Below are 141,068 nucleotides of genomic sequence, written 5' to 3' on the forward strand. Positions count from 1 at the left end.
TCTGCTGCAACCTGTTCCTTCTACACAACACTTGTGGGTAGGGGAGGTTTAAACAGTGAATAGAGAGGAAAGAGTACAGGGGTGTGGTCTCATCTCTCTCCTTTGTGCTGTAACGTACGAAGGGATGTACTGGAAGATGTTCAATTTTCTTACCTATGATTGGTTAAAATCAGGCAACAAGATTGTTCAGGTAGGCTCAGGACCTGGCATAGCTAAAATGATGACAAAACTGCTCCCACACACACAAGAAGGTATTTATTCCTTTAATTGAAGATTTAAACAACTAATTGCCCAATGAGCAGGATCTCAGATAGGGACCAACAAAAACAGACCAAAATACAAAAAACCAAGTACACAAATATACCCTTTATCTGCAAATGTTACCTGATAACCAAGTTTTAGGACATTAAAAAGGTTACAAAATTTAGAACACTTTTACAAATTACTTTGAACCAACAGCAGAGGTGGCAGTTGAGCACCCACATTGGTCCCTGCCCCTGCAGTTCCAGTCTGTGCCTGGATAATATGGTGGTTGGAACCAAGGGCGGGGTACCTGGAACTTCAAGTTTCCAAAGACAGCTTTGTGCCTCAGCTCAGTTCATGTAGCAATTCCAGCTTCCTGGCAGAGCACGGCTGTCAACAGCGTTGTGGGTGCACTCACCACTCTATATGCCGCATTGAGAGAACTATGACTCAGAATAAATGCAAAAATAAAAAAGGTATAAAATTGACCCTCAAGAAGAATACAGCGATTTTAAAAACAGCCCAGCTTTAACTAAACAACACTAAGCAGAAAAAACAGAGTTACAGCAATATCACCTTGAGCACGAGGTCACAGAAGACCTGTTATGGATCTCATCATGTGTTTTATTCTAATTACAAAATGTAGTGTCTTCGTCTTTACAAATATACCTGCAGCATTTCCACTTACGGACTAATACCAGATGCCCCTTTGAATTTTCTACCTTGTTAAAACTAGGACGACTAACTTCTCAGCGTCACATCTGTATGCTGCAGCATCACTTTATTCCCCTGCTTTTAAAATAAAATTATGAAAAGTTCACCTAGTAAAACAATAAATGCAACTGGAAATAACTGCAACAAGAAAAACTGCACATCTATATTTTTTCCCTCATGTAGTTACAAATACCTAGGAAACCAATGCCTGTGATTTATAGACAAGACTTGGGACACAGAATCAAGTACTTAAACAACTGCAAATAGCCATTTCTGAAAGGGAAAGACACTTAGGTTTTTACAAAACATTCAGTTATCAAATATACAGAAATATCAAAACCCTGATTGCGGCTACAGACAGAGGGGAATACATCTACACTGAGGTACTCTAAAACCTTAAAGTGCACAACTGAACTGACTGCTCATGTCTCCCAGCTTCAGCAAAGCGCTTTGCCTACAAGCAGCATTTGTCAAGCACTAAGAAGTCAAACTAATACCACATCTAGGGGTGTATTTGGGGGCTATGGCCTTACATCCATTTCTATATCTATAGATATAGAAATAGATATTTCTGAACATGACTAAGAGCTGTTAATCTCCAGCCTATGAGAGAAACAAGATGCAAATTCATCTTTGGTGTTTGAAGTCCAATGCAGTTAAGTGGAAGATGGACAAAAACAGATTAATGGTAAAACACTGTAGAGGTGTGTCTGAACCTTTGAAAAAATAGCACTAGCTTGTCTTAGACTACTGAAAGCCTTGGCACCAGAATCCATTACCATGCACCAGCTGCTGCCCAACATTACATGGGGGCAGAAGAGTTACCATCTTTAGTTCATGCTTCTCAGCCTGAGCATAAACAAACTGTGTGATCAGTAAACAATTTAATTGTAGCTACTACCGGCTCCTCCTGTAGAGTAGAGAGGAGACAAGGGCAACTCTATTGGTCAGAGCACCATGTTGCTAAATAGTCGGAGCTAGCTTTTAAAGACACAATTTTACCCTCAACATATACAAAGTTCTCCTCTGAGGGGGAGACACCTCCAAAACAAGGGTGCACTTGATAAACAGAATTAGATTTACTTTGGGATAGATTCCATTGGCACAAAAAGACTAGCCAGTCACATCTGTCTAGATAATACTAGCCCTACCTCAGTGCGACGGACTGGATTAAATGACCTATGGAGGTCCCTTCCAGGCCTACACTTCTATGAGTCTCTCTCTCCTTTCTAGGCTTTTTATTTTTCCCCTTCCTCTTCTTTTTTTTTAAATAAACTATCACAATATTCAGGCTCCCACCTGACTAGTCATCTGCTTAAACACAGAAAAACAATAATATTAAAGACCACAAATTGTTTTCCTGTCACTGGAGGTCTGAATACTATGGAGAATAACCTTCTCAGGGTGGAATGTTAGCTTTCAGCACCATGAGTGATTTTCCCCTGGTAGTGAGGATGACTTGTTACACATGAACCAGTGGAAGACAAAGTGATCTGTCTCAGGCAGCTCAGATGGCCAGAGGCAAGCTATCCCTTTCACACTGACTGGTCACTCACCTTGTGCTTCCTCTCCCTTTCACACTTCCTGGCCACCTGGCTTCACCTCTTCATTTCCAGTATAAAAAGAAGCCAACCAAGGATCATCATCTCTACTATAAGTGCTTGTAAAACCCACACATTCAAATAGCAGAAAAATAAATCTTCCACCATAGTCGTGATGTAACCCTCCCGTGGGATATTTTAATAAGTTGCCCAGCTTCTGAGTAGCCCACTATCATCCAAACCAACATCCTATGAACTGAACAATCCCCACCTTTCTGCTGCCCCTTACAGACTGTGTCTATTGTAAGAGATCAGCTGAGGAATGAGAGTCAGATTTTAGGAACAGACCTACTGCTTTAGGGGCTTCCCTGACTGACTAAATTGTCTCAAAATTGCCATGCCTGCTCCTACATTTTTAAACCAGCCATAAGAGTTAGAAATTCAGCACTTCAAGTAAATACCCTGCCATGGAGGTGGCACCCCTGGAGCTACACATTTGAAATTCCCCATTAGCCTCATTATTTGATCATAAGAGGCTAGTGGTGGCCTAAAGGAGCTGTGGCTCTACTTATTAGAATGCCCTGAAGCACACAGCTGGAGGCTGGAAGTGCTGTATTTTCAAAAATACTAAGTGGCTTTAAACCTGGGAGGCTGCTGCTGTTCTGAATGTAGCTGTCAAAATCTGTCAGGAGCCACAACATTTTAAAAAAAGGGTTAGAAAAAGGCAAGAATCAAAAAACTTAAATCCAAGCAATAGTGCCGTGTTGAAAGGATGGGCCAACTGCATCCCTGTGGTAACACCAATGGTCTCTTTCTAAATACTTCACTGTAGTTACAGCAGGGTTGTCTGGCCCAGGGCATTTTGATAAGGGACTGCTAGCTAAATAAACAAAACTAAATAAACTTCAGACAAGCTCAGGTGATGAGAGGAAGTGCTGTATGATTTAGCTCATCTGTTCCTATGAGATAAAGTATATTCAAGTAGGGGACACTGCTCATAACTAGCAGTATGAACATTAGGGCCTGACCCTGCAATATGCTGAGTACCCTGGATGAAATCCTGGCCCCATTAAAATCAATGGCCAAAAAACTTCACTGGTTTCACTGGGGCCAGGACATCACCTCCTGCAGTCCCACTGACTTCAATGGGAGTTGAGTGCTCTGCCTTTGAAGGATCATGCCTTTGCTAACTGGTGCTTTCCCTCCACTCCTGCAAATGCTTCCGCAAGATGTGCTTATTTTACATACAGGAGGAGTGAGGCTGTTCTGATGAATGAAGTTAAACCTGCTTAAGTGCTTGCAGGATCAGGGCCTGAGAGCCACACTGTAAACAGATATTCATTGCGAATATCAGGGGCTTAGCTCTCAAAGGCCAACTCCTGCTGGAGACTGAAGATAGGGAACAGAAACATGCATTTTGTTAGTCTGGGTAACAGGAATTTAAATTGATCACAACTGTTCAATGAGTTAATCTGCTTTTTTATCTAATTATGGCAGCATAGGTTATTCATCGTATTTAATATATGCCACCAGGCACTGAGTGTGTCCAGAAAAGGGTTTACAAATTAGAATACAGATTGACAGGATACTCCTGAATGCAGTTGTAAATATATTTAATTAAATGGAGTGAAACTATTTAGAGAAGTCATTTGTGTTCCCTTTCCCCTATCAAAATCTGCCTTTGTAAAAGTTAAAAAAAAAATGCAAGTTTGTAACTTTAATAATTTTTCTAGGCAATGAGCTCTCTCCTTGAGGTATAAATGGCTGTACCTTAACTTCAGAACATGATCGCAGGGCGACTCAGCTGAAGAGAGAGGTATGGTGGCTCTGTATACCGTTACAGCTATGGCAATGCAACACAAGCAAGCTAAAAATCACTTTTTGCAGCAAATTCTTGAGATGCAGCTCTGAAATACAACCAACATGAACTCAGATTTCAAAAATTAAAAGGAACACTGTCAAGATTTCCCCCCTTTCCACTTGCCTGTAAGTATAACATCTTAATACTGAACATTGTTAAAAGTGAAGTAAATGGATACATTGAATTTGCTTTTCCCCAGTTATACTTGTTCTTTCTGCATCTCTGCATGCAGTTTTTGCAATAAGGTTAGTTAAATCAGTGCATTGTCCTATGTGGAGGCAGGTATACCAGTATAAAGGTGTTTCTAGCAGTACAGCTTGCTATAGTAGCAAATGAAACAAGCTCTGCTGGTATATACACACCTTTTACTCTGATAGAACTGCTACCAGACTAGAGTTGCACTGATTTAGTTTAAATCACTGCATACGGTGTGTAGACGCTTAGCGAGAGAAACCAGAATAGCAGTTTCTCTTCGTCTGTTCAATACAGAACACAGGGCAAAAAAAATTTTAAAGCATGAATTAAAAAACTCTTCACATGGGGTTTTGTAATTTGTTTTCTCAGTCTAAACCAGGTTGACAGTGTCCCTTTAATTCTTATTTCTTTCTGTTCTGGGGCAACTTGAAGGACTAGATGAAATGCCACCCATCACAATTTACACCCTGATTGATTTTTTAAAACAATTATTTCAACCTGATGGTTTTCCATGCATTCAAGTCAGAGCATCCTCAAAAGGTGTTACTATGCTGGGCTCAAACCAAAGAGGTGAAGATCCATAGCAGCTGAGAAAGAAATAATCCAATTTAAAAAATAAATGTTAAAAATATATTTTGAATGATTCTTTAGTTCCCCATTATCTTCAACCAGCTTAAAGTAGTGCAATAGAATCTCACTAATTCACACAAATAACTGGGAGACCCACAGCATATTGCTTCACTTACTCACCAACTAGCAAAATTCAAATAATGAAAGTTAATCCAGGATGATGCATTACGAATTGGGCTTGGTTCACTTTCAGTTAGAGTAGTAATTCAGCTTTTTCTTATACTTTATAATGTAATCAGTAAATGTACTGAAGGATACACAGCAAAAAGTCTTGAGAAGGGGACTGTACTGCCACTCTCTTTGCTGGGATGCAGACAGCGCCTGCCATTTTCTGGAGTAATTATATAGTGTGGGTTAGGAAGGTTCCATTGTAATCTGCATAAAATATGTAAGAAACGCCAACTTCTTGCAGAATAAGGCCACTAATTTTGCCATTGACTACGGGCAGTGAAAAACAGCAGTTGAAAGAAGAAAATCCTCACTCTATTGTAGAGATCTTTTGAGGCAAGAAATAGTGAGGGGGGAGGGAGGGGAAGCAGACATGACACACTAACACACTGTCCTTTCATTCTCCTCTTTCTTCTCCAATATGAATGCAGGTACCTCGTCTTCCTGTAAGTGCTACTTCTCAGGGAGAAATTTCAGTCTATTTTCTTAGATGGGAGTCTAAGCAAATCCACACCATATTTGAAGACGGGGACAGCACTGTAGAACAATATTACAAGTTTTCCATGAGCCATGGTCATGATAGTCTGATGCCCAGATGCCCAGATTCGATACCAGGGCCCATAGAAAGGATCCGAGATGGCTGGGCACAACATGTTGTTCAAATTCACTTCCGTGACCTGTGGAAAGGGACAATAACAAGTTTATAAATCAATCTGATATTGTGCTGTATTGACTCAGAAACCTAAAATGGGGATTTCCTAACTCCCCTAAAAATCAAAGTAATCAAGTTAGTATATTTGCAGTTCTCACTTACCTATTTATTCAGCACACAGTCAGATTTTCAGAAGTAAGGCAAGCAGTTGTGCACTCAGTACGTATGCAACTGCATGTCTAATTTGTGCATGGTAAAATGTGTTTGTGTGAATGGCGTGACTTACATGCAAATGACCACAAGTAGCCATTAGCACGTGCAATTGCCCAATTTGAGCACATAATTGCCCCAGCAAATTAGGCACCAATTTGCAGCTAAACACTTTGGCCCAAATGTTTACTTTATGAGTAGTCACTTACCAGTCCCAGAATCTGTAAGATGCTAAAATGATAGACAAACATCAGGCCCGTGGATAACAGAGCCCACCAGAAATTGCAAAGTGGCTCTGCGGTGTAGATACCTATAAGAAAAAAAAAAAGTATTAATATTTAACTGAATTACTGTGATTCCACCTAGTAACTAACTTTCATGATAGTGAATACTTGAGAGACCCTTGTTTTTCACCTGAAATATACTCATCTTTTCCCTCTTTCTGATCCAGCGTTGAGGGCTAGATGTCTTAATTTGATCACTAAACACTATACAAGACATTAACTCTCACTAATCCTGCTTGTTTTCCACTGAAACAGGATTTCTCTTGGCCACAGAAGCAAACAGGGAGTGTTAATTTTACTCCATAAATATACAATCTGATTTTCAGAGGTGCTTCAGTCAAGGTATTCAAGTATTACACCCATCGGAAGAAGGTGTTATCACTTTGTCCAGCTCATTCTACAGAGAGAACAGAACTAAACAAATAACAGTTACCACAATCGTGTTAAATCACTGCAATGCAATTACACTGCAATGTGTGTGGATGTTACTGCATTATCTGCTGATAACTATGCAGTTAACTTGCACCATCAATGCACAGGACAAAGGACTGTATAATCATATCTCACTGTCCAGGGCTGCCAAGCGTCTGGTTTTTGACTGGAATGCCCAGTCAAAAAAGTGACCCTGGTGCCTTGCTGACCAGGCTGCTAAAAGTTCAGTTGGTAGTGCAGCAAGGCTAAGGAAGGTTCCCAGAAGCGGCCGGTATTTCCCTGCGGCCCCTAGGCACAGGGGCGGGAACGGGTTCTGCATGCTGTCCCCACCCTGAGCATCGGCTCTGCAGCTCCCATTGGCCAGGAACCACAGCCAATGGGAGCTGCAGGGGTAGTGCCTGCGGGCATGGGCAGCGCACAGAGCCCCCCTGGCCCCTCTGCCTATGAGCTAGATGTGCCAGCCACTTCCGGGAGCTGCCTGAGATAAGCATCGCCCAGCTGGAGCCTGCACCTCTCCCCCTGCCCCAACCCTGAGCCCCCTCCACACCCAAACTCCTTCACAGAGCCAGCACCCCACACCCCCAACTCCCTGCTCCCTCCTGCACTCCAAACCCCTCATCCCTGGCCCCACCCCATACCCCCTCCCCCAGCCCTGAGCCCCCTCCCACACGTCAAACCCCTCAGCCCTATCCCGGAGCCCCATCCTGCACACCAATCCCCGGCCCCACCCAGTGAAGGTGAGTGAGGGTGGGGGAGAGCAAGCAACAGAGGGAGGGGACAGTGCCTCAGAGAAGTGGCAGGGCAAGAGTGTTCAGTTTTGTGCAATTAGAAAGTTGGCAACCCTATGACACCGTCAAGTATGTCAGCTAATGAGAGGCTGCGCTCCACAAATGGAGAAGGCTATAGAGGTGTGTCTGCCCAGAGTTTATCTCCACTGGAGAAACAAGTAACTGCACATTCAGCAGGATCACTTGTTATTGAAAAGGAAACACTTCCCCAGTAGTGCCTAGCTCTTACACACCTGAACCAGGGTCTTATGGCAGCTAAACACACTGTGACACAATTTAGGATCTACAGGACAGGAAAGCCTTTGGGAGTTCCCATGAAAGCATTCTCGGGCACAGTGCATCTGATTTTTTAATTAATACTCCCTGGCTGTGCTATGTTGGGAACAGAAACAGAATTAATGTGGTTTCCAAACCCCACTAACATACAAAATTTTCAATTAAAATAAAAAAAATAATGAGGAGTCAAAGAAAATACAAACTGAATTTCTCATCTATGTTTCCATTGAGCAAAAATGTACATTAGCTGATATCACAGAGGCAGCGCAGCATCCACACACAATTACAAGAAGGTTATTGACCAGCTTCTAGCTTAATTAGCAAGTACCAGACTAAATACGCAGCAGAAAAAATAATCTACCCTGCTTCCCCCCCAACAACTCAGAAAAAAGCAACCCTAAATCAGCTGTTTAGCTGCCACGTACATATGGCGCATGGTGTCTTCTCCTATAATCATTTACACACTGCTTTCATGTATTTAAATCCTCACCACCATTTTACAATCCTTTTGTACATTGATTTCTAAAGTCCAAGACAGACTCAAATCCTGTGCTGTCTCCAAGGCATACGTGGTGCAGCTCAAGAGGCTTTATACCACATTTTATGCCCCTCCTCCCAATCCTGCAGCTGGACAGACTGACTGATACCCGGAGTAAATTACAGCTGCCTCAGGAATGCTACTTTCTGTTCAGCTGCATAACACTGTTACTGGCAGTCAGGAATCAACAGGGTATAGAACTGCCCCAGACACAACCCCAAAGCCTGGGGCTGGGATAGGGCTGGTAAGGAAGCTGCTATCGGCAGCTCTAGTCCATCCCCCAAGCTGCTGGCCAGTTAAACCAGCATTACATCTTCTTTGTACCATCAGAGTCACAACACAGGGGGTCAAGGATTTGGCCCTTGGTGCATGACCTCTCTCTCAAGCCTCTGTTCTAAGGACAATGTTCAATCACTTGGGGAGGGAAGGGAACGTAACGTCGTGTGTCCAGAACTGGTATATGTATTTGAGGAGAAAATTAAACAAACAGGAAGGGGGGAAAGGAAATCTATTATGTGCCAGAATGTCCAAAGCGGATGGGGGTGGGGAGCAGAAGGGCAGGAGGAAGGGGGAGGAAAACATCTCATTTCCCTAGAAGGCCGAAGTTAATCAGCACAGATCCCAGTCAGGACAAGGCAGCTCATCCTGCTTACTGTGCAACACTGGAGTGTGAGCAGTCAGCATCACACTAGCCTTTCAACCAAACCTGAGCAAGGTACGGCTCCCGCACCATTCAGGACAGACACAAAGCAGAAGCTGCAAGGTTGGCAGTTTTATCTGACCTTGCCTTGCCTGCCACAGTGAACGGGATCACAATGAGAGTGAACAAAATATGAAGACACACACAAAAATTTCTACATAACTAGAATGGTGTATTTTTAAAAATATCCTGGTGCTGGTAAAGTGGAACTGGAATTCTACATTTACAGTCTCTCACACACACTGCAGCTGCTTGGGCTGAACCTGTGTAACCTTTCTCTATGCCATACCATTAATTTTCCTGTTCTGAAAGACCACTTTGACACACAGTTGTCTCTCCAAGCCATGGCCCTGGGATGAGGCTGCCAGCATCAGTCAATGCCACAATACTTCAGACTAAAAGAACAGGAGTACTTGTGGCATCTCAGAACTATTATTTCGCTGCACAGGTAACCTATTTCCCCAGGTCATAATCCACATAATCATAATCTGATACAAACTTCTGCCCAAGGCATACAGATAGATTATAGGCCGATTACTGCATGTTGCTGAAGGTCAATGATCACAGGTCAAGCCACACGGGATATCGTTACAGCAGAAGGCAATCTGTGATTGAGTCAAAAAGTGTTTCAACAAGGTCTGCTAGTGAGATGGGCAGAGGAAATAATTTTCTAGCATTGGTTCTACAGACATTAGATCATTTTTGTAGCTGTTCTACCTGTACTGGACCTCACCAAGTTTGTCAAGAATTCACGTTTTCCCGAGAATAGACATAATATGGATTTGGCAAGAACCAGTCTCTGGGGTCACAAATACTGTACAATAGTTCAATGTCCTGTGTTAACGAGATATTAATCGATCAGGTAAGAAGGGTGTTACCACAGGGTCCAACTGTAAAACAAGCTGGAACCAACTGGTTTCATAGCCTGAGGCCATGTCTACATCTAAAATTTTGCAGCGCTGGTTGTTACAGCTGTATTAGTACAGCTGTATAGGGCCAGCGCTGCAGAGTGGCCACACTTACAGCAACCAGCGCTGCAAGTGGTGTTAGATGTGGCCACACTGCAGCGCTGTTGGGCGGCTTCAAGGGGGGTTCCGGGAACGCGAGAGCAAACCGGGAAAGGAGACCAGCTTCGCCGCGGTTTGCTCTCGCGTTCCCCGAACCACCCTGCAAACCGCAGGGAAGGAGACCTGCTTGCTCGGGGTTCCGGGAACGAGAGAGCAAACCGGGAAAGGAGACCAGCTTCGCCGCGGTTTGCTCTCGCGTTCCCGGAGCCACCCAGCAAACCGCAGGGAAGGAGACCTGCTTGCTCGGGGTTCCGGGAACGAGAGAGCAAACCGGGAAAGGAGACCAGCTTCGCCGCGGTTTGCTCTCGCGTTCCCGGAGCCACCCAGCAAACCGCAGGGAAGGAGACCTGCTTGCTCGGGGTTCCGGGAACGAGAGAGCAAACCGGGAAAGGAGACCAGCTTCGCCGCGGTTTGCTCTCGCGTTCCCGGAGCCACCCAGCAAACCGCAGGGAAGGAGACCTGCTTGCTTGGGGTTCCGGGAACGAGAGAGAAAACCGGGAAAGGAGACCAGCTTCGCCGCGGTTTGCTCTCGCGTTCCCCGAACCACCCTGCAAACCGCAGGGAAGGAGACCTGCTTGCTCGGGGTTCCGGGAACGAGAGAGCAAACCGGGAAAGGAGACCCGCTTGATTACCAGAGGCTTCCTCCTTCCACGGAGGTCAAGAAAAGCGCTGGTAAGTGTCTACATTGGATTACCAGCGCTGGATCACCAGCGCTGGATCCTCTACACCCGAGACAAAACGGGAGTACGGCCAGCGCTGCAAACAGGGAGTTGCAGCGCTGGTGGTGCCCTGCAGATGTGTACACCTTCAAAGTTGCAGCGCTGTAACTCCCTCACCAGCGCTGCAACTTTCTGATGTAGACAAGCCCTGAGCCAAGGGTGATTGCAAAAGATGTCTGTTAGCCAGCCGAACGTGTCAGCCTGGAAGTTCACTGCTCTCACATTAACATTAGATGGCAGCAGATAGCTGTAAACTGATAAAGAACGGGCGCCAGAACAATGCCACAGGGACGGAAGAGGTGGAGAAGACTTATTACACTGAGCCATTCCTGTTGCAGGACACAGTCCCAGATGGGAGGACAAATCCATACAAAATACTCCAGAAATCAAGCACTAAAAGAGAGCCTCCAAGAGACACTCTTAGACAATGCCTCAAAGCAAAACAAATATGGAACTACATGGGCTAAAGTATATATAAGGCTACAAGATCTCCAGTGAGATCAAACCAGAAGAGGGAAACATCAGGAACTTGGAAATATCTCGAGTCAAGTCCCAGGATGGGAGTACAGCATAGTTTGGTATAGCTCCCTATGTACAATGTAGAATATATGCTAAGAAAACATGGTGTTTTCCATTCCCTAGTGCACTAATTAGAAGTCTGTAACATTCCCAACTTTACTACTTGTTGAGACATTAACATAAATGAATGGTTAATCCTGTGCAGTGAGTGGAGTTCAAGATGTACGTCCCTGTGGGTGCTCCACTTCAGATGTGCATGCATCACATGCACCTTCAATCAGCAATTTTTGTTAGCAGTGCCCATTCGGCCCACATATGTGCCCTACACTTCCTTCTCCACCACAAAGTCCCAGAGAGGAAACCCCGAAGCAGAGAGGAAGGAGGATTGGTAGTGGAGCACCCATGAAGGGGACACATCTTGAAGAACTCCAGTTATTGCACAGGGTTAGTAACCTCTCCTTCTTGAACAGCATCACAGAGGTAGAAAGAGATCTTATGGAATGGAGGTTTCGAGGTTGTATATCGGGAGATTGATAACAGGAAATGATACATTCAGAAATCCAACTAGAGAGTCTCCATGTGGAGATCGTATACCTTTTAGATCTGTCAGCAATTGACGCGAATGATGTGGGAGACTTCCTAATCCAGGTAGAAGGCTAATGCCCTCCTGACACTGTGTGTGTGTGTAAACTCGCATTCCTCCTGCTCTGCTGTGGTTTAGGGAGAAAAAAAACTGCCAGCTAACAAACTAGACAGTGCAAGCTTGGCCAACTGAAGCGGACACATTGAATTCTCAGTCTCGAGTCCAGGCAGTTGACAAGGAACTGAGGAGATCTGCCCGCGTAGCCCTATGTAGCCTTGATACAGGGCACGTAGGGTGCATATGTGTGCAGAATGAGTACTGATATCGAAAATCTCTGATCGAAGGCATATGAGCACCAGAAGGAGAGCAACCATAGGGATGCTACTCGAAGAACTAAATTATTTTGTTAGGAAGGGGCAATGAAGGCGCTATCCCTGATTCACCAATACCTCGCACTTAGATTTCCTCAAAGCTTCACAGTTAAAGTGCTTTACACTGACTGATTCATAATGACCTGGGGAGCTAATGCTGCAAGAGAGACCCTCCCTGTTCATGAAGAACAGGGTTCTCCCCAGGTACTCCATGCTTGGAGGCATCCACGACGACTATATTAATGGGCTGAAGTTTACATAAAATTTGAAAACTTGAATACAAAACTAACAAAAATTAAAAACTCCTGCAATCAAGTGTATTCTTACCACAAACCTTGGTCAAAAAGACAAGAAAACATAATCAAGTGTCTCTGAAGTCACAAGGTGACAGGAAGAGAACGTGTTTGGCAGATGCATACTTGTAAGCTCTTTGAGGCATGAAATGTCTTTTGGTTCTGTGGTGGTACAGCACCTAGCACAGTGGGGTGCTGGGCCATACCAACGGCTTCTAGGCACTACCTCAAAACAAATAAACAGCAATAACAATCCCGGTGTGCTTATGGCAGGTAAAGCAAAGTGTTGCCTTAGAAGAACTGGAGACATAATGAAACAAGTTGTGCTTAGTTAGTTAACTCCAACCTATCAGATATCAGTAAGGTAATATGGCTCAAACTGATTGCAGACCTACCTCCTTTCCGCAGCAGATAGATGGGCACAACATAGAGCATCACATGCTGGATGTAATAAATTTCCACCTCGAAGGGAAGCTGAGGAAACAAGGAAAACATGAATAAGCATTTTTTATGATTAACAAAACATCTCTTGTGAGCACAAAGTATGTTGCATAACTATCCATACACAGCATAGGGATCATTTCTCTTCTGGCTCCACCAAAATGCAGACACTTGCAGGCTAGAAGGTAAAAGCAATGATAACAAGAGTAACATCACTACTTAGCAGGTTAGGTTAGGAAGGGAAGAACACCTTTTCCTAGTGAAACCGTGGGGAAAATTAGGCAGACAATGCAATTATCTGTGTTGGAAGTCCCTGTAATAAATAAACCACCACCATTATTTACTTTGTATCTCATCAACCTGAGACAGTGGTTCAACACTAACTCAGTAACTGTCCCAGACTGATGTTAAAAATCAACCATCCCTACCTGAGCTAAATAATTATGCGGTATTTCTGGCCAAATTCCAACTGAATTGTCAGCCGTCACATCCTCAAAAGCCACACTGCAATTACACTGTTTTGCCACCTACATGTGTTAATGAAGGGGTGGCAACTCTGTATTAACTCTTGGCACTGGCCATCTAGATTTTCCAATAGCAAATACAAAAACAAAACAGTGTAATACTTGCAGCCAGGCAACCCTGACAAGGGACAGCCCGGGAGAAAGACAAAAGAGGAACTCGCTGAGCCAGTTCTCTGCTCTTCCTCAGTAAACTGCTTCTGTCCAATTACCAGCAGCGTAAGGCACAAAACCTCTATGCTATTCAAAGAGAGAAGTATAACTCACTGCAAGGGATGACAAAGCACGTACAAAGAAAGCCCACAACCAAATTCCAAGTCTGTGCAAAAAAAAGTGAAGAAAAGGCCCACTTTGTAGACAAGATTCTTTAGAATACATAGAAAAAATAAAACTGTACCCGCCTAGAGAACCATCTTACTTGTAAACGTGAAACCATCCGATCTGGTAAAATACAGCAACTATACATTAGTGCATAACTGTGCCAGCCTGCTTTTAAATCAACAAAATTCACAGGGAGAAGCACAAGTCTGGATTTTAACGTTGCTTGAGAGACATGGAAAGGAAATTCCCAGAACTTCAAGTTTGAAATTTGGGGGAGGAAGACAGAGAGGAGTTGGATTCGAATACCAGAATCCATAACAGCCTCCAGAGTTACAGTTCTGGTTCACTTCCAAGGTCAGATATACCTGTTTTTCTGATCTAGTTCAGTTGTGAAAATTGGACAATATTTACCATCATTTTAGGCTCAAATCTCACAAGAACAGCTCAACAAAATTTATACTATCCAACCCAAACCCAATCATTGGCCTTGGTTCAATCTCAGATCCAAATCGTAACCTGATGCTAATCCAGATCCAAATACTGCTGCTGTGGGCCCATCTGTATTAGTAATCAGAGTTATGATTCTTTGATTATTGGTAGAAAGGGGAAGCCTTCCCTGAAGCACAGCTCGCTCTGACATGGCATTGTGCTTGTAACGACGTAATGATGTTAACTGGCAGCAGCATAACAACTTCTAAGTCATCAGGTGCCAATGCACTAAACAGAGTTATGGATTCACTGAAGAGGGATAAGTGAAGAGAGAGGATGGACTGAGAATGAAACTGTTTCAAATAAGATTTAATAGCACCAGAGAAACAGGATAGGAATTTATTGGCAAAAATCTTATTTGCACAAAATATTTTCTTTTGACTACACTCCAGTGTAAGAATCTCCTTAAACAGGCAACTCTGCTAGCCCTGATTCACAATGGCTGACTATGCTCAGCACTGCCAGAGTCCTGATTGTGAACTCCAAGATGTTCATGCAACTGTTAAGGAAGTGAACTATAAACATTCCATACAAATTCTCTCTTTTTAAACAGATTGTTCAAATAGTCTAAAAAATATTAAACAATATTCCGCAAAGGCAACGCATTGCAAGAACCCTTGGAAGTTTTCTGCATCCTAACCCTTTCTTCTCTCTTCTGGCTTATTTCCTGACAGACACTTGGGCATAAGGGAGTGAATCAGAGATCAATCAACTTGAAAGGAGCTTAAAATGGCTTTAGCAAATGGAAAAGGATTTGTAGCTCTGCCACTTGGACAGCCTGAGAATTAGAAAGAATAGCTCCAGATATAAACATGCAACATTTGCTCCTGCTGAGAAGCCTTCTCCATCCATTGTCTATGGTTTCATAAGGGCTTTTGCACTAGTTGAGTCAACATGAGGGTCAGTTATACAAACTCCACACTCAGGACACACTTGAGAACAGAGGACAGTTTGTTTTGTTGCAACAGTGTTTTACAGTTTTTACTAAATTAAACAAAACGACATTTTCATGCCATGAAAGATTGTTTGTTCTGAGGTCTGACTAATTATGCAAAAGCATTTCCTGGTGTGGCATAGACAACACAGACTTCCTTTCTACACAGTAAGGCATCTAAATGCCAAAAAACAGACTTACACTGTATAGCCAGGCTACAACAAAGAGAAAGAACAAAACAAACATGAGAGGAACTGTAAAGCTGTACAGAACAACTGATTCACCTCACTGCTAGGATTTAGCAAGTGTTCGCTTTGGGTGTGTTGCTTGCTCCATAAAACTTGCTTGCACCAAGAACTAAGATAGTGACACACTTATAGTGCATAGCAAGTGAAGAGAGCAATCCAATCCTGCCAATCCAGAATTTAAGGAATTCTGCAGGTAACCTCTATTCACAACAGTTTTACCATGCCCATTTTATAAGTCAAAGGGAAGGCAGCACTGCGGAGGTGTCCTGCCCACAGCAAACAAGATGAGACTGGTGATGAACACTCTTTGCTTGAGTTGATTTGGCTCTGAAATGTGAACATGAACATAAAGCATGGTAAGCAACTGCAAGCCAAAAGGTTCAAGGTCCCTAAACCCAGACCTAACAAGCTGAAAGGGGACCACCAGGGCTGCCCAGAGGATTCAGGGGGTCTGGGACAAAACAATTTCAGGGGCCCCTTCCATAAAAAAAAGTTGCAATACTATAGAATACTATTATTCTCATGGCAGCCCCTGCAGGGCCTGGGGCAAATTTCCCCAGTTGCCCCTCCCCAGGTAGCCCTGGGGACCACTTCTAAGGGTGCCAAGCCCCCGTGGGTTTCTCCTCTCACTGAGGGAACCAAAGCCAGACCTCCTGAGGATGGTGTTAATTTCAAGGCGCAAAGACGTCCCCGGCAATGGGCAAAGGAGAGGCCCAGGCCACTGTCCCTGGCCTCATATCCACCTCCCAGCCCCTGGGAGCTTCACACTCTAGGGTGACTGAGGTGGGCTGGACATTATGTTCTGGTTGCCAGTCCCAAACTCCCCTCTCCTTGCAGGCTACCACCAACATCGCTCGCCCTGCCTCCCAGGGGCAATATTAAGAAAGGGATAGCTAGCCTCCATGTCAAGAAATCTTTCCCAACAGTAAAGTCTTCAGAGCAGGCTCCTGAGAAAGCAGCAGAAACCCAACTGCCTGGGAAAGTTCAAACTAAACTGGGCAAGACATTAGACAGAATACTATAGGGAGCAATCCTGAATTGACAGGGAGATGGACTGGATGACCGAGTAGGTCCTCACCATCTAACTTCTATTCTCTGGTGTGCTCCTGCACTGTGACTTGGCATTTACCTCTTTTGACACCCTTTTAGCACTGATGCATCACAGTTAATGCCATTTCTGAAAATAGGACAGAACATCAGACATTTTTAGCTTCTGAATATAAAAGTGGCTCTCTTAGGATTACCATGTGAGAGGTACACACGATGTCAGAGGAGGTGAACAGAGCTCCCAAATGCTGGTTGTTGTACAACGTACTATAGCAGCTCAGAGAGACCGAACAACTTGATGTAAAAAGCGCTGAGTCACCAGGAGACAGGATCCACTAGCCATGGAAAAACTAACCTACTTTAAATGGCATTAGGAAGAGACTCTTCAAACTTCATTCCTTTTCTTAGAACACTCAAACAAGCAAAGGTCCAAGACAGGTATATATGGATGAACTGTTGCCTTCTTCTACTAGCAGATATTTCATCCCTCTCTAACCATCTAGTCTAGGTCCCCATAATTGTTAAAATGAAAGCAAACCACAGCCCACATTACTCAAATAACCAGTAAAATGTCTCTCCTTTTGAAGATTACTAGCTTTATTGCTTGTGGTTTCAATATTAAAACATATGGATATTGTGGAGTTCAGAAATTTCTTGGGAAATTTACTGTCTACCCAAAGAATTTTTAACATGGATAGCAAATTATGCATTGTTTGTTCTATAACAAATTGCCACACACACAGACACACACACAAACCCTCTGCATCAGACTAGCCCATGATCAAAATATGCTGATGTGAAGCTTTGAAAAATTTACTCTCAAACTATTCAAGTGTTACATTTTCTATCAAAATTTGTTTTAGAACGTATTTGGCATATTGTTTTTTCAGTAAAGAGCATAACTCATAATGCCACATCTGCAGCTTGTCCCTAATACTAGCCCAGCATGATGCAGATTCAATGTAGCCCTCCCCAGGACACACGCTAAAGGCTTTATTGGATAGCTTCCAAGAACAGAGAACACATTACAGAAGTCTTGCCGCTCTCATCCCAAAAAAGGGCAGGCTATGGACGACTAGTGAATTTTCTACTTCATCTGAACGCATGGCAGCCTTGTTACTGCTTGGAAAGGAGAAGCAGCGTGTGATGCATGGAATTTTGAAGGACGGCCTCTCATCTAAGATTCCCATCAGATTTACACAGTGGTATAGCAAAAAGAGGAGTCACTGGCATGGAGAGCAGTCTTCTGTGCACACAAGTTCTTGTGGCCCTTAGGCAGGCTGGCTATAGCCCTAATGAATAATTTGATGAAGTCTTTCTATTAACTACATTAGGCTTTGGAACCAGCCCTTACTGCAGGAACCTTGGACAGCTGAGCATCTATCTATCTATCTATCTATAGGTCTAGTAATGGCTATGAATGGCTTTTTCTACAGTGAAGAAACAAGTTGTCAATATTCAGGATAACCGCCTTATAAGGTACATTTACACTGCAAAAAACAAAAAAAAACAAAACCACATGCAGCAAGTCTCAGAGCGCATGTCTACAGACTCGGGCTTGTGCTAAGGGGCTAAAAATAGCAATGTAGATGTTCCCAGGTGAGCTGGAGATTGGGCTCCGAGATTCAGCCCCCTTGCTGGGCTATAGAGCCCAAGCTCTAACTTGGGTAAGAACATCTATGCTGCTATTTTTAGCCCTGTGGCACAAACCTGAGTCTGCAGACCTGGGCTCTGAGACTTGCTGCCACAAGGTTTTGGAGGGGGTGGGGGGGTGTTTGTTTTTTTGCAGTGTAGCCCGGACACCTGCAAACTAAAAGTTATTTGATGAGTGCATTTGGATAGTAGCAAGTATACTATAAATACAGCTTAACTGAGTCCTGCAAGGAGTTGGAATTCTCCAAGAAGCCAAAGCAGATGGATTTGCCAAGAAACTGACATATGATACCAATTATTTCCACAGGATCTGCACAACTCTCTGGCCTGGGCACCAGGCAGGCAACTAGCATGAATCAGCAAGGGTATTAAAATATTGCTAGCATTAAAGTCTGTAGACAGCAGGACCCTTTAAAATAAAGATCATCAAGGGTATAGAATTGTGCCAGCTGCACAAGGACATTTGTACTGGATTCTGAAGCAGCACATTCATTTAACGTTTCTTTACACCAATTCTTTTTCTGATATTTTACGGGCAAACTCTTTTATTCAAATTTCCTGCCACACTCCTAGATATTCTGAACTAACTTACGTAAATGCTGATGAACCCTGACGACAATCTCAGTTTCATCCAGGCATCTCCACCAACAGTTGTCCTCAGGGCTATTCTGCTGCACAAACCATCTTATTTTGATAGAGAGAAGTACAGTATCAACGTTTTAAATTAGGATTTATTCAGCAGTTTCATCCAACTCACACTTTCAGTTAGCAAGGGCCAGAGTGGTGGAGACCAACAGGCTGCACCTGCTACCAAAGGGAAGTCCTAGTATGCATGAGCACAGACTAGGGCGCAAAAAAAATGAACATGTATTTGTGAACGTACTGTAGAAAAGAAAAATCTGGGGGAATTCAGGTAACAGAAGAATGGGAGCAGCCCCTGTCACACTGGATAGCCAAAAAAGTATTTTTGCTAGTGAACAAAACCCAGAAAAGTCAAGATAGGTCATAGCCCCAGAATTCAGATTCTGCCCAAATTTTGGAAACATCCAAGGGGATTTGGTCTTAGTCCATCACTACCAGAAATTGACCAAAAAGCTCAAGCTAGCTTTGCTGTCTAACTAGCAATGCTAGGCAAGGTTAATCCCAACAGTGTCACCTGTAGGGGTTTCTTTTTTTAATCTCTATTATTATTTTAAATACTTGACCTGCACCAGTGATTGGTGTTACCCGAGACACAACAAAAGACTGTTCTCAGTGGTACCAGATGACAGAACAAGGAGTAATGGTCTCAAGTTGCAGTGGGGGAGGTTTAGGTTGGATATTAGGAAAAACTTTTTCACTAGGAGGGTGGTGAAGCACTGGAATGGGTTACCTAGGGAGGTGGTGGAATCTCCTTCCTTAGAGTTTTTTAAGGTCAGACTTGACAAAGCTCTGGCTGGGATGATTTAGTTGGGGACTGGTCCTGCTATAAGCAGGGGGTTGGACTGGATGACCTCCTGAGGTCCCTTCCAACCCTGATATTCTATGACAAATGCAACAACACTTAACCACATACTTAACTTTGCCTATGTGAGTCATTTCACATGAGAAAAAGTTCAGCATGTGCTTAAGTGTTTATGGGACAGAGCCTGAGATGGTAAATGCGGTAAATTGTCCTTCAATCTGCAGAATAAGTGTTTTTTTCCCCTTTAGGCATCACTAAACAAAAACAAAACAAAACAAAACAAAACAAAAACCTCTACAATACAATGATGTTTAGGACAAATCCTTTAGAATACAAAAGTAGTTCATACCTCACTAAATAAAGGTCAACTAAATAGAAAATCTAGGACACTCATACTGTGGCAAATATAATCGTGGTCCCATGGACAGCTTCACAGTAAATACTGATCCAAGTTTGACTCTGTTACATACTTAAAATGCACACACCTCTGGATCTAAACAGTACAATAGCTTCTGGGAGTGCCATAACTGCACCATCCATCCCAGCAGGCTCAGCAAAGACAGCGAATCCACCACCTCCAGACTTGTCCTATTTTTAATTTCATCCACAACAACATTTTCAGGACACCAGCTGACAAAACATAAAGCTTTAAACCCAGCAGAGAGATTTTCTCTAGTCTTGTTAATGCAATACGAAGGGTCACGCAAAACCAATTACTGCCCAAGTACTTTCAGTCTTTGTGATAGCTACACTGGAGTCTACTAACTGTGGCTGCAATACTGCAAACTGATCTGCGTAGGTGAACCTCTGCACCCATCTGGCACCCTACTAACAGACTTCCATACATCTGTAACCGTGGAGTGGCTTACACGATCAAGGACTAACCTGTGCCCTTTTTTTCATATCATAGAACAGTGGTTCTCAACCAGGGGTACACATACCCCTGGGGGAGACAGATCTTCTGAGGGGTACATCAGTTCATCTAGTAATTTGCTAGTTTTACAACAGGCTAATAAAAAGCACTAGTGAAGTCAGTACAAACTGATATGTCATACAGACAATGACTTGTTGATACTGCTCTATAGACTATACTATACACTATTTATACAATATTTATATGCCAATTGATGTATTTTATAATTCTATGGTAAATATCAGAAAGTAAGCAATTGTTCAGTAATACTGTGCGGTGAGACTACTGTATTTTTGTGTCTGATTTTGTAAGCAAGTAGTTTTTAAGTGAGGTAAAACTTGGGGGTACACAAGACAAATCAGACTCCTGAAAGGGGTACAGTAGCCTGGAAAGGTTCAGAGCCACCGTCATAGAACACAAAGTATCTTGGGCTCTCATATTTCTTCTCTCACCCTGCTGAGACCATACATTGGTACATGAAAGTCTGAATTTCCTTCATTTCCTTCCTTCTCTCCCCATAACACAGATCTTTTAATTCACCTTACTTTCTTACAGATTGTTTAAAATAAGCAAGGAATGTTAATATCTTAGAGCAGTGGTCTCCAAAGTGGGGCGCGCAAGAGAATCCTTCGGGGTGCATGGCAGGAGGAGCGGCACTTCAGCAGTTCAGGCAGGAGTCCCAGCGCCTTTTTTTTTGCTTCAGCAGTTCGGGCAGGAGTCTGAGCGCCCCCCTCCCTTTTTTTTTTTTTTTTTTTTTTGCGTGTTTGGGGCGGCAGGAGGTGCGTGCTCAAAAATTTTACACTGATAGGGGTGCGCGATCAAAAAAGTTTGGAGACCACTGTCTTAGAGAATGGATCATATCTTAAATAAGAACAAAAGTATCCCCTACTTCCTGGAAAGAAAACAAGTGTTCTGATGAACATTCACTTTGAAGAAAAACTCAACTGTTTTGTCTCTCGTCCAACAAATATTTTGATGCATTATGAGACTGACTTCCAGCTGCACATGCTCAGTAAATAGCGTTACAAATGCTCACAGGAATATATAGCTAGTAAAGAAACAACATAAATTGATATGTCTTTTACCAAGGCTAGTCAGTGTTGGCAATTATATACCATGTGGAGAGGTTATTTGCCAAGGTAGATAAACATATGTTTGTTTGTTTTAATTCACCTGCAGAAACAGACCTGATAGTTAAAGTTGTACTTTTTCACATCATCATCCTGACATCCCATTGCAGTCAGAAATTTTTAATGACTAGAGTCACTGAAAGGTTAGCATTTACCAACTGAGAAAGCTTTCAACTGGAACGTCAATGAACATCTCAACTCTTTACTATTTCCATGAGCAGTAGCCAGACAAATCAGCATAGCTATGAAAATATTGGGATTCTATTTTAAGGAAGAGTTCTGACCGAAATATCACAAAGGTCTGATACTGATCCAGAGATTCATAAAAATTTCCTTTTCAGAAGAATGTTTGTTCATTTGCTGGTTTATGATTAAACTACAATATAGCTCTCATAGGAATACTTACAATGCCTTTGAATACTTTTGGTGTAGCTTAAATGTCATTCATTAAATTAGGATCCAAATAGACTACTGTGGGCATAAAGGGAAGCTCAGAACTTTAAACAGGTTACATTTGGAACAAGAGTGCCACTGGTTCATTCAGTAACTTTTCCTTTATGCAAAATAAATAAATAAATAAATAAATAAATAAATAAATAATTGTGCAATATCAGAGGTGCTGTGTCTTTCTCACCCTTTGTAGGATGTATTTAGCAGATTTTTTTTTTGAGAGAGAGAGAGAGAGAAAACATTTACAGACTGATATATTCCTCAACCAAAAAAAAAAAAAAAAAAACACACTCTCGCATATATTAGTAAAAAAGTTTTTTCTAGGATGGTCTTTTTCCTCTGGAAAAAAAGTGTTAAATTTAAGAAGGAAGGGAGAGATTACCTTAAATTTGAGGGCCCAGTTATCTAATACCCAGCCCTCACAGGAATAGCCATCCTTAGTTTAGTCACCCAACAGCCAGTTCTCTGCAATACAAACTAAGCTGGCTAATTCTCACGCAACAGATCAGTGGCAAAAACTACAACAGAACATGTCTCTAGATTCCCAGTCTCTAGCTCTTATGTATCATGCTGCATACATTATGTCCATAGCTATAACACAAGAATTAGGGGTCAACAAATGAAATTAATAGACAGCAGGTTTAAAACAAACAAAAGGAAGTATTTTTTCACACAACGCACAGTCAACCTGTGGAACTCCTTGCCAGAGGATGTTGTGAAGGTCAAGAGTATAACAGGGTTCAAAGAAGAACTAGATAAGTTCATGGAGAATAGGTCCATCAATGGCTATTAGCCAGGATGGGCAGGGATGGTGTCCCTAGCCTCTGTTTGCCAGAAGCTGGGAATGGGTGACAGGGAACGGATCACATGATGATTACATGTTGTCCATTCCCTCTGGGGCACCTGGCATTGGCCACTGTCCAAGTCAGGATACTGGGCTAGATGGACCTTTGGTCTGACCCAGCATGGCCATTCTTATGTTCTTATATGTTCCCAAATTATTTACATTTCCTTTCCCACCTCCAGTGCAATACTGCTAATTCTTAAAACAGAAAATTCACCAACTGAGCCATTCAAGCAGTAGCCTGAATACATAAAATATTAAGGGATATTGTCATCTTGAATCCTGCCATCCGCTGCTAACTCCTTGGCACACACTCACTAGTCTGTAGAATAATATTTATCTTTCACCCCACATGTTTTACCACTTGCTGTTGTCAGTACCCTGGAGTGCACACAGCACTGTAGTACACCTGTCATTTTCTGCTGCATCCCATTTGCTTCATCTCTGTATTCAGCAATGGTTTGTTGATGCATGTCTGGCTGGGCAGGTTGCTGAAATTGCTGATAAATTAGCAGGCTGCTCAAAAGAGGACTTTAGCGCAGCATTAAACATCTGTTGCCTATGAGATGTCTGATACATTTCACAGCTGTATATCATTAATTATTTATACTGTCATAGTGCCTAGGAACCACTCGTGGACCAGAACCCCAATGTACTGGGTGCTATACACTTAGACTGTATGCTCTGTTTGTAAGACTAGATACAGACAGACAGACAGATAGGGAGTACAGGGAAACAATATTAGTCATCATGATAAACAATGTTCTCAGCACATCCATGGCCTAACAAGTTTTTCCTACGGGCATCATGGCAAAGGAGAGTTTTGAGGAGAACAAGGAAGTGGCTATGCAGATATTTAGGTGGCGTTCCTCACAGGTGCGAAGGGCAGCATGGGAGAAAGCACTGCCTGTTTGAAAATTTAACCAATGGCCAATGGAAGGTGGCACGAGGGACTGATTAGAGGCGAAAGTCAACATTTCAACAGTGAATGAGAGATATAGGTAGGGTGGGAATAGGCTGTTAGGGCCTTTAAAAGTGAGGACAAGTAGTTTATGTTTGATGCGATAGAGGAGGAGGAGCAGAGGGAGTCAAAGAGGGGGGGTGCCATCGTCAAAGCTACTGGCTAGCAAAATGGTATTTTCAGCTACCTTCTATGAAAGGACACGAGTGAGGTAAGACTGCATTTGTCAAGGCCAGAGAGAAGGACATTACGGAAATTCAAACATGATGAGAGCCTGGATGAGAGATTTAATTATACGGATGGATAGGAAAGGCCTTGACTTAGATTCTTTCTGCATAACATCTCTAAGATTTAAACATATCCTGGATGTGAGGGAAATAAGGGGTCCATGTCAAAGATGATGCCCATGTTATGGCCCTGAGAAACAGGCAGGATAGTGTGTTGTTCAGAGTGATCAAGAAAGGTGGTGGGGGATTAAGGGTTCCGTTTTAGCCATGTTAAACTTGAGCTGACAGCTAGACATCCACGAAGAGGAGATGTCAGAGAACAGGCAAATATTTTAGCTTGGACAGACAAAGACAAGTCTGGAGTAGAGAGTTAAAGCTGTGAGTAATCAGCACAGAGCAGAATAGTAGTTGAATCTGTGTTTGTGATGAGACTACCTAGCAATAACCTGTAGAGGATGTGGACCGAGGAGAAAGCCCCATGGAACCCACACAAAGCTGGACAGGTGATAAGGAGGATCCTCTAGAGCAGGGGTGGGCAAACTTTTGGCCCGAGGACCACATCTGAGTATGGAAATTGTCTGGCGAGCCATGAATGCTCATAAAATTCGGGGTTGGAATGCAGGAGGGAGTGAGGGCTCCAGCTGGGTGAGCAAGCTCTGGAATGAGGCTGGGGATGAGGGGTTAGGAGTGCAGAAGGGGGCTCTGGGCTGAGACCGAGGGGTTCGAGGGCAGGAGGGAGATCAGGGCTGGGGCAGGGGAGGAGGTCAGGCACGCTCCAGGCAGCGCTTACCTCAAGCAGCTCCCAGAAGCAGCAGCAGCAGCATGTCTCCCATCCAGCTCCTACGCAGAGGCGCTACCCCGTCCACAGGTGCCGCCCCTGCAGCTTCATTGGCCACAGTTCCCGGACAATGGGAGCTGTAGGGGCAGCGCTTGGGGCAGGGACAGCATGTGGAGCCCCCTGGCTGCCCCTACATGTAGGAGCCAGAGGGGGGACATGCCACTGCTTCCAGGAGCTGCGCAGAGTGGGGCAAGCTCCCAACCCCACCCCCCAGCTGGAGCAGGACAAGCCCCGGACCCCGCTCCCCAGCAGGAGCTCCAGGGCCAGATTAAAACATCTGGAAGGCCAAATGCAGCTCCCAGGCCATAGTTTGCCCACCCCTGCTCTAATGTGATTAGAGCAGTAGGAGGAGAACCAACAGAGAAGAGTCACAGAAACCAAGGGAGGACAAGATTTCAAGTAGAAGAACATGCTTGATGGTGTCAAAGGTGGCTGAAAAGTCAAGGAGGATGAGACTGGAGTTCTGGTTCTGATCTTTGGCTAAGTCGCTAGGAGGAATTCATTTGAGACTTTGGCAAAGGAGACTGCACTGGAATGAAAGGGGCATGCCAGATTCTAAGAATGGAGCTGGTGGAGAGAAAATCCAGACAACTGTAGACATTCAATGAGCTTAGAGAGGAAAGATAGAAGGGAGATGCTGTGGTAGTTGGAGAGGCAAGTGAGGTCAGGGGGAGGGTTGGGTTTTTTCTGTTAAGATGGGCGCTACTAAAGCATGATTGTATTGTGAGGGGAAAGTGCCAGATGAAATTGAGGTTAAGAAGAGTAAAGTAAAGGATGAGGGTGGGCACGAGGGAGATCAGGAGACAAGATGGGGTCGCTCAGGCAAGCGTAGAGCAGCTGGGATTGCGGGCAAGAGATTCAGTTAAGCTGGGGAGTTGTTTTGCTAACCAGATGGCAAAAATGAAAAACAGGAGAACAAATCTGTAGTGGAGGGAGAAGTCCACCTGGTCACAGGATGACCACAGACACACCACGTAGCACATATGTCTAAGCAACACCGGAATCAAACTCCATTCCCGACAGTCAAATTCTTTCAAGAAAGGGTCACATAGGAGACAAAAAGGAACAAAGTCTTTGTGTGAATTCTAATTTATTGCACTTCTATTAAACTTGAAGGGAACTACTTGAGTACCTTTAGGTCAATGATCCAAATTCTCTGCTAGTATAAATGTGTGAAACGCCATTTAAATTTACAGTGCTGCCTTCATTTAGACCAGCAGAGAATTTGGGCCACTGTAGCAGACCCGCAAAACAGCACCCATATAGTCCTACACCAGAGAAGGATAGAAAATAGAGACCTGCGCTACATCATGCAAGATGCTAAACCATAAATGTGTTTTAGGCTTACTTCAAAGGTATATGATACAGGACAAAAGGTCTTGGGATCCTCCAAACATAATTAGTTGCAGAATTTCACGTGAAGTTGAAAGCATCTGAATATTCCCTGAAGAATCTCCAGTGCCCCCAAACAAGTAATATGTATCCCCACTATCCACCAATACACTGAAAGTGAGGTGAACCTTAGATTAGAAGAGTCTGGTACCAAGTATCTAATCTTGCACGTTTTCCAATTAGCAGGTGTCTGTGTCTAAATTTGTAGCAGTTGTTCAACACTGAGGCACTTTAAAAAAAAACAAAAACTTCTTGTAGGAACACATTTTATATTAACTTACTCTTGGTGTTAAATTGAATTCCTGCAATGATTTTCTCTCCTGATTCCATGTTACAATGCAACTGCACAGAACTAAGAATAAATGGAAGAACAGACAAGCAATCATGCAGATTTAACTCCATTTGGACAGCTCAGCTACAACATACATTGTATCAAACTGAATTCTACCCTGAGTATGTCAGTATGACTTAGTAACGCCTGCTAACACCCCTCCAACTTGGAACTATTGTCTTTTTAGGTGGAGAATTGTGAGCAGGCAGATTTTTTTTTACTTCAGAATGGGACAGTCGCATTTTAAAGCCTCTCTGCCCACATTACTGACAAACCACCAAAACCAGAGAATTTCATTTTTACTTTTCACTATGTTGATACTTTACTCATGTAGGATGAGCCTGGTCAATTTCACTCCCTGGCTGTCACCCACTAAGAGGTTCCTGACACTGCACTGGTAACTTACAAACAAGGGATGCAATCTTGGCCCCAGTAAACTCAGTAGCACCAAATAAACTGAATGTAAATTCTACTTGAAATCATAGGTTGTATTTAGGTCTAAATTATGGATAGCAGTCTAGTCTAGCCTTCACACATTTTAAGCACATATTTATAGATTTAAACGTACATTTGATTATTTTCTCTTTAGCAGCAGACATATTTCTTACTTATGAAACATTATAATTGCCAGAACTGCTCCACTGTAGGAATTGGTATAGGTAGTTATCCTGATTAGAAAGGAAGAGACAAATCCTGAAGAAATTCAGTGTATTCAGCCTGTAATGAGCACAAACATCCAGAGCTCTAAAAGCCATGCTTATACTGAAAGTGGAGTCCATAAGCAGCAATTAATGCCTCACAAACTATCATGAACAGTAATTAAATTTTCATAATCTATGGTGTTTTGTGTTAGCATCTATTATAATTATCACCATAACACCTATTATTTACACCAGGAGTCATAAGCAAGAGCATTTTTAAAAACAGCTGTTTAACAGAAGCGAAACATTTCACAACTCTAACAGGCTGCTCAGAATACATTTGAGACATCATGGATGGAGGGGAGTAGACAGAGATGGAAGAACATGGACACGTTTACAGAGAATCTTTATTACAGAACTAAAGACTCTAACATAAAAGATTTTAACGATGAGGACTCCGATGAAACCACCACCACTAACTGGTGTGAAATGATTCTGCTGCTGCTCCACGCTCCCCTCCCCACACATATGGGAGCCCCTGAGCAAAAGCCCAGGTCTTAGTGCAGGAGGGAGAGCTATCTTCTGTTACTAGAAGCTAGATCCCTGGTACCTTTGAAATAAAAGAATCAAGTAGAGAAGAGATAGGGGATAAATAGGAGAGGGAACGTATAACTAACAACTCAAGCAAATACCCACACTGTGCATTCTACTTAATCAGTTTTCTGAGGACTTCTTAAATAACTGTCACAGCCAGCTGCAAAATTTCAAAAATCACACAAAATTTTGATGTAACATAGAAATGAAAAATTTTGTCACTATTTCCCTCCCCAGTTCTCCCAATTAGCTCCCATTTAAATTATCATCTTCACTCAACCTTTTGCTGCTCTACACCTTGAAAATAATTCACCGTTATGAACTTCTTGTTCTATTTCAAAAAGTAGACACAAAACAATTTAGAAGGAGCCAGGACCCCTTCTGCAGAGCACCACAAAAACATTTATCAGATGGCAATAACAGTTTTGCTCAGTAGCACAGAAAAAAATACGTAGAATATAGTTAAAAGTTACTACCACAGTAGTTTACAGGCTAATGCCCAGAAGCTATGACTATTTGTCAAATTTTCAATTGCTCATGCATTGCTTGGCCTGTGCGCCATGGTCTATATTCTGGAATTACTAGGTCTCAAAGGGGATCTGCTGTACGCTGACTATACCAGGATTTAAATGTGCAGATCTTCTTACTCAGGTAAAACTCTTATTTTTAATGCTTAAGTAGTGTTTAGGCCATTTTCCAGCACTCTACATAGAGATGAATTTCAAACCGAGTGCGCCAAACCCAGCATTTAAATTTAAAATTATTCTTTTAGCAGCAGCATCATATGCAGCATCTTTAAACAATCCTGCTCTAAAAAAATATATTTAACATTATTCATTTCAAGACAGAAACCTTAACTTCAGAAACACTTTACACTGTCCTAGATGCTCATGTTAACTATGATCTCTGAATCGGTAAGATAAGCACACTTCTAAATTTAAGCACATGAGTAATCCCATTACATTTATTTGGCAAACGCCGAATGCCAGCTTCAAGCAGAACAGCTCCACTGTAGAAATTAATGCGCATAGTTGTATGCAAAGCAATTCAGCATTAGTGTTCCTCAGCTGCTTACTTCTCTTATGCTCATGCCTCATTTTTTCTTACACTTAACAGTGACTCAATCTGATTTTGCCTCACCTAATCCTGTGAGTCTCAGCCTCTTCAGGTTGGTGACCACTTAGTCAAAGTCAAAAAGTTTCATAACCCCTTATATTTACTATAAAAATAAGCATAATAAATGGATTGGTGATAATGATAAACCTAGCCTGAAGGAAAAGTGTGCAAGGAGAAGGAACAAGATTTATTTGTTCCAAGAGTTATTTGGGGAGAGGGATAGCTCAGTGGTTTGAGCATTGGCCTGCTAAACCCACCGCTGAGAGTTCAATCTTTGAGGGGGCCATTTAGGGATGGGAGGGGGGAATAAAAAAAAGGGGATTGGTCCTGCTCTGAGCAGGGGGTTGGACTAGATGACCTCCTGAGGTCCCTTTCAACCCTGATATTCTGTGATTTCTTTGCTTTAGGTTGTAACAACATTTTCAAAGGCTCACAATCCATCAGTTGAGAAACACGAATATAATTTATTTATTCCATTCAGAAAGTAAGTTCAGTGGCTCATCATTCCAACGAACTCTCAAAGTTCCTCTCGCTCAAAATCATTCTATTTGCCCTCCATTGTACCTTCTTCACATCCGGGGGTACTTGGTCTTTTGGGTTTTATATCAATTATAGCAGAGCCTCATACTAAATTACAGAGAGGGACTCATAGCATTAAAAGGGGAAGAAAAAAAAACACTTATTTTTCATCTTTAACCTTACATTTTTCTACCTTAAGTACCACAAGAAACTATTTTTCATTTTTATTTATAAAGTGTAATCCTGCAGGTGAATGCTGTTAATACACTTGTTCTGGAAATTGTATGATCTCTTAATAAAATGTTTTGGATTTTTAGAAAAAATGCTTATATGTCCAGGTTGATGGACCTTCACATGTTCTAGATACCAAAGTGATCGACCAAAACCATGTAGGAGGATTAATAAAATTCAATACAAATGAGACTGATTTTATGCAGATCAATGCTAGTAAGACTGTCAGGATTTGCAAATGGATAACCAGTATCTGGCTTTATGATGACACTTACCACCTCAACTTCATTCAGCTGAAGCACACAGTAATCTTGCTAATGAATATCATTACTCCCTTCATAGATTAGCCAGCTGGTGAGTTACAGGAATATTTCATTAAGCAAATAAATTTCAGAGCTCACACACACACACACACACCTGATAAATGATACCTACTATAAGTGCAACTGTAACAAAATTTCTGTAACCAAGTACCATATTTTCCATCAACATGGAACATCAGTCATTAAACAGAATGACATTTACCTACACTCCATATTCTCAGAGCCCTTGAAGGGTGTTTCAGTGAACAAGCACTGTATATACATACTATATGCACAAGAAAATAGATGTCTCTTAAATCTACTGGCATTTTTAATGAGGGTCAGAGTCAGCGAGTCAGTCTGTCTTACCATTGACCCTCAATACCATTTACAAACAGTTCAGAGTTGGAAAAATTAATTAATTAATTATTCTTATTCCAGACCCCAATAAATTAAGCTATCACTTCCTTCTGAGCATCTAAGTTTGTGCCAGATTTGAAAACTCTGGATCAAGACACAGAGTGCATACAACTGCTATGCCTAATTTATGCATATAAATACTCTGTTACATGCCCATTCTATGCATTTACAAGCGTAACAGGCCCAGCTGGCCACATGTTCATGCACATCATAGATTAGGCATGCCCAAATGTGTGTCCATGCCTCAAGCTGAAAATATAGCCATTTATGTCTAGCCCTCACAGCATCTTGAAAGCCCTTTCTGGGCCTTCTGCACTGTGAAGTATCTTTTGAAAGCTATGAACCCTTCCCCTTGGTTGAAAGGCCAGGATAGAACTGATTGCCTGAATAAACAGTTTGCTTCCATCTGGCTGACACTGCGAATGCCATCACATTAACTCCCTGTGATGTTAGTGCAGCAAAGAGTCCTGTGGCACCTTACAGACTAACAGACGTATTAGAGCATGGGCTTTCATGGGCGAATACCCACTTCGTTGGATTCACCCACGAAAGCTTATGCTCCAATACGTCTGTTAGTCTATACGGTGCCACAGGACTCTTTGCTGCTTTTACAGACCCAGACTAATAGGGCTCGCCTCTGATATGTGATGTTAGTGTTTGATATGAACCCACACAAGCAAGTAATTTCAGAGAGAAGAGATTCCAGGTGGGCACTCTGTACCTGATTCTGCATGGCCTTGCACCTTGAATGATCACTGACACCTGTGTAGAGTGAGCACAGAACATTCCTGAATCAGAATAGGTGCCATGGAGATGACACTAGGGCTCTACTCTCACTAGAAAAAAATGTGAGTTAACTCAATTTTGCTAAGCTGAGTTAATAAACATGAGGTAAAAGCCTAGCAAAGACAAGACAGTTTGCATTCTCACATCTGTTAGTAAGTTGAGATAAAGAATAAAGGAGAGCCAAAGCCTTAACTTTACCTTCTAATTTGTGTGCAAAGTACAGACTATCCTGCCTTCACTAGGATTTTGTATCAAGTTAAGAATACACATTTTTTCTAGTAAAAACAAGATGACCTAAGTGTAAGGGAGTGTAGTATCAGGCCTCAAATCTAACTCGTCATGTTGTATCCTACCCCTCCATGTCACAGTTCAGGGAGCTATTACCTGTCTCAATTTGCTGCAAAACAGCACATAAAAGGGTAGATTTTGTTTCAGTTCATATTTGTTTTCCCCTTCAATGTGAATTCCTCTCTTTGGGTGTATGTCTGTAGAACAATGCTAGTGCAACAAGTTTTTGTAGTTTGAGGCATACTCTATAACTACATATAGAGCCTACTATCCGTGTTAGAACAATACAATGCAGCTCTCTTGCGCAAATTCAATTAAAAACAAACATTTTAGAACAAAAATGTGTAGTGATTTAGAGGGCCACCTGTTTGTGGCAGCAATCAGGAAAGAATCCCTACTTACAACAGGCAGTTTTGCCACAAGGTTCCAAGTGCAGTAAGACATTAGCCACTGCTGAAGACAGGACATCCAACTTGATAGACCCATCATCTGAGTGAATATGGCAAGTTGTGTGTTCCAATTCTTTGAAAAACAAACCACTTAAACATGCTATTTTTGTGTTTCAGCAAGAGCTCTCAGGAACAGGACCAATTTCCATCCATTCTGTGTGAGACTCTCTCAGGCTGGCACTTTCAATATCTCAGATAACATGGCAAAATACAAAGCTATGAATACAACTATAGTATACACAAATTCATTATGCAAATAGTGTGCACACAACTGGCTTTGCAGGGAGGAAATCCCTGTACAAACAAAGCTATGGGATTAAAGGAGCTTTCTGTGATCATCAATTTACAAGCAGTGAGGAACTACAAAAGGTCAAACTTTCCATTGCATTTGGGAGGTTGGGTGCTGTGCCATATCTGCAGAGTTTGGTAACGGCTTAAGAGATGCTCAAGAAATCTCCGTATTGCTTTGAGCTTGTTGCAAAGGTCAAACCTCTTTCCAGGGAAACAGCATTTTAGAAAATGGACATAAAAGTAAACTCCAGGACTACAGAATAAAAAGTCAGAGGAGAAAACAAGGCATGGTTTACTCACCAGGCGTGTATTAACCACAGGAAACAGCAATGCCAAGAGGGCCCCATTTAACATATGCATCTGTAACCTTAGAAGAAAGAGGGGCAATGTTATTTTCACGGCCTGAAAATTAAGTATCAAAGGTGTACTTTCAAAATATTGTATGTACTGTAGAATGATTTTCCATAAAGTAGCAAAAGCTCTGTTGGCTTGAATTTGCATAAAGCCATTAGGAGTCCTTGTGGCACCTTAGAGACTAACAATTTATTTGGGCATAAGCTTTCGTGGGCTAAAACCCACTGTTAACTGTCATAAACCAGATAAAACCTCCCTAATAAATAAACGTTTAAATAATTTCCTATAGTAAGAATGCTTTCTATAATGAGCTTTGGATTCCTAAATGGTTTGGACTGCTGGTCTGTAATATGGTCATGCCAGGGGCTGCTGGAGGGTTTTTATTTGGGGGCTTAAAATAGGTATTTCACTTAATGCCTTTATTCCTACTCAACAATAAAAAATGCATGATGTCAGATTAAGGCTTCAGAAATTTAAACAGCAGCACTGTTTTTATGAGTGGTGTTTAAGTTTAAAATATAAGAAAGATTCATGCATTCTGCATTCAAGCCAACAAGGCAAATCTTGAGAAGGGGACATATAGGAAAACACTATTAACATGCTATATTTCCTATAACTGATCTCACCTTAAACTACCATCTCATCTCACATAATAAGTAGAATCAGTCCTGTGTAAGTCTGCATTACAGAAGAGATACAGTGCATATAACGCTCCATATGGTGAGTAGAACTGGCCAAAGAATCTGTACAGAGTAACACTAGTTATAAATGATTGCATTTCCCCCTCCCCAAAATAATTATTCACAGGAGTAATCTCTGCTGTTCCACTCTACAAAGGGTGGAATGGTATTTGTGATGTACATTTTCCCCATCATTTGGGGAACATTTTATTTGCAAGTTATTTTTCCCTGTTCTCCAATCCCAAGACAAAAACCAAGGAGCTACACCAGCAGTTCAATTGTTTGTGCATCCTGAACCCTGCAGGATGTGAGCTGCAAGGGGAGCCACGCCTAACAACTCATCCCTACCTGGTAATCATGATATTAACATGCTGAAATGGGCAAGCTAGTGGCAAAAAGGCTAACACAGCCAGCACATTCCTCTGAATCCAAGCATGCATTGCTGTAAGATTGTATTTTGATAGAGAAATGAGCAGATCCTTGAGCTTAGTATGCATTTCACTCACAAAAGGAGTACATGGTTCTGTTCTCTCAAAAATCTCAGTTCATCAAGGCTTAGTCCTCAATAGTCCTCTTGTATATCCAACTAAAACTCAAGAGAATACAAATGCTGACTGAAAGCACAGTGTGCTCTCCTCAGTCATGCAGGATCCCAGCTCAATCCAAAATTTAGGAAGAGGCAATCTGACATTCCTATGCATGGAAACAAAAAAGATAAGTATCAAGGGATGACTGTCATGCAGAAATATAAAGTTAAAACCAGGCCCCAATAAACCTTTGGAAAGTCACTTATGTTTGCTTACAAATTCACTACATCTTTAGACCGTTTTAATTACAAGTGAATTCAAGCCCTCCTGGACAAACAGAGTCTGTGTTTATTTTCACAGGAGTAATCTCTGCTGTTCCAGAATGAATGCAGAGTCTGTGTTTATTTTCTCCTCTCCCAAAATTTCTTCAAAGAAAACAATAGGAACCACAGGTCTGAAGTGGAGCAGAGCACTGTAGCTGCCTAGGCTGGATACCAGGATTCTTGGGCAATGGTGCACTTCGTGAGAAGGAACAGGAAGCAGGAGAAATGGGACTTGCAAGCAAGCCTGCAACTTGGCTAACAAAGAGAAATGGGAAGGATAGAAGGTCCACCAGTGCCTGTTGCGGGAAACTGCAGAAGTGATCACCAAGTAAGAGAAGCCCACCTAATCCAGGCAAAGGGTCCTTGTTCAGCTACAAGAGAGATCCTGTCAATGAACTATGGGGGGAAATTCCTCCCTGATTCCACATTTAGAGATTAGTTCACCCCTGTGCATGAGCCCACTCCCATCCCTGGTCTTCAGAGCCAGAGCTGCAATGTTTACACTGCTGGTTTTTGTGCAATAGCATGAGTCCTGCAAGCCTGAGTCTGTAGACCCAGACTCAGACTCGCTGCCAGGGTTTTAAAATGCAGTGTAGACATACATGCTATATCTAAACTTTAATTTTTAGTTGTGTTTTAACACTTGTTAATTAACATGACTAAATTCTAGAGTAGACACTACACAAACTTTGTGCCAAACTATGTGTCTGTTCCTTGTCATGTTTAACCACTGGCTTCAAGCATCTACACTAAAATTTACAGTTATCTTATTTAGCATGTATTAAAACACAACAAAAATGAGAATTAACAATCCCTGTCTGGCAAATACAGAAGAAAGTTTAAGCACTTTAAAACACAGTGTTCGTTATGAGCTATGCAGGGAAAGACTAACTAGTAGTTAGGGTGTTAGCCTGGGATTCGTGAATCCTGGATTCAATTCCCTGCTCCATCCACAGATTTTCTGGGCAAGTCACTTAGTGTCTCTGTGCCTCAGGTCCCCTCTGTAAATTGGAAATAAAAGTTCCTCATAGGATTGTTGTGAGGATAAATGCATTAGAGACTGTCCAATATTATGGTAATAAGGAGTCACTGAAATACCTATGATAAAAAGCCAGCCACTAATAGGATAGAAAGAGCCTAAATTTCAGTCCTTTTAACCTACAAGGAGCAATTGGTACAATATCTGGAACACCTGTTTGTATCATTCTAGATACTTGTGGAGGGGATTTCAGGCTCTAACACTTGTATATTAAAACACACTGCCTTAGAAAAGACACTGACTGCTTCAAAAAAAATGAAAAAACATACTTTAGAGGAGGGGTTCTCAAACTGGGGGTCGGGACCCCTGAGGGGGTTGCGAGGTTATTACATGGGGGGGGGTCGCATGCTGCCAGCCTCCACCCCAAACTCCGCTTTGCCTCCAGCATTTATAACGGTGTTAAATATATTTTTAAAAGTGTTTTTCATTTATAAGGGGGGATTGCACTCAGAGGCTTGGTATGTGAAAGGGGTCACCAGTACAAAAGTTTGAGAACCACTGCTTTAGAGTACAACAGACAAGACACAAGATGGAGTAAGTCTGATGCTATAACCAGCACATGAAAGAGAATCCAATTTCTGTGGTTTGCTCCTCGGTTGATGTTTTAGTCATAAACTTTATCTGTTAGCGTTCTTTCCTAAGCCATTACTTGCCTGGCCCATTTCTTGCCATTCTCCCTCTGAACAAACAGTTAAGTTACTAAACAGAAAGATATATTGACCTCAAATTTATGAGAAAGTTCTTTGAATGCACAGGACATTGGAATGGGACTCAGGAGACCTGGTTATACTCTTGAGGCACCATTGGCAGAGCCAGGTCACTTCACTGCAATCATCCCTCATGCTCTGGCTATTTAGATAGTAAGCTTTTGGGGATAGTGGCTGTCCTTTACTGTGTTTACACTATAAGTCTACCACAGTGTGGACCCAGTTATGTTGAGCAACTCTAAGTGCTACTGTAACATACATAATTAAATTTCAGGAACAGGACAAACTTTCACACCAACAAGCTTATCTCGATCTGTGAGCAAAAAGAGGCAGAGGAGATAAGCCCGCAAGACCCATTGCTGAAAATGCTAATGCTAAAATCTCATTACAAGAAGAATCCCGGATTCTCAAATAAGGACATTCATACAAGCCAGAGATAACATGGTGGTGAATGACCAAAAGGTAGAATCATTTTTGAGCTCACATCTTTGGCTTAAATAGTAGGAACGTATGTATCACTGGAAACCAAAACAAAATTTCAGCCATCTGGAAGCCAGTACTATATTTTTACTCTAAGGTGGGCTGCCACACACAGGCTGGAATTTCTGCTCATTATCACATTGACTAAAAGCATCTAAGAGTTCTCAGCAATTGTTTTATATAGGTACTACAGAGATTGAGGCTGTAGTCAATTAATGCACTAATAAGCCACATGGAAATGCAATAACTTCTTGTTCTTACATTTCAAAATACTTAAACTGGACTAAGAAAACTTAGACTTCATTTCACACAGGCCACCACACCCATCAGAAAGTGAGGTTTTACAGTCCTTACCCAAACTGAGCTGGAGCAGAAACAATGACTATGGGGTACAAGGATTTGTATCCCCTTACAAATCTCAAGTCACACAGTCCCCTGGACAAACTCATTTAAAATCCTATCTGGGCTATTTGGTCTGTCCACTTTTAACATATCCAGTCGCTTCATTATAAACACGTTACCTTTTATCTCTGCAGGCAATATCCTGCCATCCTTACTCAGGCAGAACTCCTGTGAAGTCAAGGAGTAAGAACTGCAGGATTTAGGCTTATATAGCAAGGGTTCAAAGACATGCTATTTTATCAATCAAACGAATATGGAAATTTCACAAGAATTCATGCTAACAGTTCTAATAACCTTGACTAAAGAACATAGAAACTGCATTTATCACTATAGGTTCTCTTGAGTGACATATTGTAAGGGATAATCTAATTGCACATATTCTTTCCCTTTGGACTCTGTAGGGACAATGTTCAATTAAAATAAAAATGTCTTTGCAAAGCGCTCCATAAATCAGTTACTGTGATTTTAAAAACCACACCATACCAGGCACATCAGTGTGCAGGAACAGCTATTACCAGACCCAGGAAAAAGGGTGGTTTTCATTTTTAAAAAGAAAAAACAGTTTTGATTGAAACGGGGGGAAATCAAAGGTTTTTTTTAAAATTAGACTTTGCACTGTATTCAGCAATACAAGAGCCAAAGCCAGTGTCCCCTTAAGAAAGTCTACATGTTCATATGCCAAAAGGAAAAGAGACAGACCGTGCACAAGTGTAAGCAGATTCTATTATAATATTAAAAGATAATCATAAATTCAATAAAGCAGCCTGACATCTGGACATTAGAGCACAGACAGCCCTCCAAAGAGTAGACCACCCACATTCCTCTTTTAAAAATTCCTTCTGCTTGTACCACTTAATTTTCAGAGTCCCCACTTCTTCCAAACTGACACACAAGCTATGAAATTAAAATTCTAATTTTTCCTCTCTCTCAGGAGGCAGGGTTTTACTGGGGTCAGGACACATCAAGATGGAGATTGCAAGAGGAAACAGAATCTCAGGCATCAGTTATAGAGCTGATTGTTGGCAGAGGACATGTATTTCGCATATCTGAAACAAGAGGCTGTAGCTTCTGCCTAATATGGTACGCCCAAGACCACACAATAGAATCCATACAGTGTTCATTCACCTTCTTCTCCTGATTGCATTTTGTTTTTGAATTTGCTGCAAGTTATCCACATACAAGATTCCCTTAGAGTCAATATAGCATTTAGAAACCCTATTCCCATTTATTAAAAGTGCAGTGTCCAATGACTCTCACGGTGAGCATTTTTTGTGCAGGCACTTGCACAATAATTAGCAGTACTCAAGTACTGGGTGCTGAGAAACAGAAAAGCTTATAGTTTGGGCAGCAAAATCACTTTATTAACTCTTTCCACTATCCCACTATTGTGCTGGAACGTCCCAAGTAAGGAGGACGACTAAGAACTACCACTTCATTTTGAAAGCTCTGGCTCCACCACCAACTCTCCATGCCACCGTCAGTAAGTCACTTAGCCTCTCTTGTGCCACAGTCTCACCGTCTGTGAAATGAAGAGAAAGTGAAGTACCCAACTCTGTAAAGAGCTTTGAGAATATTTGCCAAGCCTGGCTCAGATTAATGCAGGTAGTCCTTTGAGATCCTCCAATGGAAGGCACTGTACACCACTAATGCTAAGTATTATTGTTATCCAACAGGAATACTTGCAAGCTCCTTATGTATATCAAAGTCGTGCCCCATGAGTTTATAGCGTAACCTCACACCAGATTAGACTCAAAATAGGCTTGTAACAGTTACGGACACTGGTAAGAGAAAGTTTTATTTTTCTCTTCATGTAGCAATAGAAAATCAGCACAAATCAGAAAGCCTCTGAAGAGACATTATCTATGGCAGTGGCGCTGATTTCCTTTAAAGAGTTAAATTATTCCACTGAGTGAAGAAAATAGGCAAAAATAATTCCTCCCATTACTCTCCTCCCCTCCTCCGCCGTCCCCCAATAAAAACAGTTAGTTGAGAGTATGGGCATTACATCACTCTCCATCTGTACTTTGAAAAATACAATGCTAGAGAAAACATGAAGCCAAATTAATCCCACAGTCCTAGCTGAGCTTGGCCCTAATGACAGAGAAGGAGAGGAGCAAAAGTGACTTTTCACTTTTCCTAAGCTGGAGCTGCCAGAGGTTGATGTGGACCCTAGCACAGGATAGAGTAGCCTGTTGGTTTCTCTAATTTGCACCCAGCTGCCCACAGGAGAAGATGGGCCGCTGCCTTAGCAAGATACAGCTATGAACATGCTCCCTCCCTCAGAAGGAGGTGTGAAATGCCACAGCAACTCTATGCCTGCTGTAGACTCCCCTGTGAAATTCCCAGGAATCCCTTATTGTATCTTCGTGGCTTCATTAGGCTGGCTGCATGGAGCAACAACGAATCAGGTTCATTGCCTTTCAACTGCTATAAGTTATGTCTACACTGCAATTAGATACCTGTGGCTGGCCTGTACCAGCTGACTCAGGTTCATGAGGCTCAGGATGCAGGGCTGTTTAATTGCAGTGTAGATGTTCAGGCTCAGGCAGCAGTCCAAGCTCTGGGATCCTCCCATCTCGCAGGGTCTTAGAGGCCAGGCTGCAGCCCAAACATGGATGTCTACGCTGTGTAATTAAATAGCCCACACAAGCCTGAGTCAGCTGGCATAGGCCAGTCACGGGGTTTTTAATTGCAGTGTAGACACACCCACAGAATCCCAGCCCATTCAAATTCCTCTTGCCCTGCAGAGTGAGTTCCAATCAACGGTGAACTCCTCTAATACATAAAAAATTACAAAGGACCTGCCTCTGAAAAAAAAGAAGGAATTTTACAGGGGCAGGACTCTGCACACCTGGATTTTGAGATCAATACTTATTGGGATTTAAATTTGGTGATGTTAATCATTGCAAGAATGTCATTGTCTTGCATTTCGGTAACTTACTGCTTCCATCTTAAGTAACAGCAACAATTCATAGCTCAAATACAGTGCTTTTGATCCATAGATCTCAAAGCACTTCACAAATGGAGGTAATTTACATTATTTTACAGATAGGGAAACGTAGGCACAGTGAACTGAACTGAAGTGACATTCCCACGTTACTCATCAAACCAGAGGCAAAGCTGGGACTAGCACATAGGTCTCACAAAGCCCAGTCTAGAGCTCTGCATCCACTGGGTCACACTGAGTTCCTTATTGGAAACTGAGAGCTACTGCAAAAACTGCCTCAGGTACTGTTATCACCTTTCAAGTTAGCACCAGTAAGTCATGTTGTTGTTTTTTTAAATAAAGCTTTAAATATTTTTTTTAAAGAAATAAAGCTTTAAATATTTGTTAACCTGTTTGAGCAACTGGTAAGAATTTTGGTGCAGCTATTTGATGTTGAACTCTCTCTTTATGGCATTTAGAATGTGTTAATCCTATAGAGCCAGCAGAATGACAGAGGAATTAATACATTTTAAAAAATGGTAGGGGGAGATAATCAAAGGGCATAAGAGATGTGATGTAGATTACACAAGCCCAGAATCTAATCAGTGCAAGAATACCTGCATCCACCACTGAGTTTGGTGAGCCATTGCCTATTGTTAGAGAGACCAAAAACCCTCAAAATACCGAAACAAGTTTAAGCATGGCAACAAGCCCTGATTTAAGTCATGTACACTTTCAGACAGTCTTCTACTTTTCATTCCAGCCAGCTCCAGGCTACAGTACATGACACACACAACCTAGATGTATAAATTTTAAAACATGGCTGAGGTCATAAAGCATTACAACCTATATACATTATGCAAATAGATAGGAAAGCAGTGAGAGAGAGAACAGATGTTACCTGAACAGAACCATTGCACCACGACATGGGGGACAGGTGAGGAGAAAAATCTGAAACAAAAAACAAAAAAGCTGGTTATTGGTATGATTTTTTTAAAATTTACTTCCTCAACATTTCTCTCCTTCTCCCACATGTCACATATAACTTCCGACTGGACAGACTGCTCCAGCTGCAGTAGGTCTTTGTACCAGGAAAGGGTTTAAAAGCATTAGCAAGCTAAAGATTCCACACCACCTGCAGACAGATCTGAGCAGCAAAAGTGACATCTAAAACTTCATTTCCCCAAGTGCAAAGTGCTCAAGTCTGATGTCCAGTCCATCTCGAGTGCTCTCCATTACAAGAGCTCCTCAAATACTGTTGCTGTACAAGAGCAAAACAACATCGTCATTAATTATTTCTACTGTGATAGCTGCCAGGGCTCCAATCGGCAGCAAGGCCCTGTTGTGCTAAGTCGGGGGTTCCCAAAGTTGGTTCGTGGCTTGTTCAGGGTAAGCCCCTGACAGGCAGCAAGACGCTTTGTTTACCTGAGCGTCCGAAGGTATGGCCGCTCGCAGCTCCCAGTGGCCGCGGTTCACCATTCCCGGCCAATGGGAACTGAGGGAAGCGGTGGCAAATACTGAAGTCAGTTATCTAAGGCACGGACATGTCTAAAAGTGACCACTGTCTTTCCAAAGCACTGGTATGAACTGCAGCAGTAAATGTATATACATTTCCTGAGACCAAGGATAATGCAATGATAATGGAACAGCAGGCAAGGTGGGTAAAAAATGATTATTTTTAAGAGCAAAAAAAAATTGGATTTTTTATTTAAATTAACAATAGGGTTTTTTTGTTTTTTGTTGTTTTTTTTTTTTTAAAGAAAATCAAATTAATTTAACTTTAAATTGACAACCTATGTTAAGGCCTAGCCTTCTTATAATATATTAATATGATTTAAATTAAATAAAAATGTAACATTAAGTAGAACGCATTTTCTGCCAAGTTTTAAATAAAGTCAAATTACTCAACTGGTGAAAGTTGTTGATGAGGCCCTGAAACATAAACCCTTGTTATCAGAGGCCTGGTATGAGGCCTGAACCAAAGGAATGGTCAAGACTTTGTTAACATAAAGCAAAGTTAGGCTGTGAGCCAGAGGCAGGCCCTGCTGCCAAAAGTTGGCAAGAAGAAGGCTGCTAATTGGATGTATACACATATCTAAAGGGTATCAAGCACTAAACAGGATAAACATGGACCAGGATGGCACCAGAACTGTCCGGTACAAACACATTCCACAGAAATAACGAGGAACAGGCTGACCCATCCTAAAAGACAGGGTCAGACGGATAATATGATGGATAGACTTCTTTGTTCAAACCAACATGTAGTAGGAGAGAGGCAGCACCCCAACACACAGAGGGGTTGTACCTCAATATGTCAGGAGTGACGTGTAACTTGTTTGTACCCATGTATAAGAATGGATCCCTGAGTGGATGCCTTTGTCTGGCCTAGGGGGCAGTGGAGAATCCCGTCACTGACTGAGCTGGTCCATTGTCAGGGAGCACATACCTACTAGCAGAACTACAGACATCTGACCTGCGGAGCTAGAGACTGTTTCATTTGGCAATAAACCTGGCCAGGTGCCTTTGTACCTTAATCGGAGTCTGTAGTCATTGGGCGGTTTGCTCGAGACCTGCTGTGCCAGCTATCTGCACAGAGCTGGGACAGCACACAGGAGAACATACACACACACACGGCCAACTTATCAACATTGAACAGAGCAGAGCACCACACCGGTGACATCTGACAACAGAAGTCACTGACAAGTCACCTAGGACCTGAGTCTCTAAACCAGCTTTTGACATAAGTAGCCTATTCTGCAGGTGTAATAACAGTATTTTCATCTCAGTTTATTCTGAGAATTAATTCAGTTCAGTCAATTAATAAAACAATTGGGAGTTGAAAAAAGCAGGAAACCTTGTTTTCTCTGTTCCAATCTATGAATAAAAACTAGGTATGAGAGGATGACATCTACTAGTTCTGAAGTCATCATCCCTTGGTGCTGGAATTCAAATTCAATTAATCAAATATTTTGCATCAGCAAATCTTAACCAGGATATAAAGTGATTAATACTGCTAGTGGAAAGAAGAATCACATTTTATCGCCCAGTGCCTTCTGGTGCAACACACACAATCACCAAACTAGCCAAGAAAGATCTAGATATAATTTGGACTGAAAAATAATTCAGCTTCATTACTTTGCCCTTGTGAATAGAAAGCATCAGTAGAAAATCTCTTATATTTGGTTAAAAGAAGGATCCAATGAATTATTCTGTTGCCAGGCCAGTACTCCAAATATCAAATTACTCTATGCCAGGAACTCAAAGTGAAATATCAGGTATATTCAGCAAACATACCTCTCTGCAGTGCTGCAGGACATGCCTGGTACATGCACTTGGCAGATGTTCAATTTAATTACTACTAGACCATGTCCAAGCAACAGCAACAGTGGGAAGGTTAAGTAACACAATACGGTGAACTGTAGCATTAGAGTCTGAAAGTGAAACTTTAACCAGACAGCTATTGATACAGTGAATATTTGGATTCCAATGCAGGTTTTTAACAGGGTAACATACACTGGATTATTCACTCACCCAAGTTATTTGCTTCATTCATTCGATCAAGTGAAACAGTCCCAGTTACTGTTTGAAGCATTAAAAATCTCATCCTAGTCAGCAGACAGAATGTTTGTGGTTTCAAAGTACAAAAAAGGTATCAATTAAATGTAACTGAAAGGGCCTCAAGACATTTACTTACCAAGAGACCTCAAAACCAAATCAGAATTTCTTGCATTCAAAAAGCAAATCATTTCACTTCATTAGCTTAATGAGCAAGTTAATCCAACGGCTGCATAGGAACAGTCCAATAACTGATGCTTTGTGTGCAGAGGCAAAAAAAGGAGCATACTTCTTAAATATATTCCCGCATATCAGTTGTGTACAGTTGCGTAGCATATAGCCCCTGTAGGGGGGGCGACACTCTCACACACACACCCATGAAGGATTAGGCAGATTCTGCTTTGAATTAAGCTTTTCAAAATGGGTTTAGTGGCTGCATTAACTTATTGTCTGTACTGCAAAGATATTCATGTTGCACAAGGAAAATATTAAAATACTAAACTAGCTCCGTGGCCTTTTATCTTATTTTACCCCAGCAATCTTGACATGTTACAAAAAGTGACACAGACAGAAGAGAGTTCTTGAGCAAAGCAGTTAGACACATTTTAAATTTATCCCAAGACATTTAAAAAACCCAAAACCTTAAAGAGCCAGCGCACAGGGTGGGGGGCAGTGCACAGAGTTGCCATGCCCCCCACCCCCCTACCTAGGAGCAGCCAGGACGTGTCACTGCTTCTGGGGAGCCATGCGGAGTCAGGTAGGGAGCCTGCCGGGCCCGCACCAACCGGGCTATAAAACAGACTTTCAAGGACGATCAGAAATGCCAGTTTATAGAGCTTTCTGGATTGTAAAGTGCCAGGTAACACAGTAGTAGCTAAAAGCCATGCTGTTGCACAAGTGTGGTAACTTGGTCAATCATTCTGCCCAGGCGTAATTCATAAAGTCAAAATGGCTGAGAACTTAAAAACTGGACAGTAACACCTCAAATGTGATGACTGAGCCTGGTGATAGCTCTTTTTGTTTAGAGTCTCAGCCATGCTTGCTGCTATTTCCATTGCTTCACACCCACTCAGACATGCTAGGTTTCAAAGCGACACTGACAGAGTGACAATCCGGGCATATTATACGTGGGATCACCTGAGGCTAGAACTCTGGGGTTTAAACACCAAAAGCAAAGACCTCTATCACTTGAGCTAAAGGAGCACTCTCTCAACAGATAGCAGCTGTAGATCTTTTATCCTGTCTCTCCGTTGACCACACACTAGGGAGCAACATTATACATATACAAAAACAGTGCAGTACACAGAAACTTTGGGGTGTTTAAAGTCTGGATCCAAATCTGAATCTTGCACTTTGAGTATGATTAGAGAAGAGCGTAAAAACAAAAGGGTGGTGGGTCCCCTGGACCCAAAGGCTTTGTGGGAAAGGACTGATTTTTTCATACTGCAATAGGAGCCTTCTTTTAATGTAACATTTAAGCTTCTATGTAACAAACTTTCCTCTTTTTAAACAAAGAAATTCATTTAATTTAAGTGGGCTCTATCATGCACTGTTTTCAAAGAATATCTAGGCACTATAACAGCTTTGTTGGCATTCTCAGCCAGGAATGAGATTTCAGTAGTTCAGCAGAGGCCACAAAATGAATTGGCAATAGAAACTAGACTATGTTACCTGAACTCTAGCAGTGAGACTTTGATGAGGCAGTGGAGAAGAGAAGCTTGCTGTGACCACTCCACAAATAGTGTGTTTTCTGCATCAGTATAGTATCTAGACCTGCCCCGGGACTTTTCCCCAGCATTGAAATAAATACACAGTTAAGGTTCTTCCATTTAGTTCAAACTTGTTAGAACACAAAAATAAGCTATTAAATTATGCAGCAGCCATTTTCTAACATATCTCTAGAGCATATTAAAATCAATATGGTGCAACATGGCAAAGGCACTAGGTTAGAGCCTGAGCACCTGCCAAGGAGCTGGATTTGTAGTAGGGGGATTGGAGGATGGATTTAGCCTCAATCCCTCTAGAGCAGCTAACCACTTCACACCTTGTAAGAATGTGCCCCTAACAAAACCAAGAAAATGCCTCAGAGAACTAAAAGGTTCTAGTCTGAAAATCTGCCAACTTGAAAAAATATTCAGTTTGTGCCAACCCAGTTACCTCAGCACCCAGTTAGTGTCTTCCCCTTCTGCAGGTGAGAAAGACAGACATCGCCACTATCACCACCACAAAGAACTGACAGCAAATCTGACCTACATCAAACAAATCTCCAAAAAGCTCCAGGGCCAGGGTGACAGAGTGGGAGCAGCCACTGAAATAAGGTAGTTCTATCCCATCCATATTATCAATATGCCAGAATCAAGCAGGGATGATGCAAGGATCCATTATGCAAGGTATAATGCAAAGATACTCAAAGGACATACTTGAATATTCTATGCATGATCCTTATTATCCTAGTATGAATGGATGGATGATCCTTACATTTTTACCAGTGTGGGTATTTTTTCCTTCACTTGCTAAGGTTCCAGCTAATCAAACTACTAGTATTAGATTACACACTATGTTTGGTATGCAGATAGCAGTTATTTCCAATATTATAAGATGTATATTTTGCTTGTTCTCACATTAACTCATACGTGTTAAAAAGGTGACATTTCTTCAAAGGTATCAACTCACTGGTGAAATGCTAATATGATTTTTTTAATGTATGGGGTTGGCAATATTGCTGACTTCAGTGAGACTCCAGGGTACTCATCACCTTATAGGGAATGGTCTTTCTCCAGCCTCATAAGAAGCCTGTTAAATAAAACACACGTTTAATTTACATGCAGGTCTCACCTAATGGGGATAGTGAATTGATGTTTTGACCCCTGGGATAACTTCCCAAATGACAGAAGTTAACAATCCTCTAAAGCAGTGGTCCCCAACCTTTTTGTGGCCAGTAGCACATTCATGTTTTCAGAAGTGTGTGGCGGACGCCAACAATTTTTCAAGGCTCATTTTGTATTTGTACTTTAAATAATACAAAAAACATCATATTTAATATAACATAATATATGAATTCAGAGAGGAGAGAGAAGCTGGAGAGAAGCTGTGAGGACAGAGAACATCGTAGCCTGCAATTCTCTGTCCCTGGCAGGCGCGGGGCCGTGGCTTGTCTCCCTTGCTGGGCACTAGGAGGGCCCCGTGCCTGCTAGGAACAGAGAACACTGTGCTCGCAGCCTGAATTCTCTGTCCCCGTCAGGTGCTGGGCCACGGCTTCTCTCCCCTGCTGAGCACTAGGCAGGCACACATAAATGCCTCAGCGAGTACCATGGCGCCCACGGGCACTACATTGGGGACCACTGCTGTCATAAACAGATAGTTAAGAGTTAATGTCTCTTTTACCTGTAAAGGGTTAGCAAACAGGGAACCAAACACATGACCAGGGGACCAATCAGGAGACAAGATACTTTCAAATCTCGGTGGAAGGAAGCCTTAGTTTGTATTTTTTGGGTTTTGCTTTGCTCTCTCTGGGCTCTGAGAGTGACCACACATACCTACAGGTTCTTTAATCTTTTATTCCAATTTTGTGAGTATAAAGGTAGAAAGGCGGTATAGTCTTTTTATTTGTTTTCCTTTATTTGCAATGTGTAGTTTGCGGGAAGTATTTTAAATTGTATTTTGCTGGGGGGGAGGCTTCTTTCTAGTTTCTATAAGCTGACAGACCCTGTAACTTTTTACCATCTAAATTGCAGAGATAAACTTTTACTTTTTTTTCTTTTTTTTTAATTAAAAGCTTTGCTTTAAGACCTGTCTGATTTTTTTCTCCTAGTTAAGGCTCAAAGGAACTGAGTCGGTGTACACCAGGGAATTGGTGGGGAGAAGGGAAAGAGAGCAGGGGGGAGAAGGGAAAAGTGAATTTCCTCTTTATTTTAGATTCACGGAGTTTGAATCTGGATTGCCTCTGGGTGAAGGGAAAAGAGATGGGGGAAGGTATCATTCCTCTCTGTGTGGTGATTCAAGGAGCTTGAATCACGGTGATCTCCTAGTGTACCCAGGGCGGGAAAGATCTGGGAGGAAGAAAAGAGAAGGGGGAATCCCTTTGTTTAGATTCACAGAGCTTGAATCTGTATATCTCTCCAGGAGCCCAGGGAGGGAACACCTGGAGGGGAGGACGGGGAAGGGAAATGATTTATTCCCCTTTGTTGTGAGACTCAAGGAATTTGGGTCTTGGGGTCCCCAGGGAAGGTTTTGGGGGAGACCAGAGTTTATCAGGCACTCTACCCTAAGTCCTGATTGGTGGCAGCACTGCAGGATCTAAGCTGGTAATTAAGCTTAGGGGAATTCATGCTAGTACCCATATTTTGGACGCTAAGGTTCAGAATTGGGAATTATATTATGACAACTGCTCTAAAGAACATTTTGTCAACAACTACCGGCCAAGGACAGATTCTCTGACCGATCGAATGGTACAACCTTGTGAGTTTAACCGTCACCCACAAGATATTCCAAAGCTTGCAGAGAGTATTTCTTATTTTGTTATTTTAAAGAAGGACTCGGTATTCTGTGCTGATTAGTGTTGTCACAGCCATACAGTTCACACATTAACAGTTTAATATGGTTGGTTAAAATAGTAGAAGCCCAATCATTCATGAAAGATTAGAGAAAACATCAGAGAAAAGGGAAAGGACAGTAGAATTTAGACAGGAATATGTACAAATATTAAACTTCTTTTACATGCATGTTATCTATGTGAGAGGTCAAAATGGCTCACTTCGGTCAATTGGGTTAATTTCTACTTTGATTAGTTATGCACAGTCTGTATTTTAATTTACCAATAAAGCATACTAAACCATATAATTAGACACCAAGACCCTGACCCTGCAAGCAGTTATACAAGCCAATAGAATTACTCATGTGTTCAAAGCTAAGCATGTGAGTACGGGCTTGCAGCACTGGGGCTATAATCACTGAGCTAGTAATCACCGTTTACTTAAGAGGGATGAATCACACTTGCACAGTAGTGTCTTTTGAAGAGCCATTTTTAAAGCAAGCAACAGACAGAGACATAAGAACGGCCCTGCTGGGTCAGAACACAGGCCAATCTAGCCCAGTATCCTGTCTTCCGAGAGCGGACAGTGCCAGGTGCCCCAGAGGGAATGAATAGAACAGGTAATCATCAAGTGATCCATCCCCTGTTGCTCATTCCAGACCCTTCTGGCAAACAGAGGCTAGGGACACCATTCCTGCCCATCCTGGCTAATAGCCATTGATGGACCTATCCTCCATGAATTTATCTAGTTCTCTTTTGAATCCTGTTATGGTCTTCACTTTTGTTTGGTGTTTCCCTTAATCTTAAAAAACAAACAATAATAATAATAATAATAATAATAATAATACTACAAGTGTGTGGTTGCACTTTGTCTATGGGAAACAATTGCCAAAAGAAAAACAGGCCACCAACTGGACCAGCCATTTCCTACTGTGGCACACACTGCAGAAAGATCCAATTACTTAAAAGTATTTGAAACGTTGTAACATAGCTCTCTGTAGGATGGCCAACTTCCACCAGAGAAGAACAAGAAATGTCATCTAGTGAAACAATTCCGTCACTCTAGCAATTACAAAGATTGATCTCCCAGCCTGGGCATATAGATCTATTAGAAAATACATTCACTGCAATAGAGGCAAGTAAAGAAGTATTTTCTTAAGTAAATACAGAAGAACAGAATGTCCTGATTCTGGTTTTCAGGTCAGCTCTTCAGCAGGAGACAGAGCTGCAGGGCTTTATGGGGGTTACTGAGCTCTTTGATATTTTTAGCTTTGCAAGTCTTTTTGTTGGGACTGACCTTTTAAAGCAATGTGTATGTGACCTGCATTTTTGGGAAGATCGGGAAGGGATTTACCTAGAATGCCCAATATGAACATTTTAAAATAATGGATGTAAAACACATGTTTAGACACATTATTTATTTACAAGTCTCCTGTCATTACATACTTCTATAGCATCTTTCACCCAAGCATCCAAAGTGCTTAACAGAGTAAGCTTCACAGCCTCCTGGGAGAGAGCTGGGATAGTGTATAGGCAGCCACGTGTCAGATTTCTAAAGAAAGGTATCATAGGATTGGTTTTAAAATTGTAACTGTCAGCATAAGTACCCTCGGCTTGCTATCCATTCACTCTTCTGAAAATATCTAGTTTATACTGGATATCCTCAAAGGTTTAAAGACAGGCATTTATATACCCACTCCCATACTAGCAGTATAGTTCACTGCCATAGTCACTCACATACCAACAACTTGATACCTGTCCTTACAGCAGGCAACAGCTCCATGGTACAGCAGAATAAACCAAGACACAACATAAATGACTTGCTCAGTGTCCTACTGAATCAGTGACACAGCCAGGCATGGAACCCAACATCAAATTCCCTCTTCTAACCACTACAGCCTGTCAAGATTAGGCAGACCAGTGTGACATTAACACCTGTGCTAGCTAACAGTCTAGATGCCTAGTGCGGACAAGGCAGTACATTTTAACAGGTATTAATCTGGTCAAATCAACGTTTAGGCTCCACACATGCCCCTAGACTTTTACTCAATCAACTAAGCACATATTCGAGTCAATGTGTCTGGTCCACAGAACCCTTTCAAAACATATTTGCTAGCATGCACTAATGCCATCCCCTTTTATCGAAGTCTAGTCAAGCTGTTACCCAGTAACTCATTGCTTGCATGTACAAAGCACTAGGCCTAGTCTACACTATGCGTTTATACAGATTTTAGCAGCGTTAAACCGATTTAACACTGCACCCGTCCACACGAGGCCCTTTATATCGATATAAAGGGCTCTTTAAATTGGTTTCTGTACTCCTCCCCCGACGAGAGGAGTAGCGCTGAAATCGGTATTACCATATCGGATTAGCGTCAGTGTGGCCGCAAATCGACGGTATTGGCCTCTGGGCGGTATGCCACAGTGCACCACTGTGACCGCTCTGGACAGCAATCTGAACTCGGATGCACTGGCCAGGTAGATAGGAAAAGCCCCGCGAACTTTTGCATTTCATTTCCTGTTTGGCCAGCGTGGAGCTCTGATCAGCACAGGTGACCACACAGAGCTCATCAACACAGGTAACAATGCAGTCTCCTGAGAATCGAAAAAGAGCTCCAGCATGGACCACACGGGAGGTACTGGATCCGATCGCTATATGAGGAGAGGATTCTGTGCTAAAAGAACTCCGTTCCAAAAGACGAAATGAAAAAACATTTGAAAAAATTTCCAAGGCCAGGGCACACCAGGGACTCAGTGCAGTGCAGAGTGAAAGTGAAGGAGCTCAGACAAGCCTACCAGAAAACCAAAGCAGCAAACGGAAGATCTGGGTCAGGGCCAAAAACATGCCGCTTCTACGCTGAGCTGCATGCAATTCTAGGGGGGTCCGCCACCACTACCCCAGCCCTGTCCGTGGATTCCGAGGTGGAGGTGGTAATCTCAGCCATGGCTGAGGATTCGGTGGACGGGGAAGATGAGAAGGAGAAAGAGGAGGACGAGCTTGCAGGGGCACACAGCACTCCATTCTCCCCAACAGCCAGGAACTTTTTCTCACTCAGACGGAATTACCCTCCTAGCCCTCCCAAGCCACTAGCCCAGACAGTGAAGCCATGGAAGCGACTTCTGGTGAGTGTACCTTTGTAAATATAAAACATGGTTTAAAAGCAAGTGTTTTTTAATGATTGATTTGCCCTGAGGACTTGGGATGCATTCGCGGCCAGTACAGTTATTGGAAAAGTTTGTTAACATGTCTGGGGACGGAGCAGAAATCCTCCAGGGACATCTCCATGAAGCTTTCCTGGAGGTACTCCAAAAGCCTTTGCAGAAGATTTCTGGGAAAGGCAGCCTTATTCCGTCCACCATGGTAGGACACTTGACCACGCCATGCATGTAGCAAGTAGTCTGCTTTCACTGCATGACAAAGCCTAGCTGCGTATGGTCCCGGTGATTGTTGGCATTCAAGCAACATCTTTCCTTTATCTCGCTGTGTTATCCTCAGGAGAGTGGTATCGTTCATGGCAACCTGGTTGAAATTCAGGAATTTAATTAAGGGGACAGAGATGGCCATTCCTACTGGGCTGTTTGCCTGTTGCTTAAAAGAAATCCTTCCTTGCAGGTAGCCAAACGGGGGGAGGGGAGGGGGGAAATGGCGCTGAGCTTTTTCGTGTTTGGCTAGAAGGAATCTTCCCTGCTACCAGCCACGGGGGGGTGGGAGGGGAAGGGGGGTGATTAGCAGTGATCTTCCATGATACCAGCCACGCGGTGGGGGGAGGGGTAAAGCGATCATCCCAGATAATTGGATGGGGGGGGGCGTTTCTGCTGCTGCATGTTAACAGGAAAGAAGCAGCACTGAATGGGCTTTGCTTGGTATTTGGGAAAGGAGGGCACTGTATATATGAAGGCTGCAGAAGCCGAAAGACAATGGCTTACCATGGCCGCATGCAAGCTGAATTCTGCTGCCCGGACCTGCATCTGTGAGATCTCTTAACACTAGAGCCGCAGGCACTCAATATTAAGATGCAAAATGCGACCTTGTAGTGAAATCACATGTGCTATGTAAGATGAATAGTGTTGTTCACTGTGAAAGAGTAAAAGCATTGTTCTGTAAAATGTATCTTTTTAAATACTTCTCTCCCTTTTTTCCTTCCCTCATGCAGCTGCAAATTTTTAAAGCCTCCCTACTCCATCCCGAAGGCTATCTCAGATAAGGCGGCAGAAAAAAAGACGCAAGACGAAATGTTCTCGGAAATCATGGAAGTGACCCGCAAAAAAAGAGCTCACCTGAATGAGTGGAAGGACGTGGTAGCAAATTACAGTAAAGATGCCAGTGAATGTGAGGACAGGAGGGACCAATGTGAGGACAGGAGGGACGCTCGAGATGAGAGGTGGCAGCAGGAAGATCAGTGGTGGCGGGATGCAACACTGGGGCTGCTGCGTGATCAAACTGACATCCTCCGACGTCTGGTGGAGCTTCAGGAAGAGCAGCAGGGTCACAGAGTGCCGCTGCAGCCCCTGTGTAACCACCTTCACCCCTCACCATGTTCCATATCTTCCTCACCCAGACGTGTAAGAACGCGTGGGGGAAGGCTTCGTGCACCCGCCCACTCCACCCCGTGGACAGTCCAACCAAAAGGCTGTCATTACTTTGAAATTTTTTTAGTGGCCTTTTCCTTCCCTCCTATCCTCCTCCCAAACCACACCCGGGCTACCTTATCAGTTCTCTCCCTCTTTTTATAATGACTTTTTAATAAAGAATACATGATTTTTAAATGATAGTGACTTTATTTCCTTAAGCAAGCTGTAATCAAAGTGGGAGGGTGGGTTGCTTACAGGGAATGAGTCAATCAAGGAGGGGGGTTCATCAAGGGGAAACACACACAACAGTCACATCGTACCCTGGCCCGTGATGAAACTCGTTTTCAAAGCTTCTCTGATGCGCACCGCTTCGTGGTGTGCTCTTCTAATCGCCCTGGTGTCTGGCTGCACGTAATCAGCGGCCAGGTGATTTGCCTCAGCCTCCCACCCCGCCATAAAGGTCTCCCCCTTACTCTCACACAGATTGTGGAGCACACAGCAAACAGCAATAACAATGGGGACATTGGTTTGGCTGAGGTCTGAGCGAGTCAGTAATGTGAGCCAGCGCGCCTCTAAATGGCCAAATGTACATTCTACCACCATTCTGCACTTGCTCAGCCTGTAGTTGAACAGCTCCTGACTACTGTCCAGGCTGCCTGTATATGGCTTCATGAGCCATGGAATCAAGGGGTAGGCTGGGTCACCCAGGATAACTACAGGCATTTCAACATCCCCAACTGTTATTTTCTGGTCTGGGAAGTAATTCCCTTGCTGCAGCAGTTTAAACAGAGTAGTGTTCCTGAAGACGCGAGCATTATGAACCTTTCCTGGCCATCCCATATGGATGTTGGTGAAACGTTCCTTGTGATCCACCAGTGCTTGCAGCACCATGGAAAAGTACCCCTTGCGATTTACATACTGGGTGCCCTGGTGCTCCAGTGCCAAGATAGCGATATGGGTTCCGGGTTCCATCTATCGTCCCCCCCACAGTTAGGGAATCCCATTGCAGCAAAGCCATCCACTATGACTTGCACGTTTCCCAGAGTCACAACCTTTCGTAGCAGCAGCTTAATGATTGCTTTGGCTACTTGCATCACAGCAGCCCCCACAGTAGATTTTCTCCCTCCAAATTGATTCCCGACTGACCGGTAGCTGTCTGGCGTTACAAGCTTCCAGAGGGCTATTGCCACTCGCTTCTCAACTGTGAGGGCTGCTCTCATCTTGGTATTATGGCGTTTCAGGGCAGGGGAAAGCAAGTCACAAAGTTCCATGAAAGTGCCCTTATGCATGCGAAAATTTCACAGCCACTGAGAATCGTCTCAAACCTGCAAAGCTATGCGGTCTCAACAGTCTGTGCTTGTTTCCTGGGCCCAAAATTGGCGTTCAATGGCTAGAACCTGCCCCATTACCAGCAGGATCTCCAAAGCGCAGGGGCCCAAGGTCTGAGATAATTCTGTGTCCATGTCCTCATCACTCTCGTCACCGCTCTGCCGTAGCTGCCTCCTCCTCGCCTAGCTTTGCAGGTCCTGGTTCAGCATAGACTGCACGAGAATGCGCAAGGGGTTTACAACGTCCACGATTGCAGTCTTGATCTGAGCAGGGTCCATGCTTGCTGTGCTGTGGCGTTTGCACGGTTCACCCAGGAAAAAGGCACGAAACGGTTGTCTGCTGCTTTCACGAAGGGAGGGGTGAGGCTGTACCCAGAACCACCCGCGACAATGTTTTTTGCCCCTTCAGGCATTGGGATCTCAACCCAGAATTCCAAGGGGCGGGGGAGACTGCAGAAACTATGGGATAGCTACCCACAGTGCAACGCTCCGGAAATCGACACTAGCCCCGATACATGGACGCACACGGCCGAATTAATGTGCTTAGTGTGGCCGTGTGCAATCAACTTTATACGATCTGTTTTACAAAACCGGTTTATGTAAAATCGGAATAATCCCGTAGTGTAGACATACCCCTAGATATATTGTCAGCACACTGCAAATATTTTTAAACAAGGTCTCCTATAGCACTCAGTACACCCTGTTGCACCTCAAGACACTTCTACAAACTGGCATGGCAGCCCGTCCACATCTGCAGTTTGAGTGCAAAAAGCTGCTTTACTGTGCAGAAACCTGCCAGTGTAGACAAGCCCTTATAATCCGGTCTGCCATGCATGCTTTTCCCAAATCCAAGGTAATTTGAATCACAACATACGATCCTTCCATTTGAATACAGATGCACCGTGTTCTACAGGAAGTGAACAAATAGGATCAAATTCAGTTTGGATTTACACCACTGTAACAGAGATCAGTATTATTATACTCATTAATCAGCCTAAGAGGAGCATCTCCACTCCATGTCAATTCTCCTTCCCTCCCAAGCAAGGAGCAGTAGCAGATGGAGGAAGGCAGGCAAAGGAGACAACTTTGGTTTCACTAGTCTCCATTAACACATGGCGGGAGGCACATTTCAGGGCTAAAATTATATTGTCAAAATGTTAACCATCCATTTGCCAAGTACTGGAAGAGTAGCCTTTTTCAAAACATACTTTGGCTGTTCGTGGTTACCTGGGTAGGAGTGACTGGGTAGGGAGAGATGGATGTCTCAAAATGTTGCATTTGTTATTTAAAGAATCCCCCACCAGTTCCTTTCCTTTTTAAAGATCACTAAAGGGGAATACAGCTACCTAGTTATTCTGTTCAAAGGAAATATTATGATTACTTAGGAATTGGAAGGCTGGATGGATGGATAGATGGAAAGATTATTTTTGTAAACTATGAAAATTCAGGTGTTCAAGAAAAGGGAAGAAGGAAAGAAAACCCAACTTACTCCTTGACAGGACAACAAACGTATTTAGATAAAAGCCAGTGACTTTGTCAACAGCTATTTAGCTGTTGTACGTACAAACTCTGTATAGGGAAATAGACAGTCAGAGGGTGGCCTTCAGCAGCAAGCATATTCTTTACTGTCAGATGCATCAGCTTTAACAGCGGTAAAAACCTGGACGCAGGCTATACAAGTCTCCAAACTAAGCTGGGGTGGGAGGCAAAGCCACCACAGAAAGAAGAGAAAATCCAGTGGAGGGTGGGAGGCTGAGCAACGAGGAGAAATAATTTTATTAAACGGCACAGAACTCTGTTAAAGTCGACACACAAACCAAAAAAGGTCATCCAAAGCAAGAAAATGCAGTATTCAGTCTATCATCAAGCCTTACTCACCCCCTTTAAATACCACTCTCTTCTGAAACAGATACTCTGGGTTTTGTTGCGTTTTGAACCCATGAATAACGGCAAAGGAAAAGAAAAGAGCTGGGTGAACAGATCATAAATTTACTCAATGAATCTCTGTTCCCTCACCCTGTTTCATTAGTCACAGAGAGCCAAACATTCTCAGATTTGTTATTCAGAATTAATTGGAAAAAAATTCAACAAATTCTTCTTAGTCTATAAAAAGTTTGTTAAGGGTATTCAAAGATCATGCTTGTAGTCATATAAGTTATGTGATGCTGCTTCTGTTTTCTGGTGGTTAATTACATACATCCTAAGAATATGAATTGCAAATTGCGTATCAGAATGTAAAATTTTGATTTTGCATTCCTGGTTGTACAATTGGAAATTTGCTTCCACCAAATATTTAAGTTTGAAATTTGCCCGTCATATTTATTCACACCAGTAAAGTTTGATTGCTAGAATACTTGCCAAAAGCAAATGTAGTAAAAGTAAATTTATTCATTGTTTTGAAATAATATATAATAGGAAATGATTGCAGTATTCATCCACTTCTTCTGCTAACAGCCTAGCATTTTAGTATTTGCTCCAATTTCCTTGTCTTTCTGAGATTCAAGTAGTCCCTTTACACCATTTTCTCACTTTTTGCGCTTTACAGCACTTTGTGCTTTAACTGTCAGGTCAAATTTAGCAAAACAGAAATGCTTCCATTATTTGTTTCTCCACTCCAAACAGAAACAGTTATTTAAATAAACGTCTCCTGCAGTGTTTGCAAATAAAGCATTGCAGCAATGGGCCAGTGGCACAAAATCTTAAAAATCAAGTTGACTAGAGACTTTTAAACAAAAGTGAAACTGACTAATCTACTCTCATTAACCAGGCTGAGAGATGGAAAAGGTAATCAGAGGACTGAACAGTCAATTAAAATGGAAAAAAAAATTGAAATCTAACATTTAATGTCATATTTAAGGTAGTAGGAAAATATTTTTAAACCTAACAGTGCCTCTTTAATGCATTTTGTTTTCACATTTTACAGGTATTTTTCGTTGGGGAGAAGGCGGCCAAGTTTACTATGTAAACTGGCCTTTTTACTAAAGTGGCACTATTATAACCTCCACATATGGGGAATTTAGAGGAGCAACTGCACGAGGCATTGGATTTGGAAACTTTTCTCCAACTTATTATCAGGCTATTACTTCAGTTTTCCAATTGTCTATTTTAGGAGTGTTGCTAGATTTAAAACTATTCTGTTGAATGTAGATAGCAAGAGGCTGGGGAATGTGCTGGAGCCTGGACTAAGACAACTCTGATCTAGCTGACTAGGCCTTCTATATATGGTACAGGTCATAAAAAGTTCTGGTGTGGGGCTGTCCATTAATTGCAGTTAACTCACGTGATTAATTCAAAAAAATTAACTGTGATTAAAAAAATAGTTGTGATTTATTGCACAATTAAACAATAGCATACCAACTGAAATTTATTAAATATTTCAGATGTAGATTTTTTGTGTTACATAACTGCACTCAAAAACAAAACAATGTAAAACTTTAGAATCTACAAGTTCACTTGGTCCTACTTCTTCAGCCAATTGCTAAGACAATTCTACATTTGTAAGTTCAACTTTCATTATAAAGAGGATGCACTACAGTATTTGTATTAGGTGAATTGAAATATACTATTTCTTTTGTTTTTTACAGTGCAAATATTTTTAATCAAAAATATAAAGTACACTTTGTATTCTGCATTGCAACTGAATTAATATATTTGAAAATGTAGAAAACATCCAAAAATATTCAAATAAATGGTATTTTATTATCATATAACAATGCAATTAATCACGCCATTAATCACAATTAATTTTTGTAATTGCTTGACAGCCCTACTCTGGTGACAGATAGTGTTGGTGCAAGAGAATTTCTAAAACCAGCAGCTCAAAAAGTTTCTCCATTGGCTTCCACTTAAATACAAGAGCTCATTATACAAGACTTATAGAGTTCTTGACTGGGTTTTCCTAGTTCCTCTGAGATTTGATAGATCTATATTTTATTTTTTCAGCTTAGATCTCTATTCAACCACATCCTGACTGTTCTGCATTTCAAAAATTCTCCAGCAACTCGTGGTTCTGAAGCTCCCTGTTGCTATTCTCCAAAGGGATGCAATGCTTCTTCTGAAAAATATATATACATACCAAAGAGTACAACAGTATTACTATATCTAAATTAAAGGTAATTTTTGCCAGTTGCCTTTTTTCAGACATTTAGACCTGGATTCTGTCTGTCTATTAACAACGTTACCACATCTATTAGAGAGTATCTATACTAGATGGGGGAAATCCAGTGATTTTTTTTTATTATTATTATTTGACTGAACTGCCAGTTATAAGTAGTTTCACATTTTGGTGCTTTATTTAGTTTTCAGGATATTTTTCTTCCAAGAACCAGAAAGAGCTTCACAGCTCTCCTAAGACCAAGTTTCTTATTATCTCCATTTTACAGGTGGTTAAATTCAGTGAGACAGGTTAAGTGACATGGTGAAGTGCAGTGAGTGAATGGCAGAATAGCAGTACAACCCAGAAATTCTGACTCTCACTCCTCTACTCTTAACAACAATACTAGATTACACTCCCTTTTCTATCTATCTATCAGCAGATAGGCAGGTTTCAGATGTCAATCAAAACTCACTTATGCAACACTTTCCTTTCTCGAGGGCTGAGGCTGAGATGGTGATTGTGATGGCTTTGGGCCCTTTGGGGTGTCACCTGATGTGCTGGGATGCCACTGAATCTGCCTATTCTGCCAGCCTGAGTCCCCTTTACCTGGCCTTGCTGGGCCAGGCTCACAAGTCTCTTCCAGTCAAGCACACAGGCATGGCCACACCAAGCTGCACAGAGAGACAGAGATCCGCTCTGGAAAGATTCAGCCTTAGGGGTTTACCCCAACACCCTGATGTCCACGCCCTTTAAGAGGTACAAACCCAAAGGTTTTATGAAATTCGACCCCTCCCTCAATGTGGAGGGAGATATGCACAACTTTGTGCCCCCCCATTAGAAATTACATAAACTAGGTTAAATTATAAACAATAAATATGTTTATTAACTACAAAAGGAGAATTTTAAGTGACTATAAGAAATAATAGACAGAACAAAGCAGATTACTGACCAAATAAAGCAAAATACGCAAGCTAAGCTCAATTTACTTAAGACACAGGTTACAAAATGTAAATTCTCACCATAAATGTTATTTCAGACAGGTTGCAAAGTTTGTGTTTCAGAGTTCCAGTTGTATTTCTTTTCACACTGGATCCCCGTCTCAGTCTGGATTCTCCCCTTGTTGTGGCTTTAGCAGTTTTTCTCCTTGGACAGATAGGCCATGGAGAGGACGAGTCCCATTTGCCTTCTTTCCCACCCTTAAATAGGATTTACATAATGTGGGAATCCTTTGTTTCCCAAACTTGACCCCCCCACATTCCCTTCTAGTGGAAAGTTACAAGAAGTCCCAAGTAATGTTTAGTATCAGGTGACAAGACCACCTGACTCTGCAGTGTCACAGCATACATGAATCAGTGGCAGTATGGAGAGTCCACAGGAAGGCTAAGCCTTTTCACAGTCTACTGTCCTCACTGTGGGTCATCAGCCCTGTCTGGCTTTTCTATTGTTGTACCTGAAGTTTTAGCAGTGGGCATCACCTGAAGTAGGATAGCTGAAATACAGATACATAGTCAATATTCCTAACGTTAGATACAGAAATGATACAGGCATACAAACTGGATAATCACATTCAGTAAATCATAACATTTCTAATGATATATCTTACAAGACCCATCTTGCATAAAATAAATCAGTTATGTCATATTCATATCATAAGCATATTTTCATAAAGAATATGGAGTGAAACATTACAGTGAAAACCAAGACAACATGCTTAATACAAATAGAAGATGTTGTGTGATAAAAACAAACTAAAAAAAAGAAAGGTAAAGAAAACAAGTAAAAAAAGTATATGAAAAGATGAAAAAATAGAAGAGAGGGGTAATCCACACAGCTTTAGCCACATTCAGAATTCAATGTTTAACTGGCACAGAACATATATGGGAATATTTATAGCACTGCAACACAAGGTACCTTTGGCAGAAGAGTTTGCTGAGCAAACTACAGGCAAGTTGTTCCATTTCACACAGGTAAACTACAGAAAAGAAAGTTTAAATGACCCTAAATGTAAGCCATCTGTATGCACATGTACATGACCAGGTTATAAATCAAGATGATTATGAAGTATGTGATGGAATTTTAAACAGAGTGTTTTAATTGTTAAACACATCTGCTGAAACTGAGTTTGAAATTTTGTTTTGAATATTGTGAGTGCAGAGGAGGGTATGAAAACCCAGGAGTCATAAGAGAACAAAATGAATATAAAGCAAAGTGACTTGACTAATAATTTGCCTCTTTTATAATAAAAATAAAAAATAATAATTGGAGATATACCAATCTCCTAGAACTGGAAGGGACCTTGAAAGGTCATTGAGTCCAGCCCCCTCCCTTCACTAGCAGGACCAAGTACTGATTTTTGCCCCAGATCCCTAAGTGGCCCCCTCAAGGATTGTGCTCACAACCCTGGGTTTAGCAGGCCAATGCTCAAACCACTGAGCTATCCCTCCCCCACACTTTGAGAGCCTCAAAGTGTTTTGTGATCACCCATCAATTTCCACAACATCTCGGTCAAATTAATATTGTTTCAACCATATTACAGATGGGCAAACTGAGGCAAGTATACTATAAAGGAGCTTAGGCCAAGGTCACATAGCAAGAAAAACATCAGAAAGTAGAAGCTTCCCAATGAGGATAAAATTTACTAAATTATGGTATATTTACTTACACACAAAAGAGATTACCTCTCTCAACTTGTAATGGACTAACTTCTATTGGTGAAAGGGACAAGCTTTCAAGCTTCAACACATACAGCATAAGTTTAAATCTATCAGGCTTTTCACACTTATTAATATGCTATTAATGTGACAGATATACCATGTAACAGAATAATACAAAATATAATTATATTTCAATTAGCCCAAATGAGCCATATCTAAGTACTCTCTGGAACAGAATAAAGAACAGTCAGTTCAACAGGCCTTTGGAGGAGTTTTTTGGTTTGTTTGCTTTAATGGCCATCTGCATTTGCCTTCTCATATTAGAAATGTCGGTCTGATGCTTACACACCTTTAAGGACACTCACTAGTTTGCAAATATCATAGGACATCAGTCACTTTATGAAAACAGCAATTGGGTAGCGACCAAATTTTGAAGAGGGGCCACTGATACAGACAAAAAGTGACTTATATGAATAAGTCTTTATATGGGAAAAGAGATCTACATCTTCAGTTTGTGTAGCTCAAAGAAGCCATTTATACAGCAATTTATACAGGTTATTTGACTCCAGTTAAGATCCATATGTTTGCCACTGAGGAAGTGCTCTAATAGAAGAGTTCCAGCAAAACGGACACATACTTGCACATGTGGTAGCTGTGTCCAGGAATTAGATGGTTTATGAAAGAAATTAGGAAGCCAGCATTTTATCGTAAGATTGAATATCCCCAGACTTGTTTACCAATGCTCCCGTAAAGGATCTAAATTTTAAAAACAACACATTAATTTCTGTTATTGTTGGCAGCCAGATTTTGTATTGTATATAACTGGAAATATATGACACCCCCCCTTATGGAATTGTGGTATAGCAAAATATGAACTGTCCTCGTAATGAAAAGCTTTCACACCAAGTACACAAGAAAAGCACCAAAAAGAGGATATAATATACTCAGAGGACGAGGGCTCCCCAGCCAGCAAGCCAGAATCTTTAAACCTGACCCTGAACAAGTAATGTATGATGTAGCATGTTATCGTTTTGCCTTAATAAAACATTTCAACAAAAAAGTAGTTCCTGTAGTATATAAATGTAGACTTTGCAAGAGTGAGGTTGCAAAGAGTGACATAACTCATCAAGCTTGTATTTGGGGATAGGGAGAGCCCTGCATGGATATAAAATTTGTATCAGCATCCAATCCGAGATTTGCAAAAATGGTCTGTGGATATTCTCATTCGCAAATATAAAGTGGATATCCACAGATTTGCAGACTCTAGGGATAGGGAGAACTGTGAAATGCTGACAACGTCTATCCTCTAATTGTGCAGGAAAACCTAAGGTGTTGAAAATAAAAACAAGCTTTTGGGGACATTCCAGTGTCATCTTCTCTTGTACTGGCTTTTACTAGAGTAATCTGTCTTACTACTTCTCCCTCATTTAGCCCTAAAGGAGAGACTCATTTCCTTGATCATTTCTATAATGATAATAATCATAAAGATCTACAAGTCTCCTCCTGTGTCAGGGCAGCATGTAGCTCTGGCACCTCAGGAACAGTCCAGGGAAGGATTGTCATTTAAGAGTCACATTACATTCCCGTGCTCCAAGGTGAAAATAATCTGCACAAGCTCTCCGTCACTAGTAGATTACTTCTTCCCCAGTGTTAGGTAAGCTTTGCTGACTAATGTGTTGGGGAAGGTGGGACAAAAACTGCCCACTTCTCCTCTCCAAATACATGTGTAAAGTAGCAGTGGCAAATGGTCCTGCGAGCCTGCTCTCCCTCCCCAAAACCTGCACACAGAGCAGCAGTCCAGGTAAGCCATGCAGGGAAATAGGGGAAGGCATCTGATACCTCCATACGTCGCTGCAGTCACATAAGGCAAGTTACAACCTTGGTGGAATGGTATGAAAAGAAAACGTTGAGGATTGTTGCTTTTTTTTTTTTTTAACCCATGTTACGAGTGGAATGATTCTTACAGAGAGACAGAGACAGACCTGACAATGCATGTTCTACACACATCATGACAGCAGAGAGAGGGCTTGTCTACATCACAAAGTTGCAGCGCTGGTGAGGGGGTTACAGCGCTGCAACTTAGGAGGTGTACACATCTGCAGGGCATCACCAGCGCTGCAACTCCCTGTTTGCAGAGCTGGCCGTACTCCCGTTTTGTCTCGGGTGTAGAGGATCCAGCGCTGGTGATCCAGCGCTGGTAATCAAGTGTAGACACTTACCAGCACTTTTCTTGACCTCCGTGGAATAAGCAGGTATCCCAGCATACCTGAGGAAGCGTCTGGTAATCAAGCAGGTCTCCTTCCCTGCGGTTTGCAGGGGGGTTCGGGGAACGCGAGAGCAAACCGCGGCGAAGCTGGTCTCCTTTCCCGGTTTGCTCTCGCGTTCCCCGAACCCCCGTGCAAGCAGGTCTCCTTCCCTGCGGTTTGCAGGGGGGTTCGGGGAACGCGAGAGCAAACCGCGGCGAAGCTGGTCTCCTTCCCCGGTTTGCTCTCGCATTCCCCGAACCCCCCTTGAAGCCGCCCAACAGCGCTGCAGTGTGGCCACATCTAACACCACTTGCAGCGCTGGTTGCTGTAAGTGTGGCCACTCTGCAGCGCTGGCCCTATACAGCTGTACTAATACAGCTGTAACAACCAGCGCTGCAAAATTGTAGATGTAGACATACCCAGAGACAGAGAGAGAATCATTCTAGGGGTATGTCTACATCTACAATTTTGCAGCGCTGGTTGTTACAGCTGTATTAGTACAGCTGTATAGGGCCAGCGCTGCAGAGTGGCCACACTTACAGCAACCAGCGCTGCAAGTGGTGTTAGATGTGGCCACACTGCAGCGCTGTTGGGCGGCTTAAAGGGGGGTTCGGGGAACGCGAGAGCAAACCGCGGGGAAGCAGGTCTCCTTCCCCGGTTTGCTCCAGTGTTCCCCGAACCCCCCTGAGCAAGCAGGTCTCCTTCCCCGCGGTTTGCTCTCGCGTTCCCCGAACCCCCCTGCAAACCGCGGGGAAGGAGACCCGCTTGAGGGGGGGGATTCGGAGAACACCGGAGAAAACCGCGGGGAAGGAGACCTGCTTGATTACCAGAGAGGTATCCTCAGGTATGCTGGGATACCTGCTTGTTCCACGGAGGTCAAGAAAAACGCTGGTGTCTACACTTGATCACCAGCGCTGGATCACCAGCGCTGGATCCTCTACACCCGAGACAAAACGGGAGTACGGCCAGCGCTGCAAACAGGGAGTTGCAGCGCTGGTGGTGCCCTGCAGATGTGTACACCTCCTAAGTTGCAGTGCTGTAACCCCCTCACCAGCGCTGCAACTTTGTGATGTAGACAAGCCCTAGGGGCAGGTTTCAGAGTCACAGCCGTTAATGTGTGAGCCATTACACACATTGAATCTATTTCCCCATGTTAAGTATCCTCACACCTTCTTAGCCAATTTAAGACAGCTTGACATCTTGATTATCCCTACAAAAGTTTTTTTCTCCTGCTGACAATAGCTCATCTTAAATAGCCTCTTAGAGTTGGTAGGGGAACTCCCACTTTTTCATGTTTTCTGTATGTATATAAATCTCCTCACTGTATGTTCCATTCTACGCATCCGATGAAGTGGGCTGTAGCCCACGAAAGCTTACGCTCAAATAAATTTGTTAGCGTCTATGATACCACAAGTACTCCCATTCTAGGGGCAGTTCATTCAAATTTTAACCCCAAATTGATGCCACCTTATCCTCAGTTAAATCCCCCCTTAAAGCCAACCTCATTTACAATGCCTGCAAGTCACTGTCATCTGGCAGTGGTTAGTGGTCTCCAACTAGACACATGCCTATTTTTCCATTAGTTTGTTTTGCTACCTCCTCTTTCCACGTTTCCCAACCCTGATTCTTGGCTACCTGTCCATATGACACCCAGCCCAACAGGACCCTATCTTTTATTGAGGTTACAATACAATATAATACAATACAAAGAGTCATTCTCAAAATTCGTCATGTTTGTTGGGTGCATAATCAGACCTAAAAAGCAGCCTTGCCTGAAATAAGAAAAACTGGACCCTCTTGACACATCATTGAATCGTTCCAGGTTTTGACAGTTACTGAATAAATCGGCTATGGAATTTACTTTATGAATAAGACACAGAAAGGAACTCTTTGGCCATTTAGTCCATTCCCCTCAAGTAACAGAAATCTCACTTCAAATCCAACTCGAACCTGCTCGTACACTCATTTTCCACAAGATTCATCCACACCTGAAGGACTCTCAGCCATGGGCATTCTGGGAGGTGGGAGATTTTTGCAAAGAATATCCCATAACCTGGAACGTGAGTCAACAAGAATATTCCATGGAGTACTTTTATCAACATGACACTTCTGTTTAATAAAACTGACTTATAACCACACTAGGAAAAAAATAATTTAAAAACTTAGCTTGGTTTGGAAGGATTTTATAGTTAGGTATTACATTCATTCAATAATTAAAGTGGTCATTAATTTTTCTTAGTATTTAACCTCCAATGCCAATTCTAATTTATTCAACAAAGGAATAGTTTAAATAAAGATCAAACAGAAGACTCAAAAAAGATGACAGATGAAGATCAAAAATTTAAGTCTGCACTTAAACAACAGAAATACTTGTATTTTCCAATGAAGTTTTAATTAAAACACATGCAAAATGCTTAGAGGTTTTTTTAAAAACATTATTTCAGTATGGCCCATAAAAATATAAAGTTACTGATGCCTCTATTCCATTTTTACAGCAGTTAACATTCTATTATCATTGACAAATGTCTAAGAAGAGAAATGCTTTTTAATGCTTCAGCTTCACTAGAAACACGGGTTTGTCAAATGTAGGACAAAAACTGATAAAACTTCTAGAACTGTACTAACAAACCAAACCATTTAAGTAACTAGTATGTACTTTTAACTCTGATATAATTAAAAGGAGGCGGCAATGAGGCACAGACCTACTCATATATCCCCTGCATGAGCCACAAAGGAGGGAAAGGAATCCCCACTCTCCTAACTGCTAGAAGAGAGAAAGCCCAGGAGGGAGGCTAAAATTCATGTTCAGATTCAGCAATGTCCCCTTTATCTTTCATATTGGTTTTTTTTCAGTTCATATTTTGAGACAAACAAAATTGCCAGCTAAACAGCTTGACACGTAGACAGGTAGCAATTCAGAGTTTATAGCACTTGTATTATTTAACAGACTAGATCAGCCAGTTTAAAAGAATACAGGTTGTATTTGACAGTCATCAGTTTGACAGTACTGTAGGTTGCTTACATTAATGTTTAGAAAAAATAGGCCAATGGTCCACTTTGGGGAAGAGGAAATGGAAGGAAGAACAATGACAGAGAGAGAAAATCTGTACTTCCTCATATCCCAGCCACTAGCAGCCCTTTCTCTCTGTAGTGAGATCAGCACTACTGCTCCTTTACTTTGCTTCTCACAGGATGCCCTCCTACAACACCCTTTGCAAGTACATGAGTGTTCCACTCTGTCTTTGTTTGGATCCTCCTTGCAAACATACCATCTGCAAGATCCACTAACTAACTCCTGTCAATATCATCCAACCCTCTCCCCAATTTAGAGGTTTCCCAATGCTTTCTTGTCAGGTTTTGTTTCAGAATGCAAGCTCTCTGGAGCAAGAGATGGTGTCTTTATTCACGCCATAAAAAGTGCAAGCATACTGCTGGTACTGAAACAAATGCTTAATAAAGTTGAAGTTAACATACGTATATGGTATCAATAAAAGACATGTAGTTCTCCAGTGCTAGATCAATCATTGACTAGACAAACGTTAATAATGCAAGAGATTATGGAGGCATAACTATCCACTGAAAAAGTGCCGGGCGACTTTCTCCAATAGTTTGAAAAGCAACTTGTTCACCTCTTTTCTCAAGGAGCCCTTATAAAATAAAGATTACCCAACTCATACCAAGCTTCTCTACCTCCTTATGGAGCTTGAGCTGCAAGAATAGCAAATTGATCCACAGGCACAAGAGTTCATTTCTCCACTAAACTTAACCTCCAAGCTACATTTGGGGAAACACTTGCATGTGTTCAACTCTTCTGTTTTTCTTCTCTGCAAAACCAGCATGCATTTTAGTTACTCTAAATGAATCAAACCAGAGATACATTAAGCATTATTTTGTTTTTTAATTTCTTAAAATATACTGCCACTTGTACATCCCATTACTTCATTAACTAACTTATACTCATAATACCCATATGGGGGAGCGGTAGATCCATCATGTTGCATGTGGCCGATTAATGTATGTGAGCTGTCCCATAGGAGAGTAACGTTTACTTGATCATGAATAAGGCTACGATTCTGTCACAGAGGTCATGGAATCCATGACTTTTGGGGATCTCTGTGACTTCTGGGGCAGGGCTGCAGCTAGCCTCAGGGCCGTCAGAACAGCTGACTGGTGCCCAGCCCCGGGGCCGGGTCAGCTCTCTGAGGCTGGAGCAGCAGCAAGCCAAGGATGCATTCTGTTTGTCCCCCCCAAAAGGTATTTTTAGTAAAAGTCAGGGACAGGTCGCAGGCTTCTGTGAATTTTTGTTTATTGCTCTTGACCTCTCTCTGACTTTTACTAAAAATACCCATGACAAAGGCTTTAGCCTTACTCACGGACTAAACTGCATCATCTGCAAACAATGGTGGATAATGTAAATAATCCACACCCTATTCATGAAACATATCACCTATTAATTTACTACAGCTAAAATCAATCAGGTTATACTCTCCTGTGACTAATGGATTATTTGAGTTAGGGTCAATCTCAGTATAACCTCAAAAAAAGAAGTTTCTAGTGATAAAGTAGGCACTGTGAGAGAACAGAACTGGCCACAGTTTGAGAATTTTTGGATGCAGCATTTGTGTTTTGGCCTTGTATCTAGTATCTAACAGAACATAAAGACAAGGCCAAGTTTTACGGAAGTGCGTGTTTAAAATTAGGACCCTAAAGATCATTTTTTCAAAAGTGCTTACGTGACTTCGGAACCTAGGTCTCACTGAAAGTCAGTGTGGGACCTAGGCACTTTCGAAAATGTTACCCTAAACCCCCAGTTAGATATTTACAGAAGTGCCTTATGTGCAATAAATAAATAAATAAATAAATAAAATAGTAGTGTTCAGCAGTCATTTAATTTCTGAAAACAAACACACACCACTTATGTAGGTGCCTATGTATGAACTCAGGCACTTTTGAATATTTTACCTGAAGTCCCATTGCCTTTCAGTACATTGGAATAAGAAAATTATTCAGAGAGGTTGGTGATTTCCTCCTGAAGGAGCACAGTTTGGGTTTTCTGAAATCTTTCTTTTCCAAACATCAAACAAGATACACCTCTACCCCATTATAACGCCACCCAATATAAGATGAATTTGGATATAACGTGGTAAAGCAGCGCTCTGGGGGGCCGGGCTGCACGCTCCGGTGGATCAAATCAAGTGCGATATAACTTGGTTTCACCTATACGCAGTAAGATTTTTTGGCTCCCGAGGACAGCCTTATATCGGAGTAGCGCTGTATTTAAACTATGACACATCCAAGAATGAAGATGCTTTAGTGACTATCTCGCACTTAGAGAAGAAAGGCAAAACTATTGCAGTTGGCCAAAAACTAAAAAACAGACTAGCAGACAGTTGGATGATTTTATACCACCCTGAATGAGTGTCCTGGTCCTATAAATGTTAATGGGAGCTACAGGCATCAATGGAGATATCCAAGAGTATGGATTTTTAAGAGTTGAACTAATATATAGTAACCTAATATCACTGAATAAATAATGTGAGACTTTCAGAGTCTAAACAGCCCAGGCAAAGCCCAGCAATGTGAAATTAAGGGTCTGCATAGTATTTGCTGCTGTTCTTACCCAACTCTTCATTCAATGCGTTGGCTTTCCTGTTCTTTATTCTCAGTGGTTCTTGTGCCAATTTCAATAGCACTTTTCTATTACAACTGCTCCTAACCCATCTCTCTTTAGATGTCTAACATTGCTCTTAAGATTTACAGTAGCTCAATTCAGCAGTAGAAGTGAAAACAATTGCTCTTTATTTTCTGGTGAGTGCCTTTGGCCTCCCCAACCTAGTTATGTATTGCATGCTTCACAGACAGCAGTATGTAGGCCTCCAGTGCCCATCTCAGAGAAGTTGTCTGTATGGCATGAGTCTACAGAACAGCTTAGAACAGAACCCTGTATCTCAAACACAATCACTTACTGCAATTTAAACGGAGTAGAAAATGTTTCTTAACTTCTTCTTACTCTACTTCACTCTACGCACATGTTGAAATATATTACATGTAATACATTTCAAGTTCCTGCTCCAAAGCATAGGAGCACTACAGGTTTTCACAGAAAAGGTCACCAGATTTATTTTTATTTTTTTTTAAAAACATTGGCAAAACAACATTTTTCCCTAGCCTCATTTTCAAAAACATCTGAAATTTTTTGGCTGAAATTTTCCAAAATTCAACCTGAAGTATATACCTGGCATGGAAGACTTCAGCCCAAATGGTTTGGCAAAGTTAGAAGCAATTGAAAACAGGATCTTATAACAGGATATGTTGGGCAACTTTAAATGGTTGTGCTACCGGCCCCATTTATAATGCAATGTTTTTAGTTTCTTCCTCTCTCGTAGCAACATCATGACAGAACAGATACTAATCTGACTGTTGCTCCAGTCATAAAACATGGGCTTATGGTTACAGTAATTAGAGAGGAAAGAGACCCAAGCCAGAGCCTCAGCTGGTGTACACTGGCATAGCTTCCCTGATGTCAATGGAATTCCATCAATTAACTGGTGACTACTAACACTACACTGACATGATCTATTTATTTAATCCATCCCCAGAAGGGGAAAAATGTATTTCAGAATGTATTCGTGGCTTGGACTTTTGCTTTCAATACCATTGCCTTTTATTTCTAGGTCTGGTTCTCTTAAATTTTATCATCTCTTTCCTGGTCTAAACCACTGCAGTGTCCACGCCCAGAATCTCAGAATTATTTAGACACGTAACTACCACTGACTTCAGTGAGAATTAGGAATTTAAATACCTTTGTGGATTTGGACTCTAGTGGGAATCCCCAGCCTTCTTAATAAACACTGGCAAAAACATGCAAATACAGCATGCAGCACCTTTAGAAGTGCACTCTTTAGTTTACAGTTGAGTGGAGCTTAAGCTCTGGGTTTTTTGTTCAGGATTCTCAACTAAGTCTCAGGCCTCCATTTATTTATTTAAATTACTTTACATTTATCCACATTAAATTTCATCTGCCATTTTGTTGTCCAATCACTTAGTTTTGCGAGATCTTTTTGAAGTTCTTCACAGTCTTCTTTGGTCTTAACTATCTTAACTATCTTGAGCAGTTTAGTATCATCTCCAAACTTTGCCACCTCACTGTTTACCTCTTTCTCCAGATCATTTATGAATAAGCTGAATCGGAGTGGTCCTAGGACTGACCCTTTGGGAATACCACTAGTTACCCCTCTTCATTCTGAAAATTTACCATTTATTCCTACCCTTTGTTCCCTGTCTTTTAACCAGTTCTCAATCCATGAAAGGATCTTCTCTCTTATCCCATGACAACTTAATTTATGCAAGAGCCTTTGGTGAGGGACCTTGTCAAAGGCTTTCTGGAAATCTAAGTACACTATGTCCATCAGATCCCCCTAGTCCACATGTTTGTTGACCCCTTCAAAGACCTCTAATAAATTAATAAGACAAGATTTCCCTTTACAGAAACCATGTTGACTTTTGCCCAACAAGTTATGTTCTTCTATGTGCCTGACAATTTTATTCTTTACTATTGTTTCAACTAATTTGCACAGTATTGACATTAGACTTACTGGTCTGTAATTGCCAGGATCACCTCTAGAGCCCTTTTTAAAATATTGGTGTTACATTAGCTATCTTCCAGTCATTGGATACAGAAGCCAATTTAAAGGACAAACCATAGTTAATAGTTCCTCAATTTCATATCTGAGTTCTTTCAGAACTCTTGGGTGAATGCCATCTGGTCCTGGTTACTTGTTCATCGATTAATTCCAAAACCTCCTCTAGTGACATTTCAATCTGTGACAATTCCTCAGATCTGTCACCTACAAAGGATGGCTCAGGTTGGGAATCTCCTTAACATCCTCAGCCATGAAGACTGAAGCAAAGAATTCATTTAGTTTCTCCGCAATCGTCTAAGTGCTCCTTTTGTATCTCAGTCGTCTAGAGGCCCCACTGGTTGTTTACCAGACTTCCTTACTTAAATAAAAATTTAAATTTGATTTCTATTAGAACACTGTTGAAACAGTAATCCTGAAATTTAAAAAAAAACCTAAACATTTCTCCACTCTCCTGCTTCTGTTTATCTGGTTTTTTCAGCAGAGGAGAATCTGACAAAATAGACAAGACAGTGACACTGACTAGCAAAATTTTTATATATAAATGTACCAAGAAAATAAATTTCTTTCCACTCAGTAACTGTTTTACTCATAACTATAAGAGGTTAATATTTTCAGACAGAAAAGTGATCTTCTAGTCGAGGATGTCCCTTTAAACTCAATAGCAAACTCCTGTTATTTAAAAATAAACTGTTATGATCAGAAATAACTAGGAAGAACAAAATTACTTTCAGAAAATGACTCTACAATGTTAAAAGCCTCAGAGGAAAACTTCACAAGACAATCAGGATTTCAATTAACCCTCAGAGACATTTCTAGGGACTCCACTGTCTTACCAAGATTCTTAATTGGAACAGAATATTCCACAGTGACCAACACCACTAAGGCACATCAGTTGCAGTTAGCATCAGTCTAGATATACGATCAAATCACTCATCTCAGATATTAACTCTAATATTAGACTATATGAAGAGACAGATTTTCCCAAATCACAGGACTGGTTTGTTTTTTTAAAATGAAGGACTCGGGCAGACCCCTCTCCTGCAGTTCTCTTTTGGAATTATAGAAGTTAGAAGTGGAATCATTTGCCCATGCATGAGTGTTTCCCATGGGATATTTTCTACGGGCAGATCCATCAAAGAGTTTTGACAATTTGTATCTGCTGACCCTAGGCAAATATCACGTAGGAAACACTCATGTACATAGCTCTGTGGTCAGAGAGCCAGTGTTATGCTAAAGCCTAATATTAAAACTCAGAGGTAAGAAGAATGCAGTTTGACTGCCTAGATAAAGTGAAGTAAAGGAAGCTGTGACAATTTACACCAACCAAGAAACTGCCCCACTGTACCTAGTGCCATCTGTTTTTAAAGGTCTTGTGCAATGCAGCTCCCGCCACTTCCCTTTTAACAAGATCTCAAAGCTATCATATTTCTCTACGTCCTCAAATTGTATCTACATAACTGAAAGGGACAGTCGGCTCCAGAATCCAAGTGATAAATCTTCTATGCCCAAAGTTTACGCTAGCTCCCTGCTGTCTCCCCACACTTCATTCCTTCATTGCAAACTCTCATCCAATTTACTTTCCACTATTACACCCTGGTCTCTCTTATATTCCTGCTTTTCAGTTTCTCCTTCCCAATATCTGCTTTCGATTACTTTTCCTCCTGCTTATTATTGCATTTGTGTACACCAAATCTAATTTTCTTAGGATTTATTATTTGTATTATCATCGCTCAAAGTCCCAGTGATGGACCAGAACCCCATTGTTCTTAGTGTTGTACAAACACAAAACAACAAGACAGTCCCAGCCTTCAAAGAGCTTACATTCTAAAACAAGATGGATACTGACAGACCAATAGAGGAGCACAAGGAAACAATGAGACAATATTGGTCAGCCTAATCTGTGTCAAGTTTTTTGTAGACTTCCCAGCAGAGGAGTGTGTCAGTAACTTCTTGTCCAAGAGGAGCTAAAGATTTACAAACCTGGGGGTCCTAGGTTAGCTGCAGTGATTCAGAATACAGCTTTACGAAGAAAGGTGTGTATGGAGCAGGGGTTCTCTCTGGGGGTCAGGACCCCTCAGGGTGTTGTGAGGTCATTACATGGGGTGGGGGGTCGCAAGCTGTCAACCTCCACCCCAAACCCCGCTTGCCTCCGGCATTTATAATGGTGTTGAATATATAAAGTGTTTTTAATGTATAAGGCGGGTCGTACTCAGAGGCTTGCGATGTGAAAGGGGTTGCCAGCAAAAAAGTTTGACTCACAGGTACAGAGATTACAAATTGCCATTAGGAACAGTGTGAGGATTTCGTCTACAAACTGTCCCTTTAAACTTGGACTGAAGAATTTCAATATGGATATAAATGTTTATTTAGGTCATTACGCTAAAAATGTACAGTCTAAACCACAGGGAAAGGACAAACAAGGCTAAACTGGCTTTCACTTTCTAAGGTGTTGAAATTGCTATTTTCCCTTCACTTCACTCAGTTCTGGGGTATTAGTTACAGGGTGAAGCAGCATCTAAGAACATAAGAATGGCCATACTGGGTCAGACCAATGGTCCATCTTGCCCAGTATCTTGTCTCCCCACAGTGGCCAATGCTAGATGCTTCAGATGAAATGAACAAAACAGGGCAATTATCCAGTGATCCATTCCCTGTTGTTCAGTCCCAGCATCTGGCAGTCAGAGACTTAAGGAACCCAGAACATGGGATTGCATCCCAACCCTCTTGGCTAATAGCCAGTGATGGAACTATCCTCCATGAATTTATCTAGCTCTTTTTTTAACCCAGTTATAGTTTTGGCCCTCACAACATCCCATTGCAACAAGTTTCATGTGTTGTGTGAAGTACTTTGTTTTGTTTGTTTTAAACCTGCCACCTATTAATTTCATTAGATGACCCTGTGACACTCTGCACCCTATATTCACTCTAGTGGTATGATTATGACATAATTATGATACACCTTGTACAAAATGTGTCATGTAAGGTGTCAATGGAAAAGTTATGATTTGTAGAATATGATTATTCTATTTGTATGCATGTATCATTTTTGTATCTGAAGTTATGAATATTGACTATGCAGCTGTATTTCAAACATGCTTGCTTTAGGTAACATCCACAAAGATTTACATATAGTCTAGACAGCACATTATGAATGGCCAATTCAAGTTGAATGGCTTATCAACAAAAACAATGGTCCATGTAAGAGCTTGTCCTCACCTGTGGATGCTTCAGTCAGCCTATGGATAATGGCTGCCATGACTTATCGGAGCACGCAAAGTCTTATGACTAAATCACATGATACTGAACTCCATTTTGGCACCTGTATTCTTCCACAAACTGGGCTAGGAACTTGGCTTGGAAAAAAGGGGTCCCACCATATGGAATAAGCTATACAAGGGATAAGTGATATCACCAAGGGACCTCACTTTCCCCACAACTCAACAAATGGAAATACCTCTGGAAGAACAAAGACTTTAAACTGGGGAAGTGCTGGTCCCTGACTAGAATAGAGGATACCTGCCTGTGTATAAATCATCTATAAACTGCTTTTACTATCTAACAGGATGAAACATTGTTTATTCAATTCCTGTGTAGTGTATAAGACAGATTGCGTTTGTTTATTTCTTAAGTAGTCGTCTTCGATCTGTTTGCTATCACTTAAAATCTATCTGTTATATATATTTTTTTAACCTAAAAATAGTGCAGTTTGAGTGACGTGTTTGGGGAAAAATCTCAGCTCAGTTAACTAAGTTTTTGTGCATATTCCTCTCCACACCAAGCAGGGTTGGCCTGGGTAATTGTAATAATGTTTTCTGGTCAGGCTTTTAACCAGGGCAGGACGGTACAACTCCAGGGTCCTATGCTGGGGAGTTCGGGGGTATTTTGGCTGTAGTCTCTCTATTGCTAGTTCATGAGTGACTGGTCAGAGCATTCATGAACACAGCTGGGTGTGGTCTATGCCTGTGGATGTTGGTGTGAGTGCAAGCTTGGAGGGCTTTGCAGCTTGTTACAACATCACAATGTGAGAGGAAACCCAAATTGGTAAAACAGAGGGCTTAACTATACCCCAGTTACAGGTGGCACCCCAAGGGGTACCCGTGACAGACCCCAAGTTCGTGTGTTACATGAAGGCGGAAAGAGCACTTCGTTATTCACCTTCTCCATACCATTCATGATTTTATAGACCTCTATAATATCTTCCTTTAGTCGTCTTTTCTCCAAGGTGAAAAGTCCCAGTCTTTTTAATCTCTCCTCATATGAAAGATGTTCTATACCCCTAATCATTTCTGTTGCCCTTCTCAGTACCTTTTCCAATTCAAATATCTTTTTTGAGATGGAACAACCAGAACGGCACGCAGGATTGAAGGTGTGGGTGTACTATGGATTTATATAGTAGTGTCATGCTACTATCCGTTGTCACTATGTCATTTCTATCCGTTCCCTAATGGTTACTAACATTCTCTTCGTTTTTTTGACTGCTACTGCACATTTATCAGATGTTTTCAGAGAACTATCTGCAATCTCTTTCTTGAGTGGTAACAGCTAATTTAGATCCCATCATTTTGTATGTATGGTTGGGATTAGGTTCTCCACTGTGCATTACTTTGCATTTATCAATACTGAATTTCATCCAAAATTTTGTTGCCTAGTCACCCAGTTTTGAGAGATACCTTTGCAACTCTTTGCAGTCCACTTTGGACTTAACTATCTTTTGGATCATCTGCAAACTTTGCCACCTCACTGTTCACCCCCTTTTTTCCCTCAGATCATTTATGAATATGTTGAACAGCCCTGGTCCAAACACAGATCCACGGGTGATCCTGCTATTTACCTCTCTCCATTCTGAAAACTGGCCATTTAGTCCATCCCTCCGGGTATGTCTACACTACCCAATGCGATAAATCAATCCCCGATTGCTCTCCCATCGACTCCTGTACTTCACCGCCACGAGAGGCGCAGGTGGAGTTGATGGAGGAGCATCAGCAGTTGACTCACCATAGTGAAGACACCACAGTAAGTCGATCTAAGTACATCAACTTCAGCTACGTGAATAATGTAGCTGAAGTTGAGTAACTTAGATTGATTCCCGCCCCCCAGTGTAGACCAGGCCTTTGTTTCACGTCTTTTAACTAGCTACTGAATCCACAAGATAAGCAAAGTAAGCAGCCATGGCTTAAGAGGGAAGGTTAAGAGCCTAAGGGACATTCTCAAAGGCTTTCTGAAAGTCCAAATACATGATATCCACTGGATCACACTTGTCCGCGTTTTTTGACACACGCACCCCCTCAGCCTGCCTCTTTCTCTGAGGAATCTGCTTTTGTCAGCTGCATTTCTTCGCATCTTTTTATCAAATTTGTAGGTGCTAACATATGCATAAACGTTTAAAAATATAGCATTTGTTCTCCCCTAAACATGCCAAGGCTAAAAATTTACCTTGCCTGACTGGAAAGGGCTAAAAGAATTACAACACACTACTTGCTGTAGAGATATTACAATGGTTCCTCCATAGTGAACAGGTTCATCCCATGTTTTACAGCCTATAGGCAGTTATATGCTGATTTTTTAATGTCATCACCAGGAGAATGCTGTCTTCTTTTTGAGAGGTACAGTCCTAGGAGGGGTTTGAAACAGCTGGGGTAAACCCATTTTTTTATGTAAAGGAAAATTCAAAAATCAGGGAATCAGATTCAACCATGAACAACATTCTCTCTTTCCATGGAAACAAACAGCCTTTCTCTGCCTCCTCTCCACTCCCAATTAATTCCTCAGCTGCACAGAGGCAGACTCCTTGTCTCAGCACTTCATACTATGGTGATAGCTAGCTAAGACTGGAGAGTCCACACAAAAATTGCCATTCTGGCTAAGGAAAGAATGAATTGGACTATTGATACAAACACAGTTGCCATTTTGTCATAGGAGCCACAGTTGAGTAATGTGAGGCTCCCCCTTCCTCTTTAGCTAATCAGGCTGCCAGGCTAGAAAACAAGTGACCAGGATCTAGGCACAGATCTGGCATCCAAGACACCTTGGATGTCTAGGTCACTCAACTATCCAGGATGACTAACTTCTCTGAATCTCTAATAAAAGTTCCCATGGTTCATATTTGCTATCAGGTCAACTGTAACTTAACACTCCTCAACTTCACCACCACGTTGCCCTTTCTGTGAAACTCATGAATACGAAAAGCCAATGTGGTTTTGATCTGAACACAACTTAGTTTAAAGAGATGCAGACGTCAGCACTTCTGATCAAAAGAAACTTTAATTTGCAGCACTCAGCATCCAGTAAGGTATGTGACTTCATTATCAGACAGCATTATTACAATTGTGATTAAGGAGTTTTTCACTGTCTTTGCAAAAAACACAGTATCTGTGTTCTTATGCAGAGACAATTTGAAGAGAAACTTCACCTCCAGAAAGTATTTTTGGCTCACAGCCCAAGGCCTTTGCTGTTCTGAAGTGAAATACTCTGATAAGAAAAAAAACCAAAAAAAAAAGTTGCATGAGGAAGAGACCTTTATAAACAGCTATTGTTGATTTCCCCTTGGAGTGATCTAAACTGTTGCAGCATTTTTTTTTTTTTGCTTTATCCTGTCTCCTAATATTTAGGCCCAGCAATAGGATTATGTTCAATCTATTATAAGAATAGAGAAAAGGGCTAAAGTAACATTTACATACATCTTGCCAAACCTGTTGCCCTCAGCATAGGAAGAGAGAGCTACCACACGAGATTTCAAACTAACTAATGAATGCTATTTTTCTGCCATTTGTCTCGGTGGCTGTTGTTTTGTAGCCATTTCTGCGTACTACCCAGGGCCCATTCCCTTTCCAGTTCCTATCTCTGGCTGGTAGAAGATGAACAGCCATGACTTCTGTATATTGTGAGGATGCTTGTTGAGCATGATCCCAGGAGCACCAGACCCTTTTGAGCTGTGTGGAACATATGCAGGGCTTCGGATTCTCAGTTTTACCTGAAACACCAACAAAACATCCTCATATTAAAAAAAATGGAATCTGTGTTTATCCATTAGACACTGGAAAAACACCAAAAATGGTTACTTGTATCTAAGGGCTTGTCTATACGGAGCAGTAATGAGGACTATGCAGGTGTGATTTCTGAATTGCATTAATGTGTTGTGCATTAATTGGTCCATGAAGACCATGCTGGTGCACATTAAAAGTTCCCTATTTTATTTTAACATAGTTCTGTATGAAACTTTATTAAAGCACACTAGGGACCATACAAAAAGATTGCTAATTACACCATATACTACTGTAATGAGTAATGTAGATAATATACATATAGAGGATACAAAGAAAAAGCTCCTCCCCCCCAAAAAAACAACTAATTTTGGATATCTACATAAAATTCAAGATTTAAAAATAAGCATTGAAATATTAAATTCATAAATCCCAAAAAATAGAAAACCTACATCAGGCCTGTAACACCATTTCCTAGGAGAATTCATTGACACAGATCATTTTAAAAGTCTGTTACACAGATTTCTGGCCACGGATCCCCAATACTAGCTGATCAGTCAGTTGTTCTGGCTAGGTCAGGGGTTGGCAATCTGCAGATCCAGAGCCACATGTGGCTCTTTGGCTGTCCCCTTGCAAGCAGCTGTTTTTTGACAGGGTGCAAGATGGAGGCTCTGGCCAGGAGGCACTTACCACAGGCGGTTCCTGGCTGGCAGTGCAGCAGGCTGCCTGCCTGCCTTGGCCCCACACCGCTCCTGGAAAGGGCTGGCTGTTGGCACATCTCTGCACACGCCTTGAGGAGAGGGGGACAGCGGGTCTCTGTGTGCTGCCCCTGCCCGCAGGCACTGCCCCCACAGCTCCCATTGGCTGGGACATACAGACAACCAGCTGCTTCTGGGAGTGGCATGGGGCCAGGGCAGGCAGGCAGGCAGCCTGCTGAGCCCTGCTGCGTCGCCAGACAGGAGCCGCCCACGGTAAGCACCTCCCGGCCAGAGCCTGCACCTCGCACCCCCCACCTCCTGCACTCCAACCCCAGGTCAGAACCCTCTCCTGCACCCAAACTCTCTCACAGACCCCACATACCCAACAGAAGAGGTGGGAGGTTTGCATGCAGGGGATTCGGAAACTGATACAAAGCCAGGGTGAAGTTCTCATAAGTACATAATCCACCGCAGCACAGATGTAGTTATTGTGTCGTCTCGGGTATGCAATGCTCCTGGCACCCTGTGATTCAGAAGGGCAGAGATCATTCTGCCACCAGGGAGCACAAATATTGTTCAGTGACATCGCATTACTGTGACCCTCTGCCAGGATACTGGCCATATTCAGAGCCTCACTTGAGAGACTGTCATGTCACTGCAGGCCCTGTAGCAAATGCATTTTAACAAACCCAAATCTGAATGCAAATATTTGCAGGAGAGATGGGTCCAAACTTATTTGTATGTCAGTAACATCAGTACGCCCCAACTGAGATCAGGTCTCTATTGTGTAAGGTGCTGTACAAATGTAGGGGGTGCGCCTACATTGCAATCAGAAGCGTGATTGTTTAATCTAGCTACCCTGGCTAAAGATATCAGTGAAGATGCATTGGCATGAACTCAGCATGGTTTAACACCACGGCTACATAACCAGGCTGTGGGTGGTCTGGTACAATCCTCGCTGAAGCACTTAAGATTCTAGTTGCATTAAAAGTATTGGTGAGTAGTGTGGCAAATTGCCGGCACTATGATGATAGGTCTCACGCTTTCTCTTCTTTGAGCGGGGTTCAAGGCGCCATTTCTTGCCCCTGAATTGGAATATTAATTGCCCCACTAGTGTCCTTGAGGAGGGGAGTGGAGAGGAAGGGACCTGGGCCCGCCCTCTACTCCAGGTCCCAGCCCAGGGGCCCTGAGGATAGTGAACCACTTGAACTGGCAGTTCCTTCCCCTGGCCTACTTCCCTCTCCTGCCCTTCAGCTTGTGGAGGGGCTTCCTGTCCTCCCTCTGCACAAGCCAAGTGCTCCTTACCTAGGGTCTTGGACTTCTTAGCCCACCACAGCACTCCTCCAAACTTTCCTCTGCTTCCCTTCAAACTGTTCTCTTTTCCAACACCAATCTTCTCTGCTCCAATACCAATCCTTTCTGCTCCAACTCCCACACTGTCTGATTGAAGCAGGGGTTTTTATCATATGACTGACTGCAGGTGCTCTAATTGACTTCAGATGCTCTAATTAATCTATAGCAAACTTTCTTTCCCTTACAGGGAATAAGGCTCCCTTCTAACCCTCTCCTGCTGCCCTCTGGCCACGCTGTATCACAACAGTAATAACATTAATATGTTCAATTATTATTAGCTGATAAATTCTAACTCTACAAGTAGCTTTGCGAGTGGTGCAGTTCTCGAAATATTTTGGTCAAAAACAAAAAAATGGCTCTTCTTTGAAAGGTTGCCAACCCCTGGTCTAGTTGATTTTGTAGTCACAGATATACACCGGTTTCTTTAATGAAGTCACAGACTAACAAGGTCTCTCCCACTTGCTGTTTCCTAAAAAGAAGCAGGAACCATTGCAATGGGCAACTTCCCTTTGGCAGTTCCTCTGGGCTGCCATGAGTGAAGTAGGGTGCTTCCTACTTTTTGAGCAATATAAATCTGTTCCTCTGTTACCACTCCCTGCCAGCATAACATGGATCATTCCCAAAGACCAAACACTGTCAGGAGAATATGCTATGTGGAAAAGTCAAATGGAACTTAGTGAGAAAACAGTCATTAGAACATAAGAATGGCCCTAATGGGCCAGACCAAAGGTCTATCTAGCTCAGTATCTTGTCTTCCGACAGTGGTAAATGCCAGGTGTCCCACAGGGAATGAACAGAACAGGTAATCATAAAGTGATCCATACAACATCACCCTTTCCCAGTTTCTGGCAAACAAAGGCTAGGAACACCATCCCTGCAGGGCTTTGGACTAGAGACCAGAGCTGGAGCATGGACCAGCTCCAGAGCAGTGGAGCTGCAGGTTTCTGCCTTGAGCTGGAGTGGAGGCGGAGCACAGCTCCAAAGCCCTGCATCCCTGCCCATCCTGGCTAACAGCCACTGATGGACCTATTCTCCATGAACTTATCTAGTTCTTTTCTGAACTGGTATAGTCTTGGCTTCACAACATCCTCTGGCAAGGAGTTCCGCATTGTGTGAAAAAATACTTCCTTTTGTTTGTTTTAAACCTGCTGATTGTTAATTTAATTTGGTGACCCCTAGTTCATGTGTTATGATAAGGAGTAAAGAACTCCACATGGACTCCTCCTGAGGGTCGAAATGACAGTCTGGACCTCTACATTGAATGCTTCCACCGATGTGTACAGGCAGAAATCGTGGAAAAACAACTTCGCTTGCCTCATAACCTAAGTCGTGCAGAACGCAATACCATCCACAGCCTCAGAAACCCCCCAGACATTATCATCAAAGAGGCTGATAAAGGAGGTGTGGTTGTCATCATTAACAGGTCTGACTACCAAAAGAAGGCTGCCAGACAACTCTCCAACACTAAATTCTACAGGCCACTTCCCTCAGATCCCACTGAGAAATACACTAAGAAACTGCAACATCTACTCAGGATACTCCCTACACTAACACCGGAACAAATCAACATACCCTTAGAGCCCCTACCAGGGTTATTCTATCTACTACCCAAGATTCAGAAACCCAGAAATCCTGAGCATTGGCACTCTCACTGAAGGACTGTCTGGATATGTGGACTCTCTATTCAGACCCTATGCCACCAGCACTCCCAGCTATCTCCGTGACACCACTGATTTCCTGAGGAAATTACAATGCATTGGTGACCTTCCAGAAAACACCATCCTAGCCACCATGGATGTAGAGGCTCTCTACATGAACATCCCACACACAGATGGAATACAAGCTGTCAGGAACAGTATCCCTGATGATGCCACAGCACAACTGGCTGCTGAGCTCTGTGCCTTTATCCTCACACACAACTATTTCAAATTTGATGACAATCTATATCTCCAGATCAGTGGCACCACTATGGGCACCCGCATGGCCCCACAATATGCCAATATTTTTATGGTCAACCTGGAACAACGCTTCCTCAGCTCTCGTCCACTCACACCCCTTCTCTACCTACACTACATTGATGACATCATCATCTGGACACATGGGAAGGAGTCTCTGGAAAAATTCCACCACGTTTTCAACAGCTTCTACCCCCACCATCAACCTCAGCCTGGACCAATCTACACGGGAGGTCCACTTCCTAGACACCACAGTGCAAATAAATCATAGTCACATTACCACCACCCTATTCCGAAAACCTACCGACCACTATGCCTACCTTCATGCCTCCAGCTTCCATCCCGGGCACATCACACGATCCATTGTCTACAGCCAAGCACTGAGGTACAACCGCATCTGCTCTAACCCCTCAGACAGAGACCAACACCTACAAAATCTCCACCAAGCATTCTCAAAACTACAATACCTGCACGAGGAAATAAGGAAACAGATCAACAGAGCCAGACATGTACCCAGAAGCCTCCTACTGCAAGACAAACCCAAGAAAGAAACCAACAGGACTCCACTGGCCATCACATACAGCCCCCAGCTAAAACCTCTTCAACGCATCATCAGGGATCTACAACCCATCCTGGACAATGATCCCATACTTTCACAGGCCTTGGGTGGCAGGCCAGTCCTCACCCACAGGCAACCTGCCAACCTGAAACATATTCTCACCACTAACTGCACACTGCACCATAGTAACTCTAGCTCAGGAACCAATCCATGCAACAAACCTCGATGCCAACTCTGCCCACATATCTACACCAGCGACACCATCACAGGACCTAACCAGGTCAGCCACACCATCACCAGTTCATTCAACTGCACGTTCACCAATGTAATATACACCATCATATGCCAGCAATGCCCCTCTGCTATGTACATCGACCAAACTGGACAGTCGCTACGGAAAAGGATAAATGGACACAAATCAGATATTAGGAATGGCAATATACAAAAACCTGTAGGAGAACACTTCAACCTCCCTGGCCACACTATAGCAGACCTTAAGGTGGCCACCCCGCAGCAAAAAAACTTCAGGATCAGACTTCAAAGAGAAACTGCTGAGCTTCAGTTCATCTGCAAATTTGACACCATCAGCTCAGGATTAAACAAAGACTGTGAATGGCTTGCCAATTACAAAACCAGTTTCTCCTCCCTTGGTTTTCACACCTCAACTGCTAGAACAGGGCCTCATCCTCCCTGATTGAACTACCTCATTATCTCTAGCTTGCCTGCATATATATACCTGCCCCTGGAAATTTCCACTGCATCTGACGAAGTGGGTATTCACCCACGAAAGCTCATGCTCCAAAACGTCTGTTAGTCTATAAGGTGCCACAGGATTCTTTGCTGCTTTTACAGATCCAGACTAACACGGCTACCCCTCTGATACTGGAGTAAAGAATGTTTCCTTATTTACCTTCTCCACACCAGTCATGATTTTACAGACCTCTATCATATCATAGAATATCAGGGTTGGAAGGGACCTCAGGAGGTCACTTAGTCCAAATCCCTGCTCAAAGCAGAACCAATCCCCAACTAAATCATCCCAGCCAGGCCTTTGTCAAGCCAGATTCCATCACCTCCGTAGGTAACCCATTCCAGTACTTCACCACCCTCCTAGTGAAAAAGTTTTTCCTAATATCCAACCTAAACCTCCCTCACTGCAACTTGAGACCATTACTCCTTGTTCTGTCATCTGCTACCACTGAGAAGAGTCTAGATCCATCCTCTTTGGAACCCCCTTTCAGGTAGTTAGTAGGTTAGTAGGTAGTTGAAACCAGTTATCAAATCCCCCCTCATTCTTCTCTTCTGAGACTAAACAATCCCAGTTCCCTCAGCCTCTCCTCACAAGTCATGTGCTCCAGCCCCTTAATCATTTTTGTTGCCCTCCGCTGGACTCTTTCCAATTTTTCCACATCCTTCTTGTAATGTGGGGTCCAAAATTGGATACAGTACTCCAGATGAGGCCTCACCAATGTCAAATAGAGGGGAATGATCGCATCCCTTGATCTGCTGGCAATGCTGCTACTTATACAGCCCACAATGCCGTTAGCCTTCTTGGCAGCAAGGGCACACTGTTGACTCATATCCAGCTTCTTGTCCACTGTAACCCCTAGGTCCTTTTCTGCAGAACTGCTGCCTAGCCATTCAGTACCTAGTAGGTAGCAGTGCATGAGATTCTTCCATCCTAAGTGCCGGACCTCATCAGATTTCTTTTGGTCCAATCCTCTAATTTGTCTAGGTCCCTCTGTATCGTATCCGAACCCTCCACATATCTACCACTTCTCCCAGTTTAGTGTCACCTGCAAACTTGCTGAAGGTGCTGCCCACACCATCCTCCAGATCATTAATGAAGATATTGAACAAAACTGGCTCCAGGATGGACCCTTGGGGCACTCTGTTTGATACCGGCTGCCAACTAGACATGGAGCCATTGATCACTACCTCTTGAGCCCGACAATCTATCCAGCTTTCTACACACCTTATATTCCACAATTGTCTCTTTTGCAAGCTGAAAATTTCCAGTCTTATTAATATCTCCTCATTCGGAAGCCGTTCCATACCCCTACTAATTTTTGTTACCCTTTTCTGAACCTTTTCCAATTCCAATATATCTTTTTGAGATGGGGTGACCACATCTGCACACAGTACTCAAGATGTGGGCCTACCATGGATTTATATAGAGGCAATATGATATTTTCGGTCTTATTTTCTATCCTGTTCTTAATTATTCCCAACATTCTGTTTGCTTTTTTGACTACCGCTGCACATTGAGTGGATGTTTTCAGAGATCTATACACAATGACTCCAAGATCTCTTTCTTGAGCGGTAACAGATAATTTAGACCCCATAATTTTTTATGTATAGTTGGGATTAGGTTTTCCGATGTGCACTACTTTGCATTTATCAACACTGAATTTCATCTGCCATTTTGATGTCCAGTCACCCAGTTTTGTGAGATCCTTTTGTAGCTTAACTATCTTGAATAGTTCTGTATCATCTGCAAATTTTGCCACCTCACTGTTTACCCCTTTCTCCAGAGCATTTATGAGTATGTTGAATAGGACTGCTCCCAGGACAGACCCCTGGGGGACACTACTATTTACCTCTCTCCATTCTGAAAACTGACCATTTATTCCTACCCTTTGTTTCCTATCTTTTAACCAGTTACCAATCCATGAGAGGACCTTCCCTCTTATCCCATGACAGCTTACTTTGCTTAAGAACCTTTGGTGAGGGAGTAAGAAGGTAGCAGGCACAGAGAAGCTTCCAGGAAGACTGATATGGGTTTATCGTTATAAACAGATCACAGCTTGAATCAGCAACCCCAGTAACAGCTAGGGGTAAAATTTAAAAATATCACTTAAGTCCCATCTGATTTTTGTCTACTGAAAGTCACAGGGGTATAGGAACATAAGTAACTTTTGAAAATAGCACCTAGATGACTTAGGAGCCTACATTATTTTGAAAATTTTACCCTCAATCTAAAAGAAAGGGAAGTGGGAGCTCTCCAGAGAAACATGACCTAATCTACCTGCAACAAGCAAGTGAGACACAGTAGGCGAAGTTCAACTTTGCTGTACACAGGACAAATGCCTATTATCAGCAATGGGAGTGGAACATGGCAAGCTACCACTGGGGATTAAGGAAGTGTTTGATTTGATTCCCCTCCTCAATGTTAACACGCTAAACTTGTCCTCCCCATTTTGGCTTTGTTAGGTCTGCAACATTGGAGCTCTGACAGATGAGCGGTGAGAGTAGGCTCCAGGGAGGGGAAAAAGGCAAGAAAGCAGGCTCTGGAATGTTTTCTAATCTTGCTTGAAGGATGAACTTCATGCATGATACAATGCAAACTCTGGCTACAGCACACTGACAGAAGTAAGCTATGCAAACCTGACTAAGCCATTTGGCTAACACAGTGGGAAACGGAAGCTTTGGCTGTCCCTCTTCATTTGGCAAAGCATATCAGAAAGGGAAGCAGGTTGGTTTTTCTCCATCAGTAGAGGGAAGTGATCTCTGCTGGACTGAAAATGAGCCTGGGAGGTAAAACTTGTTGGTAGGGAGGGGGCCCACCTGCTTGGATACCTTTAGATGTTAACCACTCATATCAAATAAATTCCTGAGGTAAAATCCTGGCCCACTGAAGTCAATGGCAACATTCCCAGTGACTTAATTGGAGTCCCGATTTGACCGGGGGATTTACATTAATTGGGGGAACTGATCTGGGTGTCAGAAAAGTCTGTCTCTGTGTCCTTTATTCCACTCTGCCTGTGGTGGACAGGGACATCCTGACAGCCTATAGCTAACCATAAAACAGGGAGTAACACCTGCTCGTGCCACAGCTCAGATGTGTCCAGCATGCCCTCGTCTGACAGGCAATGAAAGGCTATGTAGTCTCATGCTAGTCTCAACATTCAGTATTTAAATGGAAGTAATCTTCTGAAACCTAGACAGCACCAGTTTCTCTCTCAATTCCTTGAGGCAGAATCAGGACTGAAATCCAGCAGTATAACTTCCTGACTGATATGGAAAGTTAGTGGATACCCTGGGCATAAATTCTGTCACAGTTCTATAACTGTCTCTTTGTGATGGATATGGGAAAAAAGATCTGCAAGGCAGAGATTCACTCTCTCCTCTATTTTAAAAGGCAAAACAGCAACAGTGAAATAGAAACTGAAACATGATTGGCATAGCCTTAAAAGAAAACCATCCTCACAAAAAAAGGCAATAGTCATAGAGAAATGAAATGAGCCTCACTGAGAGCTCCTGAAATAATCTCTCATTATGAAGTGCTTCCTTCTTTGTGCAAACATTTCAGGGCATTTTAAAACAGATCACATATTTCTTAAAAGTTGAACCTGTACCCTTCAGTGTTTAGATAATAACAGAGTGCTTGCTGCTTAAGATGCACTATCACCTAGTTACTACTGAGTCAATAATATGAAGCAATGATTTTAATGGGGAAAATGTAGAAGTAAAGCCAACTGGATTGGCCTTTGTCAGAGGCAGCTGGGAAGAGAATGAAGGCGATAAGAACACTACAGCATTAATCCAGAGCTCTGAAGGGCAGAGACCAGTCTATTTAAATATAATTTCAGAAAAAAAAATCACCACTACATAAGAGACAGTTAACAATATTTGGAATGGAGCAGGCAAGAAAATGAATCCACAGTTATTAAAACAGAAAGGCCCGAGTCCTTCAGTTGTTGTATGCAGTGTTATTGTAGCCATGTCGGTCCCAGGATATTAGACACACAAAGTGGGTGAGGTAGTATTTTTTATTGGACCAACTTCTGTTAGTCTCTCTCTCATCAACAGAAGCTAGTGCAGTAAAAGATATTACCACACCCACTTTGTCTCTCTCAGATACTTCAGTGACCTTTGGAAGTATGTAATCCTCCAGCCATCAATATATTGACCTCTTGCCCATGATTGCTATCACGATTAATTTAATCAGTTTTAATTGAACCCTAGTTTTATGAAGCTCTGCAAAAGATCATCAGAAATCTTAGGAAAACTCAAAAAGTTAGTACTCCACAGAGAGTCAATCTCAAAGACGGGTGTCTGCAAAGGAGTTCTGTGGGTCAGCTTCTGCACTGTGACAGTTAAAAGATCAACAGGAGTAAAGATCAATGATCAATGAGAGTTCAGTTAGGCCTGGTCTACACTACGCGTTTAAACCAATTTTAGCAGCATTAAACCGATTTAACGCTGTACCCGTCCACACTACGTGGCCCTTTATATCGATATAAAGGGCTCTTTAAATCGGTTTCTGTACTGCTTCCCGACGAGAGGAGTAGCGCTAAAATCGGTATTACCATATCGGATTAGGGTTAGTGTGGCCACAAATCGACGGAATTGGCCTCCGGGCAGTGTCCCACAGTGCACCACTGTGACCGCTCTGGACAGCAATCTGAACTCGGATGCACTGGCCAGGTAGACAGGAAAAGCCCCGCGAACTTTTGAATTTCATTTCCTGTTTGGCCAGCGTGGAGCTCTGATCAGCACAGGTGACCACGCAGAGCTCATCAGCACAGGTAGCAATGCAGTATCCTGAGAACAGAAAAAGAGCTCCAGCATGGACCGCACGGGAGGTACTGGATCTGATCGCTGTATGGGGAGAGGATTCAGTGCTAACAGAACTCCATTCCAATAGACAAAATGAAAAAATATTTGAAAAAATTTCCAAGGCTATGACAGAAAAAGGCCACACCAGGGACTCAGTGCAGTGCAGAGTGAAAGTTAAGGCGCTCAGACAAGCCTACCAGAAAACCAAAGAAGCAAACGGAAAGTCTGGGTCAGGTCCGAAAACATGCCACTTCTACGCTGAGCTGCATGCAATTTTAGGGGGCTGCACCACCACTACCCCACCCCTCTCCGTGGATTCCAAGGTGGGGGTTGTAATCTCAACCATGGCTGAGGATTCTGCGGAGGGGGAAGATGAGGAGGAGGAAGAGGAGGACGACCTTGCAGCGAGCACACAGCACTCCATTAGCTTCAACAGCCAAGAGCTTTTTGTGACTCAGATGGAATTACCTTCCCAGCCCTCCCAAGCCACTAGCCCAGACAGTGAAGCCATGGAAGCGACCTCTGGTGAGTGTACCTTTGTAAATATAAAACATGGTTTAAAAGCAAGCGTTTTTTAATGATTGATTTGCCATGAGGGCTTGGGATGCATTCGCGGCCAGTAAAGTTACTGGAAAAGTTTGTTAACATGTCTGGGGAATGGAGCAGAAATCCTCCAGGGATCTCTCCATGAAGTGCTCCTGGAGGTACTTCAAAAGCCTTTGCAGAAGGTTTCTGGGCAAGGCAGCCTTGTTCCGTTCACCATGGTAGGACACTTAACCACGCCATGCATGTAGCAAGTAATCGGATATCATTGCATGACAAAGCCTAGCTACGTATGGTCCCAGTGATTGCTGGCATTCAAGAAACATCCGTTCTTTATCTCGCTCTGTTATCCTCAGCAGAGTGATATCGTTCATGGTAACCTGGTTGAAATTCAGGAATTTAATTAAGGGGACAGAGATGGCCATTTTCCTCCTGGGCTGTTGCTTAAAAGAAATCCTTCCTTGCACGTAGCCAAGCGGAGGAAGAGGAGGAAGGATAGCGCTGAGCTTTTTTGCGTTTGGCTAGCAGGAATCTTCCCAGCTAGCGGCCACGCGGTGGGGAGGGAAAGGAGGGTGATTAGCAGTGATCTTCCATGATACTAGCCATGCGGTGGGGGAAGGGGTAAAGTAATCATCCTAGAGAATTGGATGGGGGGGGTTGGCTTCTGCTGCTGCATGTTAACAGGAAAGAAGCATCAGAGGGCACTGTGTATCTGAAGGCTGGAGAAGCCGAAAGACAATGGCTTACCATGGCCGCATGCAAGCTGAATTCTGATGCCCGGACCTGCGTCTGTGAGACCTGTAACACCAGAGCCGCAGGCACTCAATATTAAGATGCAAAATGTGACCTTGTAGTGAAATCACATGTGCTATGTAAGGTGAATAGTGTTGTTCACTGTGAAAGAGTATAACCATTGTTCTGTAAAATGTATCTTTTTAAATACTACTCTCCCTTTTTTCCCTCCCTCATGCAGCTGCATATTTTTCAAGCCTCCCTACTCCATCCCAAAGGCTATCTCAGATAAGGCGGAGGAAAAAGAAGACGCAAGACGAAATGGTCTCGGAAATCATGGAATAACTCGCAATGAAAAGCTCATCTGAATGAGTGGAAGGATGTGGTATCAAATTACAGGAAAGATGCCAGTGAACGTGAAGACAGGAGGGATGCTCGAGATGAGAGGTGGCAGCAGGAAGATCAGCAGTGGTGGGATGCAACACTGGAGCTGCTGCGTGATCAAACCGACATCCTCCGACGTCTGGTGGAGCTTCAGGAAGAGCAGTGGGATCACAGAGTGCCGCTGCAGCCCCTGTATAACTACCTTCACCACTCACCATGTTCCATATCTTCCTCACCCAGACGTGTAAGAACGCGTGGGGGAAGGCTTTGTGCACCCGCCCACTCCACCCCCGTGGACAGTCCAACCAAAAGGCTGTCATTACATTGAAATGTGTTTAATGGCCTTTTCCTTCCCTCCTATCCTCCTCCCAAACCACACCCGGGATACCTCGTCAGTTCTCTGCCTCTTTTTATAATTACTTTTTAATAATGAATACATGATTTTTAAACGATAGTGACTTTATTTCCTTAAGCAAGCTGTAATTGAAGGGGGAGGGTGGGTTGCTTACAGGGAAGGACTCAATCAAGGGCGGGGGATTCATCAAGGGGAAACAAACACAGTAGTCACACAGTACCCTGGCCCATGATGAAACTCGTTTTCAAAGCTTCTCTGATGCGCACTGCTTAGTGTTGTGCTCTTGTAATCGCCCTGGTGTCTGGCTGCGCGTAATCAGCGGCCAGGTGATTTGCCTCAGCCTCCCACCCCATGATAAAGGTCTCCCCCTTACTCTAACACAGATTGTGGAGCACACAGCAAGCAGCAATAACAAAGGGGACACTGGTGTGGCCGACATCTGAGCGAGTCAGTAATGTGCACCAGCGCGCCTTTAAACGGCCAAATGCACATTCTACCACCATCCTGCACTTGCTCAGCCTGTAGTTGAACAGCTCCTGATTACTGTCCAGACTGCCTGTGTATGGCTTCATGAGCCATAGCATCAAGGGGGCAGGCTGGGTCACCCAGGATAACTACAGGCATTTCAACATCCCCAACTGTTATTTTCTGGTCTGGGAAGTAATTCCCTTGCTAAACAGAGCAGTGCTTCTGAAGACGCGAGCGTCATGAACCCTTCCTGGCCATCCCATATGGATGTTGGTGAAACGTCCCTTGTGATCCACCAGTGCTTGCAGCACCATGGAAAAGTACCCCTTGCGGTTTATGTACTGGGTGCCCTGGTGCTCCGGTGCCAAGATAGGGATATGGGTTCCATCTATCACCCCACCACAGTAAGGGAATTCCATTGCAGCAAAGCCATCCACTATGACTTGCACGTTTCCCAGAGTCACAACCTTTCATAGCAGCAGCTTAATGATTGCTTTGGCTACTTGCATCACAGCAGCCCCCACAGTAGATTTTCTCCCTCCAAATTGATTCCCGACTGACCGGTAGCTGTCTGACGTTGCAAGCTTCCAGAGGGCTATTGCCACTCGCTTCTCAACTGTGAGGGTTGCTCTCATCTTGGTATTATGGCGTTTCAGGGCAGGGGAAAGCAAGTCACAAAGTTCCATGAAAGTGCCCTTATGCATGCAAAAGTTTCGCAGCCACTGCGAATCGTCCCACACCTGCAAAACTATGCGGTCCCACCAGTCTGCGCTTGTTTCCCGGGCCCAAAATCGACGTTCAATGGCAGAGCCTGCCCCATTACCAGCAGGATCTCCAAAGCCCAGGGGCCCGCGGTTTGAGATAATTCTATGTCCATGTTCTCATCACTCTCGTTGCCGCGCTGCCATAGCCGCGCTGCCGTAGCCGCCACCTCTGCCTCACCTGGCTTTGCAGGTCCCGGTTCAGCATAGACTGCACGAGAATGCGCGACGTGTTTACAACGTCCACAATTGCGGTATTTGTCTGAGCAGGGTCCATGCCTGCTGTGCTATGGCGTATGCACAGTTCACCCAGGAAAAAAGGTGCGAAATGGTTGTCTGCTGCTTTCACGGAGGGAGGGGTGAGGCTGTACCCAGAACCACCCGCGACACTGTTTTTGCCACATCAGGCACTGGGCTATCAACCCAGAATTCCAAGGGCCGGGGGAGACTGCGGGAACTATGTGTTAGCTACAGGACAGCTACCCACAGTGCAACGCTCCAGAAATCGACGCTAGCCTCAGACCATGGACACACACCATCGAATTAATGTACTTAGTGTGGCCGTGCGCACTCAACTTTATACAATCTGTTTTACAAAACAGGTTTATGTAAAATCAGAATAGTCCCGTAGTGTAGACGTACCCTTACTTTAGCTCCCCCAGGAACACAACAACCTCTTGGCTAGCCTGGAGTTTCAGTTAAGTGGAACTCATAAAAAAGCAGTCTGGTTTACCAGTATGAAGGCAATTAAAAAAAAAAAGTCTAAATTTTCCTTCTTAACCCCAGGTGGAGTCGGAGGTGGGGGAGGTGGAAATAGCAGGGAAGGTATTTGGAACCAATTGAGATTATGTAGAAACAATCTCTGCATTAACCAGTTCATTAGCTGTGCATATAATGCAAGATCTGTTGTAGTGCAACATAGCCATCTTGGAGGGATTGAAGCTGTGGCTGAGGTAACCCCTGAAAGACTTGAGCCAGCAAGTAAGGAGAAGACTCCAGCAAATGGGAGTTATGAGGAACCAGGAAAACTTCCTTTTGCTTTCACTGTAGAATTAGACAATAGAAAAATCTTCATTTCCTGACCACACCTGGAAAAGCGATCGTACCAATTACAGAGCCAGAAACTTGGGTAAAGAAACAAGAAAGCAGAGACCAAGAGAGACTAGAAAGGAATATAAGGGAAGGAAAAGTTAAGCAAGCTGGGAAACAAAGAGGAAAATGACCAGCTGAAAATAAAATACACCAGCCAATTTTTGTTCCAAGCTCATTGTTTTCATTCTGTCAGCCATCTGGGAGACCTGGACTAAAAATATCTCAGAGATGCAGTAATACTTACTGTTCTCTATAAGGATCCATTAGATCTCTCTCTAAATGCATACAAGATTACAAAAACATGGACCCAGAAAGGTTTTGATATAAATAGTGGCACCCTCTAAATACAGAGTGTCTACTTCAAAAGCACACACAAATTAAAGGGCAGAGACCTAAATCATTCCTACATTCTGTGAAGTACCTCAAGCACTTTTGACACCATATAAATATTAATTATACCTGATTTTTTCCTTCTATGAGTTTTCATATATAGAGATGCGAATCCTGTGCCCTTAAAATGTGAAAGGCTGAATTTACAGGAGTCCCACTTGAACTCCAACTGTGGGTGACCCAGCAGGATCTTATTCATCACTTACAAAAGGCCTGATAATTGGTCAGAAATCCAAGGTTTGGAAAAAAATTGCTTTAAAAAGAACTTGCACCTGACTGAGTAAAAAAGCTGTTGGATGTTTTGTTTTCATTATGGAAAAAAAAAAGACCATTAATAAAAAAAGGCATTGGCTAATTTAAGGAGCTGTTAGGTGCCAAGCTTTTCTAAATACATATAGAAATACTGTACTATTGCAAAATGCCATTCCCACCAAGGGCATTAAATAGATACTTCAAGACATAATGATATTAGATAGTCTCGCCACAACTTCTAGGGGAAAGTTTTTCTCCAGTAAAAGATTTTACTTTGCAACATACTCAATGCACAGAGAAGTGTAGCAATAGTATTTCATTGCTTAAGTGTTTATAAAGCCTTTGCAGAATTTCCACTTTTCATTACATTACATTAACACTGTTGACTGATGGATTAAGCAACTATGTTGCTCGCTTCTACCATTTTATGGGAAGCCAGTGCAGAAGTTATTAAATGGTGTGACACACAGCTCACGTGTTACATCAATGTTATGGGATATTCACTGGCTACCAATTAGTTTTTGGGCAGAATTCAAGGTATTGGTATTAGTCTACAAAGCTGGAAACAGTTCAGTCCCACCCCTTAAAAGACTGACTCTCCTCCCTAGCAATTACTGTAACAAGAACAGATGCTTCAGTCCCCTTGATGTTACCTGGAATTTGCTTGGTCTGTCAGAGCCTGGATTTGTTAACCTGCACATCTGGGTGGGGCAACTATATGCAGGGCCATGAATGTAGGGCTGGGGCAGGGGGTTCAGGTGCAGGAGGGAGTGCGGTGTGCAGGAAGAGGCTCAGGGCAAAGGGTTGGGGTGCAAGAGGGGGCTCAGGGCAGGGGTGAGGGGCACAGGAGGGCTGCAGGGTGCGGGCTCTGGCGCAGCTTACCTCCAGCAGCTCTGGAGACACAGCAGCATGCAGCAGGGCTTAGGCAGGGTCCCTGTCTGCCCTGGCCCTGTGCCACTCCCGGAAGTGGCCAGCATATCCAGCAGTGACTCTCGGGGATGGGGCAGGGCAGGTAACTCTGCCACATGCTGCCCTCGCCTGCAGGTACCACCCCCAAAGCTCCCATTGGCCACGGTTCCCCATTCCCCAGCCAATGGGAGCTGCGGGCAGCAGCACACAGAGCCCTCTGCCCCCTGCCCCACCCTCCCAGGGGCCACAGGGACATGGTGTTGGCCAGTTCTGGGAATAGCACAGGGCCAGGGTAGGCAGGGAGCCTGCATTAGCCCCACTGCACCACGGGGCTGGCAATCCTGCAGGCTGGATTGGGCCTGCAGGCCGTAGTTTGCCTCCCCGATATAACTGCTTATTAAACATTAGAGATCTTGAATTCCTGATATTTGTACCATTTTATCTTGTGATGGTGAAAAAAATTTATGAACATATATAAAGCCTAAAACTAAAGGAAGTATGCATGACACTGAAAAAAATCCAGTAAAGACAGTTCTTACACACACACACTCCCCTGCTGTGTTTGCAACTCTAACACTACAGCCCTGGACCGGTGTATCAGAACCAGGAAATGAAATTGACTAGTTTCTTTTCATTTTCTCAGCAGGAACAAATACAAGATGAAAACAAGGGCTCTGCTCCTACAATAACTTGCAATATATAAAGTTAAGTATGGGTATAAAGAAGCCCATTGAAGTCAACACAACTGCTCTGAGTGTATATACTGTTAAGTAAACAGGTTAAATCTTTGCTCCATCAGGGCCAGAGACAATATAAGAGCGAAAAGTCGATCAGAGTATTTCAAACTTTCAAATAATACCCAATCTATTCAAGATGTTTTTAAGGAAATAAATAGTGAGAGATTTTTAAACATCCTAACAGGTGGGTTTTGGCAAGGCACCTCTTGCTGGTTTCTCTTCCTTCAAGCATAAGGTGAGTGAGCTGAGAAGGGGGCTGACTCCAACTTCCCAGCCTGGACAGAGGTGACACACAACTCTTACCTGCAACATAGTGACCACGTGGCAGGGGTTCAGCAGATAGATGACCGTCCTGGTGGCAAACTTGAACCCCACCTCCAGGCCAAAGGTGAGACAGAGGGCCACCAGCAGCAGGTTCTTGCCCAGGCTCTCCTGCTTGGCCTGGGGTTGCTGAGCCGGATGGTTTCCCTCCTCCCTGGAGTGCAGCTGCCGCCTGATTTTCCGCAGGGACACCAGGATCTCCAGGACGCCCACGGTGAGGAAGACCAGGCTCTCCAGCAGGCGCTGCTGCGGGGTAAGGAAGGCGGCACACTCTGGCCCCCCGTTGCCCGCGAAGCTGGGGTCCACCCCGCCGTAGAGCCAGTCCAGGAGGTTGCCGAGGCTGTAGCGGGCCATGGCGCGGTGCTGCGTCTCCTGCTCGCCCTCGCTGCCCCGGAGCAGGTCGGACCAGGGCGGGACCCAAGCCAGGATGCTGGCGGGCTGGCGGAGCATGAAAAGCGGGGACCCCCGGCAGGAGCTAGCCGTATCCAGCCGGGCAGCCCCGAGCCCTGCTCCCCCGGCGAATCTGCAGAGAGGAAACCACTCAGCGCGGGAGGGGACCCTGCAGCCCCGCCCCCGGGCCCAGCCCCCTTCCTCCCGTCGGTGTCCACTCCCGCGCCCCGCCCCCTGCGCTGCGGGGGCGGGTCTGATACCTCAGCGGGCCGGGAGCGGGCAGGCCCGGGGCCAGCACCGGGTGCAGGCAGCAGGGGGCGCCCACCCCTGCCGCGTCCCGCGTGTGGCGCTGGCGGCTCTCCCGGCCCTTGCCCGGCAGAGCAACATCACCCCACCGACGTGCCTGACTCACACCGAGACATGGGTAAGCCGGGCCCGATTGGCTGCGCCGAGCCGCCCGCTCCGCCCCCCGCTCCGGCTGCTCCCTCCGCCCTCCTGCTGTTACTTCCTCCCCCTTCGTCAGCCTTCCTGCTCCTCCCCGCAGCCCCGTTCAGCCCTCCTGCCTCCTCCTTCCTCTCCTCACCCCCGTTTAGCCCTGCTGCCTCCTCCCCTCACCCCCGTGCCCTCCTTCCTCCTCTTCCTCTCACCCCCGTTCAGCCGTGTTGCCTCCTTCAGCCCTGCTGCCTCCTTCTCCCCTCACCCCCATGCCCTGCTTCCTCCTCCCTCCCCTCAATCCTGTTCAGCCCTGCTGCCTCCTTCTCCCCTCACCCCCATGCCCTGCTTCCTCCTCCCTCCCCTCAATCCTGTTCAGCCCTGCTGCCTCCTTCTCCCCTCACCCCCGTGCCCTCCTTCCTCCCACCCCCGTTCAGCGCTGCTGCCTCCTTCAGTCCTCACTCCCGTGCGCTCCTTCCTCCTCGCCTCACCCTCTGTGCCCTCCTTCTCCTCCCCCACGCCCGTTCAGCGCTGCTGCCTCCTTCTCCCCTCACCCCCCTCTGCCTGCCTTCCTCCCCTTCAGCCCTGCTGCCTCCTTCAGCCCTCACCCCCGTGCCCTCCTTCTTCTCCTCCCCTCACCCCCGTTCAGCACTGCTGCCTCCTTCTCCCTTCACCCCCCCCCGTGCCCGCTTTTCTCCTCCTGCACTCACCACCACCACCACCCCGGCACCCACCTTCAACTCTTCACCTTCCTTCGCTCACCTCCTGCACTCTCCTTTGCCAGTTTCCTCCTCCCTGTCCTTCACCACTCCGTCACCCACCTCTTTGTGCCCTCACTCTCCTCCCCACTTCTTGCCTCCTCTTTTACTCACCCCAACCCTGGGGTGCTGAAACTGGGGGTGTGGCAGCACCTCCCTGGCTTGAAGTGGTTTCCTCATAGACAGGCTTTACAGTTTGGTTCAATGGTTTTCAGCACCCCCACTATAAAAACTGTTCCAGTGCTACTGGCCCAACCTGCTGCTGCTTGCTTCTGCCGCCACTGCCTTTATGTCCTAACTACCTCAGACATCTTTAAAATGCCCCCGTGTTTTGTTTTAATCCAAGGCACAGGAGCAGGGAGAGAGTGAAAAAAGGTAGATGGATGGATTCCCTCTTGCTGTTTTCAAACCACCCAAAAAAACAAAACCACCAACCACACAAGGCTTCTGCAATGGAATTAATAGAGCTGTTTCCTGTATTAAATGCTGGCATGGATGAGGTTGTTTTCTTCATGCCCATAATTGTAGATCTTGGTGAATCAATTCAACAAAAACAGCACAACTACCATGAGAAGGACCAGCTCCTATTGCAAGTGCCTCCAAAGCAAAAGGTCATAGTAGATGTAGCAGCCTGCTACTTCACCTACTGCACCATTAAAGGCCAAATTTTCAAAAGGGGCTCCAACCCCACCCCACCGTCATTTGCATATATTAAAAGTGCTCACAACCATTAAGGGCAACTTTTGTTTACTATTGCTCTGTTCTCAAACAGAATTGACTCGGTCTCCACTTATACTCAGTATACACAGAGTGAATTTTGTGTGCGCATTAGCACTGCAAATCACTGTGTATGCAAAATTATATGCACAAAATTGAACCCTCATTTTGCAAATTTGGTTCTAAGAACTGGCAAGAGCCAACTACATCTGGCTTGTAGCTGTGTAGTGTACTTATAAAATGTGTATATATAATTTTGCTGCCATAGGAAAGATAAGTACTAAAGTAGAACTGTGGGATTAAGGGTATGCTGTCAAACTTGGCAGGACTTTAAGTGAACATATCTAGACAACTGTCTCATCTGACAGAACTTTTCTCAGAGGTTCCACCGAGGGTGCATGGTGATCTGAGCCAATTCTTGCTGCCAACCTCAACTTAAAAATAATAACGCTGTCACTACTTGAGGCATATTGTACTGCGAACAAACTTGTACTGTCTGTCTCATTATAGCATGTGTGTGCCAGTTCTGTATTCTAGTGTAACAGTTAAGGCCCCTCATCATCTTTTTAACTGTCAGCATCAGGTACATTCCATTTTCAAAATAACTGCAAAGGCAAACTAGTACATATAAGGATTTGTAAATAAGACCACTTTCATTGTAGTTATGCTAGAACTTCCTGTCAGCTCTGCCACGGACTCCAGTGCTACCCTGGGCAAGTTATTTACTCTCTTTCTGCCTCAGTCTCCCCCCTCCCTCCATTAAAATAGAGAGGAAGTTATTTGCCTAAACCACGTGACAACTATTTGTTGAAAAACCACACAATATGTGCTTATTATTTAAGTCAACTGTGAACAAAAAATGAGAGACAATAAAGATAAGAATTTTGTACAAGGGTTCTCTTACGTTATTTAGCAACTATTGTATTTCTGTTTGGCAAAAAGATTCGTCAAAAAGTTGGCCTTTGCAGGTGAGGGCTATGGAACAGTGCAAATTGCAAGAGAATTTAAAGATATGGATTTAAAAAAGGTATATGGTTGGTTTTTTCTGTTTATTAACACACTTTTTCCTGTTGCTCTATAAATAAACCCGCACTCTGTGTGACACAGCAGCACCAGACTTGTTTTTCTTTTTCACTCACACCTTCTTGAATACATGATGTAGATGTAGTGGTGGGAAGGACACATGGAGCCAGGAAGCCACCAGCACAATGTATGGCTGTACAGCTCTAGATAGAATGAGATAACAGTAGTGAATGGAACATACTTTCTACTCTTCCTTACCCACTCCGTCCCACCAAAAGTTCCCAAAAACCTCTCTCTTAGGGTTGGTGTTGTGGAATGAGAAGGTGGGGAAATAGGTGGATATTAACATTACCGGACCAGTTTTGTCCAGTGATCTCAGCATGGGAGTGGGAGGCAGAAACTCCTGCCCCAGCTACCTCTATCTGAACTTTCTCATCAGTAAATAAAGCTGTTATCTGTACGGGGGTGTGGGTGATGAACTGGTTAAGTGGTATAGAAATGCTGAATTGTTATATAGACAGAATTGTGTAACTCCGTAAATTTGAAAACTAGGACATTTTCAATTCAATTTGAATTGAATTTTGAGATGGATAGGAAGTCAGTTGGACAGAAAAAGCCTGCATCCTATAATTATAGAGTAGTCTGGCTAGCATGGGACTTAAGTAAATCCATACAAGATGACAGTACCAGAGGGCCTGAACTTATAAGGTGCTGAGTATTATTAAGCACTGAGGCATTAATATGGATTTTGAGCTGAGGCAAGGTCAAAAAAAAGAGGAATTTAGTTGGTATTTTGCATCTAGTAATTGACAGACTTCTACATAAGGAAGCTGTAGGAGGAAGAGTAAAGTTTATTAATGATGTGGGTGTTTTCTATATATCCCCTTAGTATCCTGTCTTTCATATTCTTAACTTGTGTTGCAGAACAGGAAAATTGTGTTAAAATCTAGAGCAGTGTGAGCAAACTGCGGGCCACACATGGCCCATCAGAGTGATCTGCTGGCAGGCCACCAGAAGGTTTATTTACATTTGCACAGCTGCCCACAGCTCCCAGTGGCTGCAGTTTGCTGTTCCCACCACTGATCTAGAGACTTGGCATACCTAGCATTTAGAAAAATATGAAAGTAATGTTACTATCTGTTTGTAAAAATCTGGTATTTCAAACTTACTTTTGTAAAATAATAATTCTAAAAACATTAGTTTAAATTTTAGTATTTAAGGACATGTCAATGAACTGTCTTTTTACAAATTTAATCATTGTGGTAAAGTATCGTACCAGTCCTCAGATAGAGAATTCTTCTTCAAAATCAGGATGTTTTGTCATCCCGTGTGTTACAAAGTTATAGAAACTTGACCTCTGTGCCATTAAGATTTTTACAGATTAATATTAGAACAGGTTTCAGAGGTAAACACTTAATTTCTGGGGCAGTATTTATTCTTAGTTATAATATAAGGTCTGGAAAACTTTGTACAGTTAATGAAGTTGTTGAATGTGAAGCAGCAGTGAAGTGCGAAAATTGTTACAATTATACTATAATGTATGAAAGTTTGAAGATTTGTTTTAAACAATGTTGCAGTTGATTTTCCGTTAAAACAAATTCTATCTTTAACAAAAGGCAAATATGTTTTTATTGCAATGAATATTCTTTGAGGAGAGGGAATGTTTTAATGCTATTTATTTTCTTGGTTTCCTTACCTTACCACTTATGGAATACTTTTGGAAATACTGGGTGCACTGCATCATTTAGCAGCATAAAAAGGGTGGGGGGATAGTATGCCATCTGTCTCCTGTTCCTTGAAATGCTAAGATGAACATTTCTGTGTTTGTTTTTGAAGCCAAAGGGATGCTTTAATTTATTCTTACAATGCTTAAAAAGTGGTTATATTTGAGAGGTTTTCTAACTCTTTATCATCTTAAAAAAATTAAAAAAAGTTATCCTCCTGTGTTTAAAAGCAGACTGTTCTACTTCTCCCAGTCTTCAGATATGTTAAGGACTCCAATGAAGACAATGGTGATCAATTATTCTTTATGTCCACTGATAGTAGGATAAGAAATAATGGGCTTAAATCTGCAGCAAGGGAGATTTAGATTAGATTTTAGAAAAAGCTTTCTGACTATAAGGGCAGTTACATTCTGGAATAGGCTTCTGTAGCAAACCGCTGACTCACCAGTGTGGCATCTCCTAGTGGTCATCTGGGAATTAGCTCTTTCTAGCCTCAAAGTGCCTTCTGTTGGCTGATGGCTTGCCTGCCTCAGGCCCTGTGTCCCTCCCAGACCCCGGTGCCCCTTTACTTCAGGGTTCTGCTCCAGCAGTATTCCCACACTCTGGGTCTCCTCACCCAGGGGAACTGCCAGCCCCCTAAGCCCCACCTTGCCTCAGTGGCTACTGCCAGTCATCATCAGCCCCCTTTCCCTGGGGCAAACTGCAGTCTGCAATGGCCACTCATCACTAGCAAGGGGGTTGGACCTGCTCCCTTTGCCTATCCCCAGGCTGCCCCTCTGCAGCCCCAGTACCTTTTGGCCTTAAACAAGGCCTGTAGCCTGGGAGTTTACCAGGCTAGAGCTCATCAGCTCTCTTTGCCCTTCCCCAGCATGGCTCTGCTTCAGACATCTTACTCCAGGGCCAGAGTGAGACTTCCTCACAACTCCTGCTCCACAGCCCTCTTATCAGGGCCAGCTGGGCCCTGATTGTGTTTGCCACACCTGTGGTCAGCTACTCACTCAGCTGCCTTCACTGCTTTTCCCAGCCACAGCCTCTCCAGGGCTGCTTTTAACCCATGCCAACCTCCCAGGTTTTCCAATAAGACTACAGCTTCCAAGAGAAGTTGTGGAATCCCCATTATTAGAGGCTTTTAAGAACAGGTTGGACAAACACCTTGGTCCCACCCCAGCACAGGGAGATAGACTTGGTGACCTCTTAAGGTCCCCTCCAGCTCCACATTTATATGTATTGTAAGATAAATGCTACACAGCTGAATTTAAAATAGCATATTAATAAGCTTAGTAGGTCAGTTTCTCTTCACAAAAGAAGAATTTTGGAAAGAAGTCCCTGAGATGGAATATAGACACTGCAAAAGATGAGAAGATTGGAAGAAACGTACTAACAGGGAATTGGGCTGCTGTCTCTGCAATAAAGCAGATCTGGGTGTTGTTTGTAGCAACAGTGATAGTTTTATGGTACATGGCTGAGGCAGTGGAAGAGGATGGATGTGTTTCAAATTGTTCAAGCAGGGGAAAAAGAACAGAACAAAAAACAAAAAAACATCCTATAGGCAGTCCTGATGAGACCGAATACTCTCTGCTAGTGTTCATAAACTATGGTCTTATTGCTTTGAGAAAAGTGGGTAGAGAACAAAACTGCTAGCCTAGTGTTCTTGGCATTCAGCTTCTTATGTGAGGAGTTTTGGTTTATTTTTAAAAATAGAATCCTGTGTTATAGGGAACCTTCTTTGGAGAGAGATATGAAGAATTAAATTTGTAGCCAAAGTCACAAGATGAAGAAGTGAAAGCAGTGAGAATTACACACGTTTGAAACTGATCCACTTAAATCTTGCTTTTTCAGATTGATTAGCCTGTCCTTCTAGGTAAGGTCAGTATTATAGCTGGGCATAAGTCTCAGGGAAAGTTCTTATAGAATAGCTTAGATCTTAATCTTAGTATTGAATTAATTAGAAGCCCATTAGAATGAGAAAGCAAGGCTGCTAGCAGACGTATCATGAAGATGACCATAACAACCCCCTTTCTAAATTGAACAAGTAGAATCAGTAGCAGCAGACAAAGCCCTGACTTTTATTAGTATGCACAAAGAGGATCTTGGTAACAGATGAAGTTAGTTATGTGAATAAATCTCAGGATTTATTAAGGGCTCATCTTACACATTATCAAGAAGAAATGGATTACAGACTTCTTAAAAATTGTTATTTTTCAAGATGGAATGTACTGCTCCAAGAAGAGTTTGACTGTATCCTCACATCTGCAAACTACTTCTACCTGAATACACAGTGACCAGTCAGACTTCAGATGAATCCTGTAGTTAGCACCAAGGGAGGCTCTAGACATTTCATTGCCCCAAGCACGGCATCATGCCGCAGGGGATGCTCTGCTGCTCGCCAGTCCCGTGGCTCCCAAAGACATCCTGCCTGCCGCCCTCCTGGCGACCGGCAGAGCGCCCCCCACGGCATGCCGCCCCAAGCACACGCTTGGCATGCTGGGGCCTGGAGTCGCCCCTGGTTAGCAGTGAGAGCTCCCAGCTTATCTAATTACTCCTGTAATGCAGTACGGCCATTGATTAATAAAACATGACCTACCTTGGAAAGCACAAGAAAATTTTAAAACAAGAACACTGCTCCTAAAGGCAGGTCATTTATCGAACTCTCACTGACTTCAGTGGAATTTGAATCAGGCCCATACTACTGCTGATGTGCATGATGCTCTAATAAATCAGAACACATGGTTCTTTCTCTGTGGAGTTTGCAGTCTAATGCAAATACAATCCTCTTACTGGCAAAATGATAAGCCTTTCCTGTTTGCTGTTTCTTCTCTGCCTTTCACTGGGTAGCTTATCGCTTTTCTGGGAGCCACTGTAAACAGACCTCTCATATGTCAATAGTTGAATTGATCACCTAAATGCAATGTCTGGGATGTTTGCCCAGTGGCTGAGGCTTGTGCTTCCTATATCTGGCATAGGATTGCTTGCCTGTCCGTGGCTCAGTTTATTGTATTTCTCAGACACCTACCTTAAGGAGATCTAAACTTAATCTGTGAGGAAATGCAAAATATAGGAATTTAAAAGGATAATTTATATCAATATCTTCCCTCTCGAAAATACAAGGTTCCTATCTGCCCTAATAAGTCAGTTGTAAGTCTCCCATTGACTCCGTGGGAACAGAGACAAAGTCTGACATCTGGAACACATTGCCACACAATAAATACAGCAAACAACTGTCAGGATTTGACCAGGGATCTTCAACACAAAAACCAGGAAACTGAGGGAACTCTTCTTTAGCATCCCAATTCAGCAAAGCATTTGAGCACATGCCTAAGTCCATGCGTATTCAGCAAAGTATTTAAGGACGATTAACTTTAGCATCTGCCTTAAGTCTCACTGAAGTTAATCATTCTTAAATGCTTTGCACAGTCAGGGCCTAGATGAGGCATAATTTTACTCTGTCCTTTAAGATCACTAATCTATCCCTCCATATCTAGCTAAACTCAATGGATACTCTATTTCACTTTCATTCACGATAAGCTTTACTTGTGTCTTGTATAAATTTTTTCCAAAAAATTTTAGCAATATTTTTAAGCAGTAAATTACAGAAAAGTTCAGTTTCTTGGGAAACTGAATGAAGCTTACACCATGGATGAATTTGGCCCAATGGGTAACTATTGACTGGAATTACACCAAGGGTTTTTTATGTATAGATAGATAGATAGATAGAATTATATCTATCTATCTATCTATCGTGCCTTGACACAAAGCAACCGAGTATTTCTACCTCCTGGCCTATTGTGTACAAGTTTATACACAAAGCAATAAAATAAAATTTAGTGATTAACAGTTTAGTAGAATCCCTTAGCTGAGGGAAAGCCAAAATACATAATAATTTTAATGTCTCATGCCATATGTAAAAAATAGCTTTTTAAAAATAAATAAAAGTCTATTCTGTTATGGATTCTGAATGTAAAGCTTTCTAAGCCATTTACTTACAGGGGCATTGTCAATTTAAAAAATAATTGGAGATAGGCCTACCCCACCATATTGAAGCTGAGCCATCCCCCAAAAGTGGGAGGGGAAAGGAAGTGTGGTTATCCCCATTTTACAGATGTGAGTTGAGGTACAGATAGATTTATTGACCTGCCCAAGGTCACACAAAGTCTATGTGAGCCAGGAGCTGAATTCAGCCCAGTGCCTTAACGACAGACCATCCTTCTCCATAGTGTTCCTACCTTTTGTTTTCCTCTCCTCTTCCCTGTCTCTTTCTCTCCATTTTTCTCCCACCTCCATTCCACATCTCTTGAAAGATGCATGCTTGAAGGTTGACCATGCATGAGACAAAGTCCTCCCTCAAGTGACTAGCTGGAGTAGTGTTTAGTGATCACTCAGGCCTTAAGGAGCTTGCAGGAGATTTGCAATATTCACAGGGCCGGCGCTACCATTTAGGCAGCCTAGGCAATCGCCTAGGGCACCAGGATTATTCGGGGGGGGGCATTTTGCCAGGGGGGCGGCAGGCGGTTCCGGTTGACCTGCCGCAGGCATACCTGCAGAGGGTCCGCTGGTCCGCAGCTCCAGTGGAGCTGCCACAGTCATGCCTGCGGACGGTCAGCTGCTCGTGTGGCTCCGGTGGACTGCCCTCAGGCATGCCTGCAGCAGCTCCACCAGAGCCCGGACCAAAGGACCCTCCGCAGGAACGACCGCGACAGCTCCACCAGAGCTGCGGGATCAGCACAGGGGGCAGCAAAATGGCCAGGCGCCTAGGGCGCGAGAAACCCTAGAGCCAGTCCTGAGTATTCACCATCTGGTTTCAACAAGCTGTGCGTAACAACAAAGAGTTTCCCAGTGCCCTGCCCAGATTCTGTCTGGAAAATTCAGCTCTTAAAGGAACAGCTTTCAAAACTACAAGTGATACCTTATGCCTCAACTAACAACAGAGGGGAGTGGGCCTCTCACTGATGTGGCCAGGTGGAGGAGGGAAATTGGTGGCTAGCTAGGGGAAGAGCTGGACTGAGAAGAACAGCAGGAACGGGGAGAATGTATGTTAAAAACTAAAGGCATGATCTAGATCAGAGGCTGGCAAACTACGGCCCATGGGCCCGTCCTGTCTGGCCCTTGAACTCCCAGCCAGGAAGGCTAGCCCCCAGCCCCACAGGCAGTGCTCTGGGCAGCAGGGCTGCACGCTCCTGCAGGACAGTGCAGCAGCGTGTCTGGCTCCGACCGGGGCGGTGCAACTGCTAGACATGCTGCTCTGAGCTGCATGGTAAGGGGGCCAGGGCCAGGGGGTTGGATAAGGGGCAGGAGATCCTGGGGGGCAGTCAGGGGACAGAGGTGTGGATAGGGGTCAAGGCAGTCAGGGAGCAGGGGGGGTTGGATAGGCATGGGAATCCCAGGGGGCCTGTCAAGGGGCAGGGGTGTGGATAGGGGTCAGGGCAGTCAGGGGCAGGAGTGTTAGATGGGGGTGGGGTCCCGGGGGCTGTTAGGGGCAGGGGGGCCCAGGAGGGGTGGTCAGGGGACAAGGAGCGGCGGGGGGTTGGATGGGTTGGGGATTCTGAGGGAGGCAGTCAGGGGGTGGGAAGTGGGAGGGGTGGGGATCAGACTCTTTGGGCAGGCACAGCTTTCCCTACCCGGTCCTCCATACAGTTTTACTACCCCAATGTGGCCCTCAGGCGAAAAAGTTTGCCTACCCCTGATCTAGATAGACTCCCACTGACTTCATTGGCCTTTGTATCAAGTCCTAAAAGCACAAAAATTACATACACTATCAAATGATAGTATTTACATGTGAGAACCTCTGTTAAACACACAAGCCAACGTAGCACATGTAAAATATGTCACTTATACATACAAGTGACCACATATACAAAACTTGCACCAGTAGAAGCTAAGTTGAGGCATCCCTTTAGCTCATGGTTTCTATTCTGAAGGGTGGTACTTAGCATAATGTCACAGGCTGCAGTGTGCCTGTAAACAGTTACAATGCTGAGATTTTGGCTACAATGCTGCCATGACAGAACATGAATGTATTCAACTTGTGTGCATCTATAGAAAACTGGTAGTCCTTCCTAAAAGCAATAGCACTTATATTATCTGGAAAATCCTGGTATTTGTATCTGAGCAGAATAGGAAACCAAAACCCTTGAGCCTTTCCTCTCTGCTGACACCCTACCTCTTTTCACTCCATGCCTAGACTTTTGGTTGCCATTTAAGGGGCATAGGAATGACATCAGATAAACTGTACATTTCAAAATTAGGAAAATTGAGAGCCTGCTCTGAATTGATTTGATCAAAGATGAGGTTCGAGAACTGTTTTCACTGCAACTTGCCAGGCCCTGCACTCTCTCTGTGTTGCTTTATTGTGGGGTGACCAGGTAGTACCCCAGTTGAAGATCTACCAAACAGGTGTAACCAGTCTTGGTAAATTCTTTGCTCTTTCTCCTGCCCACCAACTGCCCGAGTCTCTAGCCAAAGGCATGAGACTCTATCCAAATGCAGTGGTGCTGCAGACAATGCCATATGGGTTACAGGCAGCCTACAAACTGTGCACCCATGATTTATATTGATCGTTTACTCTTTGCATTTTACTTATTGAGGGTAAGGCAAATAGACTAGTCAGCATATGAGAACACTAAAGTGAAATATCATGTTACTTCAGTGAGGCTGGTAAATAGACTTAAGTTTAAACTTCAAAACTGTTTTCATTTTAAAAAGTTTTTAAATAACTGAGAACATTCCTATCAAATGTTAATTTTTACAATGTTTTTTCTTGGCACAGACAAAATATTGGGCTTAAAGTGCATAGCTAAGGCTAAATTTCTTCAGCCTTCTAGTCCCTAGGTAGCTATCTTCTTATCAGGGCCAGGCTCATATTGGGGAAAAAATTAGTGGTGGTTCATTCCCTAGCTTTGCCCATACAAGAACCACCCATTAACGGTACCAAAATGACATGCTACTCAGCAGATTGTAAAGATCTTAATATGCCTCTTCATTCTTGCATGTTATGATCAGCAATGAAATAGTCAATAGCGTTAGTGTTCATACTGGTGTTAATGTGACAGATATGAGACCTTGGAAGCATGGAAAACTTTAAAGACTATTATATTGAGATGTGCCAGATGCTATGAGCACATGGAATAGTCAGATATTTCCATCAATGAGTGTTGTGTCTTTGTGGTCCTGGTTTGCTGGGTGGGTTTCCTGTGGAAGCTGGAATCACTGGGGAGTGATTAATACAAAGCCTCAATACGAGTTATGCAGACACCCACCCTTTGAAGCTTCAGCCTCTAGGGTTACAGTCCTTGACTAGTTTTACTTGTTTGAGGAGGCCTACTGAAACAAAGGACCCAAACCTGTATCAGTCTGATCTGACCACCCTCACTTGATCCAAGTAAGGATCTTTAACTTTAATCAAGAGCACAACACACTGCTGAAAGGTTTTGAAGGAATTTGGGAACCTACCAGGGTCTGCATGTGGAAGATGGAAAACATATAGTAAGCTGAGCATGAGTGAAGACTGTTTAATAAGTTTTCTTCTCTATTGCTTTTGTCCCAAATAGATGTACAAGCTTTTGTGAAGGTTGGCTGGTCACTGGTAAAAACTGTCCTAGCCCCTAGAAGACAGGGGAACTACAGGCACTAGATTAACGTCCGAGCTGCTAGTATAAGCACAGCAAGTGGTAAGGGGTACTACAAGTCTAGAACTCCAGTCTGGAGGGAGAGGAGTGCAGGCTCATGCACAGAGAGATGACAGCCTGAGACCTATGGGGGTGCCCTTAGGGAGACCAGAGAGGTCCAGTTAATCCTGGAACTGTGACAGTCTCCAATGTAAACACTTAGCTGAGAAACTGGGACTACTTACACCTATCAATTATGTCAAGCTTTCCGCAGAGTCAGGCAAATATTGCTGCATTGTTGTAAGTCTGGTTCCCATTTAGAAGGTTACCTTTGCAACCAGAACAACCTAGAGGTCATCTCCTATTCCTTCTGGCTAAGCCATAATGGGCGAGCCCAGTCCAACCTTCCCCAGGCCATCATAAATCCAGTTCCATAGTGATTCTGTCATTAATCATTCTGATGTTATGCACCTTAAGTCATTGACAAAGTACATTTGTTTAATGAATTGAAAGAAAGGCTTGTTTACTCAACTGAAAAGCCCAGAAAGTAGCATACTTGCTGATTTCCTCTCATGTGGACTTATTAGCATGTATCTTCTAGGAAGATAAGTGAGTAGGATGCTCCATTTATCCATATTTCTGTCAGATAATGTAGCAAGAACACATGCCAGGGAGTATCAAAATAATTAAATGTCAACACAAAGCATCCAAAATAGATGCTTAAAAAAGGCATGTCAAAGCTTCATGTTTTTAAATCAGTGAGCTCAAGGTTTAGTTATAAAGCAGCAAGTGAATCTGTTTAGATCAAAATGTGTGAACCAGCTTTCAGTGGAACATTTGTCATTTGTTTCCAGAGGTTACATTAGTTTTCCTCCCTACAAAAACACAACAGCATTGATAGGAACAAAAAAATTAGCTGCAAAAGAGAAAGGAAACAAACATCTTATGTACAAGAGACACAGAAAAACTTGGTTAAATTTTCCTCTGGAGCCTAGCCATTCTGCCCATATTAGAGCAAACAGGCAAAATTGTTTTCTTTGATGACACTGATGCAACTCCCAGGACACTTCTGAGAACCGGACACATTTCTTTGTAGGTCCCTGTGATAAAGGATTCAGAGCTGTACTAAATATCCTTTGAGCATATCAGGAAAATACTATAGTTCAAATGAGTATGGAGAACTGAATCTGTTAAAAGAGAACAATTATGCTTCCTTTAAAAATTACAAATTTTTAAAGTGCTCATCACAACAGTATGTAGCTGCCATTACATTAATTTAAGTACCTCAAAAAACATGATAAAGAAGATTGATTCTATGTTCCTCTCACATACTAGGATTAGAACCATTTACTGTAGTTGAGCCTCAATCCTGCAAACATGCTTAACTTTTAGCTTGAGTAGTTCCATTGACCCCTGTTGGACTAATATGCTTCAGCACGTGTGTTTTGCAGGATCAGAGTCTTGGCTGTTGGGAGGTTTGTTCCTTTGAAACATCTGATACTAGCCATTGTCAGAGACAAGATACTGAACTAAATGGACTATGGTTCTGATCCACTCTAGGAATTGCTATGTGTCTTTGTCCTTATTAAAAAGGCAAGTTTTGCATCTTTCCATAGGGGGGGACAAGCCTCACTCCAGAAATAGTGCGTTTTAAGCCAAAACGCCTTCCCTGAGAACAATCGCCTCTGGAATCCATACTAAAGCTCCTCTGTTTGTTGCTGTGTCTGCACTGAACAGAGCTGTTACTGCATGATGCACAGTGAGAGGTAGTCTTTTGGAAACAGCTATACATAGGTCACAACAGATCAAATTCATCTCTGATTTCCCCTAGTATGTGATGCAATGACTACATGGCAGGGTGGGGGGAGGGGAAGACAACAACAGCATCTGACTTCATTTGAAATTCTTGCTCTGTTTTATTACTTGCTTACTGGGCTCGCTGTTTTCAGTGAGACCGTATTGAAGATCATTGCCACTCTGTTTAAAAACAATGAAACTTGCCTATCAGAGAAGGAGAATGAATAATATCAGTGATTAGCATAAGGAAGGGTTTTTCTCCTTCATTTCCTTTTTCTGAAGAGCTCAACCACCAATTTTTTTTGTTGTGACATTTAGCTGTGGCTTCAGGGGTTTGTCATTAAATGCTAAAGCAAAAAGCTAAATGTTAAAGGAAAATTGTAGATGGATTTTAAGGATTAAAAAAATCTAATATGACATTTATACAAAAAACTGAGTTTTCCATAACAGTATATTGACAGACAACTAAATGGAAGAGGTATTTTTTCTCCTCACTCAGATTATAAGAATTACTACATGAATAGCAAACAACAGAGAATTGAAACTTTAAAGACATGGATGGTAGATTCATTCAGAATGAAGGTCAAACTTGAATGATTTTCCTGGGTTTATTTATTTATAGCTTTATAAAATTCACCCATCTTTGGGCCTGCCAGCACATGCACAGCAAAACTTTAGACTGTGTCCTGAGAGTCAACAAACAGGTTGGTGAATTGATTTCTATGGTATAGTGGGTTTCCATCTCTGAACACTCTGTCACAAACCCCAGACGTTAATACCTAGGGACCATACCAGCTGATCTCAATTATTATTATTATGCTACACAGAGAGACATGATCTGTAAAGAAACAAGGGTCCAAACCATACAAGACTTTAGAGATCAAAGTCAACACATTGCATTGCTTGCAAAAGCAAATAGAAAGCTGATGGTTACTAATAGAAACTAGTGCAACTTTATTGGCATGTATCTTGTCTACCATAAAGTCTTTTTGTTTTGCCTTTGGAAGTCAATAATACATTTGTGCAACTCTCTACTCCTGGTTCAAGGAGTCCCTAGGAAATTCCTTGCTAACTTAAATGCCTTTGCAAGTACTTTAGATGGGGACCATTTTGCCATGATCCCATTCTTTCCAATGTTTACAGCAATGCAAATCACTGCTAGTCCTTGTAACGGGCAAGTGTCTTTTTCCTTCCTAGATTAAGATAACACGGAGAAGTATTTCACAATGTTTTTTCCAGCTTTTATTGAGGAAGAAGAGAAACATGCTGGACAAAGAGCCTCCGAGTAAATTGAGAGGAGATGGAACTCCTGTAAATTGGCCTGTCCTATTTAGTTATATAGTCTACTAAAGAATTACTTTATAACTGCACCTGACTAATTTGCTTATTGAAGGGACACAAATACAAAATACAGCTAGTGATGCATCTTTGTGAGCAATCCACAAAAGGAGCCAGTTAACTGTGCTCCAAATACGCCCATCCCACTATTAAAGAGGAACGAGCATTAGGGGCAGATTTGCCACCCTGCCCTAGCTTTAACTAATGCTCCAGGGCAGTGGGGGCTGCTATAGGAAGCTGATGACTGGGGATGAGGGAAGCTGTAAACTGGCTCTGACTAGCCCTGCACAGGAGCAGCTGTAACTTAGGCTAAATGAGAATTGAGCAGAGTTCTGCTGCACATCATCTCCAGAATGGCACCCCCTGCCCTTACCCTGGGGAGGAAGGGGCAGTGGCTGGCCTAGGAGCTTTCTGCCAGCAGAGACATCTTCTTCAGCCATTTAAGGTTACTTAGTATCACTTATGCATCCCAAAGTGGCTTTAAAAACCATCCCCCAAAATTTTGATAAAACAGGCATTCTTTTGTTAATAACTATTTGGGATTTATACAGTAGGCATACAATGGACTGTGCTTCACATGATGAGCATAAAATTCTCTCTTCCAAGTTGCAAAGCAAGAGTGACTCTGGAGACTGCTGCTCAGTCAATGAGAATTTATTCTGACAATTAGCTATGTTGTCTTTCATTAAGTGGATTTTGCTGACACTGCTGTGAGAGTTCTATGAAGCTAGTCTGAACTGGTCACACAAATTTTCCTGCTCATGGAGGCTAATTAGCAACTGTTTTGTAAGAGTGCTTATTTTACTCCAAATATAGCTAAGCCAATTACCATAATTGTAGGACACTGGAACCAAAGCACACTAGGCACTATACAGATATATAGGAAAACCCAAACCCTGCCTTGAACAGCTTACAGCCCAAAACACAGGTAGCAGCAATAAAGACCAAGGAGATATTTGACTATATAGAGATGTAGCCACTTCCTGAGCAACTGACCAGGGGTTACTTTGACAGGCACTCTACCCTCAGTAGCTTCATCTGGATAGCCATTTAGCTTCTGCTGTAGCTCACAACACTCTTTTCTGAGTCTGGTTTAACATCAAATGAAGTTCCACACAGACCTCAGAGTCCTTAATCACAAAGTAATCCAAATAATCCTCAATAAGTCCTCAACATAAAATCCAAAATCATAATCCACTTCATTCTAGTTCCTCCACTGCATCCAGAACTATGCTTGTCTACTCCTCTTGAAGCTACCCATCCCCAGCTTCCTGCTGTCTTTTATATTAGATCACCTGATTCCCCTCAGGTGGGTTTCATCTTGTAATCAGGGCTGGCTTAGTTCAAGGCTCTTCAGCCCAAGGGCTGTTACAGATTGTATCAAACAGACATTTGAGGGGTCTCCTGGGTTCAAGCTGTAGGAAGTGCTCTTATAACCCCTGTAATATCAATAACAGGACTCTTGGAAACATTTATTCTTGCAAGGGATCAGGATAATTGCTCCCTGTTATCAGTCCGGTTGTGGCTTTGAGACAGATCCTGCTTCCACTGAAATCAATGGTGAGACTTCATTGACTTCAGTGGAAACAGGATTGGGCTCTTTATCAAAAAGAGTTTAGGATACTTGAACACATTTCAAATAGCGCAGGGATGAAGATACTGTAATTGTTTCTACAAAAAAGAAGGGATATGAGAAAAAGAGAGAAAATTAGTGTAGGCCATACTCCAAAATGTATTGGGTAAGGTGATTCTCACCACAACTGAAGGAGCTCTTACCCTCACATCTGCCCATCCGCTGCCCAGCAATTAATTCTGCCCCCACCCAGTCAGTTCTGCCTTGCATCAGGTCTACCCACCACCCTCACCTCTGCTCCTCCTGTGGGTCTTTCCCCCGCCTATGCCTTGGTGGAGGGGACTGGAGCAGGGTCCCCTCCTCACTTCTAGACTGGGTGGGGGCAGCTCCAGGATGTGTTCAGCCCCCTCTAAGGCCAGGCGCTGCAAGGGGAGGAACTGTCCTCTCCACTTTGCTCACAGGTGGGGAGGCATCTCCTTGAGCTGCTGGGCTCTTCAGCTCCCCCCTCCTCTGAGAATGGCTTCAGGTTTCTGTGGGGAGGGAGCACTGCCTACAGCAGATCTGACTGGTATTCTGCCCCAGGCCCTGAGATGGGCAAATGGGGCAGCAGGGCTGGCGCTACAACTTAGGCAGCCTAGGCAATCGCCTAGGGCACCAGAATAATTGATGGGTGCCGTTTTGCCGGAGGGGGCAGCAGGCGGCTCCGGTGGAGCTGCTGCAGTCGTGCCTGCGGACGGTCAGCTGCTTGCGCGGCTCCAGTGGACCGCCCACAGGCATGACTGCGGCAGCTCCACCGGAGCCGCGGAGCACTGGACCCTCCGCAGGCACCACTGCGGCAGCACCACTGGAGCCACGGGACCAGCGCGCGGGGCGGCGAAATTGCTGTGCGCCTAGGGCGGTCAAACCTCTAGCCCCAGTCCTGTGGGGCAGACAACCAATCCAATGGTTCAGATTTGCTAGGCAGGGCTGGAGTTTGTCACATCATTGCCAGACTGGGCTCCAGTCTCCAGCCCAAGTCAAAATCCTGTGTCTCTCCAGAGAGTTGGCAATACTTCAACTAGGTCTACTTTGACCTGGAAAACTTCAAAGAAAACCCACTAGTTCTGTGTGGTTATTTAAAGTTGTGTTAAAGACAGAGCCACAGTTATCCCCAATGCAATGCCACTGAAATCAGTGAATTCACACCAGGGATTAATTTGGCCAAATAAATCATAGAAACAAAAACAAGGATGCATAAATGCTAGAATCACCAGATAGGTTGGTTGGACTCAATAGACTACATTAGGGGTAAGCTCTACGCTGCTATAAATGGGCACAGTTCTGCTGGCTTCAATGATGTTCCATTCATTTACACCAGTAGAGAATTCAGCTCCACGTATGTCAATATTGTATCAATTCCATATTACTCTTTACTGAGTATGTTTCACAAAGAAATGTTTACTATTAATTATTATTATTTCTATTGCACTAGCATCTAGGAGCCCTAGTCATGGACCAGCACTGAACAAAAACACAGTCCCTGCCCAAGAGAGGTTACAATAAAGACATTTTGTAAACATCAGTGGAAAATAAGTTTAGACGGAACTGTGTTTCTTTTGTCTATTTCTGATCTTTGCTTGGAATTTGCTAGGCAGATCAGATAGGATAGGTCCCTCAGTTTGGATCAACATTATTATTTTTTTCTGTTTGACTTCATGGCTGCTTTCAGATTGGATAATATTTTATGAAAGGTTCTGGAATTATGGTTTGTGCATCAGTATTCTTAATGCACTGAGTTGGATCGTGTAATTAATCGAGTTTATACAGGAAGTTGGCCCTAAACTTGATGTATTTATTGCATAAGGAGGATGTGTTACAAAAATTGTAAGGCCAAGTACTGCCTTTTCAATATGACTAGGAGAGATAATGTGTTAGGTAAACACAAATTATCAAATTAAATCACATAATGAGTGTTTGTATTGGTTTTGTCATTTCATTGGTCATTCAAATTACTATGGATGAGAAGTGGTGGGTGGTAAGTGTCTGAGTAATGAACCTGTGAGTCGGCGAGAAATGTAGCAATACACAGGTATCCTGGGACTAGGGTTACCAGATAACAACTGTGAAAAAATGGGACGGGGTGGGGGTGAAATGGCGCTTATGTAAGAAAAAGTCCCAAAAAATGGGACTGTCCCTTTAAAAATGGGACATCTGGTCACCCTACCTGGGCCAGATCACAATGAAGGATGAGGATGGATGTTACTTGAACAATCGGAGACTAACAGAAAATTATGGGAAATAACACTTTTGTAGAGCTTGAAATTCATTTGCGAGGATGGTAACAGCAGCGACACAAACTGCTAGCCCAGGATGAAAGCAGTGAGAGAGAAGGGGACACTCAGATCTTCAGCTGGCATGAATTGGTGTATAGTGTCACTGAAGTCATTAGAGCTACACTAATTTACACCAGCTGAGGATCTGGCCCAAGATTCTTAAATCTGAACCTCAAGACTGAGTTCATTGGGAAAATTTTAAAAATTGAAAGATCACAGGTAAATTTTGAGGCCCTGATCCTGAGAGGTGCTGAGCACCTGCAACTCCCGTTAGCTTCAGTGTTAAGTTGTGGCTGCTTAGACTGATCAGGGTCAAGCCCTGTGTTTGAAATGAGCAAGGTAAAACTGATGGCAAGCAAATTGTACTTAGTGTGTAACTCCAACCTAATTTTGTCTTTATTATTTACACTGCAATAGCATCTAGAAGCAGCAATCAAAATCAGGGGCTCATTGTGCAAGGCACTGTACATAGTAAGAGACAGTCCCTGCCCCAGAGAGTTTACAATCTAAACAGACAAGACAAAGGGTGGGAGAGAGAAAGTATTTAACAATGCGATCTCTGGCTAACTACAGTTGTAGAAAAATTCTATTGTTTTGTGTTATTTGTAAAGCAGTACGTGATCACATAATTACTGAATCAGAGTGCAGTGTTCTCTGATTTTATCAAGAGTCTTGTAATATTTAGTATTTTTCTTAAAGTCCCAGCTCCTGGAGTTATGTGAAAACACCAGAAACTCAGCTTTCATTGATAAAAATAAAATAAAGACATACAAAATAAGTTTCTACCTCAGTGTTTGCAGAGAAAAGTTTGAAAATGCTCACAAATTAGAAGGCAAATAAAAAGAGCCTTATATTTATTATTTTTTAAAATCTCTTGATTTGTAAGCCAGTCTCATGATTTGTGGGCCTGACCCATGATTTTTGAATGCTTGAGGTTGGTAATACTGTAATGCACTTGTGGAAAGAGGCAGGTTTTAATTTGTGCACTGAACATTCACTTCCACATTTCCTCCCTTTTGAATGCTTATTCCTGCAACATTAACACTGCATGGATGTAGTTGTTTGCATTTAGACATGAATGTAGCTGTGTTTGCTGGGTGATGTGTAGTAATGTGTGTGTGTGTGTGTGTGTGCTAGAAGCAACATTCAAGTAACACTTGTAGATGTTTTGGTTTTTGAGGTTTGTTTGTTTGGAGACCATGCAGAATAGTTTTCCAGCTACCTAATATCTGTCATAGTACATTAGTTCCATCTAATTATGAAAATGAGCTGATTATGATAAGTGCAGTTTCTCCTGTTGCTTACTTCGGCAAACTGTCAAGGCACTGGAGTTTTACAGAACCAAAGGGATTTTACAGACTCCTTTTTTTCTAGCATTTCCTATTATTTTTAAAAAACAATAGTATCGGAGAGTGAAAAGCTAGAGTTCAATGCCAAAGCAACAAAGCACTAACTTGAGGCCCAATCTTGCCAAGTTAGTACTTTCAACTTCTTCTACAGTTGAGGGAACTCAACAGTTTGCAGGATTAGCCCCAATCCCATAACCCTTGCTCAAGCAAGTAACAACTCTTACCCTTACCATTTATTGACATAACAGAGATTGAACATGGGTCTTTTTACAGAGATGAAATACCTAATGCTGTATCTGATCATAAAGTCAGTTAGCTAAATGTAGAGGAAACAGAGTCAAGCATCAAAAATTCCCACAGAATTGCATAAAGATATTTTTGTATTCATTTCATGGTGAGTGAGGAGACCAGGTGCTGTATAATACAGAATGACTCTTCCTCTACATCATATACCTGCCAAGAATAATGGCTATGAAACTCTTCTTGATCAATCCCTCTTTCTCATTAGTGTTGTGCGATGCCTCTGGGCAGTGAGCTTTCCTTCAGTGTTGCTCTTGTTTTTCCATGCTGATTCGTCAAAGATACAGCACAGCAATATCCACTTTGAGTCTATGTTATTACACAGAACAGTCATCGCTTTAGGGTTTTTGACAGGACAATTATTGAGGAAAATAGGGACATTCACTAGCTTGCCGCGTAAGTCTTGGCATATGGCAAAATACTTGGGGGCCCAACTTCAATATTACAGTCAGGATAGAGTGCATGTTCAGTTTCTGGATTCAAACAATGCTATCTATTCTTACTTCAACCAGTTCATTAAAAGGACTATATGGAGTAAGGTGCCCCCTAGTGGTTATTCACCCTCTAAAATAAGTATCTCTTGTTCTTGACTCACTACTACTACACTAGAAAAATTAATCTTTTATTTCTTTTTAATTAGCAATACAATTCTTGCTCCTTTAACTCTGGGAGATGTTATCATTCCCCAGAAATTATCTTTTTTAGTTAATGGTGATGAGTGCTGGTGGCGGGGAGATGCAGATTCACACAGTTTTTCACCGTGAACCCCAGAAGTGGGCCTGATCCTACAAAATGAAGTCAGTGGGAATGGAGGGTGCTCAGCTCAGTGGTTCAGTTTTTACTAAGTAAAAGAGAGGGAGAGTCTCCTGAAAGTCAGCCTGGTGATGACTCAGTGAGGTAATCGATGGCCTTTGCCATTTCAGATCATGCTTTAACATCCAGCCATCCATGAAAAGGCAGTGAATCAATAAACGGTTTGAGTCAGTTTAGAGCAGTGCAGCTAGCCATTAGAGGCTTTTGTTTATATTGTGGATAGAGCTGGAAAGAGTCTGTTGTTTTGTTTTTTAAATTTGTGTCTATTGTCGGTTCTCCCCAGGTCCAAGCTGGAGCAGCTGGCTGAGTTGTCACTGACTGCTCCAACCCTCCCAGACCCTGCCAGGAATGTGTGATGGCAGGACAAGAGCCCAGACAGAGTATTTCATAGGCAGGTGAGTGGCTAGTTCTCTCAAGGCCCTTCAGAGCAGGAGCCAGGGAGAAGCCCCATTTCACATTTGAGCACTGTAATGATCTGCCTATGACTGGCCATGCTGGGAAGGGAAGGCCCAGACCGGACTCATTAATGTAACTTCCCTAGTTACTCCCAGGCTATAGGGGATAGTAGGAGTGAGTGGCTGGATTGAATCCCTGAAGCAAAGCCAGGCATGAAGGGGCCTAGACTAGAGTAGCAGAAGGAATAAAGGAGTGAAGGAGGCAGAAGGCAGAGATAGCAGAGTGGGAAGGAAGAGGGCACAGGAAATGGCCTGTTTTCCTGGGCTGGCAGTAAAAGAAGGAAGCAGGTTTGATGGTAGTTTACTGGGGTGGGATGGGGCAGGGAAAAGCCAGTTTTGCACTGCAGCAGCTCCTGGATTAGAGCTGAGTGATGAAGTTTAGATTTGGGTCCAAGTTTCTCAAAAGGATTTTTGGGTGGTTGGTAGGGGGAAGGGGACAGTGGCTAGAGGAAATTGGGACGCAAATCTAAAGGTCTGGCTCAGGCTCACCTGTATAGTTTGAAGTGTCTGAACAAATGGGACTATCCTTAATCTGTATCTCATGCATGTTTAGTGACTGGGGCTGTTTCCTCTATCTCAGAATTGGGATGAATCCTGCAGGCAGTGCCTCCTCTGCTTGTTCATGCTTTCACAGGAAGAGCTTGCTGATAGTTTTAATTTATACAGTGGCAAGTGAAAGGATTTTTTTTTTAAATGTACAGTGATTTCTTGATGGCTTACCTGTCTTTGATTTCAGTTAGTCAGGCTAATATGCCTGGGTAATATCTATCCCAGAGGTCTCTAAACATTAAAGTGTTGTCTCAATAAGAAACTTGCACTGGTTTGATTTAGGTGGTGTGTCACAGTTCAGGGCTAACAGCCTCTGTTCCCTCTTCTGGTCCACTCTGAGTGCACTGCCTTATTAAGAGTGTACCATATATTGTATTCTCTCCTTTGACTGTCAATTTTTGATAAATAAATAAAACCATCCACAGCATAACCTTAATGTAAAATCCCTAGCACAACTGAACTATGAAAAATTAGCATTAGATATTTTAGCATGCAACCCACTATAGTATCTCAGTTTTAAGCCATTCTTTTAGGTTGGCAAAGAGCTCTGTTGCACCTTATAGACTAACAAACATATTGGAGCATGAGCTTTCATGGGTGAATACCCACTTCGTTGGATGCAAGTTAGGTTATCATCAACTACAAGAAGCTGCATTATCATTGGTTATAATCAGAGGCCTGATCTTGCAGTCTTTACTTACTGGAGTGGTGCTTGCTTACACAAGTAGTCTCACTGAAGTCAGTGGGATCAGTCCCTGCAACGGAGAGTAGTTCTGCTATTACTGGACATGAATCATTGAAACTGGATAACTATTTTCTTCTGGATACAGCCTAGCCCTGCATTATTGCCTGTAAAGGCAACTGTAGTCAAATGAAATGCCACCTTTTGCTCCTGAGTTCTGGGCGGTAATGTTAAAAACACTGAGTCAGATTCTTAACTGGTGTAAATTGCTGTAGTTCCACTGAGTTCATTGAAGCTGCCCCACACCAGCTAATACTCTTGCCTATTGTATACTTCATACACATGCATGCACCTAGTTAAGGGCTTTGGGCCTGGTCCCTGCAAAGCTTTAGTCACACACATCTTCCCTAACATCCATGGAACTACTCCTGGAAGGGCTACTCTTTGGTGTAAAGGTTTGCATGATTGGGACCTTGGCTCTGCTCCCACTGAAGTCCAAATTCTTATTTAGATGAGAGCAGAGTGAATGCTTTGTACAAGAAATTACTACCTGATTGCATGGTATGTCTATACTTGATATTATGGCAAGTGTCGCAAGGTGGGGCTATTGGATATAGTCGTGCAAGTTCTTTTTCTTGGCATGTGAGCAAATGTACAGTCTTGGGAAGAGATGCTGTGTTGGTCCAAGATTTTGTAATGCAAGGTTCTGTGCACAGGCAGTGGTCCCTGAACAGGGAGCTGGTGAGCAGCAGAAGAGTTTGGTCTCTGATTAGAGTCAATTCCTTCTCCCTGGGAACTGGGCACTGGTGTTGGGCTGAGATATCTGAACAAGGGGCTGCCCTTCATGCTCTGTATCAGTTTAATTTCATGTTAGTAAATTGAACAGAATGTTTTCAATAACAGTCCATTCTCCTGAATTTTTTTTACTGTATCCCTAAAGTTCCTACTTGTTTTCATCCACCTCTCCCAACCCCCCAAAAATTTACAACATCATGTCAGGCTGCTGCTGTTCAAATGGATAGAGATGCCAGCCCTCATTTACTTCATTGGTATAATCTGATCATCTTTCATTTCGATTTTTCCTGTCAACTTGTTCTGTTCTATAAGAATGAAAGAGGCCTGGTGATGCATATTGCATGAGCTTTGTTTTTCCAATTAGAGTTTTAAGAATTCTTATGTTGCAAAACTTAGGGCTATTTCCACAAAAGGATTTAGGTTCTTAACTGCAACTTTAGGTGCCAAAGTCTAAAATTTAGTTCCTCGAATCCCCTGTTCAGCTTTCACATAACCCTGTAGTACCTGAATTCCTATGGTACCAAAGTTTCCACCAGTAAAGTCCCCTAGGAACCTACATTTCTGCCAGCAGGCATGGACAAAGCCCCCTAAGGCCTGACACCTCCAAGCAGCATGGCACCTAACAACTCTCACCTAAGCCCCAGTGGGATCCACAAACAATCTCTCTTGTAGGGCACAATCTGGAAGGCTGTCTCTGAGCATGCCTATTGGATCAGGCCCAGAACAAAACAGAGTTTGACAGAGTGGTGATGCTGTTAAATCCTATAGCACAATGGTTAGAGCACTCACCCAGAAAGTGGGAGACCTAGGTTAAAAATCCTTGCTCTGCCTGTTTCAGAGGTGGGACTTAGTTCCAGGTTTCTCATCTCTTTGGTGAATGCTCTAGACACCAGGCTGCAAGGTATTTTTGGACAGGTCTCTTAATGTCTCCTAGTGAAGCTGTTCCTCTTTATATTAAATACTTAAATATGGCTTAGGGCATTCCCTGTCCTTTGTAAATAAAATCTGGTAATTTGTGCTTATGAAACTACTCCTGGAAGTAGTCCAAAAGTTCCTGCAATCCTTATGTAAAAGTCCATTGTGTATATTATTTAGGGCTTGCATAAATTTCAGTGTTACCAGCCTTCTCCCCCAACAGAATTCACACTCCTGGTCTACACTGGGGGTGATGGTGGTGGGAAAATCTATCTAAGTTATGCAACTTCAGCTACGTGAATAACGTAGCTGAAGTCGATGTACTTAGATCGACTTATCGTGGTGTCTTCACCGCAGTGAGTCGACTGCTGCCGCTCCCCCGTCGACTCTGCCTGCGCCTCCCATGGCGCTGGAGTACAGGAGTCAACAGGAGAGCACTCGGGGGTTGATTTATCACGTCTAGACTAGATACGATAAATTGATTCCCGCTGGATCAATCGAGGCCCACCAATCCGGCAGGTAGTGTAGACATACCCACAGTCTTTTTGTAGTGAATGTGATGCTGGTGATGGCCCTTGAGAGCAAGTCTTCTATCCATGTAACAGGATCAGCATGGCCAGAGGCAGGGTGAGCCTGCCCCAAGCTTGCTAGCATGCATCAAGCCTTGTCTGCAGGTAGCTATTTCAGTTTGTCTCCACCTTTGAGACAGGATACTATTAATATTAATACTTTGAACCTATATAGGGCTTGTCATCAGTTGGTCTCAAAAAGCATTGCAGACATTCCTGACTCACAATATTCTGCTGTAGCCCCTAGATACTTTTGTACTTTGGTGACAGGCACCTTAGAAAATTCTGTATAGATGGTAATTTTCTCATAGTGGGACTACATGACAACCTTAAAGAAAACCTACTAGGCAGCCTTGCAAAACTGTTGAAAATCTTCCTACCCAAAGTATCAAATCTACTCTCCCATTCTTGCCACGGAGATTATGGACAGTTCAGTCACCTGCCTATAATATTTATTTACCTAAAGCAAGTGGATGAGTATAGTTTAGCAGTACTGATATCTACCCAAATCCTACCAGAATCTATGCAGTAAAAGGCTGTTTCAGTCATTTTAACTAGGCATGTCCATACTCCCTAAAATATAAATGTCACTGTTACTTGAACTTTTCAGGCTACTTTTTTTTATTTTGTGGAGAAAACCACAGACCCATATCTACAGGCTTGTGAATGCACAGTTAGTATGATTATAAATGCAGTCACAGGAGCTATGCAGGCAAATTTACCAGCGAGGCTTCTACCTGGTTGATTTCAAGCAAAATCACTGTGATTGTGTATATGCACACACACAACTGAGCTTTTGGGATATATTGCTCTCTTAAAGATTATTTTCCCCCTTAAGTGATTGATAGATATTTCACCTTTAACTCCAACTTAAAAGGTTTTCTGTAAGGGAATTTATACTATGTACCCAGCTCCACCTTCTCTGTAACATGCCCCTTTGTCCTCTTTCCTCCAACACGCTATTTGAAAATGGAAGCCAAGAACTGCTGTAGCAAGTATATGTAAAATCCTGCAGCAGGTGGCAGCACAGATGCTGTTTAATTTCAGCCCACTCTGACGTTTTGACTGTGTAGGGAAGTGGGACGTAACACTCTTTCTCAATCCCTGTAGTGTAATTAATACTATCAGCCACTGCCATAGATGCTAGAATTTCTTTTCTTGGGGTGGACTGGGAAGGGAAACAGGGAGAATGCTCACAACGCGTCTAGGAAACAATTTGGACCACATTTGACACAGAAGTGGAGTGTTGCATATGTAAGCACAAGCTGAGGGCAGGCTGTGCAGGAAAATGTGACCAAGTAGCAGCATGTAGTTAAGCACTTCAGTTACATTATTCTTTCTTCTTTCAGGCCCTGTTTTTTTTTCTCTCTCCTCCTGGTTCCCCTTTCATCTGTTCTCATCCTGCTGCTCCTCCTTTCTTGCTTTTTCTCACTAAGACATTGTCTACACTGCCACTTTACAGCGCTGCAACTTTCTTGCTCAGGGGTGTGAAAAAACACACCTTCAGCACTGCAAGTTTCAGTGCTGTAAAGTGGCAGTGTAGACAGTGCACCAGCGCTTGCAGCTAACCCCCTTGTGGAAGTGGTTTTTTTTATAGCACTGGGAGATACAGTGATATTTAGTTAATGTTTGTACAGCACTTTGAAGTTGTACAGTACTAAGTGTAATTATTTTATTGTTATTTCCTGGGAATGGCAGACACTTTACTCTTGTCCCAATAAACCTCAATATTCATTTTTTAAAAAAACCAAACAGCTTGCATTACAGAAATTACAGTATGTGGCTAAAGTATCACTGAACAGCCAAGAGCACTATTTACAACTATAGATTTACGAGATTATCGGGTTTCATTAGCATTACTTTAGACTTCCTATGGTGCTGAAAAGGGCTTGCTTGTATTAAACTTTTTAATCCAGTATTAAGAGGAATTGCCAGTAAGTTACATTGTGGAACGATAATTAGTCTGAAGTGAAAACCTGGCTAATCAATTTAAAACTGTGTAAGTCTTCTGTTTATCACACGTTCCCTTGCACTGGTGCCAAGACCTTCTATAGCGTATGGGCCAGATTAATCTCTAGTGGAGAAATCAGTGGAGTCATGCTGGGATGAATTTGGCCTCATATATTAATTTATCTTTATTGATAATCCTGAAATTAGAATATGATCGTGCACTGCTGAAAGCAAAGGAGTTCTGTCATTGTCTTCAATGGGAAAAGGATCAAGCATCTAATAAGCATTGGTTTCTGGGACACGGTAGATCATTCTCTCTTTGTTTCATATGGCACCTTCCTCTGAATTTGTTTGCTTGCTTTTTCTTTTATATATAGTTTTTATTGGGTTAAATCCGAAGAGGTGCTGAATACTTGCAGTTTCCATTGACTTGGCCCATTGTATATTGAGGCATAATTTGTTTTTGATCCCGCCCCTCCCTAGGGAGAGAAAATTGGCCAGGTGGTGTTGAGGGAGAAAATAGAAAATAAAAAGAGAGAAAGAAAAAAAGTATTGTTAAAAAAGGAAGAGTCGTAGAAAAACACAAAAAGGTGTCAGATGGTGAAGAGATGAGACCAGTCGAGGAAAGGGAAGAAATAGGGCTGTTTACTTTTCAGACTTATTTTTGTAAATAACTTTGGACCTCTAAAAGGAACCTGCTGCTACATTCGCTGTTCTCTTGAAACTCCAACCCTGGATATTTGGGGCTACTCTGAGGAGTATTTGGCCCATGAGAGGCCTGATCTAACTCCCATGGAAGTTAACTTGCATGGGAGTTGAGTCAGGCCCCATAAGTCAAGGAAAGCCACTGGCTTTTTAAAAAATTGTATGCAAAGGCTGCAGCACACTATGTAATAACTAACCAGACAACACCACATCTCAATTTTAAAACACTTTTAGATGTTTAAAACAACTAAATCCAATTAGTTTTTTTCAAACAAATGCCTTTGTAATTTCAACTTTCAGGTCAGACGGACAGGTATAGTTACCCATACACACAGCTGAGCAGCAACAATGATATATAATGGAAATTTTGAATAGTCCTTAATGTTAGCACTGTAAGTGGGCAGTGTTATAAGTCAAATAACAAACACTGAATGCAATAAAACAAAATAGGGAGAAACTAAAACCTGACTGCTAAGTGTATTTATTACCAGCTGTTTTGATGCAAGAAACTCTCATCCCCTGTTTTTCTAGCCATTTTGAAATAATGATCCCCATTCTTGTCTTTTTTTTTTCCCCAGTCTTTCGATCAGAATTCATTATAGTAACATGCAAACACAACTGCTGTCAATTTAAATTCATCCAGAGTGCTGTCTGGAAAATATGCTTCTTCACTTGTTTTTGGTCAAAGGACTAATAGTCAGTATTTTACACTTTGCTAGGAGTTAAAGTCCCACAATAGATAAGCTGGAAGTGATAATGCTACATTCAGGGTAGATAGTGGAAATGGTGGAGTCAGGTTACTCTTGCTTAAGGGATATATTTCCTTCTCTGTCGTCACTGACCACTTTGTCTGTCCAGTATTACAGACTCACAACTTGTATCATCTCTGACTCTCCTTCTCATTTCATGCCAAATTTCTGACTAATTTCTGACCGTCCCTCCCATCCACCCTCTGTCTTCCTCTTTAATACCACCAGATTCCATTCCCTCATTGTCCCCACTGCCTAAACCAGGGGTGGGCAAACTTTTTGGCCTGAGGGCCACATCTGGGTATAGAAATTGTATGGCGGGCCATAAATGCTCATGAAATTGGGGGTTAGAGTGTGGGGTGAGGGCTCTGACGGGAGGTGCAGGCTCTGGGTTGGAGCCAGAAATAAGGAGTTCAGGGTGTGGGAGAGGGCTCTGTGCTTGTGCCGTGGGGAGGGGGAGGGCTCTGGCTGAAGGTGCAGGCTCTGGGGTGGGGCTGGGAATGAGGGGCTTGGGTGTAAGAGGTTGCTCTGGGATGGGATCGAGGGGTTCAGAGGGCAAGAAGGGGATCAGGGTTGGGCAAGGGGTTGGGACGTGGGAGGAGGTCAGCAGTGCAGGCTCAAGGGAGTGCTTACCTCAAGCAGCTCCCAGAAACAGCAGCATGTCCCTCCTCCAGCTCCTATGCAGAGGCGCGGCCAGGCAGCTTTGCACACTGCCCCATCTGCAGGTGCCACCCCTGCAGCTCCCATTGGCCACACTTGCCAACCAGTGGGAGCTGTGGAAGCGGGGCTTGGGGTGGGGCAGGGTGCCCCCTCCACAGCTGCCCCTATGTGTAGGAGCTGGAGCCAGTGGGGAGACGTGCCACTGCTTCCGGGAGCCACACAGAAATCCCCCGACCTCGCTCCGCAGCAGGAGCTTGAGGGCTGGATTAAAAGGCCTGATGAGCCAGAAGCGGCCCGTGGCTGTAGTTTGCCCACCCCTGGCTTAAACCTTTGTCTGTGCTTTGGTAGGTTACTGCAACCTTCTCCTTGCTGTCTCCCATCACGGTCTCTTCAAAACACCACTTCCTGGCCTGCTGCGACAACCACAGCAACCTCTTCCTTGGCTTCCTGTTTCTTATTAAAATTTGCTTGCTTTCTTCTCACCATCAAGACTCATAGGCTTTAAGGTCAGAAGGAACCATTATGATCATCTAGTCTGATCTCCTGCACAATGCAGGGCACAGAATCTCACCCACCCACTCCTCCTGTAACAAACCCCTAACCTATGTCTGAGTTACTGAAGTCCTCAAATCGTGGTTTAAAGACCTCAAGGTGCAGAGAATCCTCAAGTGACCCATGCCCCACGCTGCAGAGGAAGGTGAAAAACCTCCAGGGCCTCTTCCAATCTGGCCTGGAGGAAAATTCCTTCCCGGCCCCAAATATGGTGATCAGTTAAACCCTGAGCGTGTGGGCAAAACTCACCAGCCAGCACTCAGGAAAGAATTCTCTGTAGTAACTCAGATCCCACCCCATCTAACATCCCATCACAGACCACTGGGCATATTTACCTGCTAATAATCAAAGATGAATTAATTGCCAAAATTAGGCTATCCCATCATGCCATCCCCTCCATAAACTTATCAAGCTTAGACTTGAAGCCAGATATGTCTTTTGCCCCCACTAGCCTCTTTGGAAGGCTGTTCCAGAACTTCACTCCTCTAATGGTTAGAAACCTTCGTCTAATTCAGGGGTAGGCAACCTATGGCAGGGGTGCCGAAGGCAGCAAGCAAGCTGATTTTCAGTGGCACTCACACTGCCCAAGTCCTGGCCACCAGTCTGGGGGGCTCTGCATTTTAAGTTAATTTTAAATTAAGCTTCTTAAACATTTTAAAAGCTTATTTATTTTACATACAACAATAGTTTAGTTATATATTATAAACTTATAGAAAAAGACCTTCTAAAAACGTTAAAATGTATTACTGGCACGCAAAACCTTAAATTAGAGTGAATAAATGAAGACTTGGCACGCCACTTCTGAAAAGTTGCTGACCCCTGGTCTAATTCCAAGTCTAAACTTCCTAGTGTCCAGTTTATATCCATTTGTTCTGAGACTTCCTTCATACACTCTATTCTTAGAACAGCCTCCGACATCCTGCCTGCTAAGCATCCGTCTGTGGTCCCCCTACTCTGACAGGAATTCTTCCTACCACATTCTCTTTCATAATGATTTCTCCACACCTTCCCATAGATGAAATGTGGTCCCATGTCTTGCTTTTGGGACATGGCTATATCTTACTCTTGGTTTGTGTCACAGCCCTGGTAAAGCTCCCCTTCTGCACACTCACCAGGCTGCTCTGTTTGGGCCCCAAGCACTAGGCCTTTGTGTTTTTAAGCTTTAAAAGTTTGAGTAGGCTCCAGCATTCTCTTTCTTTGGCTTCTCTGGCACAGTTGCTGGGCACAGACTCTGTCTATTACCCCTTCACAGAAAAGGGACCTCACACAGGGTGACCAGGTGTCCGGTTTTTGACCAGAACACCCAGTTGAAAAGGGAACCTGGAGGCTCTGTCATCACTGCTGACAGGGCTGTTAAAGGTCCGGTCGGCAGTGCTGCGGAGCTAAGGCAGACTAGAACCTATGTGACCTGGGGCACCCATGCTGTGCCCCAGAAGTGTCCAGCAGGTCTGGTTCCTAGGCAGGGGGGCCACGGGCTCCATGTGCTGCCCCCACCCCAAGCACCAGGTCCGCACTCCCATTGGCTGGGAACTGGCCAATGGGAGCTGGGGGGGGGGAATGCCTGTGGGCAAGAGAAGTGTGTACCACGGAGTCTCCTGCCTGCCCCACCAAGGAGCTAGACTTGCTGGCTGCTTCTGAGGCATAGCGTAGTGCCCAGACAGGCAAGCAGCCTGCCTTAGCCCTGCCACGCCACTGACCGGGAGCCACCCGAGGTAAGCCTGCACCCCAACACCAAGCCCCAACCCGCTGCCCCCACCCTGAACCCCCCAACCCTTTCCTGAACCCCAAACATCTCATTCCCAGCAAAGAGCCTGCACCCCCAGCCCAGATCCTGTACCCTGTCCTGCACCCCAATCCCAGCCCTGAGCCCCCCAAACCCAGAGCCCCCTCCTGCACCCCAGAGCCCACACTCCTAGCCCAGAGCCCTCATTCCCCCTGCAACACAACCCCCAGCCCCAGCCCAGAATCCCCTCCCACACCTTGAACCCCTCATCCTCAGCCTCACCCCAGAGCCCTCACCCCCTCCTGCACCCTAACCCCGTGCCTCAACCCACTGCCCCCTCCTGCACTCCGAATCACTCGTCCCCACCCCCCAGCCCGGAGCACCCTCCAACATCCCAAACCCCTCATCCCTGGCCGCACCCCAGAGCCAGCACCCCCAGGTCAGAGCACTCACTCCTCCCACAGCCCAATTCCCTGCCCCAGCCCGGAGCCCCCTCCTACACCCTGAAACCCTCATTTCTGGCCCCACCCTGGAGCCCACACTCCCATTTAGAGCCCTCATCCCCTTCTGTACCCCAACCCCTACTACTAGCCCAGTGAAAGTGAGTGGGAATGGGGGAGAGTGAGCCACTGAGGGAGGGGGAATGTAGTGAGCATGGAGAGGGCCTCGGGAAGAGGCGGAGCAGGGACGGGGCTAGGGTATTTGGTTTTGTGCCAATAGAAAGTTGGCAACCCTAACCTCACAGTCCACTGACCTAGGCCCTCAGGACTAGTACAGCTCCCCACCCCCCCCGAAACATTCCAGACATTCTACACCCTTTCCTAGAGCTCCAGCCAGGAGGGGCACTCTGGTTACAGTTTACCTCTTCAGGGACACGTAATTATTGATGCACATAACATACAGATTTTGCCAAATGGATTCTGAAACACTCACTGTGACACTTCCAGGGTTCCGAGGCACTTTGCTGCCACCTGCCCTTAGTGAAGTTGAAGTGTGCCTGCTGTGGGTAGTTCCCCAACACCACTGCCTCTGGCAACACAAGCATGGCCTTCCAGGCCTCTGCAGGCCCTGCTTTCTCTTTACAGGTTAACACTAGGCATATTCCAAACCCAGAGTCCTTTAAGCGTCTCCTTGGCATTCCCAGCCCTGATCCAATCACAGAATTCCCAGAGGCTCTGTTCCCAAAGGAACAATATACCACAGCTTCCCAGCCAGGACCAGCTTTAGTAAGTGCGGGGGAATCGGCCTAAAGCCGGCCCTGTTCCCAGCTACACATCAGAGCACAGCTCCACTTAACACAACACAGAGCAAAGGCCAAAATCCTTCCAGCATACAACAGCTAGGTGTGGTTGTGAAATTCTCTTTATGAAGCAACTCCTCATCAGCTCACTTCCGGGTGAAAGATACCAAGCTGTCTTTTAGCAACCCCAGATATGTCAGAACAATCCCTTGACTTTTACTCATAAACTGGACTCACTCCTGCTGTCTGTCCTTTCTGCAGATTTCACAGTCTTGATTAGCTGGTGGCTTAGTATACAAATAGGCTTCCATTGTAAATTACTCAATACTAAATTTTCATATAACTAGGCAAATAAATGTCTCCTGCCTGTCTGAAAGGAACATGTATTTCGCTCCTGGTGACCTGCTTTAACTCATACACTTTAAGAATATAATTTCCAATATAAGTACATAAATCTTTAAATATCTGTAATATTAAATATTTCCCAGTGATTATGATGACCAGTGTGTTACTGGTTTTCAGTAAAGACCTTGCATACCACCCTTTAGTCAATTATTATGCCTATAACTGACCGAAAGGATCCCTATACATCTCTATGTACCCCGTGTCCTTTGTCCATCATTATCAAGAGGTTCCAGGGTCACACTTTCTACTTTGGATAGCAAAAGAAATATATATATCCTGACAAAACAATAAAACACTTACATGCATTTCCCTACCTTAGCTTCCTAACACTCTCGAGCATTCTTTGAGCTGAGGCTCTCTCTCCCTCTGCCCTCCTGCATACAGCTTCCACTCCAGAACATGGAGTCTGCTTTCACTCCTGCAGCCAGCTTTCTGCTTCTGGTCTCTTCTCCCTCAAAACAGCCGATAAGAGAGACTCTTTCTTACAAACTCCAGTCCCATTTGTCACTGATCCTGATCAGCCTCACCAGATAGTCCATTGTTAGTTACCAGCCCACATAGGCAGACTGGTTCTTCTAGGTGGGTACACAACTCTTTGTCTAAAGATGCTTCCATGTGAGCAGAGAAAAATCAAGGTTTAATGACCCTCCATGGTTAGCTCCGTGTCACCTCCCCTTGGAATTTCAGTCCCACCTGGAGGTGAAAACAGAGAAATAGCAACCCCTACATGCTAAATAGAGTTTGCAGTCTGACACAGATATACATACATAGAGAGTCCCCTTCCCAATATCAAACAGATCGCCCAAATCATCACAGTTTGTAAAGTGCTGTGCAAATTAATTGTACACAAATTATTTTTATTTGTATTATTATTATTGACAATAATAATAATACACATATCCCTTATGAACATTAGTGGGTAGGGTGACCAGATGTACCGATTTTATAGGGACAGTCCCAATTTTTGGGTCTTTTTCTTATATAATCTCCTATTACCCCTCACCCCCATCCCGATTTTTCACATTTGCTGTCTGGTCACCCTATTAGTGGACGTTATGCTCATATCAAGAGAAAACATGGGGACAGATTTTAAACTTGTGGACACTAGTTTAAACCAAAGTAATTGATCTGACTTCCTTGGAATTCTTCAGACTTTCTATTCTTATTTATTTAGGTGTATCTGTCTCTAGACCCTCTCTATGATGATTATCTTACAAATTCTGATTGATATTATGACATTATTCTGCAGTTGTTGCTATGAAAATTGCAATATCATGAATGCCTCTCTGTGTCCACCAATGGTGGCAAACTTTTAAGCATGTACTGCCCAGACCAGAAATCACAGCCAATCATTAAGGATTATCAGCTCCTGAATAGGCCTTATCTGGGAGAACAAAAGAGTAACTGCACCTTACAGTTCTTTCCAGCTTCCCTCAACAGGAGATTGAGGGGGTTGGGGTCAGGGTTGGAGAGTGAATATTTCCCAAGCAGGACTGTGACAGGGTATGACTCTGCACCTCCCGCTGGTCATCTTGTAGATCAGCTCCACAGGTTAGTACGCTGACTCTTGGTGGTGTCTCACCCGCCATCACTTCTGCTCCTGGATCTGTGTCACTCCATGGCGTCCTCTTCAGGACACAGCCGTCTAGCTATGCCACACACTGTGCTCTGCCCTTCCAGGGGACAGTACTGCAGTCCAATGGTCCAGCCCCTTCCTCAGTGACAAGGGGAGGGGGAATCTGGGCCCACCCACTACTCCAGGTCCCAGCCCAGGTACCTTGTAGATGGCAGTCACATGCTGCATCCCTTTCAACCTCTCAGTCTATTTCCCTAGGACACTTCCCTGCAGCCCCAGCATCTTCTTTGCCCTTGTCTCAGGGTGTCAGGCTGCAACTCCCAGTCACCAGCCAGGGTCTCTTCCCTAGCACCCCTGGTCCCTGCTAGCAGCACTGCTTTGTCCAGGGTGCTGGCTTTCTTTCACCTGCAAGGCAGCCAGTCCTCCCTCCTTGAGCGCCAGGGTGCAACTGAAGCTGCTTTGCCCTGCAGCCTTCCTTATATGGTCCTGCCCAGCCCTGATTCGCTGCTCCTTGCAGACCCTCTCTAATTGGCTGCCTTCTGCACAGCCTCCCTAGGGCTCTATTACCTCTTTTGGGCCAGTATGGGGCAGATTCCCCATCACACAGACAAAGAGACAGAGGCGACAGAGCAGGAGGTTATAAAATAATTTGTAGGGGAAGGCTCAGGAAAACGCCCAGGAAATTTGGTCAGGAGAGGGGAAGGGGACAAACCAGCCAAGGTTAGAGGAGACGAACAGTGGGGAGAAGGGCACTGTGAACAGAAAGACACTGGACAGCCTTAGATGACCCTGTCCTCAGCCCAGAGAATGCTCATGAGTCACAAGGAACTTAAGACAGGGAAACGTATGTAGGGTTTAGTATTTCTGCATAGATATGCATTTTTCTCATGCTATTAAAGAAGGAAGTATGGTGATTGAGAATATTGTGCAAAGTCTGTCTTTATGTGTATTAAGCATCTAAACCTATCACATGCTTCCTTGAGAAGGTAACAAGAAGGCTCATACCTTTGGGAGGAGTTCTGGGAAAGGGTGTGTTTAAGCTACTGGGAGGGGTTAACACATGTTCCAGGGGCTGGTCAGGAGATCAGGTGATTGCAGCTCTCAGGGGGGAGTGCTGGATCAATCTGTACCTTGAGCGTTTGCCCCAAGGCCTTAAGATAGCAGCAGTGCCTGACTCCATTCAGACTCTGGGGGCTTAAAACACTCAGAGATTCAATGATTGGATCCTGTCACAGCTGCCTGGTGAGTACCGGGAGAGGTGCTTGAGTGAACCTGTGACATCCCCTAAATAAGCGATGTCAGAATATTTGATCCAACTGCTAATAGATTATGACCAAATATATCAAGGTGACATATCATTAATAAACATTTAATTATGTAAATAATTATTTTGTAATGTCAAGTTTCCTTTACAAAGTACAACAGTATCTGTTAAACAGCCAGATTTTTAGTTCAAGTAGAATCTAAATTGGCTTTAAGTTCTACTTGCAGATCACAATTGGAATCCCCTGAAGGAACATTTCAAGAGGTGATTAATTGTTAATTGTTTTATTGTGTATGTATCTGACAGGTCTAGGCATGGTAAAAAAAGAAAAGCAAAACCACAAGTATTTATAGTACCATGTTCTCTTCTCCTCTCTCACATTAACCTGATAAAAAATTAATGCACAATTACATTGTTAATTTGGTAATCTGATGGTAAATTGTAAAACTGTACAAATGCAATTTAATGCTTCCTGCACCCTTACATCAAACCAAAACAGATTTGTGTGTGGAGAGTTTTAAAACAGAATTAGTAGAGCAAGGTATGTTTGTTAAGGGCGTCTGAGGACAGGAACCAGCAAGAACATAAAAACAGAGACAGTGTTATTTGTTCATTTAAACATAAGAAAGAATCCCAGTCTCTAAGTGCTTTTAATAGAATTAAAAGTTGGATGACATAAGACACCGTGAGAACATCCAGGTAAGCAGAGCTAAGATACTTTGACTTCAGCTACACGAATACAGTAGCTGAAGTTGCGTATCTTAGATCAATTCCCCCGTGCCAGTGTAGACCAGCCCCAAACCAGCAATGTCCTCTTTCCACAAAGAGAGAAAATAACCAACCAGAAATTAAATCAAACTGTAGCCTACTTCACCCACAAATGCCAGTCTCAGCCTGAGTAAGAGATGGACTTTGCACCATGCTCTGAGAGTCAACAGACAGGATATTTTGGAGCAAGACTAACTTCACGTTTTACATCAAATGACCCCATTACATCTGGGAATTGTCCCAAGAAATCCTCCAAATCCATAACCCCCAAGTCCTTTACAGTTGGGATGGAGAACATTTGGGTTCATTATTTCTGAAACCATCTGTGCTGCTTACAAGATTTGACTTTAAATGAGAGTTGCTCACCTTTTGGAAAAGCAAATGTACATGAAGGTCGATGCTTTCACTTGATTTTCATGTTGGTGAATCTGGAACTTAAGCAAGACTTATGGGTGCAAATCCACATTGATCAAAACCAAAGACAAAGTTCACACGAATCCCCTTGAAACAAAATCACAAGAGTTTTGCAGAGCTCTAGCTGTGAGTTCAATTTATGACCAAGAAGCAGTAGCTGCTGTGTTGTGAGGGAAGAACCATCTTTCTAAACAACAGTAGCCAGACTGGTTAAACGAAAAACAAAACACGGGCTAAGTAAATTGCTTATACTGGGACCAGATTTCTTTGTGTAACAGCACTTTGTGTGGATAGGCTCGGTATCTTCTTTTTAAAGCTTCCCCTGGTGTGTAGAGTTTAAAGAACACTCTCCCCTGGAGGCTTTGCTATTCTGAAAGAATGTATGTAGCTCCAAGAATCTCTCCTCATGTAGGACTGGAATCTAATATCTTTGATTCGTTTGGGCTCGTATGTGCCAGGGGTACAGCTGGCTCTGCAGGCAACAACCTTGTTTTTGTCTGCAGACTGTTTGGCTTGCAGCAGAATTTCTAATCCCAGAGGTGTTGTTTAACCAAAGATATTTCTCCCTTCTATTGTTTATGGCTGCCAGGCCAGTAACTATACATTTTACATAATTGATCCTTTTGTAAACAGATATTTATGATAGCCTATTACACATATTGTAACTAACTGGCTAGTGTGTGTACATCATACCCTCTGCTCTGTAAATTTAGAACAGCTGATCTCTGTGTCATAGGCCTATATTACTAATAGCTAATAGGAATTCTCCTTCAGTTCTTGTGGTAGTAGGGACTTTGCTTTTGGAGTATGAGGATTTGAGCTCTCCAATGAAGTTTTGAGTGGCCTGGTTAGTCCTGGATACCCACAGATTTAAGTTGCATATACATGTTGGTTAAACCACTGGAACATAAATCCTTTAGACCAGAGATTTTGACTTAGTGGTGCAGTTTTGAGTATCATGGCACGCAGAGTGCATAGACAGAGGGGAATGCTATTCTTATTGTCTGTAGCAATTCATCTGATTAATGAGTAGTATATGCTTTCAGTAAACACGTACACTGACCTTCTAGCATTTTATTCTTTCTTATGCGTGTGCAATTGTTCAGTGTATAAAGTTTCCCTTCTGTGGACAGCCAGCTTCTGGGAAAGGAAGTGGGTGTCGCTGCAGCCCTAAATAAGGATGTTTGGATGCAATATTATGGCAACTGCTCAAACTGGGATTTCAGACAAATAGTATCATCACGGCTCAAAGCGCAGACGCAGATCTCTGAATGTTCAGTTTTCAGTATTGCTGCTCCCACCTTGGTAGCTCATTCTGTACAAATGGGAGTTTGCATTTATACCAGCTGCCCCTTGCCATTCACGGGGGAAAACTTGAGTGGCACAACAGCAACATAGATCTAATTATTTGAGGTGTTGTATATCTTGCACCTTCTTCCTGATTATGCTCTTACTCAGAGATTCTCAAACTGTGGGGTGGAAGCCCAAAGTGGGGCGTGACCCCATTTTAATGGGGTTGCCAGGGCTGGCATTAGACTTGCTGGGGCCCAGGGCCGAAGCCCAAGCCCAACAGCCTAGGGCCGAAGCCTGAGGGTGGCAGGGCTATGGTTCCAGGCCCCCTCACGTGGGCCTGAAGCCCTTGGGCTTTGGCCTCGCTGTCTGGGAGGGCAGGGCTCAGGCTTTGGCTTTGGCTCCGGCTCCCCACACCCGAAGTGGCGGGGCTGAGGTGGGCTCATGCTTCAGTCCCCTCCTGGGGTTGTGTAGTAATTTTTGTTGTCAGAGGAGGGTCATGGTGCAGTGAAGTTTGAGAACCCTGCTCTTACTGTATGACTTATCACTGGACTTATTAATGTATTACAATTTAAGGGACTTTCATTCAGATTTGTTTGGTGGAAAATTCCTGCCACAAAGAAATTGAGAATTTTATGTAGTCAGTTGCAAGGGTGATAAATCTATAATGGCCAGAATTTTGTAATCCCCCTAAACTAGGCTGAGTACTTGCCAGTTAATAATGGAAAATAGGAGACAGCAATTTCAGGTCTTTCAGTTCTATAGCACTCAGATACATCCACAGTCCACCCCACTTCCATAGTCAATCTTTAACATTTCAAGTTTAATCTAATCTTTCTAATTTCTATAGTTCTCCGATCACCATGGCATTTGAGTAGCTGCTTCCTCTGTATCTGAGCTGTAAGGAATGTCTGAGAAAGCAGGCTGTCTGGTCAAGTGTGTAATTGCTTTTGAAACAAAAAAGGAGAGTAAGGATCTGCAATAGCAAATGTTACCCTTTCTCCCTTCTAATAAACACTTCAAAATGCTTTACAAACATTATCTACTTAATTGTCACAACATCCTGGTAGGTAGGTATTATTGTGTCTATTTTACAGATTGGGAGTCACTGGCAGAATTCTAGTGTTCCTGGCTCCTATTGCCACGCTTAGTTTACTGAACCATGCTGTAGCTGCTCTTCGGCTCTCTTCTCCTCCGCATAAGAAAAAGACGAAAATGAACTGGTTAAAAATGTTTGCCACCCTACAGCACACCCAATCCTGCTCCTGTTTATCGCAATGAGAGTTTTGTAATTGACCTCAGAGGGAGCAGGACTGGGCCCTGGGTTCACAGGAAAAAGTGTTCAAAGCAGATAATGTGACTGTTTGTTTCTATTGGAGCATCAAATGAATGTAAAACAAAAGCAAACTATAGGAGGGAAGAGAAACCAGAGAACTGAATAGAGAGTGAAATCAAACGTGATGTTTGTGTTCTGCTTGCCTATCTGAGTCTATGTCATGTAGAATTTACTTTCTAGTGATGAGTAAAATTGTTGCTCAGAAGAGGGAATGCATTTGCGGCACCAGCCAAAGCCAGGAATATCCTGGCAGGCACTGGGCAAACTCAGGCTTAAAATAGTATGCAGGGAAATGTTATAAATGTACACAGACTCATTAGGAACATACCCCACATTGTGTTCAGGCATGTAGTTGCCAGCGCTGCTGCTGGGAAGCAGCATTAGTTATATGCTGTGCACTCAGGCTATTCTCTACTGCAAAGCATCCCCATAGGAGACTGCTTCCAGGGGGCACACTTCAGGCGGAGGAAGGGTGATGTCAAGCCCCGACCCTGTTTCCCGAGAAGACTTTCCTGAGAAGTGCAGCTTAGATCGAATCCTTTGTGTTGACTCGCACCGCCCATAAAACAAATCAGTCTCTGATTTTGCTCCTGAAGAACCTTATTATGATTAAACAACTGATGATTAATACTTAATTAAAAATACAAGAAGCAAGAGGGTGGCATGGTTCAAGCAGCTGTTTTCTTAGTGAAGCAAAATGTTTTTTGTACTACCATTAAGAATTTTTTTCAGTGTCTCCTGATTGTTTCCAAAAATATTTCCATCTCCTCTGTTTGAGGACATTCCCACTGGATGAATTAACTTCATTAATATACACACAACGTGGGCTTCAGCTGAAACTCGTCCAGAATCATCTGAATTACCACTGCTTGTCCAGTTTAAAAAAAAAAAAAAGTCTGCCTGTGACACAGTTTCTTTCTCTACTGATGAATAGTCATCATGGACCCTCCTGGTGTTATATAATACTGATGCCTGAGCAGATGGTCAGAACCTGATAGCACCACAAATAAAGGAGTCTACTTTCAGGTGGCTTTAACTTTTTAATATAGTGGAATTCAATACTAGAGAAATGACTGGACTTCAGAGTTCAGATTCAGATCTGGATCTAAACTTCTCCCCAGGTTTGGGGTGCTTGGAAACATTTACTCTTACTTTATCAATACTCTTATTGCTGTAACTGCTACTGCAATTACAATTTTTTAAAAACATTTTGCATGTTTTTGACATGTGAGTAAATTAAACACGGAGCCCCCCAAATATCTAGTCCTAATATGTATTAATGTATAATCATTCATATTACTATATATGTATGTAACGCTCCATCAGAGTTTCAATTTAATTAAATGTTTCATGCCACATCATCACATGCAAGCTCCAGGGCAGTATTTGTTCATGGATTTCAGCTACTGACATGAGGCAGATTGCATCAATGAGGCTTTTGAAGTTCCCTTTCATTTTAAAAGCACAGGAAAGTTTAATGTCAGTCACATTAATTCAAGACAATCACAACTTTGTTGGCTTTCTTTTGTTGATGGATTAAAGCCCATCTGGGATTCCTGTGAAAGTCTGAAAAAGCACCTGAGATGGGAGTGCTGAATCAGAATAAATTTACTTCCCATTGGAGAGTAAGAACTGAATTATCCCTTTTCAGCAAATCAAGGGAAAAGCACACAATTAAATGTGTGCACCTTCTGTGTAAGTTCCAATTGTCTGTGAAACAAGAAATATACATAAAAAATATGCATTGTGTTGAAACAGATCAATTCCGGTTTAGACAGAAAAAAAACTATTTACAATGAAGACATTCTGCAACAGCAAATGAAATGTTATCAATTTGGACTCAAAAGTTTCACTAGGAACATAAGAACTGCTATACTAGTGCAGTATCAGTGGTCCATCTAGTCAAGTAACCTGTCTCCAACAGTGGCCATCACCAGAAGCTTTAGCAAAGGTGCAAGGAACTCTGCAGTGTGCAGATATGAGATATTTTGTCCCTCGTGAAAGTCTCATCCTAATCTTGAACACTCAGTGTAAACCCTGAACCCTTCCAATTTTTTTGCTAGCATTAACAACTAGAACACTGAATATTCTTTTTATTCACATCAATGTCCAGTCCCATTTTGAATCTTCATAAGCACTGATAGTCAATAATATCCTTTGACAATGAGCGCCACAGTCTAAGTAAGCATTGGATGAAAAGGTGTTTCCCTTTATCAATTTTGAATTTTGTTATTTTAATACCAGCTAATAAATTTGTGTTATGTAACTGTTATTAATGAAAACGGCATGAACAATGCTTAACTGCTACAGAAAAGTTTTGGAACTTTTTGTATTGTTGAACCTACTATTATTTATTATTTGTATTACAGAAGGGAGTAGTGGCCCCAAAATAAGATTGAAGCCCCTGTTGTGTGAGGCACTGAACACAGAAATAATGAGAAATAATTACTCTCCCATAGGGGTTAAAATATATATAGACAAGACAAACAAAAGATGGAAGGAGCCCTGATCCTAATAACAAAGAAATGGGGTCAAATCCTGCCTGTTTAATACTCACTGGGCCTGGTTCTCCTCTCACTTCCATCACTTTTCCATTGGTGTGGCTCTACTGATTATCAGTGAGTTACTCCTGATTAAGACTGATGTGAGAGGAGAATCAGACTGAGTCCTGTGAGTCTTACTGTATTATGCAAAAAAAAATTCTACCCATTTGAAAACAAGTTTGCAGAGAAGCTGTCCACACAGTCAACTTCATCAAGAGTAGCTCAACAAGTGTTTGTCTGGATTTTTGTGTGATGAGATGGGAGCTGAGCTACCATCAGTTTCTCTACCACACAGAAATTCAGTGGCTGTCTTGGGGAAAGGTTCTCAGTCATTTGTTTGCACTCAGAGAGGAAATGAGACTTTTTCTTTCAAACAAAGATTCCCCACTGGCCAAAAAGTTTGCAGATACCAAGTGGCTTTCCTTGTTAGTTTACCAGGCAGTCATTTTTGAATGACTAAATGTGTTAAATGCCTCACTTCAAAGGCAAGACGCTTCTGTCTCTTCTCTCACTGACAAAATCAAAAGTTGGATCAAGAAACATTCCTTGTGGTATGCTCATATAGCCAGTGCCAGTTTTGAAGTTTTTTATTTAACTGGATGACTCTTTGGATGAAAATGCCTTGCCAAAACATGACTTGCAACCCATTATCATCAGCCACCTGGAAAACCTTAAACTGCAGTTTCGGGAGTACTTCCCTGAAAAGGATCAGAAAACAGAGGCATGGATTAGAAATCCGTTTTATGCAGAAATGACTGCAAGTGCTGTTATATCACTTATAGTGAAAGAAACATTAATGGACCTTTTCTGTGATGAGACATTGAGGCTGAGATTTTCTGAGCAACCTCTTGCTAACTTCTGAATTTCTGTGAGAGGAATATCCAGAGCTGTCATCTGCAGCTTTGAAAGCGCTCAGACCATTTTCATCCACGTACCTGTAGGAAGCTGATTTTTCAGCACTGACTGTACTGAAAAACAAATACAGGGTCTGTCTCACTGTTGAAGATGACCTCTGTATTTACCTCAGCCACACAGAGCCCTACTTCAGAGAGTTGTGTTTATCAGTACAAGCTCACCCCTCCCATTAAGTGCATATTTATTTTTATTTTTTACTGCTGAATTAAAATATTTAGTGGCTACTTTTTGTAGATATGGCTCTGCTATACTAAAATACTAACTCTTCTGAGTAACACAAGGCACTGAAGCCGTGTAATAATTTTTCTTATCAGAATAGGTAGTAAAAAGGCTTTACTTTGATTTTCTCATTTTTATCCCGACAGTCAGCTCTTTAAACAGATTCAATTTCTTGCTCCCACTGCTTTATGTAATATTTTTTTTGTCTGGAAAGTCAGCATTCTTGGTGCTCAAGGTCCTTCCATGCTGCCGGATTGCTCTGTTTCTATGTGCTACTTTATTTGCTTGTTAATCACACTCTCTTCCTTGCTGTGGGTCTCATGACGAGACAGACTGCTGCCAACATGTTTTATGTTCTGTGTGCTGGGTAATAACAGGACTCCAGGCTTCTAAAATTAAACTGGCTATTTATTAAGCCAATAAAACTATTTACAGAGGTTTTGCAACTGCATTTAGAGTTCCAGCCATATCTAAAACGATTGGGTGAGATACTCACTCCCCCAATTTGGCCTCTTTATGATGAGTGTTAGGGCCAGAGCAGTGTAAAAGGGCATTAAAAGGTCTGTGTCCGGTTAGGGGAGAATTCCCCCAGGCAGAACACAACTATAAGTCTGCCTTCCCATGACCTCTGTGTAAGCCCTGGTACATGGGGCAGGGCTAGAGGCAGGAGTACCATGTCAGAAGAAAGTTGCAGGCTGTAGTGCTGTGATGATTCTAGTTAGCCCTGTGGCCCACAAAAAAGCCCTGGGAGGCTGCCAGACTTTAAACAATGTCAACAGAGCAGTCCAGTTTTGTGCAGATGCACAGATGACTCAAAGCCAGTGCAAGTTTTGTGCTGCACCTCCAGAATCTCCCCCATTATAAAAAGGAGCCTCTGAAACTTGAAACAGAGACCAGTTTGAATTGATTTTCTGAGTGTTTCACATTCATTTCCTCCCTACCCATTTTCTAAGTCTTGTTCTAATTCATTATATGGATCATGTCTCTGAGCCCCTTTTGTGGTGTGGGTTTTCAGAAATTCCTTTCTTAATATGTGGTTTTACGCCAGTAAAATATAAATGATCTTGATGTTTGTTTACTCTAGAGGACCTCAAATTGATGACTTGTTTTGCATTAAAAAAAATAATGACAAACTGTTGAAAGGAAAAATACTGTTTAATCTCTGAGTATGTAATAGCTGTGCAGCTGCATAGGAGCCTACTTATATTAACATAGTTATAATAGATTCTTTCACTTGATAAAATACTTTCTGGAGCTAATGAATCAAATTTATGCTTGGTCTAACTTCACCGGAGTCAGTTTGGCCCAGTGAATCTTTCGGAAAGAGAAGCATGCACATTTAAGGTCTTATAGACCTGATAACTATCTACTCCTCCTTACAGTTACAAAGGAATGTGTGCAAACTCAATCTCTAACAGTCCCATTCCTATAGGCTGCTAGGATGAGGGAGGGAAGTATGGTTTATACTTCTCTACTGCACATTCCTCTGAAATTTCATTTACATGGCTGTCTGCTGACAGACACCGAAACTAAGTTTTGATTTACTTTTTAATTGCTACCATTTGTATTATATCAAACTGTTAGCCCAACTCTCAAATTTGAGCACCAAGTTAAGATGCAGAAATATCCATTTTAGATATGCAGGTTCTAAATGTAAAACCCAAATATAGAAATAGGCACCCTCACTTAGGAGCCTGGGTTTGTGATATTGCTCACATGCCATTTTATAGAGGCCTTCTCTTGACTGTCAGGACAAAATTCAGCCCTGGCTTATACAGGCACAAATCCCATTGAAGTCAATGCCATCACTGAATTTGAACCTTTGCATAGGGATTAAAGACTCTCCAAAAAGGATTTTATATTGAATTGGGACACTATCACTGATACAGACTAACACGGCTGCTACTCTGAAACTTTACATATTGAGCATCCTTAGGAAAAGGCTATA

General features: G+C 43.0%; 1 protein-coding gene across 1 annotated transcript; it reads right to left on the minus strand.

Annotated features, from left to right (window-relative positions):
• Positions 1-240: 240 nt before the first annotated feature.
• Positions 241-95,273, minus strand: TMEM164 (transmembrane protein 164). Its single transcript, XM_030575374.1, has 6 exons — positions 94,702-95,273; positions 40,945-40,994; positions 32,906-32,972; positions 13,180-13,258; positions 6,424-6,524; positions 241-6,029 (listed from the first exon to the last, which is right to left on the minus strand). The coding sequence occupies exons 1-6, from the start codon at positions 95,167-95,169 to the stop codon at positions 5,826-5,828; spliced, it is 969 nt and encodes a 322-aa protein (XP_030431234.1). The 5' UTR covers positions 95,170-95,273; the 3' UTR covers positions 241-5,825.
• Positions 95,274-141,068: the final 45,795 nt, after the last annotated feature.

The sequence above is a fragment of the Gopherus evgoodei genome, chromosome 9 (genome assembly GCF_007399415.2).
Source record: "Gopherus evgoodei ecotype Sinaloan lineage chromosome 9, rGopEvg1_v1.p, whole genome shotgun sequence".
Taxonomy (NCBI): Eukaryota; Metazoa; Chordata; order Testudines; family Testudinidae; genus Gopherus; species Gopherus evgoodei.

What these genes read in the sequence shown, in the direction of transcription:
- TMEM164 (XM_030575374.1), bottom strand. Translation starts at nt 95,169, where the DNA reads ATGCTCCGCCAGCCCGCCAGCATCCTGGCTTGGGTCCCGCCCTGGTCC. An exon ending in GGTGCAATGGTTCTGTTCAG is followed by an intron (nt 32,973 to 40,944) that starts GTAACATCTGTT and finishes CTTTCTTCTAAG; the next exon opens with GTTACAGATGCATATGTTAA. An exon ending in TCTTACAGATTCTGGGACTG is followed by an intron (nt 6,030 to 6,423) that starts GTAAGTGACTAC and finishes CCCTTTCCACAG; the next exon opens with GTCACGGAAGTGAATTTGAA.